This window comes from Saccopteryx bilineata, chromosome 5 (assembly GCF_036850765.1).
Source record: "Saccopteryx bilineata isolate mSacBil1 chromosome 5, mSacBil1_pri_phased_curated, whole genome shotgun sequence".
Lineage (NCBI taxonomy): Eukaryota > Metazoa > Chordata > Mammalia > Chiroptera > Emballonuridae > Saccopteryx > Saccopteryx bilineata.
Window position 1 is genome coordinate 214407761 of NC_089494.1, and position 144179 is coordinate 214551939.

General features: G+C 37.7%; 2 protein-coding genes and 1 pseudogene across 5 annotated transcripts in view; 2 read left to right on the top strand and 1 right to left on the bottom strand.

The window, feature by feature from the left end:
- Positions 1 to 388: 388 nt before the first annotated feature.
- LOC136337736 (ferritin light chain pseudogene) lies at positions 389 to 1274 on the top strand (annotated as a pseudogene).
- Positions 1275 to 19320: 18046 nt separating this feature from the next.
- On the bottom strand, positions 19321 to 62124 carry YTHDC1 (YTH N6-methyladenosine RNA binding protein C1). Of its 4 annotated transcripts, none has more exons than XM_066279195.1 (17): positions 61732 to 62123; positions 45985 to 46086; positions 45291 to 45619; positions 44752 to 45172; positions 38601 to 38690; positions 38102 to 38155; positions 37463 to 37557; positions 35707 to 35815; positions 35502 to 35619; positions 30863 to 30947; positions 29043 to 29209; positions 26448 to 26530; positions 25232 to 25268; positions 25096 to 25135; positions 24923 to 24985; positions 22384 to 22518; positions 19321 to 20307 (listed from the first exon to the last, which is right to left on the bottom strand). In XM_066279195.1, the coding sequence occupies exons 1-17, from the start codon at positions 61757 to 61759 to the stop codon at positions 20083 to 20085; spliced, it is 2181 nt and encodes a 726-aa protein (XP_066135292.1). In that variant the 5' UTR covers positions 61760 to 62123; the 3' UTR covers positions 19321 to 20082. The 4 variants fall into 4 exon arrangements, with proteins under 4 accessions (XP_066135292.1, XP_066135291.1, XP_066135293.1 ...); XM_066279194.1 differs by having other exon boundaries at positions 25096 to 25159; XM_066279196.1 differs by lacking the exon at positions 38102 to 38155 and having other exon boundaries at positions 25096 to 25159; positions 61732 to 62124.
- Positions 62125 to 140633: 78509 nt separating this feature from the next.
- Positions 140634 to 144179, top strand: part of TMPRSS11E (transmembrane serine protease 11E) — a 46977-nt gene continuing 43431 nt past the window's right edge. The window contains exon 1 of the mRNA XM_066279822.1: positions 140634 to 140676. Within this exon, the coding sequence (XP_066135919.1) occupies positions 140669 to 140676 (8 nt within the window). The 5' untranslated portion in view covers positions 140634 to 140668. The remainder of the gene's footprint in view (positions 140677 to 144179) is intronic.

A 144179-nucleotide genomic window follows, 5' to 3' on the forward strand; every position in this document is an offset into this window, starting at 1 on the left:
CAGCTTGAGCACAGGCTCATCTGGTTTGAGCAAGGCTCGCCATCTTGAGCCCAAGGTCACTGGCTTGAGCAAGGGGTTTCTCTGTCTGCTGTAGCCCCCCAGTCAAGGTACATATGAGAAAGCAATCAATGAACAACTAAGGTGTCGCAACAAAGAGTTGATGCTTCTTATCTCTCTCCCTTCTTGTCTGTCTGACCCTATCTGTCTCTCTCTGTGTCTATATCTGTCTCTGTCACACACACACACACACACACACACACACACACACACACAGAGAAAAGAGGCAAGCAGTTTACTAAATACAGAGTTCAGAACAATGATTATAAGAATGGTAAAGAAACTTAATGAGAAATTCAAGAGAATAGAAAAGGACATAAAAAGCCACAAACAGACAGTGCCCGCCACAGTCCGCGGATCTGTCTCTTGCTTCAACAGTGTTTGGACGGAGCAGACCCTTGGACATCTTTTCTTCCAGCCTTCGACTACCATCCAATCTCTTTTCCAGTCACTACCTTCTGAACCACCTCAGCCTCCAGAGACCAACCCACACCGTTTTTGACCTTAACTCCTTACTGCGTAGTAACCATGAGCTCCCAAGTTCGTCAGAATTATTCCCCGGACGTGGAGGCTGCCGTCAACCGCCTGATCAACCTGCATCTGTGGGCCTCCTACAACTACCTCTCTCTGGGCTTCTATTTCGATCGTGACGATGTGGCTCTGGAGGGTGTGAGCCACTTCTTCCGCAAGTTGGCCAAAGAGAAGCGGGAGGGCGCTGAGCGTCTCTTAAAACTGCAAAACCAGCGCGGTGGCCGCATTCTCTTCCAAGATGTGCAGAAGCCTTCCCGAGATGATTAGGGTAAAACTCAGGATGCCATGGAAGCCGCCATGGCCTTGGAGAAGAGCCTGAACCAGGCCCTTCTGGATCTGCATGCCCTGGGTTCTACCCGTACAGACCCTCACCTCTGTGACTTCCTGGAGGACCACTTCCTGGATGAGGAGGTGAAAATCATCAAGAAGATGGGCGACCACCTGACCAACCTCCGCAGACTGGCTGAACCCCAGGCTGGGGTGGGTGAGTATCTCTTTGAAAGGCTCACCCTCAAGCACGACTAGGAGGAGCCTTAGAGCCCAGAAGCCTTTCAGGGGCCCCTCTGCATTCCCCTCTGTAATATGTCTGGCATTGGTTTGAGCCTCTCCCTGAAATCATTCCGCATCCTTTTAACCTCCCTGCAGCCCTCTCCCATGCATTGGACCAAATTGAAATAAAGCTTTTTGAAGCAAAAAAAAAAAAAAAAAAAAGCCACAAACAAGTAACCAACAAATACAGCATCTAAAATGAAGAATATACTTGAAGGACACACCACCACATTAAATGAACAGGACTGAATCAGCAATTTGGAAAATAAGGTAGCAGAAATAATCTAAAAAAAAATTTTTTTAATAGAAATAGTCTAGTGCAGTATTTTTCAACTGCTGGTCCACTAGAAATTTCATGCTGGTCTGCAAAAGACCTCACTGATACTGTATGTAGATTATAGACCCAATGATCTTAGTTGAATTTGCTTATGCTTAGGGTACTTTTTGCCTTAGTGGTCCCCAAGTGTAAGAAGGTTGAAAACCAGTGGTCTAAGGGATTTCTGGGCAACATGAAGCCTAACATCTGCATCATAGGGTAACAAAAGGAGGAAACAGAACAAGGGATAGAGAAGCTATTTAAAGAAATAACCTAAAGAGCCCACACCAGGCCTGATAGGTGGTGGCACAGGGGATACAGTGTCGACCTGGAACACTGAGGTCCCAGGATTGAAATCCTGAGGTCACCAGCTTGAGCATAGGATCAGTGAGATAATCCCCAAGGTTGCTGACTTGATCCAAAGGTTGCTAGCTTGAACAAGGGGTCACTGGCTCAGCTTGTGCCCCCCCTCAAGTCAAGGCACATATGAGAAGCAATCAATGAACAACTAAAGTGAAGCAACTATGTCCTGAGGCTTCTCATCTCTCCTCCTTTCCTGCCTCTCTCCCTTCCTGTCTCTTTCTCTCTCTCTCTCTAAAATAAAAATAAGTGCCCATGCCAAGACATACCATAATTAATATGCAAAAGAAAAAGAGCGAATCTTAAAAACAACAAAGAAACAACAAAGAACGGTTACCTAAAAATGAGGCTTCCATAAAACTGTCCACTGATTTCTCAATAGAAACTTTTCAGGTCTGAAGGGACTGGCATGAAATATTCAAAGTGGTAAAAAGCAATGACTTACAACTGAAACCATCAAGGTTATCATTTAAAATTGAAGGAGAATTGGAGTGACGTCAGAGAAATGGCACCATGAGGGGTTCTCCTGATATCTCCCCCCTGAAATTTCAACAAATTCAACAACTAAAGACAGAGAAAAAAATCTTAGGAGCATCTGAAAGATACACATATCAGACAAAGGTATGATTGGGCGAAAAGGTGGCTGAATATATAATCCACTCTGAAAGAAATAAGATGGAGAACAGAGTAGAGCTAGTGCTCAACTTACGACCACAATTGGTTCCAACAGACCGGTCGTAACACGATTTCATTGTAAGTTGAGTAGGCTATACGTACAGTACTGTGAAATGTTATAAAAATCTTTAAGTCATATTTTACCATAATTTTCTTTCATTATTGTTATATATCATAATTTTCTTTGTTCATTTTATGCCATTTATATCATCTCTACACCATTTTGTTTCTTATTTTTACATTCGGCAGGTTTAAGCAAACACTGCATTACCAGTACAACTGGTTTAATATTTGCAAAGACAATTTCCTCTTGGTAGACATCCTGGGAGAGGTTTGATGAAAAATATCCAAGACACAAAACATAAATTGCTGTACCGAGTCTGGGATAACAGTTGAAATGGTGCATGTGGAGATGGTAGTGCTGCCGGAAGCTGATCCACACTGTCATATACCCAGCTGGGCAACGCTTGAGCTGCCAGACGTGGAGCAGTCATGGCTAGCGATTGTGGTCCTAAAGTAAAATGATAGTAAGCTGCATAGGCCATAAGTCGATCAATATTTGTATTTTGCTTTCCTCACTAATCTGAAGGGCTGCTTTTGTCTGGAACCAAGAGAAATGGAGGATCTGGGGCAAAGGCAAGAAGCTGGGACAGGACGGATGATCAAGCAGAGGAGAGAGTAAGCCAGCTCCGCCTGAAATCGTGTAGGCGGGGCTGGCAATGGCTGCAGTTTCCAGTGGAGGTTGCGGAGGCAGCTTGCCTGCGCAGGCCCCCCGCCTGAGCAGCTTTGTGTGCTCCTGGGTCCACGATGGCAGGTGGTGTGAGAATGGCTCTGCCTGGAGCCTCTGGCATGGGCACGCACTCACAGGCAGAAGGGCTAGGCCCAGGATTGTCAGCAGTGGACTTCTGCATGGGCTGTAGCCAGCATTTCTGTGTGGTCCCAGCTCCCTGACCAACAGTATGGCAAGAGCACAAGCGCCAGGATCCCTAGGCCTGGACCTGTCCAGGGGGGTGCCTCCACTAGCCGAGCCAATATAGGTCTCAAAGTGCATTCCTGCATTTCCAGCACTGACTGAGATCACAGGTGTTGTGCAGTTAAGTGGGCGGGAGCAGACCTCCGTGTGCACTGCAGAAGTCGTGGGGGCTGGGCGCACACGGCTTGCTATGGTCTTCCAAACAGGGCACAAGGGAAAAGCCTGTGGAGATTAGACCCAGGGGGCGCTGAGGCATACTAGATATGCCGGGGCCCTTAGAAAGGAGCCTGATCTGCAATCAGTTCCCAGCCCTGCTTGCTTTTTCTCTGGTGGCTCTGGTTGGCACAGCCTTACCCAGAACTGTGATTTGAGCAGTGCTGGTGGAAGGACCTGGCTGCTCTTAGAGCCTCTTGCTCTGCAAGCAGTGGCTGGGGCAACCTCACAGTTCAGTCCAGGCTGCTAGCTCAGGAGGGAGAGACATGGAGAGGCACCTGGAAAACTGAGTTTCCCATTTTTGGAGCCTGCAAACTCTAACAAGCACCGCCTACCAACAGGACTGAGGCCCAGCCTACGTTATTGCCATTGCAACACAACAGCAAATCTCTGCTCAAGAGCCCCACAGGGGCAAAACCTGTAGTACACCACCTGCCAAAATAAAACAAAACAAAACCCCCAGAAAACAAACTACCTCTCAAAACCAGGAAAAAATTAATTTATCTTTTTTCCCCACTTTCGTCATTTTATCTTTTTTCCATTTTATTCTTTTCTTTTTGAACTTCATTGTCCATAGTTGTTACATTTTTCATTCTTGTTATTTTTATGAGGGTTACATTTCAAAAACCTTCTTTCTTTTCTCCTTTTTTCGTTTTTCTTTTTCTCTCATTTAATCATTTATCAAGAAATTATTTTATTCTGGATTCATATATTTCTTTGTGGCATTTCGAATGTTTTTTACTTCATTTTCTATCTGTCATTTTCCCTCGGTTCTGGCTCCCCATTCCCTGTAGTTTTTGTTCCACTTATAATAATAGAATTTTCATTTTTTCATTGTATCTTTTCAATTTTGATTTTATATTTTTAAATTACCTCTTATTAGTGTTATTAACAATACCACTCTCAAATGACATTAAGGAAAAAGAAATCAAATATAATGGATACAAAAGACAGAGATGTAGCTCAGATAAATGATGAAAAGTCTCTGGAAAATATTTTCAATTGCTTGGAAAACTTGGAATTAAATGACAGAATTAAAAATTGAAGTCCTAAAAATACTCAGGGAAATATAAGAAAGCATGGAAAGGCAACTTAGAGAGCTCAAAAAACAATTCAATATACAAAAAGAATACATCACCAAAAAAATTGAAACTATAGGAAGGAATCAAACAGAGATGAAAAACTCAGTACATAAACTGAAAATCAAGGTAATAAGCTTGGCTAATAGAACAGGCCATATAGAAGAGGGAATTAATGACATAGAAGACAGGCATCTAGAGACACTACAGAGAGAAGAGAGAGAGACTCACAAATTTAAAAAAATGAGAAAGCCCTACAGAAATTTCTGAGTCAATCAGACAGAGCAACATAAAAATAATGGGTATATCAGGAGGAGAGAGAGAAAATGGAATGGAGAACATATTCAAACAAATAATAGATGAGAACTTGCCAAGCTTGTGGAAAGAATTAGAGCCTTGAATCCAAGAAGCAAACAGAACGCCGAGTTACCTTAACCCAAACAGACCTACTCCAATACAGATCGTAATGAAATTATCATAAACCAATGACAAAGAAAAAATCCTCAAGGCAGCCAGGGAAAAAAAGAATACAACATATAAAGGAAGGTCCATTAGGCTATCATTAGATTTCTCAACGGAAACTCTACAAGCCAGAAGAGAGTGGGCCCCAATATTTAAAGTACAGAAAAAGAGGAAATTCCAGCCAAGAATACTATATCCATCAAAGCTATCCTTCAAATACAAAGGGGAAATAAAAACACTCAAAGATATAGAAAAGATGAGGTAATTTATTACCAGAAAAGCCCACTTTAAGAAATACTAAAGGGGGTTATCCGACCAGATACAAAGAACAAAACAAAACAAAATTACAAGTAAAGGTCCAACAAGATCACAATATAAACAAGATTAATCTGTGATAACAAAAATAAAAAAGGAGAGAGGACAAAAATTAACAGTAGCAAGAGAGAATGGAGTGCAGAAGCACTCAGGAGATAATGTACTACAACGAATATAATATATATTCTTTTTATTGCCTAGTGGTAACCACCCCTGAAAGAAACCACTACAAAAACATATGGCTTAAAAAAGAAGAAACAGATGAAAGAAGTATGGAATACAACCAAAAAAAGTAAATGACAGAAAAACAAAAGAGAAGAACCAAACAAGATACAGAGCTATCAGAAAGCAATATATAAAATGGCAATAGGATTAAACTCACCAATAAAAAGATACAGAGTAGCAGAGTGGATCAAAAAAGAAATTCCAATTGTATGTTGCCTTCAAAAAACACATCTAGCCTGACCTGTGGTGGCTCAGTGGGGTAAAGCATCCATCTGGAACAATAAGGTCACCGGTTTGAAACCCTGGGCTTGCCTGGTCAAGGAATATATGGGAGTTGATGCTTCCTGCTCCTCCTTCTCTCTCTCTCCTCTCTGAAAATTGAATAAAGTCTTAAAACTCACATGCACGCACACACACACACACACACACACACACACACACACATCTAAGCTACAAGGATAAAAATAAATTCGAAATGAAAGGTTGGAAAATGATTCTCCAAGCAAATGCCATCCAAAGAAAAGCAGGTGTAGCCATACTCATATCTAACAATGCTGACTACAAGACAGCAAAAGTAATCAGAGACAAAGATGGTCATTTCATAATTATAAAGGAGACATTGAATCAAGAAGACATAACACTTCTTAATATCTATGCACCAAAGTAAGTAAAACATCTATTAACTGATCTAAAAATAAAAACCGACAGAAATAGTCATACTTGGAGACTTCAATACACTGCTGACGGCTCTAGTTTTTGTTTATCTAAACATAAAATTAATAAAGAAATATGGGCCTTAAACAAAACACTAGAACAATTGGATATGAGACATCTACAGGACATTTCATCCCAAAACATCAGACTATACATTTTTCTCCAGTGTACATGAAACATTCTCAAGAATTGGCCATATGTTGGGCCACAAAACTAACATCAACAAATTCAGAAAGATTGAAATTATACCAAGCATATTCTGACTATAAAGCTTTGAAACTAGAATTCAACTGCAAAAAAAGTAAACAAATCCACAAAAATGTGAAAATTAAACAACATACTTGTAAAAAATGAGTGAATCAAAAATGAAATACAAACAGAGATCAAAAGATATATACAAACAAACAAAAATGACAATACGACATATCAGAATCTCTAGGATGAAGCAGAAACAGTAACAAGAGGGAAGTTCATATCACTACAGGCTTTTATGAACAAACAAGAGAGAGCCCAAGTAAACAACTTAACATCACATCTTAAGGAGCTAGAAATAGAACAAAGGCAGCCCAAAACCAGCAGAAGAAAGGAGATAATAAAAATCAGAGCAGAAATAAATGAAATAGAGAACAGAAAGACTATAGAAAAAAAATCAATAAAACAAGGAGCTGGTTCTTTGAAAAGATCAACAAAATTGACAAACCCTTGGCAAGACTCACTAAGGAAAAATGAAAAAGAACTCATATAAACAAAATCCAAACGAAAGAAGAGACATTACCACAGACATCATAGATATACAAAGAATTATCATAGAATACTATGAAAAACTATATGCCACCAAATTGAACAATCTAAAAGAAATGGTTAAATTCCTAGAACAATATAATCTTTCTAGACTGAGTTATGAAGAAGTAGATAGCCTAACAGACCCATAAGCAGGGAGGAAACAGAAACAACTATAAAAAAACCTCCCCAAAAATAAAAGTCCAGGCCCAGATGGCTATACTAGTGAATTCTATCAAACATTCAAAAAACACTTGGTTCCTATTCTACTAAAGTCTTCCAAAACATCTAAGAAGCATCAATATATCCAAACACATTTTATGAGACCAACATAACCCTCATACCAAAACCTGACAAGGACAATACAAAAAAAGAAAACTACAGACCAATATCTCTAATGAATACAGATGCTAAAATCCTAAACAAAATATTAGCAAATCGAATACAACAACACATTAAAAAATTAATTCATCATGATCAAGTGGGATTCATCCTAGAATCATAGTATGGTTCAACATACGTAAAACGGTTGCCTGACCTGTGGTGGCGCAGTGGATAAAGTGTCAACCTGGAAACGCTGAGGTTGCCGGTTCAAAACCCTGGGCTTGCCTGGTCAAGGCACATATGGGAGTTGATGCTTTCTGCTCCTCCCCCCTTCTCTCTCTCTCCCCTCTCTATAATGAATAAAATCTTAATAAAAAACAAAACACATATGTAAAATGGTTAACATAATACACCATATCAACTAAACAAAGAACAAAAACCATATGATCCTATCAATAGATGCAAAAAAAAGCATTTGATAAAATAAATTTTATATTTAAAACACTCAACAAGGCCCTGGCCGGTTAGCTCAGCAGTAGAGCGTCGGCCTGGCGTGCAGGGGACCCGGGTAAAATTCCTGGCCAGGGCACATAGGAGAGGCACCCATTTGCTTCTCCACCCCCACCCCCCCTTTCCTCTCTGTCTCTCTCTTCCCCTCCCGCAGCCAAGGCTCCATTGGAGCAAAGATGGCCCGGGCGCTGGGATGGCTCCTTGGCCTCCGCCCCAGGCGCTAGAGTGGCTCTGGTTGCGGCAGAGTGACGCCCCAGAGGGGCAGAGCATTGCCCCATGGTGGGCAGAGTGTCGCCCCGGTGGGCGTGCTGGGTGGATCCCGGTCGGGCGCATGCGGGAGTCTGACTATCTCTCCCCGTTTCCAGCTTCAGAAAAAAAAAAAGTACAAAAAAAAACAAAACACTCAACAAAATGGGCATAGAAGTAAAATATCTCAACATAATAAAGGCCATTTATGACAAGCCATCACCTAACATCATATTAAATGGCAAAAAACTAAAGACTTTTCCTCTACAATCAGGAACAAGATAAGGCTACCCACTGTCTCCACTCTTATTCAACATAGAGCTGAAAGTTCTAGCCAGCGCAATCAGATAAGAGAAAGAAATAAAAGGCACTCATATTGGGAAAGGTTTCACCTTGCAGATGATATAATCATGTACATCAAAAACCCCAAAGACTCCACAAAAAGACTATTAGAAACAATAAACCAATATACAGTAAGGTCATAGAATACAAAATTAATATACAGAAGTCTACTGACTTTCTAAATACCAACAATAAAACATCAGAAAACTAACTAAAAAAAAAACAAACCTAGCAATAAACATAACAAAGAATATAAAGGATCTATATAATGAAAACTACAAAGCATTGTTAAGGGAACTCAAAAAAGATGCAATGAAATGAAAAAATATTCCTTGTTCTTGGATAGGAAGAATAAATACAGTCAAAATGACCATATTACTCAAAGCGATATAACAAATTTAATGCAATTCCCATCAAAATTCCAATGACATTTTTTAAAGAAATGGAACAAAAAATCATCAGGTTTATATGGAACTATAAAAAACCCCGAATAGCCAAAGTAATCCTAAGGAAAAAGAACAAATCTAGGGGCATTATACTACCTGACTTCAAATTATATTATAGAGTCATGATAATCAAAACAGCATGGTATTGGCAGAAAAAAATAAGACATTCAGACCAATAGAACAGAATAGAGCCCAGAAATAAAACCACATATATATGGTCAAATCATCTTTGATAAAGGAGCCAAAACACACAATAGAGAAAAGAAAGCCTTTTCAATAAATGGTACTGAGAAACTGGAGAGCCACATGCAAAAGAATGAAACTCGACTACAGTTTGTCCCCTTGTACCAAAATTAATTCAAAAAGGATCAAAGACCTAAATATAAGACCTGAAACAATATATTACATAGAACAAAACACAGGTACTAAACTCATGGACCTTGGCCATAAAGAGCATTTTATGAATTTGACTCCAAAGGCAAGGGAAGTGAAGGCAAAGTTAAATAAATGGGACTACATCAGACTAAGAAGCTTTTGCACAGCCAAAGAAACTGACAACAAGACAAACAGCCAACTAAATGGGAGATGATATTTTCAAACAACAGCTCAGATAAGGGCCTAATATCCAAAATACACAAAGAACTCATAAAACTCAACAACAAATAATCCAGTAAAAAAAATGGGGAGAGGACATGAACAGACACTTCTCCCAGGAAGAAATACAAGTGGCCAACAGATATATGAAAAGATGCTCATCTTCCTGCTATTAGAGAAATGCAAATCAAAACTATAATGAGATACCACCTTACACTTGTTAGATTAGCTATTATCAACAAGACAGGTAATAAATAACAAGTGCTGAAGAGGCTGTGGAGAAAAAGGAACCCTCATCCACTGTTGGTGGGAATGCAAAGTAGTACAACCATTATGGAAGAAAGTATGGTGGTTCTTCAAAAATTAAGAATAGAACTACCATTTGATCCAGCCATTCCTCTACTGGGTATATACCCTCAAAACTAAAAAACACTGGTACGTAAAGACACATGCAGCCACATGTTCACTGCAGCATTGTTCACAGTGGCCAAAACATATAAGCAACCAAAAAGCCCTTCAATAGATGACTGGATAAAGAAGATGTAGTACATATATACTATGGAATACTACTCAGCCATAAAAGATGACATAGGATCATTTACGACATGGATGGACCTTGATAACATTATAGTGAGTGAAATACGTAAATCAGAAAAAACTAAGAACTATATTATTCCATACATAGGTGGGACACAAAACTGAGACTCAGGGACATGGACAAGAATGCGGTGGTTACCAGAGGGAGGGGAAGGGAGGAGAGGGAGGGGTAGGGGGAAGGGAGGGGCATTAAAAAAAACAAATAAAAGGTGAAGGAGGACAATTTGACCTTGGGTGATGGGTATAAAACATAATCAAATGGCAAAATGATCTGGAGATTTTTTACTGAATCTATGTACTCTAATTGATCAATGTCACCCCATTAACCCGTTAAAATTAATTGTCTAAATAAATTAAAAAAGAAAAATTGAAGAATTAAATAAACAGAAAAATCTAAAGGAGTTCATGACCACCAAACCAGTATTACAAGAAACATTAGAGGAACTTCTTTTAACAAGAAAATAAAGGAATATAAATATAATAAAATGTCAACAAATAGGTTCCTATCAATAATCACTTTAAATGTAAATAAAGGAAATGCTGAAATAAAGACATAGGGTTGATGAAGGGATAAGAAAACAAGACCCATATATATGCTGTTTCCAAGAGACACACCTTAGATTTAGACATATACAAGTCCCTGGCCAGTTGATTTAGTGTACAGATCATCAGTCCAACATATGGACGTCTGAGGTTTGATTCCCAGTCAGGGCACACAAGAAAAGCAACCATCTACTTCTCTCCCTCAACCTCTCCCATAGCCAATGGCTAGATTGGCAACCCTGGATGCTGAGGATTGGTTGGTTGGTCCAAGCCACAGCCTCAGATGCTAAAAATAGCTCGGCTGATTCACGCTCTGCCCCAGAGTGGGTTGGATCCCAGTTGGGGTTCATGCAATAGTCTGTCTCACTATTGTCCCTCCTCTCACTTAAAAAAAAGAAAGAAGATAAAGAGATACACAGACTAAAAGGAATAAACATAAAAACCAAAAGAAAATAGCTGGGGGGGGGGGAGCAATACTTAGATAAAAATAAGACTTTAAAACAAAGGCTACAATAAGAGGAAAAAAAACAATGATGAAGGGATCAACATAACAAGATAACATAATCCTTGTAAACATATACTCCCAACTTAGAGTATATAAATATGTAAAGCAAATATTCATTAACGTAAAGGGAGAGATGGACAGTAATACAGTCACAGAAGGAAGTTTAACACCCCATTGACAGCCATCGATAGATTTTCCAGACAGAAAATCAAGGAAATAGCATCATTAAATGACAACTAGACCACTGTAAGTTTGATATTTTCAGAGCTTTTCACCTCAAAGCATAGAATATATATTCAAGTGCACATAGAACACTTACCAGAACATATCATGTTAGCCCACAAAAGAAATCTTAATAAATTTAAGGTTGAAATAACATTTTCCCCAACCACAACTGTTTGAAACTAAAAAATTATTTCAAGAATAAAACTGAAAAATATAAGCACATGCATACTAAATGGCATGTTATTAAATAATGGATTAACAATGAAATAAAAAAGGAAATAGAAAGATACTTTGAGACAAATGAAAATGAAAACACAACAACCCAAAATCTCTGGGACAAAGCAAAAGAAGTTCTGAGGAAGAAATCCATCATCATACAGGCCTAAATAGAGAAAAAAGAAAACTCGCAAATAAACAATCTAATCTAATTGTATATAGAAAGGAACTAAAAAAGAAACAACAAACAAAGCCTAAAATAAGTAGAAGAAATAACAATCAGAGTAAAAATAAAACAAGTCTACAAAACCAAAAGATCAATGAAACCAATAGCTAGTTCTTTGAAAAAATAAACAAGATTGATAAACCTCTTACCAGACTCATTAAGAAAAAAAGGACCCAAAGCCTCTTCAATAAATGGTGCTGGGAAAACTGGAAAGCCACATGCAAAAGAATGAAACTGGACTACAGTCTCTCCCCCTGTACAAAAATTAACTCAAAATGGATCAAAGATCTAAACATAAGACCTGAAACAATTAAGTACATAGAAGAAGACATAGGTACTCAACTCATGGACCTGGGTTTTAAAGAGCATTTTATGAATTTGACTCCAATGGCAAGAGAAGTGAAGGCAAAAATTAATGAATGGGACTACATCAGACTAAGAAGTTTTTGCTCAGCAAGAGAAACTGATAACAAAATAAACAGAAAGCCAACTAAATGGGAAATGATATTTTCAAACAACAGCTCAGATAAGGGCTTAATATCCAAAATATACAAAGAACTCATAAAACTCAACAACAAACAAACAAACAATCCAATAAAAAAATGGGAAGAGGATATGAATAGACACTTCTCCCAGGAAGAAATACAAATGGCCAACAGATATATGAAAAGATGCTCATCTTCTTTAGCTATTAGAGAAATGCAAATCAAAACGGCAATGAGATACCACCTCACACCTGTTCGATTAGCTGTTATTAGCAAGTCAGGTAATAGCAAATGTTGGAGAGGCTGTGGAGAAAAAGGAACCCTCATCCACTGTTGGTGGGAATGTAAAGTAGTACAACCATTATGGAAGAAAGTATGGTGGTTCCTCAAAAAACTGAAAATAGAACTACCTTATGACCCAGCAATTCCTCTACTGGGTATATATCCCCAAAACTCAGAAACATTGATACGTAAAGACACATGCAGCCCCAAGTTTATTGCAGTATTGTTCACAGTGGCCAGGACATGGAAACAACCAAAAAGCCCATCAATAGATGACTGGATAAAGAAGATGTGGCACATATACACTATGGAATACTACTCAGCCATAAGAAATGATGACATCGGAACATTTACAGCAAAATGGTGGGATCTTGATAACATGATACGAAGCGAAATAAGTAAATCAGAAAAAAACAGGAACTGTATTATTCCATACGTAGGTGGGACATAATACTGAAACTAAGAGACATTGATAAGAGTGTGGTGGTTACGGGGGGAGGGGGAAATGGGAGAGGGAAAGGGGGAGGGGGAGGGGCACAGAGAGAACAAGATAGAGGGTGACGGAGGACAATCTGACTTTGGGTGGTGGGTATGCAACATAATTGAACGACAAGATAACCTGGACTTGTTATCTTTGAATATATGTATCCTGATTTATTGATGTCACCCCATTAAAAAAAAAAAAAAAAAAGAAAAAAAGAAAAAAAGGACCCAAATAACATCAGAAAAATGAAACAACTGACACCAGAGAAATACAAAAAGGATTATAAGAAAATACTACAAACAACTACATGCCAATAAATGGGACAATCTGGGAAGAAACAGATTCTAGTTATACAATCTTCCAACACTGAATTAGAAGAAAGAGTCTCTGAACAGACCTATTACAAACAACAAAATCAAAATAGTAATCAAAGCACTACTAACAAAAAAAAGTCCTGCATCAAAGGGCTTCACAGGTGTATTTTACCAAACATTCAAAGAACTAACATCTATTCTTATCAAACTATTCTAAAAACTTGGAGAGGGAAGGCCCTGGCCGGTTGGCTCAGCGGTAGAGCGTCGGCCTAGCGTGCGGAGGACCCGGGTTCGATTCCCGGCCAGGGCACACAGGAGAAGCGCCCATTTGCTTCTCCACCCCTCCTCTGCACTTTCCTCTCTGTCTCTCTCTTCCCCTCCTGCAGCCAAGGCTCCATTGGAGCAGAGATGGCCCGGGCGCTGGGGATGGCTCTGTGGCCTCTGCCTCAGGTGCTAGAGTGGCTCTGGTCGCAATATGGCGACGCCCAGGATGAGCAGAGCATCGCCCCCTGGTGGGCAGAGCTCGCCCCTGGTGGGCGTGCCGGGTGGATCCCGGTCGGGCGCATGCGGGAGTCTGTCTGTCTCTCCCCGTTTCCAGCTTCAGAAAAAAAAAAAATGAAAAAAAAAAAAGAAAAAAAAAACAAAAAAAACTTGGAGAGGGAAGACTCCCAAGTTCATTTTATGTGGCCACCATTACCTGATTCCAAATCCAGATAAAGAAAATTATAGGCCAATATCCCTGATAAACACAGATGCAAATATCCTCAACAAAGTATTAGCAAACCAAATCCAGCAATACATAAAGAAATCACACACCATGATAAAGTGGGGTTTATGCCTGGGCTGTAATATTGGTATAATGTCCATAAATCAATAGATATGATACACCACATAAACAAAATGAAAAATACACACCATATGATCATATAATAGATGCAGAAAATCTGCAAAACCTAGTACAGTACCCACTTATGACAAAAACTCTCAGCAAAAAAGGAATAAAGGGAACATACCTCAACTTAATAAAGGTCATAAATGACAAACTCAAAGCTAATATCATACTCGACAGAGAAATGCTAAGAAAATTTCCATTAAGATCAGGAACGAGACAGAAATGTTTACTTTCACCACTTTTGTTTAACTTAGTACTGGAAATCCTAATTACAGCAATCAGACAAGAAAAAAAAATCAAAGGCATCCAAATTGGAAAGGAAAAAGTAAAACTCATTATTTGCAGATGTCATGATGCTATATATAGACAACCCCACAGATTCAACAAAAAATTACTAGAATAAATGAATTCAGTAAAGAATACAAAAAGATTCAGAAGTTGGTTGCATTTTAATGAACCCAAATGAACTATCAGAAAAAAAACTAAGAAAACAATCCTACTTAAAATTGCATCAAAAAGACAATGAAATACAAATCAATTTAACTGAGGAGATAAAAGCCTGTACTTGAAAATTCTAAGACACTAAAGAAATTGAAGATAGGAATAAATGGAAGCATATACTGTGCTCATACTTAAGAATTAACATTGGTAAAATGTCCATATTATTCAAATCAATCTATAGCAACACAACTCCTATCAAAATATCAACACTTAAAACACACACACACACACACACACACACACACACACACACGGCATTTCTTTTTTTACAGAACTAAAACAATCCAAAATTTTATATGGAACCACAGAAGATGCAGAATAGCCATGGCAATCTTGAAAAAGAGCAAAGTTGGAGGTATTACACCATCTGGTATCAAGCTAGGCTACAATAATAAAAAAATATCATGGTTCAGGCATAAAAACAGACACATAGATCAGTAGAACAGAATGATAGCCCAGAAATAAACCCATAACTATAAGGTCAAGTAATAGATGACAAAGCAAATAAGAACATACAATGGAGTAAAGACAGTCTACTCAATAAATGGTGTTGGGAATATTGGACAGACACATGCAAAAAAATAAAAGTAACCCATCTTCTTATACCACATAGAATAATAAACTTAAAATGGATTAAAGATGTAATTGTAAGGTTCAAAACAATAAATTCCTAGAATAAAGCATAGTAAAATCTGACATTTCTCTTAGCAATACCTTTTCTGACATATCCTCAGGCAAGAAAATAAAAAATAAAAAAAAACCTAAACAAACGAGACTACATCAAACTAAAAAGCTTTTCCAGAGCAAAGAAGCTATAAACAAGATGAAAAGGCATCTACTCAGTGGGACAACATACTCACCAATGGAACATCTTATAAGGACTTAAAATACAAAATTTATAAAGAACTCATATAACTCAATACCCCTCCAAAAAATATATTTAAAAAATGGGCCTAGGACCTGAACAGATACTTCTCCAAAGAGAACATACATATATGGCTCATAGACATGAAAAGATGCTTAACGCCACTAATCAGAGAAATGCAAATTAAAACTACGAGATATCATACATGTCAGAATAGCTATTTTCAGTAAATCAACCATTGGTGAGAATGTGAAGAAAAGGGAACCCTAGTGCACTGTAGTTGGGAATGCAGATTGGTGAAGCCAGTATGGAAAATAGCTTGGAATTTCCCCCCTAAAATTGAAAATGGAACTGCATTATGACACAGTGATTCTACTTCTGTGTATACATCTGAAGAAACCCAAAACAGTAATTCAAAAGTATATATATATATTTTTTCATTGCAGTGTTATTTACAATAGCCAAGATACAGAAGCACAAGTGTCCAACAGACTAGTGGATAAAAAAGTTGTGGAATATATAAATATGTATATAGAGTGGAATGCTACTTAACCATAAAAAATAATACAATCTCACCATTTGCAACAGCTTAATGGACCTACAGAATACTTTGCTAAGTGAAGTAAGTCAGATAAATACAAATTCCATATGATTTCACTCTTATGTAGAATCTAAAGAACAAACAAAACGGAAACAGACTCAGATAAAGAAAACAGACTGATGGTTACCAGAGATAAGGGGGTTTTGGAAACTCAGCGAAAAACATGAAGGCATTGAGAAGTACAGATTGGTAGTTACAAAGCAGTACAGCTGCAGAGGTTTTTCAACTTTGGCCCACACTGCATGTGGTCCACCAGAAATTTTGTTTGGGTGTTTGAAAGTTAACCATCCTGACATATGAAGATTCAGGGTGGTTAACTCTTTTGCGGACCTGCACAAAATTTCTGGGAAACTAGCAGCTGAAAAACATGTATTTAATCACAACGCTGTACACTAAAAACAAATACAAAATAATCTTGATTGTAAACTGTAACTAAAAAATAAAATTAGGCCCTGACCAGTTGGCTCAGCAGGAGTGCCAACCCGGCGTGTGGAAATCCCAGGTTCGATTACCTGTCAGCACACACAGGAGAAGCAACCATCTGCTTCTCCAACCCTATCCCCTCCTCTTTTTCTCTTCCCCTCCCACAGCCATGGATTGAATGGTTCAAACAATTTTGCCCCAGGCACTGAGAATAGCTTCATGGCCTCACCTCAGGCACTGAAATAGCTCAGTTGCTGATCAAAAGATCAGCTGCAGAGCAATGGAGCAGCAGCCACCCTGTAGGGGGTTTGCCAGGGTGATCCCAGTCAGAGAGCATGTGTGAGTCTGTCACTGCCTCCCTGCCTCTCACTTAATTTAAAAATAAATAAAATTACTGGCTGAAAACAGAAAAATAAGCTAACTAGACACCAAACTTCTTAACACCCAAAATACAAAACACAGGTTAACATCTAATTGGACACTTTAGGAAAACTTTCTTCTTACAGTAAGGAAGCTTGAAATGTTTAAATACCCTTAGAACCTAGCACCTTCATTTTAAATGTTAATTTATATTCTATTTTTTCAAAAAGACAGAAGGTAGCTTCTTCAGAAATATTGTATATATATAAATATATGGGTGGAATCTTAGCTCTATGAGTAACTGCTTTGCAATCTTGGGCAAGTTATTAGCCTCTCTGGGCCTTACTATCAATAAAAATAGAAGGTGGGATATTATATGAGGATGAAATAAGTCAGTATATGATAGCACTAAGTGCCTTTTTACACTAAGTGCTTAATATGATACAATTTTTTATAATTACTACTATCTTAGAAAAATTATTTAGCCTGACCGCAAGCGGTGGTGCAGTGGATAGAGCATCGGACTGGGATGCGGAAGACCCAAGTTCAAGACCCCAAGGTCACCAGCTTGAGCATGGGCTCATCTGGTTTGAGCAAAGCTCACCAGCTTGGACTCAAGGTCACTGTCTCGAGCAAGGGGTTACTCGGTCGGCTGAAGGCTCACGGTCAAGACACATGAGAAAGCAATAAAGGAACAACTAAGGTGTCGCAACAAAAAACTAATGATTGATGCTTCTCATCTCTCTCCGTTCCTGTCTGTCCCTATCCACCCCCCTCTGTAAAAAATTTTAAAAAAATTAAAAAATCACCAGTTTAACATTTAGTGATTTCTCTTCACCTTAAAAATTCATTGGAGTTTAAAACTTAAAGAGAAAAAAAAAATCCTGCCTGACCAGGTGGTGGCACAGTGGATAAAGCATCAGACTGGGAGACTGGGACGCAAAGTACCCAGGTTCGAAACCCCAAGGTCACCAGCTTGAGCGCAGGCTCATCTTGTTTGAGCAAGGTTTACACCAGCTTGAGCCCAAGGTTGCTGGCTTGAGCAAGAGGTCACTCAGTCTGCTGTAGTCCCTCGGTCAAGTCACATATGAGAAAGCAATCAATAAACAATTAAGGTGCTACAACAAAAAAATTGATGCTTCTCATCTCTCTCCCTTCCTGTCTGTCCCTCTCTCTCTCTGTCTCTGTCACACACACAAAAAAAGAAAGAAAAATCCTTAGGTATTAACTTGCACTACTTACTGATGAATTCAAACAAAATGTCACTGAAATGACTTCTATAACCAACTGCTTTAATTAAAGGCAACGCTAATTTAAAATAAACTGTTAGGCTTTATTTTTCAAATAGGTAATTAAAACTACTAATAATGAATGCATGGAAAAATATTCTGACAGAAAGAACATAAAAGCAGTAAACTGATAGTTTTAAATATCCTTCAAGGCGTTCTCATGTTCCCCCTTCAGAGCAATAAATACAGATTAAATGTGAAATTGGGTGATTTGGTGCACAGCCAATTATAAATATAATACTATGAAAACAGAAAAGCAGTCAAATATTCAAATAATCCAAGTGTTTAGTCAACCTAAGAAAGGCTAGTAATTCGGGTATAACAGAAGAAACTGAAATGCAAAAAAAAGAAAAGAATCTTTCTTAAACTGTTTTCTTACGTGACACTCTATAGGCTTGTTACTACTGGAGGAATTGTTAAAATATATAACTAACTGTAAGAGTTAAGTTAAATTTAAAAAAGTAAATTAGAAAACATACATAAATCCAGGTAACAAAGCAAGTATGACAGAAAATCTGAAATTAAAAAGAAAAATCTTGTACCAAAGTAGATCCTAAAATGTTATCAGGTGAATAAATGCTTAGTCATAATATCAACATAACTCTATAGTGGATCATTAGTTCTTACATTAGAAATAGAAGTAAACTTCTAATATAATTGGCCTACGTCAATCATTCCTGTTAAAATATGCAAAAGTAGGCAGAGGAGGTTCCTACAATTCATAAACACAAATCAGTCTTTTACGTTTAACACATAAGAAAACAAACTTGATCCAGACAAGAAAAAAATACAACACATAGGTCAATCTTTACCAATTTATTTTATACAAAACAGTAGCAATGTAGAATATGGGAATTATCTTCTGCTGCCACACACGCAAGTTGTGAATATTTCAAGCCAATGTTTACAGTTTGGAGGGGAAGGCTAAACAATAGCATCAACCATGCTACTGAACATAAGAATATTTTATTGTAAAAGATTAAAAATTAGATAGCAATGTCTTCATAATATTGCTCTCATCATTGAAGACTAAAGAAAAAGTCACTTAAGAATTTAAAAAAGGAAAGGAAGAAACCAAGAGGCTGCTACAACACTGCCATACAGTTAAACCATCATACTTCAATAATTGCATACTTGATAGCAGCATTATTTTTACTGAACCGTGTGCAACTACACTTATAAACATATCAAAGCAAAATATCATGGCAGTTATCAATCAAAATCCAAAAGAAGAAAGCAAACAAAAAATAACTCTAGGATGAACACACTATAGGTAGATGAACATTTACGAAGAATGAATCAATATCTACATTCTTTGACTGTTCCATTCTGCCCCAATAAAAGTATCAACTCAAACTGTCGACTGTGCATTTTTTGGAGGATTTGAGATTTTCCAGTTCTTATTATACTGCATGCTTGGAACAAAGAGGTCATAATAAATCCTTCTACACAATGAACTTTAAGTAGACAGCTGAAAATAAATTTACTACTTGTAAACACACACACAAAAAAAAAATACAAGATTTTTTTTATCTTTAAACAATCGATGCTTCCAAAAGCGCATTATCTTCTGTATCGACCTCTCTCCCCTCGGTCTCTGTCCCGATCACATAATCGTTCTCTTTCTCTTTCTCTATCACGTCCTCTATCTCGCTCTCTGTCTCTTCTGTTATCTCTGGGGCGGTCTCGCTCTCGTTCCCGATCTCTTTCACGGGGTCTACTTCTCCGACCGCTGACAACAGCTTGTGTGCGACGAAGAAAATCATCCACCCTCATATCATAATCATGCTAGAAAAGGTAAGAAATTGCTTAGGTATGTCAAAAATTGAATGGAATTTATGAATCCCTACATTGTATTTATTGCCTTGTAGAAAGAATCTAGAGAAACATACTAATGCACTAATTAGTAGAACATAATTCTGACATTTAGAAATAGGACTTCAAAGTTTTGGACTAAACAGATACCTTCAAGAGAGGAATATACCTATCTCCTTAAAAAATAAATCACGTAGTTTCCTACTGTAACTTAAATGACTTTTCCATCCAATCCCTTTAAATAAGATCTAGACCAAAGTAATCATCTACTGACCTTTGACCACACACCAGGACACATCAGTATTTTTTTTTCTACACCCTACTAACGTCCTTTGATTCTAAAAATTACATGAACCAATCTATCCTCCTAAAGTGAAAATAGGAATTCTCACATTCCAGATTATCTTTCAAACTATAGCATTGCTGATAGCCAACAATTATGAAATTTGATAGACTTTTAAGAAAATAAGCACTTCAGGTAAAATTGTGTGGTCTCTTACACACAAAATAATATACAAAAGGCTTGAGGAGAACAAGGGTAAGATGAACAACTGACTAGCTGAGATGCAAGTTGTTATCGTCACTAATTCTAAACTAATTCCTGCTCTAGCTTTCTGTTGGACCATAATATATAGGTCATTATTACAACAGAGTTGCATCTTACTATCATGTCACATAATAAGATCATGTCTGATTGTTTAATTGTTGGTACCAGAGATCCTTATATACAAATATAGGCACCTGATTTTTTAAAAAGTCACTTTGGACCAAGTACTATTATTATTACTTCTTTTGTAAATCAATCAAAATTATACCTAATTTTATTCTTTTGGTCAGACTAGCAAAACCATAATGTATTTTCTGGTATGCGGCAGAATTTTAGTTTGTGTATGCCATGAGATGAAAAAGGTTGAAAATCGCTGGGATAAGGAAATAAATGTCAACAGATAAAAAGTATCTGAAAGACAGGTTAGGAAACTAGTGGGCAGACTGACCCTCTAAAAAATATGCATGCTCTTTATCTAAGTGGGAAGATAAAAGGAATGATGTTAACAAATACCAGGAGACAACTTTACTTTAAAAAATGAAAGTACTATTAGGGGGAAAACAATGAATACCATGTAATAAAGTTAGCCTGACTAATATAATATAAACCCAAAAAACTCAAACTAGAGATTGTCTTTAATTCTTCCTCTTCTGAAGTGATCAAAAAAAGCTTTCATATAAAATTATTAGAACCAGTAACTACTAAAGTACAATTTACTCTTCTGCATTTCTTAACACAGCTATCATTTGTTAGCATCATCATAAGAATCAGAGATAGAGGTGAAACATTTCCCCTGGTTACTAATTTTTACAGTTTGGTAGAAACAAATAACTAAATGAGAATAAAGATTTATCTGTTAAGTAACTAAATATACACCCTCTCTCCTATGAAAATTAACTGAGTCTGTCAGAATATACAAATACAGTGGTACCTTGAGATACGAATAGACCAACATACAAATATTTTAATATACAAGCTGCAACTCAGTCCATATTTTTGTTCGAGATCCGAGCAAAATTCCGAGATACGAGTCGTGATTCAGGAAGCTGCCATTAGTTGGTGCACAGGTCCAATATCGGCAGTTTGATATGAGTTGACTGACTTACGAGCTCAGTTACAGAACGAATTAAATTCGTATCTCAAGGTACCACTGTAGCTTAGAAATACCTAATTATAGTAATATCAATTATACAATTATAATTGAAGACATCAGTACAGAAAGAAAAATATCCTCGTATACAACACCCCTAGGACATTACTGAAGAGCTGTATGTAGGCGATGTCTCAACTTAAGCAGTCTGTACTTTATCCATGAAAGAAATAGTCTACTTAAATAATCCAAAGGGATTAGCCGTTTTTAACAAAATATGAATTACTCCAACAAAAGTCTGCAGTAAGAATACAAAAATCTACCACATACCATAATACGGTAGCCTCCACATTTAAATTATCTACAGAATTCTAAGTAGTTCCCTCACATTTTTGCCTTCTTATGCACTTACTACTCGTTTATCTCTGTATCTTGCTTCATGTGGTACTGGATGATGTCCTGAGTAAGGAGGATGAGCTTGAGGAGGTGGAGCATGATGCTGATAGTAAGGATGATGTGGAGGTTGTTCCATTCCAGGATAAGGAGCCTAAAAAGAAGGGAAAAAAGCCCACTTCCATAAGCATGTACCAAATATCCTTTCTCTTACAAACCACCCATCGCAAACAAAAAATTTTGTGTTAGCTGTCTACTGCATTTATTTATTTACTTTTATTTAGGGAGAGGAGGGCAGGCAGAGACAGACTCCCACATGGGCCCCGACTGTGATCCACCCAGCAAGCTCACTAGGGCGACTAGAGTGTGATGCTCTCCCCATCTGAGGTGCTTGCTTTGTTGCAACTGGAGTCATGTTTTGTTTTGTTTTTTAGTGCCTGTGGCAGAGACCATAGAGTCCTCCTCAGCACCTGGGGACAACTTGCTCTAATCAAGCCATGGCTGCAGGGGAAGAGGAGGAGAAGAGACAGAGAGAGAAACTAGAGGAGAAAGAGTGGAGAAGATGGGCTCTTCTCCTGTGTGCCCTGACTGGGAATTGAACCTGGCCAGGGTACTACCTACTTTGATGATATAAAGGTTCCTCCCATAACAAATTCTAATTATACATCATTTAAGATTTAACATGTTTAAAATAAAATCACTTAAATTATACTAATAGAAATAACAAACCTTTACATATTATGAACTAGCATTGTCCTATGCACTTTATGTGTCATTTAATTCTCATAGCAACCCTATGAGATAGGTACTATTCTTATTTTAAAAACGGGAAAACTGAGGTACCAACTGGTTAGGTAACTTGCTTAAGATCACATTGCTAATAAAAGGGTGAAGCTAGGACATAACATGAGGCATTCTGGCTCTTTGTGTTTGTGTGTGATAGAGACAGAGAGAGGGTCAGACAGACAAAAAGGGAGAGATTTAAGAAACATCAATTCTTTGTTGTAGCACCATAGTTGTTCATTGATTGCTTTCTCATAAGTGACCTGACGGGAGCAGGGGGACTAGAGCAGAGCAAGTGACCCTTTGCTCAAGCCAGCAACCTTGGGTTTCAAACCAGTGACCCTGTGCTCAAGCTGGCGAGCCTGCGCTCAAGCTGGCGACCTCGGGGTCTGGAATCTGGGTCCTCCACATCCCAGTCTGATGCTCTATCCACTGTGCCACTGCCTGGTCAGGCAGCATTCTGGCTCTTAACCAGGCATTTTAACCATAATGTAAAAATCTATTTTAAAAAATCTTGCTTGACCAGGTGGTGGCGCAGTGGATAGTGTCGAACTAGGATGTGGAGGACCCAAGGTTCCAGACCCTGAGGTTGCCAGCTGGAGCACAGGTTCGCCAGCTTAAGCACAAGATCACTGGCTTTAGCCCAAGGCCACTGGTTTGAACAAGGGGTCACTTGGTCTGCTGTAGCCCCCCAGTAAAGCACATATGAGAAAGCAATCAATGAACAACTAAGGTGCCAAAACAAAGAACTGATGCTTCTCATCTCTCTCCCTTCCTGTCTGTCTGTCCCTATCTGTCCCTCTCTCTGACTCTGTCACAAAAAAAAATCTCCTGGGACCTAATGAACTTTTAAATTGATTATTAATTAAGTGCCAATCAAAGGTTACTTCCCTTATTAGTGCCAAAATGTTATATATATTTTTTAATGTAATAGAATCTAAAAGGAAAAAAAGCTTCATAATTCATCTATCTGTATATATTACCCTAAGAAAAACAAAAGTCAATGAAGAGTCTACATTACAGGTAATTAAACTTTATTTTTTTAAAGGGTAAGAAATAAGAACTAGTTCAATTTCCAAGGTTTTTATTTCTTGGGAATTAAAGCTTCAGTTAGCCTCAATACTTTAAAATGTGCTCTAAGAATAATATCCAGTTTTTTTGAAAGAAAATATAAAAAATTAGAAATAGTTTAATTAACCTTATTTGATATAGAGAATTTACTAAACACTTGGATCAGGCACAATGCTAAACTTTATATGTATTTTGTAAGTTTAGCTCCTCAAATATCCTATGAGACTGACAATATTCCATTTCATTTTAAGATATACTGGATAGGTATAATATCCAATGTGTTCACCAATGTATACTCAGAGCAAGCACAATGCCTTGGAGAGAGAGTAGGTACTAAATATTAGTCTAATGAGCCAAAGAATGAATGAATGCCTATACTGAGTTTTACATTCAAGGAAAAAAATTTTAAAATTTGACCACACTCAGAACTGAGATGGTAAGGTATATGAACCTAGGCCAAGTCTGTACCACTAGCCACTACAATAAACCATAATCCGTATTAAGTAACCCTATTATTAACACAAATTATTCATTAGTTTTAAGTCTTAAAAACAACATGCAATTATTTATTATCAAAGATTATATATATATATATATTAAGTCTTTTAATGGGTAACTGTTAACAATCATGTTCCACACAGGCACTCAAAAAATAAATGTAATTACAAATAAAGTTAAATAACTTGCAAAAATAGAATACAAACCATTCCTTGCCAAGGCGGTGGCGGTCCCATGTTATGAAATTCCCTCACATAATCATTGTAGGACTAAAATAAAAGATAATAATGTCAATAACAAATACAAATCAAATCCAGAACTATAAAATAAATCAGGTCCTGATTTTATGCACATTTAATATATGAAATAAAATGCTTACCCCATTTAAAAACACATCTCGGCGCACTCCTGAAAATCGTCTGTTGGGAATAAGATTTGTGAAACTAAATTCGAGTAATTCATAAACTAGTTCCAAGAATGTAATTCAAAACTAAGCAAGAGTGAGCCCAACTTACCTGTCTACTTCCTGGTATCGTGGGTCCTTTAAATACCCTGTTCAAATATCAAGCATTTTAGTAAATCAAATTTATAGTTTTTATTATGGCATTATAATTAAGCCTTCCTTACCACTCATCTCAATTCTTACCATAAATATAATGATGCTATTAAGTGGCACTATTATTGAATTATACCATTTACAGATCTCCTTCTTAGATTACATGATAATCTAGAACTTTAATAATTTACTGGTATCACAGAATTATAAACTGCTAGAGACGTTTTCATATACATCCTCTGTATCTACACCCCAATTTTTGGTAGACAGAGAATTTTAAGGGCGGAGGAATTATGTTGAGGACACTGTAATAGAGATGACCTTCTACCTGAGTATACAGTCTTGCTACGACATTCAGATACATTTTTAAAATGCAAACATAAAGGGAAGAAAAAATTGCAAAAATAAAGATGTATACATTTTAAATGAAAAATATTCTTCCCACATTCTTTTAGAAAGGACTCAGCATACTAAAACATAAAAAAATTTGAATGGCCATGCTACTAGGAAAACTAAATTTCACCCTCTGCAATATCTATCCCATTTTGGAAAAGAATAAGGCTTATCAAGTCACTTGTTATGTAACAGTGATGTAATGCTCACTAATACTAACTTCTAAATTGCCTAATTTTTATAAATATTTAACTGTTTAAAAAATTTATTTTCGTAAATATAGTTTTCCTTTTTTAAATTTGGTTAAGGGAAGTACAAACAAAAAAGCTGGCTTTTAGTTTACAAAGTATTTCCTAGTCTTCTTTAAAAACATGAAGTCAAAGATTTTTCTGTAGAAAAATGCAGCATAATTTCAGCTTCCAATCAAAGCTATATACCATACCACATGAAATATTGAACATAGGTAATAAAGGGATAAAAAATATAAAGAATGTAAGATTTTTGTTTTCCCTAACTACACCTAACCTTGTGCATTAATTATAAATTAGCAATTTTAGGTAATTAACAGATTTGTGATAATGAGTCACACTAGAATAGCTTAGTCAACCTTAATAAAGGATGAAATACTAGGTGAGGACTATTGGCAATTTCCTGAAGTTTAAGTAGTTATTGTCCTGGTTTTCTCGTTCTTTAAACTACAGTTACAACAGAAGTTTCTGTGTTGTTGTTGTTGTTGTTTACTAATTTTAAGTCAAATATCTGCAGGATTATAAAATATTAACCTGGTCTCTGGTGAAACTCAGGGGCATAGTCAATCCTTGGTTTCTTTCTGCTGTTATGAATATCATAATCTTCTGGTCGACGCCTACACAAATTAGACATATTAGAAATTAAACCAAAAACTGCTAGGAGAACAAACAGCAAAGCAAGAGTTTCTGACAGAAATAAGTACAGAGAATTACCCATTATTTACTTTAAAATAACACCAGAATTTGTGGTAAGCAAATAATCCTAAAGCTTCTAAATTTTTTCCCCTCAAATTATTATAAATGAATCTTTAAACTGTATTGCTGGAAAAAGGTAGTCTCTGCAATCCTCATGCTATGATGAGACAGTTGGAAAGAGTAATCTGCTCAAAATACATAAATCACATTATAGTGTTCTAAACAAAACTGAATGAGCCACCTTCGGGCTAACAGAAATATCGACTTTAACAATTAATATACTTTCCCAAATAAAGTCTCCATTCAGGTGAAAAAGAAAAAAATAATCTACTATCATTATACAATAGGTAATTTTAAACTGCATATATTTAAACTTACTAATGTCATTTTAGGATAAGTCTCAACAAAATTAAGAATTGCTTATTTTTTCTTCTGCTTTGCACAAAATTATACTTTCACATCATCATACAGAAAATTTAATACTTATTAAAAGTGACTTTACAGGAAAGTTTTGCAAATTTTAATACGATAAATAATATATTTCTGTATTTAATAACATTCAGGAATTAAGGCAATTTCTTTCATAGTGCCTTAAAATAAAACTGGCAAATGGGGCAAAGTTTTAACAGAGTTCATAAAAGGGGTTCAAAGTGTATTCTTTAGAAGGTGAAATTTTAACTCTGCACAATATTGCTCTTTACTGTCTTCCATATCTTAATGGTTAATCTAATAAATCATTAAATACACTTCATTATACTTAGCATTTAAGAAAGTCCTACACAAAATTTCAAAAAATAATCCAAGTCTTTTAGGTAGTAAGTATAATTTTTTACCCATAATGTCTAATAAACTCTATCAAAAACTCTGTCAACCTGACATCATTAGTTTCCCAGCTACTTCTCTGAATATCAACTGCTTTCATTAACCTTTGCAACACAAGTTGACACAAATTTTAAGTGCGATAACCCCAAGCCCCACCCCCACAGAATAAAACAGTTGCATCTACATAAATAAGACTAAGAAAATTAAAAGCTGGTTTAAAAAATAAACATACCGCTTTCCTGTAGTTTGGGGAGTGCATTTACGACCGGTATAAAACATGATAGTAACAGTTCATATAGTAGTCCAACTACTGACTTTAAAGCTGTAAGCCACATACATATATGGAGGCCCTGGCAGGCTTGAGAAGGTGTAGTGGTGTAATAAGTATAGTTTGCAGTCCATTGCAAAACTGAGGTAAAAACTTCACTCGTATGTATGGTATTGCACTGGAAACCTCTTAGCTTAAAACTTCAAAAGACATCTTGGTGTTCAGTCCTTTTAGGCCAAAAATAAGGGGGCTCTGCCAGGTTTCCTCCTACCTACTCGACAGTGTCCTTTTTAAGCTCAAAGAAATGGGGACTCTTGTTGGATTATCTGTACCTACCACAGGATGTTTCCGTCAAAAGGAAACTTAACCAAAGGTTTCATCCCATCAACCATACATCCAACAGTCTTTAGCAGAATATTTTAGATTAGCTGTATGCAAATCTATACAGGGGAAGGTGTTGGGTAGAAGGGCTTAAACCAGTCCTTTGCAAAGACTTCTCCAATTCTGTAACAAGTTAAACCCCCTTTTCCTGGAAAATGATGATTAGTTCATAAAGTAGTGATCAATAACCATGGCGATCCTCTAAAAAACACTTTAAGTCCACAGGTACTGCCAGCATCTGGAAAAGTTGTAAACAGACACAGCAACAGCCCTTCTTTTTGGTTTGTTGCCGGGTCTCCCAGGGCCACTTGATTCCCTTTGGAAAGGACCTATTGTTTTCAGAAGCTCAGCAAGATGTATGAATTCACTGGGTACATGTTAGAGAATATGTGGCATTGGGGTTAACACATCACGGTGATAAAATCTGAAACAGTCCCAATAATGCTCCTCTTGAATATCAAAATAACTTAAAATATTTTATCCTCTAAATGAGGCGTCATCTTCTGAAAAAATATTAGTGATCCTTTATAAAAGTCCCATATCTCATAAGGCTTATCCAGAGACACACCTGCAAGAAAAGGCTTTTTACAAAATATTAACATTTTTGCGAATAAAGACTTCCTTCTCTTCCTCCTTTCTAGCCTGTTCTTAGCAACAAAGGCCTACCTCATTTCAATTTTATACATTGTTTTATCAGAATATTAACTAGTCTAAACTGGTTATTACTCTTTAACAAATAATTTTTTCTGCATAAGGAAAGATCCCCATTTTCCTCTTGAAAAATGACTGAGACCAAGGTGACCATGTGAAATCCTCAATGAAGCCACAAACTAGTCCATGCAGCTTGATTTGAGGATTTTCTCTTTCTTCTTTACCGCAGGACAAACTTTTGACGAATCACATTCCTCCATCATGTTATTCTGATACATGTGCCTACTATCAGTCCAAAGAACGTTTCTAACCTTCCCACATCCCGGACTGGTTCTCGACGGGAAGGACGTCCTCTTGATCGGGGCTGAGAATGCATTCTTCTCTTGTGACGCATTTTATGAATGACCTGATACAAGTCAATACTTTCATCGGGGGGAAATAGAAGACAAAGCTGGGTTCCACATTCAAGTTCAATTTCCTAAAATAGAGAAGTATTAAGTTACAAAATAAAAACAAAAGTTTCAATGAACTTGTATTCCCTGATGTATAAGAACAAAAACAGACTGTTTTTGGAGTCTTCCTTCCTAAAGGTGGTAATCACAATACGGTTCCAATAAACTCTCTTGAAAGGTTTAAACCGTTCAACAACATTTCATGTATTTAATAAGGGTAAAACTAAAAAGCATAGCATGTCCAAAGTTAAATAGATCCATACAAACTGCATGAAATGCTGAGATAATTGCCCTCTGTAAATTATTTCTTTGTACAAAATACAGAAATATCAGAACAAAGCCATCATCTCAATACAGTGGAGAAAAAACATGTATGTTAGTGTGCGCCAACAGCTTTGAAAATTATAAACGGCTAAATGCACTAAAATATATTAGATTAACTATGAAAACTTACTACCTATGGCCTTTTAAATTAAGTTTTATTCTCTATCAACATTTATGAGCAATAAACTCTTATTTACTCTGGTTCAAAATTACCTACAGAAACAATGAGGGTCAACAATTGGATTTATTTTAAATAACTGCGTACTTTTAATTTCATTTGCAGACTTGAAAATCTGAGTATATACAACTGATTTTTTTATAAAACTTCCTTTTATTCAGAAAACACATGATGTTAATTGGGATTTGTAAAATGTATATAAAGTTCAGAATATCAGTAAAACAATGAAAAAATTTTAAATCAGGCCAATTCTCTTCAAAAACTTTCCCTTCAATTATATTAATGAAAGTACCACATATATATTTCAACATTGGAGGTCTTATTAATCAGTCATAATCACAGTAATCAGAAACTCCAAATAAGAACATCTTTTCGGCCCTGGCTGGTTGGCTCAGCGGTAGAGCGTCGGCCTGGCGTGTGGAGGACCCGGGTTCGATTCCCGGCCAGGGCACATAGGAGAAGCGCCCATTTGCTTCTCCACCCCCCCCTCCTTCCTCTCTGTCTCTCTCTTCCCCTCCCGCAGCCAAGGGTCCATTGGAGCAAGGATGGCCCGGGCGCTGGGGATGGCTCCTTGGCCTCTGCCCCAGGCGCTAGAGTGGCTCTGGTCATGGCAGAGCGACACCCCGGAGGGGCAGAGCATCGCCCCCTGGTGGGCAGAGCGCCACCCCTGGTGGGCGTGCCAGGTGGATCCCGGTCGGTCGGGCGCATGCAGGAGTCTGACTGTCTCTCCCCGTTTCCAGCTTCAGAAAAATACAAAAAAAAAAAAGAAGAACATCTTTTCTTAAACCTGCACATAGTCTTTCAGAAATGGTTTAACATGTTCTTCAATAAAAAGACCCAAAAAATGTTGATTAACTGTGGTTTTTAAAGAATCAATGAAACGCTTGACCAAGCAGTGGTGCAGTGAATAGAGTGCTGGACTGGGACACTGAAGACCCAGGTTCAAAACCCCGAGATTGCTGGCTTGAGCGTGGGCTCGTCTGGCTTGAGCAAGGGGTCACTTGGTCTGCTGTAGGCTCCTTGTCAAGGCACATATGAGAAAGCAATCGATGAACTAAAGTGCCACAACAAAGAACTGATGCTTATCATCTCTCTTCCTTCCTGTCTCGTCACTATCTGTCCCTCTCTCTGACTCTTTGTCAAAAAAAAAAAAAAAAAATCAACTGAAACAACAAACCTGTCCATCACGTCCAATCTTTACTGGTTTATGTTCATTCCAAGGATTGGTGAGATGAGCCGACTTAGTAAAAGGTAGTTCACGCCTAAATACAAAGTAATATTAATTATGTACATTCTTTTGTGGAATCCTTTCAGTACCTTATACTACCTTTGGTAGCAAAGACCTATGTTAACCATAATTTAAATGTGACTAAAATTGACAGCCAGTCAGAGAAAGACAAATACTTATATGTGGAATCTAATAAACAAATTAAACGGATAAAATAGAAACAGACATGGATACATAAAACAAACTGACGGATGTCAAAGGGTAGGGGGGTTGGGAACTGGATAAAAGAAGGTCAAGGATTATGCAAAAATATATAGATTATATACATATTATGTTATGTATATAAGGAAAAAAGGCACAGACATCAGGGTGGTGATAGCTAGAGGGAAAGGGTTGGGGGTAGGTGGAGGTGAACAAAGGAAAGGGAGGAATGGAGACAAAGATCTGTCTTGGGGCGATGGGCATATGATGCAGTGTGAAGGTGATGTTTTATTAAGTTGTATTCTTGAAACCTATACCCACAAAAATTCAGTTAAAAAAAAAAGATTCACTTAAACTGGCAGAGATTATTTCACAGAGAACAAGCCCTTTTAGAAGTGTGCTCTTTCCACTTCTCCATTTTGAGTATATTTCTAAAAAGCTAATACAGTGCTTAAGAACATGAGCTTGGAAACCAAAGACAATTTGAAATTTGAATTCCAGCTCTCTTTCAGTTTCTCTCTTGAGTTACTTCATCTTATAAACAAGGATATCACCATCCACTTCATATTAAAGTAGTTTACAAATGAAATGACATAGAAAATGTTTCTTGATTCTGTATACTCAAAACTACTATATTTCTTATAAACTGATAAACAAAGAGCTGAATCTTAACCTAGCAGTTAATACCAAGTGAAAATAAATGTCCCTTATTCTTAGTTCAGGGCTCCTTTCCTAGATTTCAGTGTCCTCCTTTCAAAAGCAATTAATTATTATTCATCATTCACAGAACATCTCTTATCAAATGTTTATTTATAAATCATAATTATGGCCTCCACCTATTCTACAGCACAGTATTCTATAAATTTTTAAACAAACTAACTCCTCTCTAAGACATAGGCAAAATGGTCTCATCAACTTAAAAAAGACATACTGTATTTTTGGTTATCAACCTACCACAGTGCTGAAAGCAAACATAACATATAATATTACTTTTACTTGTCAAAGAGTAATCACAAATTAACAATTTTCAGTAAGATTTTATCTGTGCATGAAATGAGCAATGCCAAATTAAATAAAAGCTTTAACTAAAGAACTATTATATCCGTGATACAAATGAAACTGCTCAGCCAAAGGATATACATCGATATATAAAATAAATAGCTGCTTTTTACTTCTTTCCACAGCTATCAACATTGAAGTAACAATGAGAAGGGCTTGGAGCAAAAGTAAAACAGAGAAGGAAAAGTACAAGTAAGTATCTGGTCCAGTGGACAAGCTATATAACCACTTATTTTAATCTTCCATAAATTTTCTTAAAGATGAATACTGAATGCTAATATTTCATTTAACATTTTTAAACCTTAAGAAAAAATCTGGTATTTATGGAAAAAAAGTATATCTGAAGTTACAGTAACAAGGTGTTATGCTCTGCGGTGGTGTGAATGATGAGAAAAGCGGGTCGTGAGTGATAGACATGCCCACTAGGTGTTACTGAAAGACTAGGATTCTTAGTCTAATACACATCTTACTTCACACATCAAGAATGGCTCAAGAGTGTACAAAATATTAGTGAGATGAATGATTTGAGTTTGCACCTCTTCTGTTGCAAAATACATTTCAAACAACTTGGAAAAGCCAATAAATCAAAGACGAGGAATATGAAAACAATTATCTATAAATAAAGCCCTTTTAAAATTCAGGAAAAAATTTCCTTAATAATTTCAAAATAAAGTTAATAGAACAATTCATTTTCAAAAAATTTGCTACAACCAATCTAAAACTGGGTGATCACTTTTCCTCCTATTCCTAAGAAAGCATCATCTCCAAATGTTTTCCAGTGACAGCAATGTTTCTAGTCATAAAAGCATACATAGACTAAAAAGGCTTGTCCTTAGGCTTTTAGTTTTATCTATCCAAATAATAATGTCTATCTCTGTAATAATTAATTGGCATCTTGTTTTCTCCAGATTTTTAATTTTACTGATAATTTAACTGTAACTTAATTACAACTTTAATTCTAAAAATTATGAACTTCAATTAAAAAACCCATTGCCTACGTATTGGCATTCATAGTTCCTCACTGTCCCACAGTAAAGATTTAACTCCTTAGATTGGGCATATTACCCTTCATCTTTGTTTTTTGGTCTTCTATTTATTATCTACTTAATGAAACAATGACTTCCTATCCTACCCATATCATTCCACCCTAAAGTTTCTGTTTCCATGTTCTTCCTTGGGCTAGCCTGCCTTCCTGAATACGAACAGCATTTTCTCTTTTTATTTTTATCCAGTTCCACCATCCCCATCAAAATCCAATTCCCTGGCCCTGGCCGGTTGGCTCAGCGGTAGAGCGTCGGCCTAGCGTGCGGAGGACCCGGGTTCGATTCCCGGCCAGGGCACATAGGAGAAGCGCCCATTTGCTTCTCCACCCCTCCACCGCGCTTTCCTCTCTGTCTCTCTCTTCCCCTCCCGCAGCCAAGGCTCCATTGGAGCAAAGATGGCCCGGGCGCTGGGCATGGCTCTGTGGCCTCTGCCTCAGGCGCTGGAGTGGCTCTGGTCGCAATATGGCGACGCCCGGGATGGGCAGAGCATCGCCCCCTGGGGGGCAGAGCACCGCCCCTGGTGGGTGTGCCGGGTGGATCCCGGTCGGGCGCATGCGGGAGTCTGTCTGGCTGTCTCTCCCTGTTTCCAGCTTCGGAAAGGTAAAAAAAAAAAAAAAAATCCAATTCCCTGCCTGACCAGGTGGTGGCACACTGGATAGAGAGCTGACCTGGGATGCTGAAGACCCAAGTTCAAAACTCCCGAGATCGCTGACTTGAGCGTGGGCTATTCTGGCTTGAGCATGAGATCATCAACATGATCCCAAGGTCGCTGGCTTGAGCAAGGAGTCACTGGCTCAGCAAGAGCCCCCTGGTCAAGGCATAAATGAGAAGCAATCAATGAACAACTAAAGTGCTACAACTAAGAGTTCATGCTTCTTATCTCTCTGTCTCTGAGCAAAAAAAAAAGAAAAGAAAAAAGCTGATTCTTAAGCCAATATTACAGAACAATAGCAGGGTCCCTTTCAGCAAACTTTTATAATTAATTTTATAGATAATAAATTAGTGTATGCCATTTTAAGTTCACTTAAATAATTAGCTCTACAGTATATCTGTTTAAATAACTAGGCCTAAAATGAAGCTGCCCAGGATACCACATAACTGACGGTGTAGACACACAACCAATTAGGTTATTTCCTATTTGTCTCTTCTTAATTCTTTATTCTATAAAAGATTTCTACCTTCTGCTCCATTTTTCAGTTTTCCACAGGAGACTGTCCATTTTATGCAGCATTCAAATTTTATTCATGTCAACTAAACCAACTTCTTTAATCATTTTTTAAACAATGTATTATCATGCAGTAAGGATATAACAGTTGTAATAACTGTGTTTAAAATAAATCTTTTTCTAATAAACATATTTGAACCTTAATTACTCAAGTTTCAAAAGATACCAATGCTAACTAAACTTAGTTTGCTAACTTGTTTAAAACCAAAATACAGGTACACAACTACATTGGTCACTTCAAAAATGTTAGCAAAGTAAGAGTCTTTTCCCATTCCACAGTAAATGACATTAAATCATTAAAATTACATAAATACATGCAGATGCATTCCAAACAACTGTCTAGTTCATGATAAATGTACTGCTTTATTACTAATACAAAGTATAAATATAATAAATACATAAAAACTCTTGACTAAACAAACCTATGACCTTCACAACCTACACTGCTCACAAAAATTAGGAGATATTTTGTCGCTTCATATTCATTTTGAAATATCCCAATTTTTGTTAGTATATATTAGATTGTAAAGGTAGTAAACAAGTCAAGCTAAGTATACCAATGTTATTTTTATTTTCACGTTAAATTCCATGATCCAAATCAGCCAAGAAATAAAACAAAAAAGAAAAAACCAGAGAAACTGATAAACAAAAAAAACTATAGATCAGGGGTCGGGAACCTATGGCTCGCGAGCCAGATGTGGCTCTTTTGGTGGCTGCATCTGGCTCGCAGACAAATCTTTAATAAAAAAAATGTTAAAAATATAAAACATTCTCATGTATTACAATTCATTCATTTCCTACCGCTCATGTCCGTGGTTGCGGGTGGCTGGAGCCAATCACAGCTGTCTCCGGGACAACACCAAATTTTTACTGGATAATGCATAACGTACACGGGTCGTTGTATGGCTCTCACGGAATTACATTTTAAAATATGTGGCGTTCACAGCTATCTCAGCCAAAAAGGTTGCCGATCCCTGCTATAGATTTTTAACATTATTCCAAACTGGTAGCCCATTAATTCAAAACATGGCAACTTTAATTGTCCATATTTAAAACTTACCTACAAATCCAGTCAATTTTAAAGACACCTCCCAACATTTTAGCATTCATTCCTGCTGGAAGCACCCAATGTATAGGAGATCCTCCGTGATGTGATTCTGAAGAAAGCCTCGCAAATCCTAAGGTAATCAAATTATAACATAATATAAAAATGCTAACAAAGTATAATCAATGTTTTTATATTTCCAAATTATTTTTATTCTTACCTTGAAATTTTCCACTTTCTCTAACAGAAAATATTAAGATAACACTCCTTGCAGATCTGAATGCAAGATTTAATTTCTTCTCATTTACCGGCAGTGTGGACCATACACCCTATACAAATGATGTAAAGATCATACATACTGTAATTAGTATAAATCTTTCATGTTTCAATTATATTTGTAAAAAAAAAAAAAAGATATTGATATTGTTGTACTTTAAATTCAAGTAAGCCATAATAAAAAAGGTCTTATTTATAAGCTGTCAAAGTAATATAATTTTTTTTAATTTTATTTATTCATTTTTAGAGAGGGAGGGGGGAGAAAGAAACAGAGAGAGAGAAGGGGGGAGGAGCTGGAAGCATCAACTCCCGTATGTGCCTTGACCAGGCAAGCCCAGAGTTTCGAACCGTCGACCTCAGCATTTCCAGGTCGATGCTTTATCCACTGAGCCACCACAGGTCAGGCAGTAATATAATTTTTTAACAACTCAGGAAGCCCAGATTTTTTAACAATCTCAGTTGGTTGGAGTGTTGTCCTGATATGCCAATGTTGTAGGTTCAATCCCTCCCTGGTAAGGGCACCCACAGGAATCTACCAATAAATGCATAAATAAATGAAACAAATCAATGTTTTTCTACCTTCCATTCTCTCTAAAATCATTAAATAAAAAAGACCTCCGAAAAAATATGGAGAAAATTACCAACCCTAACAAAATCATTAAAACAACCAGAGTAAACACACTTGGGGGTTGAGGGGGCATTCAAATCTTATGGGCTAGAATTCTATATAATAAAAACAATCACCTACAATTATCCATTTACTATTGGTAAAACATGTTCTTTAAAGGTGAATCACAACATGTACACATTTTTTGTCTTGAAAAACTGTGACTAACAAAATAATTAAAAATTACTGTGTAAGTCAAGTTACTAACATATCTTAGTTTTTTTCCCTTAAGTTTAAATTTTTATGTATCAATAGCTTTACTGAAGAGGCCTGTGTTCTTTACAGAGGGCTAGAATATAATTTCTGAAGCATTTTAAGCAATTATTTCTTCATGAATGACTAAAAGAGAGAAAATGGTAAGGTAAGGCAAGTGCTCTAATTTAATTAATCTGTTCATACAAACGAGATCACATTTACAAGAAGTGCTTCATTACTTCTGCCTAAACCCACTCCAGTTGAAGAAAAAACTTCTACAAGATAAGAATATAACAGCTGGCGTAACAAATGTATATAATAAAAAGAAAATTATTATTTTACAATATCCTATAATAACTGGGCATATCCTTTTTGTAAAGCCTGGTGTGAGCCATTAAGCTAATTCTTTCCTTTCTACTAAATCCAACTGATTTTACTTCTAAAAATAAACTCTCCATAAAGAAATAAATACTTTCAAAAAGATCTCAAAGTATATAGAACACAAACATCAATATAAGAAACTGGTTAAAGAAACTTCTTAAAAAGTGTTAGCACAAATAATTAGCAATTGAAAATAGAAACATATCAAGACACATCTTTTACAGTACAAATACATATACATTCTTTAATATCAAATATCTGACTAAAATTGTCTTTAAAAAATGTAAAATTCAAATTACTATCAGGTTGGCTAACCAAGCACAAGGCAGACCTTAAACGGCAACTGGACTCTGGATCTTTAAAGCTTTTATGAAAATGAACGTTATGCTAACCAGTTTGTCCTTCCCATTTAAAATTCTCAAAATTAGGATAATTTCAACAGAAGTGATGCTAATACCTTAGCTTTGGCAAGAGACACATTCTCATGGTTGTTACTCTTTATGAGAAAAAATCTTGCATCCTGTAGGACATATTTGAGTTTACTCGTTTGATCTGTAAAAAAGAAATCCAAATTGATCAATAAGAGGTCAATATCATATAAAGGAGTATAAATTGTACTAACTGAAATTAGCCCTCCACAACCCAGCTAAACTTTTAAAAATTCATAATCACCCATTCAAACTGTAAAGCTAAGCCACCAAGACATAATAAAGCAAAGCTAAGAACCAGTACTTTGCAATAAGGTAAACCTAATCCAGTGATGTTCCGATATATCAGATCCATACTTAAGTATCAAAATGGTTACAAATTTCATAGATTTCATCTGATTATTCTCTTCAAGATTGATAAGACTGTTATGCTATTAAAAAATATATACCAGCCATTGTGCCCCCAAACTAGTAACATATCCTGAGGTATTTGCTACTGTTCTAAATTGCAGTTAGTGAACATGGAGCTCTCTATGTAAAAGATTATTTTTTTCATTAATATATCAGAACATTACTAAATTAAAACCAACTATTAATGAAGAACCAATAAGGCAAAATAATGACTTTATGCAGCATGCAATGAAAACAATTTCAAATTTAAATGATACCTTTTCGGACAGCACGAACGGAAGATGATAATTTCTCATGCTTCTTTTCTGAACCTGTATTTAGCCAAAGTACATTTGTTCAGATTGAGCCTTTATAGAAATAAGACAAAATTTCTACAGTCTTGTCACATAAAATTCTTATTCAAGACAAATTCTTCCTGGCGCACCCACACACACAAAAAAATATACTTCTCAATGTGTACGAGTGTTTTCCTTTTTGGGTTGTTTGGATTTTGTTTTTAAATAATGGTTATTCAAACAGTTTCCCACTCAGAAAACTAGTCACTGAATCATCATCTTCCAAGAAAAAAAAAGTGAATCCACGTAAGCAGTAACAGAACAGGATTAAAATAAGAAAAAGCTTAGTTTTCTCTAGAATTATTACACTGAACATGCCATCAACAAGTTCACACTAAACTACAGCCTCCACACATTTTCTACAGCAGATTACATTAGAATCAGTCTTATATGACTGCAAATAAAGGTAAAATGAGAATACCTGCATATGACTCTGATGCAGAGCTTCCACTTCTATCAAATACAATTGGAGAGATGCCTCTAGCTCTCTTTCTTTCCTTCTTTTTCTCATCTAAAAAAAAATTCAAAAAAAAAATATTTTAAAAATTTAACAGGTATAGGTAGAAAGAATGTATCATTATGTATCCTTTTTTTTAAGAGAGAGAGGAACAGGGGAAGAGAGAGGGTAGGAGGAGGGATACTGTAAGAACTGTCAACTTGCAGAGGCTTCACTTTAGTTAATTGTTAATTGATTGCGACCTATGTGCCTTGACCAGGAGGGTGAGGTGCCTTGGGCTTCATGCCAGTGATCTCTCAGCTCAAACCAGCAACCTTGGAATCATGTAAATGATCCCATGCTCAACCGGGTGAGCCAGCACTCAAACCAACAAAGCCCACGCTCAAGCTCAAGCTAGTGACCTTAGGGTTTCTAACCAAGGATATCTGTGTCCCAGGTCTACACTATATCTACCATGCCACCAATGGTCGTGTGTGTGTGTGTCAGAGACAGAGAGGGACAAACAGAAAGGGAGAGATGAAAAGCATCAATTCTTCATTGCAGCTCCTAAGTTGTTCATCAATTGCTTTCTCATGTGCCTTGGCCATGGGGAGTGGGGGGGAGCAGAGCAAGTGACCCCCTGCTCAAGCCAGTGACTTTGGGCTCAAGCTAGCAACCTTGGGGTCACGTCTATGACCCACACATAAGCCAGTGACCCCACATTCAAGTTGGTGAGCCCACACTCAAGCCATATGAGCCTGCACTCAAGCCTGTGACCTCAGGGTCTGGAATGTGGGTCCTCTGCATCCCAGTCCGACGCTCTATCCACTGCACCACCACCTGGTCAGGCTGTGTCATAATTTTTGCACAATCCCTAAGTGTTAATCATTGCTACTCTCTCCCCTGATCACCCCATTACCTCAGAATGAGGAGTTCCATTTCAAAGACACTGTTCAGAAAGTAAGGACATTTTGTTGCTTCTCCAACCAATTCCAGTAAAATAAAAACACTTGCCTATAACGTGAACTATTTGTCCTATAAATAAAGGAAGTCTTGAATAGTTTTCCAAGAGGGGGAAAAAATCTGCAAAGCAAACCCAACCTTTCTTTCAATAAAATTTACTTATTCCCTTCTGTGTGTCAGGTTGCACGATTCTAGATCCTCTTTTTTAAAAGTATACCGTATATCAGCCCTGTGCAGGTAACTCAGTTGGTTAAAAGTACCCTGATACTCCAAGATTGAAGGTTAGAACAGTAGTCAGGGCACATATAAAAAACAACCAAAGAATGCATAAATAACTGGAAAAACAAAAAATGTTTTTCTCTCTCTCTCCTTCTTCCTTTCCTCTCTCCCTCAAATCAATCAATAAATAAAAATAAATAAATGTATATATACTATTAGTCTTATCACAATTCCGACTCATTTTATCTTAGATGTCTAAGAGAAAAAAACACTACAATAACTTAATGACACCCTTCTGGTGGTCATTTCTTGCTTTTGTGTCTTCAATTCCACTCTTTTTGACCATTTCCTTCCTGGATTACTGTTCTTAATCTTCAAATCGAAGTTATGTATCACCTCCCTTAATCCTCCTAACAAGCTCATGAGATACATAGTTCCATTTGCATTAAAAAAAAAAAAAAAAAAAAAAAGAAACCTCAATTTACAGAGGTTGGTTAAGTCAACTTGGCCAATGTCCCACAGTTTCTGGGTAGTAGAACCTAGTTTAAAATGCACGTCCTCTAACTTGAAAGTACAAACCCTGCCTGACCTGTGATAGCACAGTAGAATGCCGAGGTCGCTGGTTCCAAAACCTGGGCTTGCCAGGTTAAAGCACATACAACAACTGCAAGTTGATGCTTCCCACTCCTCCCCATTGCCTTTCTCTCTTTCTCTCTCCTCTCCCTAAAATCAATAAGCAGAAGAAGGGAGAAGGAGGAAGGAGGAAGGAAGAAAGACAAAGAAAAGACGAAGGAAGAAAGAGAAAGAGGAAGAAAGTACAGACCCTAAGTGCTAGTCATATTGGGCTAATAGAAAAGATAGTTTACCACTATTCTTTAAAGGGGATTCTAGGTCTAAGAGGGAAAACTCCAAAGACATCCTAAGTTCATTTTCTTTTAGTTTAAGCATCTTCCCTCTGTAATTTACAAATAATTGCTTCTCCAAATAGATGTAACAAGAAGCTTGTAAATGATGCCAATTTTCCTTAGAGCTGACAGGGAGAGCAAAGACACACATAGTGGAACAATTACAAAGCTAAGACAATTTAAAGCCAGCAACCACAAGGGCAAAATTATTATTTTAAATAACCAGCTTTAGAGAAAAGCATTTATTTCCAGGCTTGCTGGCTTTGAACAATGATACCTAAACTTTATAAACTGACTGAATCTTTTAGTACAAAATGACTGAGAACCTAAACCAAATAAATGAGGAACAGGGGATTGTGTCAAATCCCAAATCTCTTTCTAAAGGTCTGTTTTGCTCACCAACTGCACATTCCTATACACAGTGCCTGGCACATAGTAGGTACTGATTCATTCAATCAATGAATACGACATCCCACATGAAAGAGATTAAAAAAATAAAACCTTGTTAAAAATTTGTTACATTATTTCTTCCAAAAATCCTACCTTGTTTCTTTGAATTTTTTCTCTGAATATATAGGAGTCTAACCATTATGAATTGATAATTAAGGATGACAAATCTCTTGTTGCTATTTAAAAATAATACTTTATGGGGGACAAATATATGGTGACAGAAGGAAACTAGTCTTTTGGGTGGTGCATTATAAAGTTGTATTAACCAGTGTTACCCAATAAACTTTTCCTTTGTGACAGAGACAGAGACTGAGAGAGGGACAGACAGGGAGGGAGAGAGATGAGAAGCATCAATTCTTTATTGTGGCACCTTTGTTGTCCCTTGATTTCTCATAGGTGCCTTAACCTGGGGGCTACAACAGATCGAGTGACCCCTTGCTCAAGCCGGAGACCTTGGGCTCAAGCTGGTGAGCCTTGCTCGAACCAGATGAGCCCACGCTTAAGCCAGCACCCTTGGGGTTTCAAACCTGGGTCCTCTGCGTCCCAGTCCAAGGCTCTATCCACTGCACCAACACAGGGTCAGGCCCAATAAATTTAATTTTTTAAAAACATTATGGTTCAAAGTACTCAAGGGACCCCTCACAAAAATAATACAGAAAAAATAGTAACAACATATAATTCTATCTGCTTCTTCGTAATGTTAAATTTAGCATTACCATGAGAATCTCCAAGCATTTTTCATCTTTTTTTATATAAATAACCATTGCTCTTAAGTTTATGATCCCCTCTCCCATCCATTTTTATTATTCTTAGGTCAAAAGAACAATGAAAATCATCTAACAAATCTTTAACAAGCATCAAAGTGAGTCACTTTTGTTAAAGTTATAAAGTTACTAAAAATTCTGAAAAAAAAAAAAAACAAGGTAAACTGAAACCTAAAATATTAATGGCACAAAAACTAAGCTGTAATCCCTTGTACTTAAAAATTGCCATCTCTTATTCAAAGAGTCCCAAATCTACTTCATTATTTCTTTTTTTTTTTTTTTGTATTTTTCTGAAGTTGGAAACGGGGAGGCAGTCAGACAGACTCCTGCATGCGCCCGACCAGGATCCACCCGGCATGCCCACCAGGGGGCGATGCTCTGCCCATCTGGGTTGCTCTGTTGCAACCAGAGCCACTCTAGCGCCTGAGGCAGAGGCCATGGAGCCATCCCCAGCGCCCGGGCCATCTTTGTTCCAATGGAGCCTTGGCTGCGGGAGAGAAAGAGAGAGACAGAGAGGAAGGAGGGGGGGATGGGTGGAGAAGCAGATGGGCGCTTCTCCTGTGTGCCCTGGCCGGGAATCGAACCCGGGACTTCTGCACGCCAGGCCTACGCTCTACCACTGAGCCAACCGGCCAGGGCCCATTATTTCTTTTACATATTATTATAAAGGGAAACTACTCCATGATAAAAATATTATTAAATGCATACTAAACTGAGTCTCTAGAACATGTTCCACATATCTTTTTAAACTGTATACTATATACTAAGTGTGTGTGTGTGTGTGTGTGTGTGTATTTTCTATTAACAGTTTTGGTGTCAAAGTTTTATAAAACTATTGGGTACCATTCAATTTAAAATATCCTATCAACAAAAATAATATTAAGTATCTCGCTGCCTGACCTGTGGTGGCGCAGTGGATAAAGCGTCGACCTGGAAATGCCGAGGTCGCCGGTTCGAAACCCTGTGCTTGCCTGGTCAAGGCACATATGGGAGTTGATGCTTCCGGCTCCTCCCCCCTTCTCTCTCTCTCTCTCCCTCTCTCTCTCTCTCTGTGTTTCTCTCCTCTCTAAAAATGAATAAATAAAATAAAAATTAAAAAAAAAAAAGTATCTTGCTATAAAGTATCAGCATTATCTAGAAACTTGTTAAAAATGCAGATTTCAGGTCCAACCCTTTGATGTAAGTCTCCCTTATATGACTTAAACAAGATAAAACATTCAAATCTAAGAAAAAGCTTCTACCACGGATACATTTAAAATTCCTATACTGTTTCTAACCTCATGGGTTTTATATACATCCTCCAAAATAAATGAACATCCATTCATATTGCTATTACAATTTTTGTTCTCTATCCATTATAAATTAAAAAAGATACATCTTTTCAGTTTCAAAAGGTTTTTGTATTAAACCCAACTATTCATTTATTCAATTTACCTCTTTAATCCTTTACAAAAAACCTGTTTAAATTCCCAAACTTAAAAATTCCAGTGAGCAAATGGCTGAAAGCAATTTGGTTGTCAATCTCTACAAAGTAGCCAGCTATACTCTATCATCTACACTCTAACAAGAATCTGATTTACAGCCCTGGCCTGTTGGCTCCGTGGTTAGAGCATCGGCCCAGCGTGTGGATGTCCAAATTCATTTCCCAGTCAGAACACACAGAAGGGATCATCTGCTTCTCTACCCCTCCTTTCCCCCTTCTTTCTTTCTTTCTCTCTCTTCCCCTCCCATAGCCATAGCTAAACTGGTTTGAGCAAGTTGGCCCAAGATGCTGAGGATGGCTCAAGGAGCCTCAGCCTCAGGCACTAAAAATAGCTCAACTGCCGACCAATGGCCTAAAATGGGTAGAGCATCACCCTGTAAGGGACTTGCCAAGTGGATCCTGATGGAGCACATGCAGGAGTCTATCTCCCCTCCTTTCACTTGAAAAAACAAAACAAAACTGATTTACTAATGTACCTAAAATAATGAAATTATAAAATGAATATGTAATTATCCTATATATCAAAAGAATACAATTTTCCTTGTATTCAATGTTTAATACATTTTGCTTATGTAGCATATCTGGCTGCACCTTTATATAACACAGTGACCAAAGATCTTTAAGTACCCTAAATTTCCCTTGTTATACCCTCTGAATTTCTCCCCTAAAAGGGATTCCTCAGCCTAGTGACTGAAACCACCATTCTTACACTTACGTCTCAGAAATCAAATAGGGATAAGTAGTAGGACTTGTAGTAATAAAGGAACGACCTAAAACAGATCTTAACCAATTCAACTACAAGAATTTTATACACTCTTATTTTCCATCTTGTACCTTTACACACAGCCCTCTGGAGATCCTGCACCAGTCAAAAAAAAAAAAAAAAGGAAGAAAAAGAAATAGAGCTGTTTTGATTTTCTATTAGTATATGATGAAAATCCAGATGCATTTAACATGAAGATATAGTAATACCTAGTGCATAGGTGCCAATGAATACATTTCAAGCACATCAGTGTTTAAATTATCTGTTGGTGATATGAAAATCTAAGAATTTATATCATCAAGATCTGAAATACATTTCCTTGTAGAGAAATACTGAGCTTATTATGTTCATTTAGAATACACTACAATCAAGCTGGGAAACACTTTTACAAATGTATGTAAATCTTATTCAAATGAATTCATAATACCCAAAGGCTTATAATTAAAAATAAAAAAGATCACAAGACAATCTTATTAACATCCTCCATAACTCCTTGAAAATTTTATAATTCAGTTTAAACATGTTCAAGAATAAAACCAATTAAATTTTTTTTTTAAAAAAAGGACAAACTTTTACATATAAATCATACCTGATCCATCTGTGCCAGAACCAGATCTGACAGATCCATCTGTGAAGGAAACGGATTCAGAATCAGAGTCGCTAGCCTCACTTCGAGTGTCATAATCATTTCCCTCTTCCTTCTGATCTCTCTCATCCTGTTCATATTCTTCCTCTTCCTCCTCCTCTTCCTCCTCCTCTTCTTCCTCTTCCTCCTCCTCCTCCTCTCCATCTTCATCCACCTCTTCATCTTCCTCTGCGTCTTCTTCTACCTCTTCGTCTTCCTCCACATCTTCCACCCCTTCCTCCTCATTCTCAGTGTTGTTGCCTTGCTCATCAGAAGAACCGCTGCTGCCAGTCTCACGGTCAGAGCCATATTCTTCTGAGTTCACCTCTTCCTTAGAAGACTGGCTGGATCTGCTTGGACGTCTATCCACTTCAAGCCCAATTCTCTGATGTTTAAAAAAGAAAAGGGAATCAGCAGTCATACAACAGACAAGGTCAGAGTGAATAAATAGTTCTAAAGCATCAAAAAGAACTGCTTTGTTTCATATCTGCAATAATTATCACCTCAGAACCATCTGGTGTGGGGGATTTAGCTCTCCTCTCAGGATCCCTTTTCCGCAGACAGGTTTTTTCTGGTTGACTCTTATAAGGTTCTCTGGAGGCACTGCTTGATAAACGAATCTTCCGATCAGCTTCGAGACGCTTGTTTCTTTCAGATCTTTGATAGTCCTCATTTTTATACTCTGTGACTGACTTTCCCTTTGTACTAACTATTCTTTTGTTATTGCTAACTGATGAGCTCAGTGGCTTAGAAAGCAACTGTCTTGAATGAACAGAGGGCTTTTGTCGTTTGATGTCAGTAGATTCCATTCGGTCACTTTTTCTTTTTGATCCTTAAAAACACAATTGAAAATGACAGATAAGTGTTTGGGTAGTCCTTTTATTTCGCCAAAGATTAACAGACATTATATATCAGAGAGAGAAAAAAAAGCCTATTTAAAATCTTCTGAAGTAATTTTCTTCCAAAGTTAATCATAAAGAAAATGCAGCTTTCAAACCTTAGAATAAATCCATCTATTTGAGATGTTTCACACATTTGAAAAAAAAAGATTACACTTCTTCATGTGGAATTAGTTACCACTATTTGTAATTATACTTTTAGTATAATGGCTCATGAAACATATAAAAGCAAAGTCATGTTCTTAAATAATTAAATCTATATACACTGTTATTTTAACAAAAATAATAGAAATCTTACCCTTTTTCTCGTTTTTATCTTGTTCACTTTCTGGATTATACAGTTCATCATCCTGCTCTGGTACTTCAGTCAAAATATCATCTAAAACATTAAGTTCTCCATCTGAAAGCAAGAAAATTAAAATAGGGATGATCATTAAGCATTTAATTTTGAGCACTATATGTTGAGGCTGCAGAAGTATAAGAACATAACCCTAAAGAAGCTTTCATTTCAGGATGAAGACATAAAAATACCGTATTTCCCCATGTAGAAGACGCACCTGTTTTCTAAAAATTTGAAGTCTAAAAACTGGGTGCATCTTATAGTGGTTATAGATTTTTTTAACTTGCATTTCCCGCTTTTTCATGCTTGTTTTTGCACTCATTGTATTTTTTCTTGCATTTTCAGCTTTTTTGTGCTTGTCTCTGCGTTCAATTTTGCACTTGTTACCAATATATTACGGTAGGTTACATTTTGCCACGTTCTGCCCAGAAATGGCTCAAAGAAGATTTTCGTATAGTGCTGAATTCAAGTTAAAAGTGATCCAGTGTGAAAAAATGAATGGAAATTGTGCTGCTGAACCTAAATTCAGTCTTCCTCCAACTGAGATATCAATCCAAGACTGGCTACGGGAAGAAGAAACCCTATTAAAAACATCATGGCAGAAGAAGGCCATGAGAGGCAAGTCAGCAAAATGGCCTGATTTAGAGAGGGAATGAAGAGCAAAGGGCAACTGGAATTCCTGTGTCCACAAAGATGGTTCAGCATGAGGCAAGAATTGCTGATGAAAAAGTTACTGATTTCAAAGGTGGACACAATTGGTGCTTCAGGTTCATGAGATGGGATGTACTAAGCATGCGTACACGTACCAGATTTGCACAAAAGATGCCTAAAAGCTTGAATTTCATCATTTTGTCATTCAATGTCAGAAGGCACATCAGTTTGACTTGGGACAGATTACAAAGATGGACAAGTCCCCTTCAATTTGATGTCCCAAGTAACAGAACTGTTGATAAGAAGGGGGTGAAAACTGTAACTGTGAAGACAAGTGGACATGAGAAGAGCCATTATACAGTTGTTCTAGCAAGCTTGTTGTGCCGACAGAACCAAGCTGCCTCCTATGCTGATTTTCAAATGCAAAACAATGACAAAAAAAGACATTTCTCAAGGAGTGATTGTCCAAGTTCATGACAAGGGTTGGATGGATCAGGATGGGATAAAGATCTGGTTTGGGCAAGTTTGGAGAAGCAGACTATGTGGGCTCTTACATAACAAAAAACACAAAGGAGATTGATGTAGAGCAAAAAACAAAACTTGTCATCATACCTGGAGGCTTGACATCCCAGCTCCAACTTTTTGATGTATTAACAAACCCTTCAAAGTTGCCATGAGAGACAAATGGAACCAACGGATGAAGTCTTCCGGGGATAATGTGACACCAGCAGGAAGAGTAAAGAAACCAACTATTGCAGAAGTTTGTACCTGGTTGAAATGATCCTAAGATAATATCAAGATTGAGACCGTTGTCAAGTCATTTAAGAAGTGTGGCATTTCAAATGCCATAGATGGAACTGAGGATGAGGAAATATATGAAAGACAGTGATTTGTCATCAAACACAGATGAGGACAAGCTAATGGATGGGAATTTCGACAGTGATGAAGAGTTGTATGAATTTTATGATAAAATTTAAGTTCAATAACTTTATGTAATACATTTTTTTTTTCAAATTTTGGGCCCCAAAATTAAGGTGCATCTTATACAGGGGAGCATATTACATATGGGGAACTATGGTAACTTGTATAAAATAATATAAAGGACATGATACAGAGCCCTGCTCTACAAAGCCAGAAGTATACACCCCACAGAATATGGAAGGATATACTGGGGTACAGAAAGCAAATGTCAAAACACCTATATTTGTATCTCAAATTCACTATTAATTTCTAAAATTTATAACTGCCTAGACCGACCTGTGGCAGCACAGTGGATAAAGTGTCAACCTGGAATACTGAGGTCACTGGTTTAAAACCCCCAGTCAAGGGAACATTATGAGAAGCAACTACCACGAGTTGATGCCTCCCATTCCTCCCCCTCTACACACACACACTTTCTCTCTCCTCTCTCTAAAATCAATTTTTAAAAAAATCTTTTAAGATTTGTAACTGCCTAAAATGTGCACAATAAATCAGTATGGAAACATGTGTACACCTCACTAGGGAACAGCCAAAAATGTAATGCCATGAAAACGAAATAGTCCAGTTTGAAGATTAAAGTAATATGGTTAACTGAATACAGCACTTGATCTGAAACATAACTGGGAAAACGAATAAACTCTAAGTCAGCTCTGTAGATCACAGTAAGTATTAATGTTAATTTCCTGATTTTAATGTATGTATTACAGTTAAACAGAAGTCAGTTCTAATTTTTATGATATAGATCAGTGGTAGTCAACTTGGTCCCTACCGCCCACTAGTGGGCATTCCAGCTATCAGGGTGGGCGGTAGCAGAGTAACCAAAGTATAAATAAAAAGATAGATTTAACTATAATAAGTTGTTTTATAAAGATTTATTCTGCCATACTTAGCGAAAATCCGACAAAGTACTTGATAAGTAATTATTATTATATGCTTTAACTGGCTGTAACTCTGCTTTATAAATTCTATAAAGTTATTTCCCTACTTCATAAATCACCATTACTGTGGAACCAGTGGGTAGTTAGAAAATTTTACTACTAACAGAGATACAAAAGTGGGCAGTAACTATAAAAAGGTTGAGTATCCCTGATATAGATACTTAAATATTTAGCCGCAAAGAAGCATCATGTCTACAAACTGACCAACAGTTCAGGAATAAAGTGTGTCTACATGCATACATTCACACTTATACACCGTGAGAATGTGAATTAGAAAGACAAACATGACAAAATGTTAACATTTGTAGAATATGGCTAAAAAGTAAAAAAAAAATATTTTGTATTATTGTTACAGCTATTATTTTCATCTAATATCAATAAAGTTAAAAGAAAAAAAAAACAGGCCCTGGCCAGTTGGCTCAGTGGTAGAGCATTGGCTCGGTGTATGGATGTCCTGGTTTCAATTCCTAATCAGAACACACAGGAGAAGTACCCATCTACTTCTCCACCCTTCGCCCTCTCACTTCTCTCTCTCCCTTCCTGTCCTGCAGCCATGGCTCACTTTGAGCAAGTTGGCTCTGGGTGCTGAAGATGGCTCCATGGCCTACACCTCAGGCACTAAGAAAAGCTTGGTTGCTAAGCAATGGAGTGAAGCCCCAGATGGGCAGAACATCACCCCCTAGTGGGCTTGCTGGGTAGATCCCAGGTGGGGTCCATGTGAAAGTCTGTCTCTCTGAATCCCCTCTTCTCACTGAATAAGAAAAAAAGAAATTGATGTGTTGCACAATAAAAAAATGTTTGAGCCCGACCAAGCAGTGGTACAGTGGATAGTGTCGAATTGGGATGCAGAGGACCCAGGTTCAAGACCCCGAGGTTGCCACCTCGAGCATGAGCTCATCTGGTTTGAGCATGGTTCACTATCTTGGACCCAAGGTCGCTGGCTCGAGCAAGGGGTTACTCGGTCTGCTGAAGGCCCGCGGTCAAGGCATATATGAGAAAGCAATCAATGAACAACTAAGGTGTCGCAACGAAAAACTGATGATTGATGCTTCTCATCTCTCTCCCTTCCTGTCTGTCCTTGTCTATCCCTCTCTCTGACTTTGTCTCTGTAAAACAAACAAAAAAAAGTATGAGGCAGCTGGTATGGACTATAAAAGCATAAGCTGTTCAGACAAGGAAACTATTGCTATAACTGACACACTATTCAATGATCATAAAAATTCAGAATTGTTTTGTCACACCATTCCCACCCCTACCCTGTCTAAAACGACTAAGTAAATCTTAAGAAATATCTGCAAATATTTACTACTTACTTTACACTGACTTTTTTAAAATAATGAACTAAATCTAATGGTAAAATTTTTCAATACCAAGCATTCCAATATCAAAAATATTTTTTCAAATTTCAGGTGTGGCAAAGAGAAGTATAAAGTTATGCAAACTGATGAGATAGGCCAATTTATGGTTCCAGCCAAAGAGCAAAGACCCTCAAAGTTTAGCAAGGTTAAACTTGGGTATTACCCTGTGGTCTTGAAGCAGGTTAGATGAGATTCAAATCCTCCAAAGAGTGCCAGAAATCAGTGACTGAAGAGAAAATTATTAATGTAGGAATAATAAGAAGGAAAGCAAAATTAGGAAGGAAAGAGAAAAGGTAACTGGAGTTAGACACAGTTGCTATTTAACAACAGCTGACAAGTACATATGCCAGGAATGGCAAGCAATTGCTTTCTTTGGTGGTAAAATGTTTATCTGTACTTTACTATGTATTTTCCTGAAACGAATACATACTACATTAATTTCTAAATTTTTGCTATTTTTAAATGTTTAAAATACAAATAAGCCAATTTCTGTCACCTTCTGAATTTATTAGTTTTCACTAAGAAGAAAATTCCCTCAAGATCTGAATGGTGACAAACAATTTTAGACTTTACATTATAAATAAAAAAAATTAAAAAGTTGATCTAAAAAAGTTTTAAAGATATTTAATAATTCTTATGTAAAACCTCTCTAGTCAGTTAAAAAAAAGGTGAGTTCCAACATTTCTTGACAAAATACATTTATAGAAAAAGAAAAACTTAAAACTATGACAACAAAATAGCAGATAAACAGGCTACTTCTTTTCATGAAATCACTAGCTCTTAACTAGAAATATCAACTTAAAAGCTTGAACCTAAATGAAATTATATACTTCATATGTGATAATTCTAATAGAATTATGAAGTTTATTTTAAATCAACTTAAGTTACAGACATGCCTAAATTATGGTTTCCCTATTACTAAATAGGATTTTTTTATTTAAAAGGTTGAAACAAATAAATATTAAGGAAAATCCAGAAACTAGATGGTTTTAGAAAGTAGCTACAAATTCTAAAGACAACATATAGTATATTAATCAATGCTTATTTTTTAACTTTATAACTTTCACATATTCCATAAATATCATATAAAACACATAGTATATGTTTTATCGTCCATTCCTTTACAGATCAAGAAATAAAGCTCAAAAGTTCAAGTTAATCAAACATATTTGTCTAGAGACATATGGAATTTAGTCTTCCTAAATCTAGGGTTAAACTGGGTGGGGAACATTAAAAACACCTTTAAGCAAGTGTAAGGGAGAGAAATGCATATTACTAAAAGGTAGTGTGGGCCCTGGCCAGGTAGCTCATTTGGTTAGAGCATAATCCCAATATACCATGGTTACAGGTTCAATCCCTGGTCAGGGTACATAAAAGAAATAACCAACAAGTGCATAAATAAGGAGAACAAGTCGATGTTTCTCTCTAAAATCAAATTAAAAAATTTAAAAAGATAGTGCACTAGTAGATTAATTTCAAATTAGTGCTCCAGAAAGCTCTGTATTACCAACATTATAGCACCTTAAATTTACTTTAAGATCAACCATAGCATCTTTAATGCTCCAGACATTTTTATCTGTATTACAGCCCATCCTATCAATAAGTTAACTGTGATTTAATTACAAAAATGCCAAACTAAGACTCGCAGGACAAGTTCAGCATCTGGCTTGTTTTTGACCTGCAAGAAAAGAAAGGTTTCCATAAAGGCTAAAAATAAAAAGCATGGCAAAGACCTTATGTAGCTCCCATAAAGCCTAAAATATTACTTATTATCTGGCCCTTTACAAAAAGTTTGCCAACCTTGATATAAATTAGCACATTTTAAGCCACTTTCTCCCACTACTGAGACCACTTACTTATATACTGAAAGATAACACAAAGGAGATGAGATTTGAATTTGGAAGAAAACCCAGGTTATCATATAAGAGGTAGCTATCCTTGGGAAAATTCCAGTCTGAGCTCGTTTCCTCATCTCTCCTAACAGGCATTTAGAATAAAAATATCAGTGTTTGGGGTAAGAAACGGGGGCAATTATTTGAATCTCCTGATGAGTTTTTTAAGCTATAAGCCTTTCCCTATCAATATCAGATTCTAATAAACCTTGCCTACCACAACCTTTTGTTAATAGGGTACGCGATATACAAAATCTGGTCTAAAACACAAAATTTTTCAGTAAGACAAATATGTACAAGTGCAGGTTATCTATTGCTGTATAACATGCTATCCCAAAACTTGGTGTTTTAAAACAATACAGTCACTATTACTTCTTATGGTTCTGGAGCTAAACCTAGGTAGATTGCTCGTATGACGCAGTATGATGGTTTCCAGGACTAGAATCATCTTAAGGCCTGGTCATTCACATGTATGGCTGGCACTTAGACTGGGAAGACTCAAACTAGCTGGGCCTTCTAGGGAATTTCTTTCTGTGGTCACTCTCCACCATAGCAGCTTCAGGATAGGCAGACTACTTACACAGTGGTTTAAGGCTCTAAAGACATACAGCTTGCAACAGAGAAAGGATGAGGCAAAAAAAAAAAGCCGGCAACACTACCACAGGCTTTAATTCACAGGCAGTCACAAAAGACTACCAAGTTCAGAGGAGACCAGACTTCATCTATTGTTGGGAGAGGTGTCAAATACTTGGCTGATGTTTGTTCCAAAACTACCATCAGTTTTTTTTAGTTTATACTTAAGAATTTTAACAATAAATGTAATGTGTATTTTTAAAACCTGAAATCTGGTTATACAAGGTGAGAATTGATAGTAATGGGTTATAAAGCTAACTTAAGCTGCTTCCTCTGACCTCTTCTTTCATTGACTAGAAAAACTGCATAGTGTATTTAATTCATTTTTCAATCTAGAATGAATTAGTCATGAAGGAAGATTATTTTAATATTTTCAGAAGCTACTGCTATTAGAGACCAATCATCACTGACATATTCTTTTTGAAAAAAGTATTTTGAGGCCCTGGCCGGTTGGCTCAATGGTAGAGCGTCGGCCTAGCGTGCTGAGGACCCGGGTTCGATTCCCAGCCAGGGCACACAGGAGAAGCGCCCATTTGCTTCTCCACCCCTCCGCCGCGCCTTCCTCTCTGTCTCTCTCTTCCCCTCCCGCAGCCAAGGCTCCATTGGAGCAAAAATGGCCCGGGCGCTGGGGTTGGCTCTGTGGCCTCTGCCTCAGGCGCTAGAGTGGCTCTGGTGGCTAGAGTGGCTCTGGTCACAACATGGCGACGCCCAGGATGGGCAGAGCATCGCCCCCTGGTGGGCAGAGCATCGCCCCTGGTGGGCAGAGCATCGCCCCTGGTGGGCGTGCCGGGTGGATCCCAGTCGGGCGCATGCAGGAGTCTGTCTGACTGTCTCTCCCTGTTTCCAGCTTCAGAAAAATGCAAAAAAAAAAAAAAAAAAAAAAAGAAAAAAGTATTTTGAGAAAGACAGCCACAAGTTCTCTATAGTGACTTTAAATTACTTTAATAAATGTTTTAAGTCACTGTCTTGAAATTTAACTTGATTATTCTGAAAAAATATATGTATATGTTAAATTGCTTCATAGTACTTTGACAGAAGCAACCCAACCTAGGAATATTAAGGTAAATGAACAAAGAGCAAATGCCAGGTTAAGAGGCCTATGAACATGCAACTCACGTACTATATAGTGTGTCTGTAAAATCATGGTGCACTTTTGACCAGTCACAGAAAAGCAACAAAAGACGATAGAAATGTGAAATCTGCACCAAATAAAAGGAAATCCCTCCCAGTTTCTGTAGGATGATGTGGCAACATGTGCGCATGTGCAGATGATGACGTAACACCATGTATACAGCGGAGCAGCCCATGGCCATGCCAGTCGAGATGTGGACGGTACAGAGGAAAGTTCAGTGTGTTCTGTGGCTCGCTAAATTCAAATCCGTACCCAGAAGTTCTCAACCTGAGGGTTGCGACCCTGGCGGAGGTCGAACGACCAAAACACATGGGTTGCCTAAAGCCATCGGAAAATACATAATGCATATCAGGTATTTACATTCCGAATCATAACTGTAGCAAAATTACAGTTATGAAGTAGCCACCAAAATTATTTTTTGGTTTGGGGTCACCGCAACCTGAGGAACTGTATTGTGGGGTCATGGCATTAGAAAGGTTGAAAACCACTGCCGTAACCAAAGTGCAACGTGACTATCGGCACGTTTATAACAAAGTGCCACCACATAGGAATAACATTACTCGGTGGGATAAGCAGTTGAAGGAAACGGGCAGTTTGGTGGAGAAACCATGTTCTGGTAGGCCATCAGTCAGTGATGAGTCTGTAGAGGCTATATGGGATAGCTACCTAAGGAGCCCTAAAAAATCTGTGCGTGAGCCCACATTGAACTGCACTGAATAGGTATGAAACTGGGAGAGTTTTTCTTTTTTTTGGTGCAGATTTCACATTTCTATCGTCTTTTGTTGCTTTCCTGTGACCAGTCAAAAGTGCACCATGACTTTACGGACACATTGTATATATAAAAATAACTCCAATGCAGCTTTTCTGTTACAAAGAACTTCACTATATGTTTTTCTTGGAGGGGGGGGAAGTCTATATAAAGAACTATACAGTCTTAAAAATCATTTTAAAACCTCAAAATGAATTTTTTCACATCAGTGCAATGAATTAGTTCAAATGAAGCACAGAATGCTTCATTAAACAGAGTATTTCCATTTAAACCTAAAATTCAAATCCAACTAAAAGTTATACACTAACAGACAGTAAGATAAATTTAGCTCTTAAATGCTTTGTTTTTGAAAACTCTGAAGTTATGAAAAAACTAATAGCCCTGGATGGTATAGCTCAGTTGTTTAAAGCATCACACTAAAGCACAGAAGTCAGGGTACATAAAGGAACAGATCAAGTCCTGTCTGTCTCTCTATCTCTGTCTCTATCTCTCCCTGCCTCTCTCTTAAAAGAAAAAAAAAATCAATGAAATGAATATTGAAAATATAACATATTTAACAAAAAAATCCACACCCTTTTATTTTTAAAGCTCTGTTTGATCATTAGGGGCCTAAACTCTCACCTGAAAACCGCTAGCTGGAGCAGTCGTAATAGTCTTCTTTAAAGGTATAGAGAAGGTAAGATACGGGAAAGTCTGGCATTAGAAAATATGAGTATATTGCCTGATAAATCAGTGTATTTGCTAATGCTGCCTCATCATGGACCATGATGGTTGTTTTATTTTTTTACTGTTTACTCACCATCCCCTATTGCAGGGGTCAGGAACCTATGGCTCGCGAGCCAGATGTGCTGCATCTGGCTCGCAGACAAATCTTTATTAAAAAAAATAATTAACGTTAAAAATATAAAACATTCTCATGTATTACAATTCATTCACTTCCTACCTTTCATGTTCATGGTTGCAGGTAGCTGGAGCCAATCTCAGCTGTCCTCTGGGTCAACACCAAATTTTTTATTGGATAATGCATAACGTACACGGGTCGTTGTATGGCTCTCACGGAATTACATTTTAAAATATGTGGCGTTCATGGCTCTCTCAGCCACAAAGGTTCCCGATCCCTGCCCTATTGTATTAAACAAGCACTTTATCTGACTAACTAAAATGCATATAAGCCTGTAACTCCATTTAATAACACTGATGTTAAATAACTGGAATTCAGTTGAAGGTTTAGTTCAATAAATACTGAGGCATAGGAACACAAAACTTCCAGTTTAGTACATACGGTTTTTTGTGAAAGAGCAGGAATGTTAAAGGGGATAATGCTATTCAACTCAAGTGGATTAACTACCTTAACAGAACACAAGCACCATGCTGTCAGATATTCCAAATTTTCAAGAGAATCCACATATTCATATACTTACAATTATCTGACTTTTAAATGTTGCCTCAAATAAAAACAAAACAAAATGCTGCTAGCTGGAGTCCTCTGTAGAAGTGTAATCATCTGCGAACATTTTGCATTCACAATATATAGTGTGTGTGTGTGTGTGTGTGTGTGTACTTCATTTAAGCTCACTGGTACAAGCTAGCAAGATCTCAGTTGTCACATAGTATTAGCAAACTGAGTTTTGTGTAAAGATTCAGATTTGGCGATATAGGAGGTAAAATAAGTAAATAAAAATAATCCAAAAAAAAAAAGGAATCATTATTTTTAGAGCCTGTTCAGAAACTGACAAAATGTTAGTAGAACCAAGGTTTGAGTTCTATTGTTTGGGAGATTTTCCTTTGAGATAAACATGGGAACTTAAAAAAATCTGGCTTTCAAAGTAGTTTAACCTTTAGAAGGTTACGTACTGCTAACAAATTCCAAAATGAAACAACAGAATTAAGATGATTTGACTGATATCTCACAACCCTGAATCCAAATGCAGTACTCTTTCCACTTTAATATTGAAATTTCTGGCCCAGGAAGGCCACAAACTCCAGGGATATCAGTGTAGAAAATTATCTGATACACAGTCCTTTTTTATCCATGCATTCATTCTTTTTTTTTTAAGTGAGAGGCACAGAGGCAGAGAGACAGACTCCCACATATGCCCTGATCACGATCCACCCAGCAACCTCTTCTGGGGTTGATGCTTTTTGCCCTGTTGCTCAGCAACCAAGCTATTTAGCACCTGAGGTGAGGCCATGGAGCCATTCTCAGTGCCTGGGGTCAACTTGCTTGAACCATTGGAGCCATGGATGTGAGTGGGGTGAGAGGGAGAGAGGGAGGGAGGGAAAAAAGAGAGAGAGAAGAGGAGGAGGAGGGGTGGAGCAGATGGTCGCTTCTCCTGTGTGCCCTGACCAGGAATCAAAACTCGGTACTGTGCCTGACCAGGCGGTAGTGCAGTGGATAGAGCGTCGGACTAGGATGCCGAGGACCCAGGTTCGAGACCCCGAGGTTGCCAACTTGAGCGCAGGCTCTTCTGGTTTGAGCAAAAGCTCACCAGTTTGGACTCAAGCTCGCTAGCCCGAGCAAGGGGTTGCTCGGTCTGCTAAAGGCCCACGGTCAAGGCACATGAGAAGGCAATCAATGAACAACTAAGGTGTCACAATGAAAAACTGATGATTGATGCTTCTCATCTCTCTGTTTTGTCTGTCTGTCCCTGGGGGAAAAAAAAAACAAAAAAAAAACCCCGGTACTTCCACACTCCGGATCGACACTAAACCGCTGAGTCAAGTGGCCAGTGCCTCATTAATCTATTTTAACCCCAGAAGCTTCTAGGTCAGGAGATACAAAGTACTATTTATTTCAGGGTCCAGCATTTGACTAACACCTGAACAACTTAAATAAAAAATAAAACAAAAAACTGGAAAGTAAGCATATTATAAATATATGTACACAGCACCAGAGTACATTATACATTTTATTTTAATTCATTTAATATAGTTTTAGTGGAGTTTGACCATGCACCAAGTTTCGTGGAACCTCCTCTTCTGTTATATTTGACTTAAGCCTCTGTTACTGTTTTGTCATTCAAAACTTTTAATCCTCTAAATAAAATGCTTTGGATCTCCCATCCCATTCATATTTTTTGTCTTCCAAAAAGCATAAAATTGAAGTGTCTAAGGAGAACATTTTAAATTTCTTATCCCATTTCTACTATGAGTAAAACAACTATGTTGGAATACCAAATATATATTCAGTCTATATCTCATAGAGCCCTAACTAAAGTAGACCAAGAACAACAATCTAAACCTAAAACTATACTACAGGGAGGGCTATAGTATGTACAGTATATATACATGTGTGTGCACATAACTGTCTGTATATATTTGTATGTACTTGCCTGCAAAGTGTGTACATATATAATTCAAACTCTAAAACTCTCAGCTTTGGGCGTCAATAGAAAATGTCACATAACTAGTCAGTTATTAATGAATTCCAACCTGTAATGATTTACAACCATACAATTACTGTACACCAGGAACCTGGTAAGCAAGACATATTCCTGGCCCTCATAGAGTTTCCACTTTGGTAATGTAGAAAATATGTTACTTATTATAAAAGTGGTAATTCATTACCCACATTTTGAATACCATATTTCCTGGTGTATAAGACACACCCTTTCCGGAAAAACCTGGAGTCTAAAAACTGGGTGCATCTTATACAACGGTTGTAGATTTTTTTTACTTGTATTTCCCACTTTTCCACGCTTGTTTTTGCCCTCATTGTTGAAGACAGTGATTCGTCCTCAGACACAGATGAGGACAAGCTAATGGATGGGAGTTTTGACAGCGATAAGGAGTTGAATAAATTTTATGATGAATAAAAGCAAGTTCAATAACTTTATGTAATATTCTTTTTTTCAAATTTAGGGCCCCAAAATTAAGATGCGGCTTATACATGGGAGCTTCTTATACACAGGGAAATACAGTATATTAAACTTTTATAACTTGTTTGGAGAGAACTTTTTAAGAGGTCAAGAAATAGTTTAGCCTGACCAGGCAGTGGCGCAGTGGATAGAGCGTCGGACTGGGATGCGGAGAACCCAGGTTCCAGACCCTGAGGTCGCCACCTTGAGTACGGGCTCATCTGATTTGAGCAAAAGCTCACCAGCTTGGACCCAAGGGGTTACTCGGTCTGCTGAAGGGCCTCGGTCAAGGCACATATGAGAAAGCAATCAATGAACAACTAGTGTCGCAATAAAAAAACTGATGATTGATGCTTCTCATCTCTTTCCATTCCTGTCTTTTTGTCCCTATCTATCCCTCTCTCTAACTCTCTGTCTCTGTAAAAAAGAAAAAAAATTTATATAAGGTTATTTATAGCATAAAAGATGTGTACTTTCTTGTATAGAAAAACAGCATTTAACACCACCAACATTCCAATTTTTCAGATCTACTTTTTGAGCAAATCACCACAATAATCAAAAGGAACTGCTAATTTTTCCAGTTATATAGACTTCAGTTTCTAAGTCTGAGTAACACAGATGACGTTCAAAGCCTCTATGACCAAAAATCTTTTAACTATTCTGTGAAGAGCAAATTTTCTGCAATTTAGATTCATACCATATCAAAATCTTACACCATTTATGAAATTATTTAGGAGAGACCTAAGGTTTGTGACGGGTCTAAGATTCTTATAAGGCTTATCTTTATAACTTCCCAATGATTCATAAAAGGTAACTGAAAAGTCAGTACTCAGCCTCTCACTTTTTCTTGTTCAAGTATGAGAAGAGTCAAGTATTGATTCTAATTCTGGCTGTTCTTCTAGCTGTGTGCATGATCAAGTGAGACACTGTGGACTTGTTTCCTTGTTTGCAAAAATGGGTTTTCTAGAAATCTTCCCATTCTAGAATTAAATAAGCAATTCCATTAGGTTTGTATTTGAAGTTTTCCTAGTAAACTCAAGATAATCTTGGATCTGAGAAATGAAGATAATAAGCACTTATATCAGTTTTAAAACAGGTAAATTCAATTATGGAAATTGAATTTCATTAAAACTTAACATAAGGCCTTTCAAAAGCTGGAAAATTTATCCTAAGTACTGCTAATAGGTGACATTACTATATTCTTCCCAACTATAGTTACAAGTTTATACATTTGGACTGCACTTTCATCAATAAATCCATTTGTAAAACAAAATATTTAGCTCTGGCCAGTTGGCTCAGTGGTAGAGCGTCAGCTGGGTGGGTGGATGTTCCAGGTTTGATTCCCTGTCAGGGCACACAGGCAAAGCGACCACCTGCTCCTACACCTCTCCCCCTCTTCTCTTTCCCCCTTCTGCAGCCATAGCTCAATTGTTTCTAATGATTTGGCCCAGCTTGCCTTGGGCACTAAGGCCAGCTGGGAGGAACGTCCAACTCAGGCACTAAAAGTAGCCCGGTTGTGAGCATGGCCGCAAAGCGACGGGGGTGACCAAGTAGATCCCAGTCAGATTGCACGTGGGAGTCTGTCTACCTTTCCTCCTCTCACTTGGAAAAGAAGAAAAAAAAATTAAAATATTTAAAACATCTCCCACTCTCCTTCCTCAATGTACATTACAGTACTGTATTCACTACTGACTTAACTATTCCAAAGGATAGTGATTTCCTGAGAGTACTGAGTTTATCATTTTGTATTTGGTTCATCTCACGACAACTGCCATCCACTCCCACAGCTCACAGATTACACTCTGACACAATCAAATGTTGACTGAATTATTGATTAAAATAACTTGGTTTAACAACTGACTTTATTACTAATTAAAATTAGTTTCCTTTCTGGATTTATCAAAAGAGTAGAGATGGAGATTTTTTTAGAATTCATTTAAGGAAGGTAAATTAAACTACAATCCTATAGCCTAATCATTCAACTGCTTTAAGATAGGAACAATATCTTAAACACATTCCCACCCACCACACTTTCCAAGTTTGTCCCTATCATAAAGCAGTTTATTGAAGCACAAAGACTTCTTTCTTGGGGAAAAAATTAAAGAACACAGTCCTAAATGCAACTAGCTCTAGAGCCTATTTAAAAAATCCTCACCCCAAATTAATTAAGAACATAAGAAGGGTAAATCTGGGAACTACAGGACAGCTGTCCCCATTTTTGTCAACTATAACCTTCCCAAAACTAAGCATCTAAGCTAAACCACTCTCCAGACATGTACTGATTGATCCAAGATCCACATTAACATCTTCACGGCCTGGGAGGTAGGCATTTCAAGAGACATGGCATACCATTCAGGCACCACGAGTTTCTCCTATATTCCACTGTAATTTTATCCCTCCTTTTTTTTTTTTTTTTTTGTATTTTTCTGAAGTTGGAAATGGGGAGGCAGAGAGACAGACTCCCGCATGTGCCCGACCAAGATCCACCCGGCATGCCCACCAGGGGGGCGATGCTCTCTGCCCATCGGGGCATCGCTCTGTTGCAACCAGAGCCATTCTAGCGCCTGAGGCAGAGGCCACAGAGCCATCCTCAGCGCCCGGGCCAACTTTGCTCCAGTGGAGCCTTGGCTGCAGGAGGGGAGGAGAGAGACAGAGAGAAAGGAGAGGGGGAGGGGTGGAGAAGCAGATGGGCGCTTCTCCTGTGTGATCTGGCCAGGAATCGAACCTGGGACTCCTGCACGCCAGGCCGACGCTCCACCACTGAGCCAACCAGCCAGGGCTCATCACTCCAACTTTTTATAAATTACACCCATTTGTCCCTGGTTCTACCGTCTGAAAGCTACGCACAACGTGTTTCAATCAAAATAGTGGCCAACATGTTTTGTCAGGCCTAAATCATATGATAATCTTTGCAAATATTACACACATATTTTCCAAGGTAAGTATTCGAGGAACCAAACTGCCAAGTCTTACCACTCTGCCTATTTAACAGGAACAGCCAGGAGTTACTTGCACGTATTTCTCGAGATGAATAGCCCACCTGCCTATACTTTTTTAAATATGTTCACTTAATAGACTATCAGCTTCGACGGTGGAATTAAAAGGTTTTCGAAATTAAGTCTAACAGAAAAGGTTATTCTGAAAATACGCATTACGTCCGCATAATCCTACCAGAACTAAACCTAAGGGCCTGCATCTGAGAACAGGCCTTCTCCCAGCCGCGCCCAGGACAGCTGAAGGGAAAGTGAAGAGGGAATTAGGATGAAAGAAAAAAAGAAAACCCCAGGCCAGAAAAAGTGTTAGGTTACATGGAGATGCAGAACCAAAGGGCAGGCCCGGTCTCTTCCGCTGGGTCCCGGTGTGTCGGTGTGCAGGGGCGCCGGCTCCGCGCGAGGCCGCTAACCTTCCCAACCCCCACCCCGCCGCGGGGACCCACCGCTCCGCCGCCCCGCTCCCGAGCCCCGCCTCCGCCCGTCACCTTTCCCCGCACTAACCTTTCTCCTCCCGGCTGTCGGCCGCCATTGCTCCTCTCCTACTTCCGCTGCCGCCGCCGCCACCGCCTCGACGCCGCTCGCGCGTGGGCCGCAGCCGCGGCAGCAGTCGCACGGGAACGTCCGTCAGTCCGTCCGCCGGGCTCCGAGCTTCGCACCTTGGCCTCGACCACTCACCTTTCTCGACTCAACCTTTTTCTCCTCGCTTTTCCCCTTTCTCCCTTCTCCCCTTCCCTCCTCGCACTCCAGCCTCCGGAGGCCTAGGCCCAGCCTTCCCGCTGGGGTTTGGGGAAGGGAGGGGTAAAAGGGAGGGAAGGGAAACAGATGGCGACGGCGGGCGGCGCTAAAATGGAGCCTGCTTCCTGTGTGAAACAATCCCGCTCCCGAAATGCCCTGCGCTGTTTACGCTCCGTTCCTCCGTAGCAACGTCACAGTGCGGAGGGAGTGACGGGGAACGTGAGCAACGTCTGCATGTCGCCCCGCCCCCTGCCGCCCGCCGTCCCCACAGTAAGTCTCGGCGGTGATGAGCTCACTCGTCTTGCTTATCCGCCTTCAGAGCCTGTGAGTGCTCTGAGGCGGCTCGGTTCTTCTCACGTGGAACGCCTACTGGCGGACCTTCCAGCCTCAGCGCGAGGATGCTCCCTTGGCGCTCCGCGGGACTCCTGATTTCCGTTCTGGAAATCCGACACTTGTTTACAAGTGTAGGCCGGTCCCTTTCCTTTGCTGCCACTACTTCCCACTCTGGGCACCGGTGTACTTTCTTCGTTGGTGTCCCGACGCAGGATGCGATCGGCTCACTTGTAACAAAAGCCTACTGGTCTTGTTTTTAATTGGGGAAAGGGATTATATTGTATTTTAATATTGCATTATAGCCTGGCCAGGCGGTTCAGGGAAGAAAGCGTCGTTCCCGCGGTGGCAGGTCGGGTCCCCAGTCGAGGCACGTAGGGGAAGCAGTCAATGAGTACACGGGTAAATGGAACCCAGCGGAGCAAGGAGTTGATGCCTCTCTCTTGCTTCTCCCTCCCCTCAAATCAATGGGGGGAAAATTAAATATTACGTTGTAATTCACATAATAAAGTTGGTTTAAACATTTATCAAAGCTTCAAGGTACACAGTTGATTGAAACAGACTACGTATTGAGAAATTGAAATTACAAAAGTGACCAAAAATTACTGAACTATATATACTATGACAAAATATGCAAGGAAACCTTTAAGTTCGTGGTCCAAAAGAATGAAAATGTAATTTTGTTTCACTGCTCCCTGTTTACAAGGGAAAGAAAATTTGAAGGAAAAAATATAACATTGGTATGAAAACAACATGTGATATGTTCAGAGCTCAGAGTGTCTTGATCCTGATGGCCATTGTAACAAGCTGAGACCAAATTGAAGGCCGTGGAAAAACAGGAGTGGAAAATTGTTCAAAGCCATCTTGAGGGGTTTCAAGGAAGAAAAAAGGAAAGACAATTCAGTAAATATAAAACCCACCTATGTATCACATCCTTAGGAATCAAGGATTAAACAGGACTGTACTTCTGCCTTTACGGAATTTTTAGTATAATATAGGAAAGAGACAAGTTAACAGGAAATTACTGTGGAAGAATAATAGCTAAAAATTATGTGTTCTTATGCGCAGGTACTGTTCTGAGCACTTGACTTACACAATCTGACTTGATCTTCCAAAAACCCAATTAAATTATATTACTAGCTTTATTTTACATAAAGTTAAGATGACCAATTGTCCTCCATTAGAGAGGACAGTTCTTCTTTTGCAAGTTCCATCCTCCCTTGAAAAATGTCCTCCTACATGTCCCCCTTTTTGATATTGGAAGACTAATTTGTAAATGTCCGTATTCAATCAATGCAGAGTCTATCCATTGCGTGTGATACCTAAATGAGTACTTTTTTCTTAAAATTATTATGAAAAATGAATAGGCAGGTAAGCATAATTATAATATAAAATATTACAAGGGTTTTTATGCATTTATTATATTATAGTGTATTGTTGCAATGAATAAAATGTTGCTTTTGTTTATGATATTTTTTTCTTCAATTTATTTTTGTCCTCCTTTTAATTGTAAAATAGTTGGTTACCTTAATAAAGGGAGAGTGAAGTAATATAAAACTTAAGTGTTCAAGGTCAGAGGTGTAAATACAGTGGATCAAACCCAGATCATTTGGCTCCGGCCAGCCCACCCACTAGATAATACACACTGCCTCATACAGAGTAAGGTCGGGATGTCATAGGAACTCTTAAGGGCATGTCACTAGAGAGGTAGTACAAATAGAGTCAAGGAAAGTTTTCTGAAGAAGGGAAAAATAAAGCCTAGTTGATAACTAAAGGACTATTAGTTTAGGTAAAGGGGAGACAGGATAAAGGTGATGAGCAACATCATTTTCATGTTTAAAAAAAAGTGGGGGTGGTCCTATGTGCCCATGGTTCTGTTCAGGTTGATAGTCAATGGTTAGGTAAGAAGAAACTGAATGAATAAAATTGTTCTATAATATTCTACTCATTAATTCAGTCAACTTGTATTTATCAAATCTCTATTCAGTCCCAAATATTATTATAGACACGAGTTATTAATATACATACATATGTATATATACATTATATATGTTATATAGTATAAATATATATTAGAATATGATTTAAGGGAACATTAAAAATCACGATGAATTCTTTGGAAGAAACAAGACCCTAATATGGCAACATGGAGAAGGGAGTGGTTTTTGTGTAGAAAAACTAGTAATGGCTCTCTGTGGAGGTAAAGTTGAGACTGATACCTAGAAAAAGGTGGAGGTACAAAATCTTCCTGGCAAAGAACGCCGCATACAAAGTCTCTGGGAGATAAAGAGGCCTTGGTAGTAGTAGAGCGTCGGCCTGGCATGCAGGAGTCCCGGGTTCAATTCCCGGCCAGGGCACACAGGAGAAGTGCCCATCTGCTTCTCCACCCCTCCCCCTCTCCTTCCTATCTGTCTCTCTCTTCCCCTCCCACAGCCAAGGCTCCATGGGAGCAAAGTTGGCCCGGGTGGGTGCTGAATGGCTTCTGCCTCAGGTTGTAACAGAGCAACGCCCCAGATGGGCAGAGCATCGCCCTCTGGTGGGCATGCCTGGTGAATCCCGGTCGGGCACATGCAGGAATCTGTCTGACTGCCTCCCCGTTTCCAACTTCAGAAAAAAAAAGTACAAGATCTGCAGAGAGAAAGATTTCGAGGTTAAGGCCACTGGAGAGTAGGAATGGAAAAAATCTTGGGCTTTCCACAGATCCACACTTGTAAAATGTAAAACCAAGCCTACTCAAGTTCAAAGCGATCCGCATTCCTCATAGGAAAAAAATGAAATCTAGAATCTCTGAAACATATTTTCACAATATTCAATATTAATCAGGCCAGGGCTAGGTCATAAGGCACCAGTTGCTAACTGGCTTCTACTGACCCTGACCTAAGACTTCCCTTGAACTAGCAGTGTTGTGTGCTTTCATTAAAGTTTAATGCCTTTGATCAGCTCATACTCTTTTCAATGAGTCTTGGCCTTCACCATCCTTCTCAATTTCCTTACCCCTGGTGAATAGTGATTGAAGTATATATCTAGTAAATGTGTGGATTCAGAAAAAAAGCAGAAAAAGGTAGTTAGATTCTGTTGCCCTGGAAAGGTTATTTCAACTGAGGAACAAAGAAACACAGTCTGGAGTCTGAGAGAATATCATTGTAGAGAAGGCAAATGTACAATATGAACCTAGAGCAGCTTCTCATACCAGAAAGAAGTAATCAAAAAAGCTAGGGTCCTGCCAAAATGACTCAGAAAAGTTGCTAACTAAACTGCCTCCCACTGGACAAATATGAGTTATTTGGATTTGCTATAAAGGTAAAACTACCATTGGATTGAAAAACATCAAATATGATTTATTCTATGAATTTATAATAGTTCAAAATTTTTTCAGACCCTTTTGATGATATTAGGGAACACTTCATTATTTTGAAAAACTGATAAACAAAAAACATTTTTTTTTTTTTTACCTTGTCTTTCAATTAGGATATAATCTCAGGATTACCAAGCAAGTAGTTGATAAAGGGAAGGGTTTTTATTGTTTGGGGTTTTTTTAATTGATTTTTAGGGAGAGAGAAAGAGAGAAGCATTCATTCGTTCCACTTATTTGTGTATTTATTGGGTGCTTCTCGTATGTGCCCTGACCTGAAATCAAACCCACAACCTTGGCATTTCAAGACGATGCTCTAACCAACTGAATTGACTGGCCAGGGCCTTGAGAAGCTGCTCTTTGTGAAAGTATTCCAGCTAATACATGGCCAGAGCATGTAATATAGAACTAGGACATCATCGTTTTATATCCACTAATGAAACAAGTAGATCAAAGCAACAGTTATTAACAGCTGCTAATTACTATAACAAAAAGACAACCAGATGTTATGTGCCTCTTGATGGAAGTACATAACACTGTCTACAAAGAAATCTTATCTGAAAATTAAACCTGGATCTCATCAAGACTTGTATTAGTGATTCTCAAGCAAAGGGTGATTATGTCCCCAGGGCATATTTAGAAATGTTTGGAGAAATGTATAGTTGCCACAACAGAGAGAGAACTACTGGCATGTATTGGATCAAGGCCAGGAATGCTGTTAAACCTCCCACAAAAAAAGCCTCCACCCCTATAACAAAAAATAGTCTAAACCAAATAGCAATGGTGCTCATGCTGGGAAATCACGCTCTGGGGCACATGTAAAGTACAGGTGACTATGTTGAGCAATGCCACACAAGTATCATTAGCAAAATCCACACAATAGGAAACTATGGAACAAACAAGTAGGTGTCTTTAGAAGTAAATTGCAAGTAAGGAGGAATGAAAGTTGGAGGAGTAAATAATCTATACATTAAAATAAATTTATGAGAAATATAAAAAAATAAACATATTGCAGTACATGAATGTTATGTGTTGAATTGTGTCACACAAAATAATGTGTCAAAGTTCTAACCTGCAGTACTTCAGAATGTAACTTTAACTGGATACAGAGTTATTTCAGATCTAAAATAAAAGGTCATAGGGGTTGGGGTGGACCCTTAATCCAGTATGTCTAGTGTTCTTATAGGGGAGAAGGCATACAAGGAAAATACAGCTATGTGACAATGGAGGCAGAGACAAAAGTGATTCAGCCAAGGAACGTGAAGGATAGACAGCAAAAACCACAAGTTGGGCGAGGCAAGGTTCTTTCCTATAGGTTTCAGGAGGAAAATGGTACTGTCCACACCTTGATTTCAGACTTCTACCTTTCAGAACTGTAAATCAATAAATTTCTATTGTTTTAAGCCACTCAGTTTCTGATGCTTTGTTACAACAGCTTTACAAAACTAATACTATGAACCTTATTTAGATACCAATTTGAATACATGAAAACACACACACAAATAGGCACGCACATGCACACCCATACACATATCAGCAAGCTATGAACACTGAGTGAATGTCTGTTTGAAATAATTGCTGTTAATTTTTTCAGTTGTAATATTGTGTTTTAACAAAGAATGTTTATAATTTCATTACACTAAAATATTTGCACTTGCAGATAAAATGGTATAAAATTGGGAATTTGTTTCAAAATAAACTGGGAAAGGGTAGGAGGATATGGGTGGTAGTTATAAATGAAATAAATTTTGCTCATGAGTTGAAACTGGGTTATTCATATATGAATAGACATACTCTTCTCTCTACTTTTATTTTAATATTTATGATTTTCTTTAAGAATTTTAAAGAAATACAGAGCAAGAGAAAACAGCCAAGAAAATTGTGTGATATCAAAATCACTCTTTTCCTATTCTATATGTATCCTATCAGTACTAAGAAGCAATTGAAAATAAGCTTTAATATAAATAGAATCATATATTGATATTTAGATCTTTGTTATTAAAATAAGATTTCTTTTTTAAAAAGTATAAATGTTTAAAAACATGATTTTCCTTTCAGTTATGTTGATAAAAACAAAGAAAAGTTGTAAAGGTTATAAAAGATTGAACTCCAGATTTATTGAACTTTGGTTTATTCAAGTACATAAATGATTGTGTAGTGATAAAGAGGAACTGCTTGACAGTCACATAAAGCCTGTATAAATTCTGGCTCTGCCACTCATTAGCAGGAGGCTTTAGAGAAATTAACCTCTAATCTATTGTACTTTTATAAATGAAGATTTATAAATTGTCTTCAAAAGGTTGCTGTAATGTTTAAAAAGGTTTTTAAAAAAGGCAAGTAAGTGTCAATAAGCTAGGGCTACTGTTGCTTTTATTATTTCTGTAGTTAAGGAAGGACAGATTGTTCGACCAATTATCATCAATGAACTTAACCAGAAGATGTAATACTAAAAGACTTGAGATATTTGGCTTAGTTATGGAGGCAGGTGATTTCCAGAGTAAAGATGAGTAAGCTAAAAATATACAGCCAAAGATTGTCTACAGACCTCAGAAATCATCACAATATTGTTTTAAAATAATAATACAGCTTCTGAAGGGGCAAGTTCCTTTTAAACTGATGGTAATGAATTGTGAATTGAGATTAAAAAAATTTAGATAGCAATGAAAAGTGCCCAGACGTATCCATGTGCAGAGTAGAACCATGAAAGGATTACCAGATTTCAGCTATTATTAGGTTGATATCAGAACAAAGGTATTAGTGGTCAAAAAAAGCTAGGGAAAGAGCAATAGTAGGGAACTTTGGAGATCCAGCCTTTCTAGGGAGAGACCTCATTAGTATCTCATAATATCCCTGATACCCAGCTGACACACACAAAAAACCCACACTGTAGGAATAATAACCTTGGTCTAAGATAGAATTTAATCATTACCTACTTATTCTTAAGACTAAAACCAACCCCAAGCAAGATCCATGGGAGAAAACAGTTTGAAAGTTGCGTCTTACATGTTGAGTTTAAAAAATAACATGGGTTTACCATAGACCTGCACCTATTAAGCATAAACATCCAATCTACACAAGTTCAAGTTGATAAGCCTTTATATGACTGGAGTGCTAAGCAACATTTGACTGAAACTTCATTAGCCATAACTGCCTAACTGACTTTTTCTGAAATGTCTAATGGGCACAAACTGTGAGAGATAATAAATAATTAAGCTGTTTTTAAGCCATTAAACTTTGGTGATGTTTTGTTACACAGCAATAGATAACTAATACACAATGTCATAAGTAAAAATCAATTGTATATCTGTATACAGCAACAAAGAGTTGGAAAATAAATTTTTAAACTTTTATAGTATCAAAAACAAATACTTAAGAATACTGAAAACTTCAAAACTATGTTGAGATTCAAGAAGTCCTAAATAAAGGAAGAGATATTCATCATACATTGAGAACTCAGTATTAATGTCAATTTTTCCTAAACTAATCTATGGATTCAAAGCAAGTCCAATTAAAATCACAATAAGCTTTCTTACAGAAATTGACAAAGTAAATTTAAATTTGTGGAAAAATGAAAAGGACATGGGATAGCCAAACAAATTTTGAAAAACAAGGACAATTTTGGAGGACTAACACTACTTGATTTCAAGACTTCTAAAGCTATAGTAAACATGATAGTGTAGTACTTAGCAAAGTAAGACAAAAAGGTAAATTGTAAAGTGTTTCACAACCAGGTATGAAATACAACATTAATTGCATAGATAATTTGTATTATATTCATATACAATTATGTACAATTATGGAATATATCATTAAAAATGAACTAGAGCTATATGTACCAACATAGGGAGATTTAGAAAATATAATTTTAAGTGAAAAAAGGAATAGAACTGAGAAGGAATACAAAGAGGACTTCACCTTTTATCGACATGTGCTGTTTATTTAAAGACAAAAAAGCCCTGAAACACATGGCGAAGCAATTAAGATTAGTGAGTACATGAAGATTACATTACTGTCCTCAGTGTTTGGGGAATATTTTATTTTTTAAATTGCACATAAAGAATGTTAGACTAAGTTCAAAATAGAAGTCATTATTGCATAAAGCATTTGTGTCTTAAAATAGTGGGTTAAGGGCCCTGACTGGTTTGCTCAATGGTAGAGTGTCTTCTAGCATGTGGAGGTCCTGGGTTCGATTCCCGGAAGGGCACACAGGAGAAGCACCCATCTGCTTCTACTCCCTTCCCCCTCTCCCTTCTCTGTCTCTCTTCTCCTACCCACAGCCATGGCTCAGTTGGAAAGTTGGCCCTGTGAGCTGAGGATAATATATACATATATATATATATGTATATATATGTGTGTGTGTATATATATATATATATATATAGTGAGAGAGAGAGAGAGCGAGAGTGTGGGCTTGGCTCAGTTAGACAGAGTTGGCCCCATGAGCTGAGGATGATTCCATATATATATATATATATATATATATATATATATATATATATATATCTTTATTATATGCGGCTTAAGTGTCTATTTGTCGCCGATAGCTTATTGGTTGCTTGCGTAACTGTACTAGCCAATGGTGTGAAGTTGCCATGCCTGAACGCAAATTGAGCGTGTCAGGGGGAAGGTGAACATTTGTTTGCATTGGCAATCATCTGTTTTACATAAAAACTACGTCTTAACGTAATTTCTTTTAAGAATGCCTCCTAAAAAATACAGCACTGAAGAGGAGAGAAAAGGAGCTAAAGCTGCACAAAAACAGCTTTCTCGACAAAAATAAACCACTGAGCAGAGAAAGACAAGGCTTGCTTCAGTCGCAGAGCAAATGCGTCTTTCTCAGCAAATGAGACTGATGAGCATAGAGAAACAAGGCTTGCCTCAGATGCAAGACAAAAAAGCCTGTCTCGACAAAATGAGTCCCTTGAACAACAGGAGAGAAATGCAAAAAAACGACAGAGTAATGCCGATCGAAATGCAAAAAGGATTAAAACAGTTTCAAATGGAGAAACTTTAATTTTTGAGCATTCCTCTGGTGACATGAATATTAAATGTGAACACTGTCAGTCCTTAAACATCAAGTTAGAAACTAATTGATTTGACCGTGGCAAGAAAGGATTTTCTCAATGTTGCAAGTACGGAAACCCCGTGGGGCACTAAGCAAAGGGGCATCCTCGCCACCTGCCCTGGGTAATTCAGTTTGAATTAGCAGACACCTTTGCACAAATCATTTTAATTACAATTTATAATATCTAGAACAGCGGTCATTTTGTATGACCGCCGGGTTTTCTAGTATATATATATATATATATATATATATATATATATATGTATAGCTTGGTTGCTGAGTAATGGAACATCAGCCCAGATGGCCAGAGCATCAGCTCATAGGGGGCTTGCTGGGTGGATCCTGGTCAGGGCTCATGCAGAATCTGTCTCTGCCTACCTCCTTCTCACTTAAGAAAAAAATAATAGTTGGTCAAACCAGTATTAAAAACTTAGCCTTGCCTAGTCTTTGTCTTTTGGCCTTCTCCACTTTAGGCTTTGTTTCTGCCCCTTCTCAACAGCTTGATGCACTAAAAGAATATCTTTTTTTTTTTTTTTCTTTTTTATAATAAATTTTTATTAATGGTAATGGGATGACATTAATAAATCAGGGTACATATATTCAAAGAAAACATGTCTAGGTTATTTTGTCATTAAATTATGTTGCAAACCCCTCGCCCAAAGTCAGATTGTCCTCCGCCACCCTCTATCTAGTTCTCTGTGCCCCTCCCCCTCCCCCTAACTCTCTCCCTCCCTCCCTCCCATGTCCTCCCTCCCCCCCCCCCCCTTGGTAACCACCACACTCTTGTCCATGTCTCTTAGTCTCATTTTTATGTTCCACCAATGTATGGAATCATGTAGTTCTTGTTTTTTTCTGATTTGCTTATTTCACTCCTTATAATGTTATCAAGATCCCACCATTTTGCTGTAAATGATCTGATGTCATCATTTCTTATGGCTGAGTAGTATTCCATAGTGTATATGTGCCACATCTTTAAAAGAATATCTTAATTGAATGTGTGTAGGTGAAAGGAGAGCACAAGACAGGACTGTGTATCTTTTATTGATATGCTTATTGGTGCCTCCAGTTGCATAAAGCTCAGGTTGCTGTGGAGAGTCTGTTCTATGACATGACTGCTATCTGTCCTGCAAGCTGCATTGGAGCCTGAATTGAGGTTGCTTCCCATCAACCCCCTTTAGAGATTGTATGATCATAATTAATGTTCATTCTGACATAAATCAGAACCCAACCTTGCCTCTGGCTAAGTGCTGGTTCCTGAAACAGACCACTGTCCAGATCTGGTCACGCATGTAAAGTAATTTTTCTAACCTGGTGGCATTCAGTACTAGTGACCATGATTGTTCCCTCCACCTGCCCACCTTTTACCCTATATTACTGTGGTGCCTATCTAATGGCACGGAGGATATCCACTTTGTCTTGCAGCTGCCCAAGACACACCTGGTATGTCAATTTCCCTTAATAAATTGTACTAATTGCCAGACTGGAGTGGCGTGCCTCTTTCTTCAGTCTTTCACTGCCATCTACTTATAGAGGTTAATTTTGGGTGCTGAGGCTTTTCCCTGGGTCTGTGTGTACTGATACTTGCCTTCACATTCCAGCCTCTCTTTTGTTTATTGCCTGTCCTTGTACCACTGAAGCTAATGCATAAGCTACTGTGACTGGACCTGATTTGCTGTTTCTGACACTGCATCCTTCCCCATCCTCACCCATGCCTGGAAAGGATGAGTTATTTTGCAAAATAATGCACCAAGTGGTCTATCATAATAACAAAAAGCAGAAATGACAGGAGAAGTACAGTCAGTTATGAAGAATAAAGTCTGGAATCTAAATTACAACACAGTGACTATAGTTCATAGTCCTATATTATATACTTGAAATTTGCTGTGAGTAAATCCTAAGTGTTCCCTTTACATTAAAAAAAAATGAAACTAGCCTGACCAGTTGGTGGCGCAGTAGATAGAGCATCGGACTGGGATGCAGAAGACCCAGGTTCGAAACCCCGAGGTCTCCAGCTTGAGCACGGGCTCATCTGGTTTGAGCAAAAAGCTCACCAGCTTGAGCCCAAAGTCATTGGCTCAAGCAAGGAGTTACTCAGTCTGCTGAAGGCCCGCAGTCAAGGCACATATGAGAAAGCAATCAATGAACAACTAAGGTGTTGCAACGCGCAACAAAAAAAAAACTAGTGATTGATGCTTCTCATCTCTCCGTTCCTGTCTGTCTGTCCCTGTCTATCCCTCTCTCTCTGACTCTCTCTCTGTGTCTCTGTAAAAAAAAAAAAAAAGAGGAAAAAAAAATGAAACTATGTGAGGTGATGAATGTTTATATTAATTTGCTCATAGTAGTCATTTCACAAGGTATTGATATATGTATATCACATTTTTCATTTTAAGTGTATACATTTTTTATTTGTCAATAGAGGGAAAGAAAGGTTTGAAAAAATAGGGATTGTTTGTGCTGTAGCTGCTCCTCTCTGAAGAGCATCTGTCAAGGACCTACGCCCCTCCAGGACAAGAGCCTTTCTGGCCTGACCAGAGAAGGAGAGGCCAGATGGTGGGGCACCCTGAGCTAAAGAGAGTCTGAGGAAAAGCCTTAGGGAAGAGAACCTCCGGAATCCAGCTTAACTAGGTTCATAAAGTCTTAAAGATAACTTGATGCGAATCATTGATCTTTGAACAACACAGTTTTGAACTGCTTGAGTCCATTTATCCCTGAATTTTTTTCAGTAAATACTTGTACTGTTTTTGATCCATGGTTGGGAGTCTGCAGATGCGAGAGGGTGGTGAAATGTGTGCATTGTTCTATACCATCTTACTCAAGAGACTTGAGCATCCGCACATGTGGGTGTCGGTGGGGGTTCCCGGAACAAATCCCCCACAGACAGGGAGGGACAACTAAGTTCTGGGGGAGTCAAAAGTTAAACCTGGATTTTCAACTGGGAGGGTGGTACCCCAACCCCTGCATTATGCACGGATCAACTGTCTACCACAGTAAGAATTGCTGAACTATTGAGTATGATGACACAAAGTTCATGGTGTCTTTTTCTTTTTTTTTGGATTTTTATTTATTGATTTTGAGAGAGAGAGAGAGAGAAAGCGGGAGGGGGAGAAGCAGGAAGCATCAATTCATAGTAGTTGTTTCCTGTATGTGTCTTGACCAGGCTAGCCCAGGGTTTCAAACCAGCTACCTTAGTGTTTCAGGTCAATGCTTTACCCACTGAGGCACCACAGGTCAGGCTGTGGTGTCTTAACATAACTAATATTTGACGAGCACCTTTCCTGCCCTTTTTATTATCGCAATGAACTAGAGAAATAAAACAGGCTATCACCCAGAAAAGCAGTTTCTACCCTATCAAAGGGACAGAATACCTTTCCACACCCTTGAAATAGCCATGTTGGCCATGTCCACAATACTTGCTGGGGGGGAGGTTTGGCCATCTGTGTTTGGCCCGGAGACAATAAGCCATACCAGCTTTGGCTTTCAGAGTGCTGAACTCAAGAACTTCTCATTGAGAAAGGGGTTAGAGTTAATGGTGGTGGTGGTGGGTGTACTGACAATGCTTAGCCTTTTTCACAGAGAATGAAAAGATAGTAAAAATCTATTGACAGGCCTCTGTCCTGAAACCTGTTTCCTTCGATTAAAGGATCAATGTAAGGTTCAGCCCAGAGACAGGAGTCATTCTAATATCGACAGGTATAAAAGACCCTCCAAACCAGTGTTACCTCATCCATTTTGTATTTTCTGATAAGACATTTTTATCTTCTCTGAAATAGAATCAGTTACTAACCCATTTTCCTTTACCTGTCCTTTCCATTCTAATTCCATTTCCACCATCCCTAATTGATTTCCTCCCAACTGGCTGATCAACTTCCTATTTGATCCAGGTTATCATGCCTAAAAATAGCAGAATATTTTACCTAAATTATTGCAATCCTGTTAGTTCCCTGTTTAAAATCATGTAAGTATCTCTTTGATTGTCTAGATAAATGATCAAGCCTTAAACAAATTTTCCACATTTGGTACTACTTAAGTTTTCATATTTTTTTATTGGATTTATTGGGATAGCACTGGTTAACAAAATGATACAGGTTTCAGGTGCCCAGTTCCACAATGCATCTCTGTGTGCCGTATTCTGTGCTCAACACCACAAGTTAAGTCTTAGTCTATCACCGTTTATCCCTCCCTACTCACCTCCACCTTCATTGCTGTCCCGCCACAATCACCACACTATTGTCTGTATCCTTGAGTTTTCTCTCTCTTTTTTTGTCTTTTTTAAAATTAATTTCTCCACCTCCCTTACCCAATTTCCCTCCTCCCAGCTGTTAGCCTGCTTTCCACGAGTGTTTCTGTTTTGCTTGTTAGTTCATTTTATTCATTAGATTCTGCATATGAGGGAAATCATATGGTATTTGTCTTTCTTTGACTGGCTTACTTCACTTAGTAAAATACTCTCCAGGTCTATCCATGCTGTCTCAAAAGTTAAGATTTCCATCTTTTTTATGGCCATGTAGTATTCTGTTGTGTCTATGTACCACAGCTTTTTTATCCACTCATCTACTGATGGACACTTGGACTGTTTCCAAATCTTGGTTATTGTAAATAATGCTGCAACAAAATAGGGGTACATATATTCTTTTGAATTATAGTTTTGAATTTCTTTAGATAAATTTCCAGTAGTGAAATTGCTGGGTCATAAGGCAGTTACATTTATAATTTTTTAAGGTATCTTTACCTGCTTTCCACAGTGACTGAACCAATCTCCATTCCCACCAGCAATCACAAGCAGTGCAGGAGGGTTCCCTTTTCTCCACATCCTCACCAACACTTGCTTTTTATTGATTTTTTAATGATAGCCATTCAGACAGATGTGAGGTGATATCTCATTGTGGTTTTAATTTGCATTTCTCTGATGTTTAGTGATGTTGAGCATCTGTTCATGTCTATTGGCCATCTGTATCACCTAAGTTTTCATTCTTATTTCCCACTTATACCTAATCAAATGATCTTATTAAATTAAATTTGTCTTTCTGCTGTCTGCTAAATACACTGTATTCTTTTTATTGCATTTACAAATTTGCTCATGTTACTTCTGCCTAGAATCTCACTTCTCCTGTTTCTTATTAACTGCTATTTCCACTAGGTAATCCATACCATGTGTTCACAGTTTCTTTTGAGCTGTAATATACTGCTCACAAAAATTAGGGGATATTTCAAAATGAATACGAAGCGATAAAAAAAGAAGCATTTGATTCTTTTTTTATTAAACAAGAACATCAGAAAAGCAAACAAGTCAAAGAAAGTTGTTCAACTATGCAAATGAGATGCAAAACCAATTTTTATTTCATTGGTGAAAATGCACTTTTCAAAAGGCTGAAAGTACTGGAGTATCTGCACGTTTCCCTGATTCCCTAGTTTTTGTGTATGACTCATGTTTCTTATATGATCTGGCTACCCTGGCCATAGCTGAATAGATTAGGGTCAGACTCCTGTCTCAGAAACCTATGGCCTGGCTTAGAGTGAGAGCTCTGTTTAGCATGGAACAGCCTGCTTTGGATAGCTACTACACTACCAAATTAGAAGCCCTCCTTGTGGGTGAGTCAATAAACAGTAAGGCAGGCAGAAATGGAGAGAAACAGAAAGAAGCCAGAGACCATGAATAAAAACAAGGGTTAAGAGCAGAAGACTGAAGTGCTGTTAGTAACATAAAGGGTAGCTAGAGTAAAAAAGAATGAAAGCCAACTCACTCTGATGATAAACTCATTCCAGGAGAAGGAACTAAGAAACTCCCACTTCTGAGAAGCATTTGCTAGAGTTGCTGTTTATTCAGCAAATCTCTGTGAAACAATCAGAGCTCTTTCTGTATCCTAACTTACCTTATAGTGGTTAATTTTTTCATAGCATTTGCCTAAAAGGCTGTGAATTGGGCACCTCACTGTTCCCTATAAGGAGTCCAACATGCTTCTCAATTGTGAAGAAAAACTTTTCCTACTTTTCTTTAATTGACTTTAATTTTAATCAATTTTCTCTAAGTATGTATACCGTGTATAAAATGAAAACTATATATTTATGTATTTTCTTCTTTAAAAGATACCACCCAGACTGTTCCAAGTGACTACTGTCAGGTCTGGGGGCCCATGACGCCTCCTTTCTGCCCCTTCAGAGACTTCTCCTTGTGCTACCTTCTTACATGGCTATCCAAGCTGATACCTATCTATCCAAATTCACCAGCTTCTCTTAGTGAACAATAATTTATTCTTAGATTTATTTATTTTTAGGTTTTTGTTTATTATTTTTTATTTTATTTATTCATTTTTTTTTAGAGAGGAGAGAGAGGCAGAGAGAGAGAAGGGGGAGAGGAGCTGGAAGCATCAACTCCCATATGTGCCTTGACCAGGCAAGCCCAGGGTTTCAAACCGGCGACCTCAGCATTTCCAGGTTGACGCTTTTATCCACTGTGCCACCACAGGTCAGGCCTATTTATTATTTTTTAGAGAGAAGAGAAAGAGAGAGAGAGAGAGAGAGAGAGAGAGAAGAGGGGGAGCAGGAAGTATCAACTCCCATATGTGCCTTGATGAGGCAAGCCCTGAGTTTTGAACTGACGACCTCAGCATTCCAGGTTGATGCTTTTACCTGCTGCACCAGCACAGGTCAGGCAACAATAATTTATTCTTTTTTTGTATTTTTCTGAAGCTGGAAACGGAGAGAGACAGTCAGCCAGACTCCCCCATGCGCCCGAACGGGATCCACCCGGCACGCCCACCAGGGGGCGACGCTCTGCCCACCAGGAGGTGATGCTCTGCCCCTCCGGGGCGTCGCTCTGTTGTGACCAGAGCCACTCTAGCGCCTGGGGCAGAAGCCAAAGAGCCATCCCCAGCGCCCGGGCCATCTTTGCTCCAATGGAGCCTCGGCTGCGGGAGGGGAGGAGAGAGACAGAGAGGAAGGAGAGGGGGAAGGGTGGAGAAGCAGATGGGTGCTTCTCCTGTGTGCCCTGGCTGGGAATCGAACCCAAGACTTCTGCACGCCAGGCCGACACTCTACCACTGAGCCAAACGGCCAGGGCCCAATAATTTATTCTTAAAATCACCTTTCTTTTCTTTGAAGCAAAATTAGGATGTATATAATTTGAGTGCCCAAATGGTATATAAAGCATTTATGAGAAAAAAATGGCAAAATTTTTTTAAATCTTTTGAAAAGTTAGAAATGTATAATTCTTACACAATCCATTGTTTCATTCTCCCTTAGCACTAAACAAGGTGATAGCTGTACAACAAATATTTGTTGACTCAAACATGAAAACTAAATAATTTTTTTTTTTTTTTGGCAAATGTTTGAGATGCTGACTTCAAAATCTAATTTGAGTACAGGGCCATTATATTGAGGCTATAGGTAATACATGGGAGGGGGAGGGTTTTCTATGTGTGTGTATGTATTAGGAGAATTAGGAATACTGGAAATGAAGGAAACAGATACATGAACAATAAAGTCCTAAGGTAACTAGTCAATATTTACTAATTATTAAATGCCAAGCACTGTAAAAGTGTTTTACATGCACTTTCAGTTAACCCTCATTTTACAGATTGTTAGATAGAAGCTCATGGCAAGTATATTGTGGAACTAGGGTTTGAACTTGCCTTTTTTGATTTCAGGGTCTGTGTACTTAACCTTTATTCTTTACTACCACTCGTGATAAGATTAGAAAAATGTTATAAATCAACCATTTTGAGAACAAATTCCTCCATAAGTAATAAATTTGTATGTACTTATTTTTGGTGTTTCATGAACAATTAACTCCTGAGTCTGTAATGAAGGTACACATTCAGCTTTTTTTATAAGTTGTTTATAGTAGCAAAAGTTATAGAAGGAGCAATTGTATTGGACTCAATTGTTGTAGCTGTTTTGGAAAAGACTTATCTTCTATTCCAGTAGAGGTGGTAGATGGTAGGTTAAAGGGTATTTCGACTCTGTTTGCTCTCCAGAAGAAAACATATTCTTTGTAGTGTTTGCCAATTTCTGTGGTGTAAATACTTCCACCATGATTTACTTTAAGTTACCAATGTGACATCACATCACCGTGCAGAATTCAGAAGTATACAACAACACAAAATTATGTGGTATTTTCATCATACATATGCAATAAATGTAAATGTAAATAACCTCAAGAACACAGGTAATATTATAATATGTTACTTGAAAGAATTAGAAAGAGGTAAGTTTTAAAATTCATTACTTTTGTTTTAATATAATTTACTTAACTATAACGTTGCCTAATCTAATTGTGGCTAATCCCTGTGCTTAACAACCAGCTTGCAAAATTTCTGAAAATCTAACAATTGGTTCTTTTTAAGTCATTAGGAGCTAGCTCCAACACATCACTGCCCTTAACTGTCCCTTAGATACACAACTCCCAGTAGCTATATTTGTACAATGTTAAAGTATCTCCTGGCCACAGCTGATCAGAGCCAGTCCCAAGTCATTCATTCCAGAATTTAGAAATGGAATCAGATAAGGTATCATTTTCTCTGTGTGGCTAAACCTATAACTAACTAACACATGAATATTGAAGTTAATCACTTCTGACCATAATGTGAACTGAGTAGCAGATAAGATTGATCTCCCAGTAAAGAAGAAAGAAGGTATGCAAAACGGAAAGCAGAAATGGAGAAACACATCTTTTTTGTTTTAGAGTATTCTAGTTTTCAACTGTAGTTCTTTTTGAAGCCTGGTTGCATTTGTACCCACTGGACTTGGACAGATAAACTTGCTTCATGATAGTTAAATAACAAAGCTATTAGACTGATAGTGCTCTAAAGCCACGGTGGCCTATGTAAACAAACTAAACCTAAGCCTGTAGATTTCTCAAAGTTACCAAATTAAAACCACTAAGGACAACCAATCACAAACAGCCAACTAGTATTTAAGTTATAGCCAATCAAATAATTCTCTTTTTTTGCTTCTGCACTTTATATCGTCTCTTTCCCCTGGCTCCTGTAAGTGGAGTGCTCCTAATCACATCTGGTTTGGTGATGCCCCATTTGAATTAGTCTTTGCTCAGATAGACTCTTAATATTTTTAATATGCCTCAGTTATTTATTTATTTATTTAAAAAAATTTTTTTACACAGAGAGAGAGAGAGTTAGAGAGAGGGACAGATAGGGACAGACAGGAACAGAGAAATGAGAAGCATCAATCATCAGTTTTCTTTTTGTTTTTTCAAAAACTTTATTTATTTATTTATTTTTTACAGAGACAGAGTGAATCAGAGAGAGGGATAGACAGGGACAGACAGACAGGAATGGAGAGAGATGAGAAGCATCAATCATTAGTTTTTCATTGCGCGTTGCAACACCTAGTTGTTCATTGATTGCTTTCTCATACGTTCCTTGACCGTGGGCCTTCAGCAGACCGAGTAACCCCTTGCTGGAGCCAGCGACCTTGGGTTCAAGCTGGTGGGCTTTTGCTCAAACCAGATGAGGCCGCACTCAAGCTGGCGACCTCGGGGTCTCAAACCTGGGTCTTCTGCATCCCAGTTCGATGCTCTATCCACTGTGCCACCGCCTGGTCAGGCCAATCATCAGTTTTTTGTTGCGACACCTTAGTTGTTCATTGATTGCTTTCTCATATGTGCCTTGACCGTGGGCCTTCAGCAGACCTAGTAACCCCTTGCTTGAGCCAGAGACCTCAGGTCCAAGCTGGTGAGCTTTGCTCAAGCCAGATGAGCCCGTGCTCAAGCTGGTGACCTCGGGGTCTCGAACCTGGGTCCTCGGCATCCCAGTCCAATGCTCCATTTACTGTGCCACCGCCTGGTCAGGCTGCCTCAGTTTATTTTTTAACACTGGTGACAATGCAGATGATTCAGTCACTTTGGAGGACAGATTGACCATTTCTTTTTTTTTTTTAATATTAGAAAAGCTTATTTATTTAATTATTTATTGTGATAGAGACCGAGAAGGACAGAGAGAAGGACAGATAGGGACAGACAGACAGGAAAGGAGATGAAAAGCATCTATTCTTCATTGTGGCACCTTAGTTGTTTGTTGACTGTTTTCTCATATGTCCCTTGACCGGGGGCTACAGCAGAGTAAGTGACCCTTTGCTCAAGCCAGTGACCTTGTTCTCGAGAGTGACCTTGGGCTTCAAGCCAGCGATCTTTAGGCTCAAGCTAGCATCTTGGGGTCATGTCTGATTCCACGCTCAAGACAGCGACCCTATTCTCAAGCTGGTGAGCTTGCACTCAAGCTGGCGACCTCGGGTTTCAAATCTGGGTCCTCTGGGTCCCAGTCCGATGCTCTATCCACTGCAACACTTGCCTGGTCAGGCTGATTGACCATTTATTACAAACTAAACATACGTTTACTATATGATCCAACAATCACACTTCTTGATATTTGTCCAAAGAATTGAGAACTTACGTTCACACAAAAACCTGCATATGGCTGTTGTAGTAGCTTTATTCATAGTTGCCAAAATTTGGAAGCAACCAAGATGTTCCTTAGTAAGTGAAAGGATAAATGAACCATGATACATCCTGACAGTAGAATACAAATCAGTGCTATCAGGACATGAGCTATATTAAGCCATGTGAAGACGTGAAGGAAACTTAAATGCATAATACTAAGTGAAGGAAGCCAAGCTGAAAAGGCCACATATAGTATGTTTCCAAATATATGATATTTTGGAGAAGATGAAACTATGGAGATAGTAAAAAGATCAGGGGCTGGAGGTGCGGTAAGAATGGGTAGGTGGAGCACAGAGGATTTTTACGGCAGTGAAACTACACAGTGGTATGGTACCATAATGTAATAATGACATCCACACACACACACATTTATATGCATTTGTCCAAACCCATATAATGTACAACACCAAGAGTGAATCCAAATGCGAACTATGAACTTCAGGAAATTATTACGTGCCAGTGCAGGTTCATCCACTGTAACAGGTGTACCACTCCTGTGGTCGGTGTTGATAATGAGGAAAACTGTGTGTGTGTGGGGGGGGGGGGGGGCTGCAGGGACTGTATGGAAAATCTCTGTCCCTTTCTCTCATTATGCTGTGAGCCTACAACTGCTTTTAAAAAATAAAGTTTTAAAAATAAAAACATAATTACAGGACTTTTTACTGGCATAAGTTTGTAATTAAATTGCGTCAGACTCTGAGGCAGCTTCCATGACAACTTTCTAGGAACACTGTAGAAATTTTGTGGGCTAACTGAAACACAGATGTACAGCCACTACATTAGTTCGTGTGTAACTAAGCAGGCCTCAGAAGGACCTCAACACAAGATGTGTTCCTATGAATAAATGTTTCCATTTAAACTGACTCATTTGAGCCTGACCAGGCAGTGGCGCAGTGGATAGAGCGTCAGACTGGGATGTGGAGGACCCAGGTTCCAGACACTGAGGTCGCCAGCTTGAGCGCGGTCTCATCTGGTTTGAGCAAAGCTCACCAGCTTGGACCCAAGGTCGCTGGCTCGAGCAAGGGATTACTTGGTCTGCTGAAGGCCCACGGTCAAGGCACATATGAGAAAGCAATCAATGAACAACTCAGGTGTCGCAACACGCAAGGAAAAACTAATGATTGATGCTTCTCATCTCTCCGTTCCTGTCTGACTGTCCCAGTCTATCCCTCTCTCTGACTCTCTGTCTTTGAAAAAAAAAAAAAAAATTAAACTGACTCATTGACCAGGACAACCAGTTTCTACGCCACTGCAAGTTGAGAACGATGTAATAAAAAGAGGGAAAGAATGAAAGGCATTTAAAAGCTGAGTACCTAACTTTACACTTAGTTAATCATTGCATTTGATTTTCAAGGGCTATCCAACATTTTGGAGAAAAAACAAAACAAAACAAGGTAGAAAGCAAACTGAAGTTTATAATTAAAATGTGCAAGATTTCTGTAGAATATTTAGTCTATGAGTCTTATCTCCATTGTAGGCCTTCATTTTATCCAAAACTTAACTAGCCCAATTTACCTCCCTCTTTCTTGCCGTCTCCTTTTTTTTTTTTCCTCCATGAGCATTTGTTGAACATCTATTATGTGGCAGTCACTGCCCAAGACATTGGTTTTTGTGCCAAAATAATGAGTTTAAACTTGATCCTCTTCATCTAGAGTTCTCAAACCCACATCTAACACTGCATATGGTTCAGAAGGAAGATATATTGAAAATGCAGATTGTTGACATTAAACTAGAGCTATGGTTCAGGAGTTTGTTATAGAGGTCGGGCAATCTGTCATTTTAACAAATACCTCAGGTGACTCAAGGGAATAACATAATAAGATTTCCCTTTGAAAAAGATAATCATCGAACACTCCAGATCTAGTAATTTGATTTGTGGGTGCTTCAACTCTGCAAATTTTTATCTCTCTTTAAGAACTCTGGAATGAGTCTCTCTGTTCTCATTTAGACTTTGGTGCTTAGCTATTTGTCAAATTAAAACCCGTTTCTACCCTGTTTTAATCTGTGAAGGTATGAGGAAATCGGAATTTCTAACTCAGAGTTATGTGCAGATTTAGCAAGCTAATCATGTGTGGTACTGGTGCGTTGCAGTAAGTGATGTTGTTGTTGGTAGTAGGTTAACCCCGGCTTCTTTACAGAGGGAAGAGGAACAGGACTAAAGCTTTACCCACAGCAGTTAGGCTCTTGGGGCATGACTAGACAAATGATTGCTTCAAAAAGAGTTCTAACTCTAGAATCAAGCAGAGATCAAAGTGTTAGTACTTAGTAATAAAAACACTACAGGCCCAAAAGGGCATCATTTATGCTAAAAGTCCATAATATCAAACCTAGATTTAATGCCTGATCTAACTGCAGTTTCTACATCTCCCAAATATGTAATCTTGATGAACCAGCTTGGAATATTTTGGTCAAGCATCAGTAAGGTCATCTTTCACAGAGGCTCCCTTCTTCCCCGTAGAAAGAAGAGGCAATCTGCATGACAAATATCCTTCCCTTCTGCCAAAAATAGATGTTTTGACCCCAAAATAATGCTTTCTTTTCTTTCGCTAATAGCTCCCTTGCCCCACCCTACTTCCTGTAAAAACTTGACATTTTGTACAACCCCCTTGGAGCGTACCCTCCTATTTGCTAGATGGGGTGCTACAATTAGTGAATCACTTCATCAAGCCAATTAGAGCTTCAAATTTACACAAATTTTGTTTGTTTTTTTTTAACAGTATTAACCCTTCTATTATACACTTTCCGTGTGTTGACTTATTAAATACCTGGGTAATATGTGCTACCATTGTTGCTCCTCTGAAATTTTCTTCTAATTGTTTATTTTAAAAGAAGGAAATTAAAAGAATGGATTATATGTAGACTCAGGACATATTTTCTTTGGGGAGGGGGAGGTAATGGGGAAGGGGTTTTATAATAATTATGCAGATGGCCTCTTTTCTGTGGGGCATCAGAGGGCCCGTGTAACAGATTGCTTGGTGCTTGCTTGACCAGAAAATTCCAGACTGGCTGATTAAGATTATGTTTCTGGGAGAGGTTGAAATTACAATGAGTCCAGTTATTAAATCTAGGTTTGGTATCATGGGCTTTTTAGCATGAACGACACCATTTGGGCCTGTGGTTTTCTCTTTAACAAAAGAAAAGGCTGAGGCAAAGAAAGGAAATTATTCCACTGGCTGTAGATTAAAGCCTAGCCGGCTGTTTGTGGATTGGTTGTCCTTAGGTTTTGATTTGGTGACCTTGAGGCATTTACAGGCTTTGGTTTTGGTTTGCTTACCTAGGCAGATGGAGGCTTTAGGATCCGCCTCAGTTTAGTAGCCTCTTTGTTTAATTAACATAGCTAAGGAAAGTGGCATAATTAATATGAGAGGAGAAAGAATTTCTGTACTGTTCCCTTCCTTTCCTGTAAAGAATGGGGACAAGCAGAAAACCATTAGATTAATTATGCAGAAAAAACCCCGAAACCATCTTCCCAATTTCCCTCCATTCCAAAAATTACCCGAGCAATTGTAACTGGGAGGAATACAGCATTCCTACCTATTATGTGGGCTTGAGTTGTATTTACTTGAATATTAAAGGACAGGCCACTTTAGTTGGTAACTTGATTACATTTAAAACATGCTTTTGAGGGAAATTAGGTAGTATAGCAACAGAATCCTAGCTAAGACAAAAGCAGAAGCAGAAGGAAAATCTTTTTAGTGCTCTGTGTTAAAAAAAATTTTTTCACTTTTAATTTTTCCTACAACAGCGTTGAACTACTCACATGTACTTACATGTTTTCTCTCTAAGACATAGAAGCTCGTTAAGAAAAGTTCTGGTATAAAAAATGATTTTAAAATAAGTTGTCCAGTTAAAAAACAAGTTACAGGATTTAATCCTACGTCATTAAATATTATTTTTGACCACGTGATTTTTAAATTAATGTGTCATATTCCATTTGAATGGATCTGCTACTGGATATGGTTCAACAAACCGTTCTATCTAGTTCAACGAGAGATGAATGTACTACTGGGTATTAGATGGCTTAAATTCTTCGAAATGGCAGGAGCGGGCACTAACTAAGCTTCCTCGCACTGCTAACCTGCGATCCCAAGGCAGCATTGCCATCCGCGAGGGTGCGGCGGGGTAAACAATGAAGGATCCGTCTGCGTTCACGGCACCAAAAACTCGCTGCGCGGGCTAGGAATCCGTGTTCCTGACTAGTGAAATCCAAACCCACCTGAAGCCCTAACAGCGAGGGCGTCTGGGAAATGTAGTTTTTACTTTCCTACGGCGAGAACACAGAAAGAATATTTTAAATAGACTGGGGTGGAAGTAGAGCATTGTGTTATCATTTACTTACCCATTCCTTAAATTTTATATTTTTAGATTGTTGTCATATTTTTAATATGATAAAAATTTCTAGCCCTGGCCGGTTGGCTCAGCGGTAGAGCGTCGGCCTAGCGTGCAGAGGACCCGGGTTCGATTCCCGGCCAGGGCACACAGGAGAAGCGCCCATTTGCTTCTCCACCCCTCCGCCGCGCTTTCCTTTCTGTCTCTCTCTTCTCCTCCCGCAGCCAAGGCTCCATTGGAGCAAAGATGGCCCGGGCGCGCTGGGGATGGCTCTGTGGCCTCTGCCTCAGGCGCTAGAGTGGCTCTGGTCGCAACATGGCGACGCCCAGGATGGGCAGAGCATCGCCCCCTGGTGGGCAGAGCATGGCCCCATGGTGGGCGTGCTGGATGGATCCCGGTGGGGCACATGCGGGAGTCTGTCTGACTGTCTCTCCCTGTTTCCAGCTTCAGAAAAATGAAAAAAAAAAAAAAAATTTCTATAATTGGTATCTCTGAGTCAAACAGTATGGCTATTTTAAAGTTTTAAAAAATATAATTATAGAAACATTGCCTTTTGGAAATTTTTTTAAATTTTTGTTTTTATTTTATTTATTAATTTTAGAAAAGAGAGAGAGAGAGTGAGACAGGGAGAGAGAAGGGGGGAGGAGCAGGAAGCATCAACTCCATATGTGCCTTGACCAGGCAAGCCCAGGGTTTCGAACTGGCAACCTCAGCATTTCCAGGTCGACACTTTATCCACTGTGCCACCACAGGTCAGGCCCTTTTTGAATATTTATACTAAATTTATATTCTTTCCAGCCATCCTTGTTTCATATTGTCAATCATAATTAATGCATTTATTTTTTTAAAAGAAAGAAGACATTATTTAAAAACTTAGAATTTCCAAAAAAACCCCAAAAAACTTAGAATTTCCTTTGCCAGTGTGTTTGAATATTTTAATTCTCACATAGGTGAATTATAGACTACCCATTTTCTCATTATTTTTTAGCAATGAATTTAAACAATAACTCAAATGATGGTAAAAGACCATTGTTTTGTCTTCCATGTATAGTTACTACTAGTTAAATAAATAACTTTAAGAACTACTTGGCCAAGTGGCTCAGAATCCTCGTGATACACCACATTGTGGGTTTAATCCTGGGTCAGAGCACATATAAGAATCTGCCAATAAAGGCCTAAATAAGTGGAACAACAAATCAATGTTTTTCTCTCTCTGTCCCTCAACTCAATTGGTAAGTTAAAACAAAACAATACAAAAAGATCTAGTGAGCTCTGTATTTATAGACAGACAATTCTTTTTAGTCCTTTCAAGTAAATATCAAGGAAACTTTCTTTTTTTTACTGTCTCCAGAATTAAACTTAGTTGAAGTCTGCAGGTCGTAACATAAATTGTAAGATTATGTAACCTGATTATGATGGAGTCAATTCAATTTAGGTGCAAGTGCTATAGTTGAATTTTACGTGTCTGAATATTTATTAGTATATTTTTATAAGGTCTGTAGGTTACTTGTGTATGGGTACAGGCTCTGAATGTCTTGCCACATAACAAGAGCCTCTATAATAAGGTGACCAATTGTCCTCCTATAGGGAGGACAGTCCTTCTTTTGTAAGTTCCATCCTCCCTCGAAAAGTGTCCTCCTACATGTCCTCTTTTTTGATATTGGAAGATTAATCTGTAAATGTCTGTATTTGTGCTCGCTTCGGCAGCACATATACTAAAATTGTAAATGTCTGTATTTGATCAATGCAGAGTCGATCCATTGCATGTCATGTGACATATTTGTATCTAAATGAGTACTTTTTTCTTACAACTATTAATAAAAATTAATAGGAATGTAAGCATAATTACAATATAAAATATTACAAATGTTTTTTTATTATACATTTATCATATTCTAGTGTATTATTGTTGCAATGAATAAAATTTTTCTTTTATTTACGATATTGTTTTCTTTATTTTTGTCCTTCTTTTCACTATAAAAAAGTTGGTCACCTTATCTATAAGGAAGAACACTATGATTCAGGGAGGTTTGAAGGGCCTAAAAATACAGGTGTCATTCTGTCTTCTGGAATCTGCTGAAGGAGTCACTGTCCTTCCCTGATTTAATGTGACCAATGAATTCTGGAGGAACCCTCAGGCTGTTAGAACAGCAGTTCCCACACCTTTGTCTTCTAGAAGGCAGTACGGGCAACATCCAGATTGAATCATTAAAAGTTTGATTGAAGCCCTGGCCGGTTGGCTCAGTGGTAGAGCGTCGGCCTGGCGTGCAGAAGTCCCTGGTTTGATTCCCGGCCAGGGCACACAGGAGAAGCGCCCATCTGCTTCTCCACCCCTCTCCCTCTCCTTCCTCTCTGTCTCTCTGTTCCCCTACCGCAGCGAGGCTCCATTGGAGCAAAGATGGCCCGGGCGCTGGGGATGGCTCCTTGTTCTCTGCCCCAGGCGCTAGAGTGGCTCTGGTCTCGACAGAGCGACGCCCCCTGGTGGGCAGAGCGTCGCCCCCTGGTGGGCGTGCCGGGTGGATCCCGGTGGGGCGCATGCGGGAGTCTGTCTGACTGTCTCTCCCCGTTTCCAGCTTCAGAAAAACACACACACACACACAAAAAAAAGTTTGAATGATTGATTTACTATTCCTGGACTAAAGCCCCCCCCACCCCTAATAAGAATAGGGAGACTTAGAAGAGGTATTTAAGACTTAGAAGGCTTGTTTTAGTCATTATTTGATGACTTGGGAAGAACTTACTCTAAATTCACCTTTGAAACTAGAGTATTAATTTTTCATCAGGTTAAGACAAGACTTCATACATATGCATCATACTTAAACAGCTATCATTAAAGACTATTTACAACATCTTAAATGGTCACCACTCTCCATCTAGTGGCAAGATACGTAAATTGAAAACAAATTCTGACCTTGGCTGGTTAGATTCCAGGTTAGGACACTTATGGGAAGCGACCTCTGAATCCAAAACTAAGTATAACAACAAATGAATATTTCCCTCTCTTCCTCTCTCTCTCTTCCCCTTTTCTCTGTCTCTCTAAAATCAATAAAAATAAACAAATAAAGCTTAAAAAGATATATATTTTTAAAAAGAAAGCAAGTTCCTAAGAAGAAAAATTTTTTTCTTAAGTGAGAAGCAGGGAGGCAGAGAGACAGACTCTCGCATGAACACAGATGGGGATCCTCCCAGCAAGCCTTTTATGGGGTGATGCTCTGCTTGGCAAGCTATTTTTTAGCACCTGAGATGAGGCTATGGAGCCATCCTCAGCACCCAGGGCCAACTTGCTCCAACTGAGCAATGGCTGTGGAAGGAGAAGAGAGAGATAGAGAAAGAAGAGAGAAGGAGTGGAGAAGTTGATGGGTGCTTCTCTTGTGTGCCCTGACCTGTAATAGAACCCAGGACATCCACATGCCAGGCCAATGCTCTACCACTAAGCCAACCAGCCAGGGCAGAAGGAATTTTCTAACACTTGAGAGTTAGAGCCAAATATTTTAAAAGGTTATAGGGAGTATTATTGTATCAAATAAACCTCACCATTGTTTTGTTAAATTTTAATATAAATAAACACCTGATGTAAAATAATCCATGATTGAAACTTGATATTATGTCAGGTTATCTAATGTGAAAATTAAAAGAATATCTTTCAGGCTCTGGCTGGTTGGCTCAGTGGTAGATCGTCAGTCTGGTGTGTGGATATCCTGGATTTGATTCCTGGTCAAGGCACACAGAAGAAGCAATCATCTGCTTCTCCATCCCTCCTCCACTTGCTTCTCTCTCTTCCTCTCTTTCTCTCTTCCTCTCTTTTTCTCTACCCCTCCTGCAATCATGGTTAGATTGATGCAAGTTGGCCCTAGGAGCTGAGGATGGCTCCATGGCTTTGCCTCAGGTGCTAAGAAGAGCTCCATTGCTGAGCAACAGAGCAACACTCCAGATGGGCAGAACATCACTCCCTAGTGTGCTTGCTGGGTGAATTCTGGCCAGGGTATATGCAAGAGTTTGTCTCTCTGCCACCTTGTCTCTCACTAAATAAAAAATAAATAAATAAAGAATACCCTTGATGGATGATAAATAAGAATAGTCATAACTACAGGCCTTTTCTTGAAAGCATTTTTTTTCTTAACATTGTAAACATTTTATAATCTTAAAACTTTTTTTTAAAGAAAATGCTGAATTGTTCTTTAATTGTTGCAGGAAAAAATTTAAAGAATATGTTGCCAATAAATTTAGAGCGAATCAACTTCAGAATTGGGTCACTGGGCAGGAGATTTTTGGCACAAGAACTTTTCAGTCTGGGGCTGTGAATTAGAATATGATGGTTCATAAAACTAGTAAAGGTAACAAATACTCCCAAGTTGGGTGGACATTCAGCATTGAGCCTATATCAGGTAGTTAAAGTGGGCATCTTTCTGTCACAGTATGTTCAATTATATTAGGATTAGTTGGTGTCATGCTATGTGGTTATTAAATCATTTGGATAGTATTCCAGATCATAAGGGATACAGGAAAAAGTAACAAAGTAGGAGGAATTCAAGTACTATAACAAGAAAGTAAGCAAACCAATATATATGATATATATATATATATATATATTTAGCAAACTAAGAAATATTTAAAAGAGGAAGCCAAATGAATGAACAGATTGAACAAGTATTTTAAAAATATATAATAAATTACCTTAGAGAAATAAATAAAGAAATTGGAATAAAAAAATCAGTTATGAAGGCCCAGTTGGAGACCTTGAATATTAGCAGCTAATAGATAAAACAATGGAGTAAGTACAGTATCAGATACTGTCTTCTGCAGATGTTTTTTCAGAGTAAATCCACTTGAAAAACAAAGTAGTGAGCTGAAAGATCAGGTCAGAGAACACTTCCAGAAGGAAGCAGGAAGGGGTAACATGCTCCTGAAAACATGAGAGAAAAGTTAAGACATAGTAACAGAATATTGCCAGATCAAAGAATGGTACAGTATTAACATTTAGATGAAAAGAGCACAGAGAAGTGTTAAAATTAGACAGTTTTGAAGCTAGTATTTTTTTATCCAATTAATTTTATGTAAGGTTGAAAAAAGTTATTTGCAGTACGTAAGGTCCTCTGAGTGTTTGAGCAAGAAATGGGCCTGGGCACACAGGAGAGGCGCCCATCTGCTTCTCCACCCCTCTCCCTCTCCTTCCTCTCTGTCTCTCTCTTCCCCTCCTGCAGCCAAGGCTCCATCGGAGCAAAGATGGCCTGGGCGCTGGGGATGGCTCCATGGCCTCTGCCTCAGGCACTAGAATGGCTCTGGTTGCAACAGAGCAACGCCCCAGATAGGCAGAGCATCGCCCCCTGGTGGGCGTGCCGGGTGGATCCCGGTCGGTCGCATACGGGAGTCTGTCTGACTGCCTCCCGGTTTCCAGCTTCAGAAAAATACAAAATAATAATAATAATAATAAATAAACAAACAAATAAATAAATATAAAAAAGAAAAAAAAAGAAAAAGAAATGGAACCATCCAGGAGGTACCAAGATGTGGGAAATGTGAATGAAGCAAAGCTTCGCATTGTGTTTGGACTAGAAATTGCTGCAGGCATCTATAATACAAATGAAGATTTCATAGCGTATACATGTACATGTGTCACACATGTCATATGCATATGTATATTTATTGGAGGAACAAGGGCCATGAGTTTATTTACAACACCATTTGTAAATGTGGGAATGCATTATTTCCATTCATCAGAGGTGATATTTAAAATATATAACATTTAGTACAGCATATATAACGTCTAGTACTGACCAATCAGAGCAGGCACCAGCCAAAGTGTTGGAGTAGTTTCTAGGAGGTTCCTGCTGTGCCCTTCACCTGGGGAGTATGAATACTTTTGGGTGGGCTGGGCCATGGGGAGGCACTGGGGTGGTGCTCAGGATAGCTTCTATTTAACAGCAGATATGGAATTGTTCAAAATTTTAACAGTTGGTACAGTCATGTATACTGGCAGAATAGCAACATGCTTTCATTTTTGATAACATCATGCAAATTTCTGAAACACACTTTACTTGTTTTTTTAAAAATAAACCTTGGGTTGCTGTTATATTCCTGAGAGATTAAGACAATCTCTATAATAAAACAATTTGATGTTTTGGAGAGTCTTTTAACATTAAAGTTAGAAAACATAAGGAGAAGATATTGTCATAATAAAGGAGAGAGAATAATCAAATCTAATCTTACTCAAGAAATTTTTCTGATGTGAGCTTGCAAGGTTTTTCACCAAGCTTACTGGTTTGTAGACATTCAGCACTATTTTCTTTCCTATACTTTTAAAGAAAGGTGATTTAAAACATAGAACCTTTTGAGCAAAGTTTCTTATTTTTTATTTTTTAAATCTAAAGGATAGTTTCATCTCATTGCAGACCTCAACGAAAATGCCGGCTGGAGCTAAACCCAGTATATCTCAGCAGAGTCACAACTTCCAGCAGACTGATCTGCACACCCAAGAGTGAGAAATAAACATTTCTTTTTATATCATTGTGTTGTGCAGTTTATTACATAGCAAAGAATCTTCTTTTGTTACTTGTGCATCTATTCATAATTCATTCAATATACATTGAACATCTGTGTGTTGGGCATTACTATACAGATCTAAAGCTGGTTTTTCTATTTAAAAGTTTGATTAAACAAGCTACTGATAAAGCTAGTCAGAAAAAAAGAAAGAAGATGCAAATAAATAACAGCACCCATAAAGTTTGCTTTCTACTGTTGAAACAGAAAATACACAAATAAACAAGAAGCCTGACCAGGTAATGGCACCGTGGATAGACTGGAATGTGGAGGTCTCAGATTCAAAACCCTAAGGTCACCGGCTTGAGCATGGGCTCACCAGCTTGAGCACAGGATCGCTGGCTTGAGCGTGGAATCATAGAAATGACCCATGGTTGCTAACTTGAGCTCAAAGGTTGCTGGCTTGAAGCCTAAGGTTGGTGGCCTGAACCCAAGGTCGTTGGCTTGAGTAAGGGGTCACTTGCTCTGCTGTAGCTTCCCGGTCAGGGCACATATGAGAAAGTAGTCAATGAACAGCTAAGTTGCTGCAACAAAAAATTGATGCTTTTCATCTCTCTCCCTTCTTATCTGTCTGTCCCTATTTATTTCTCTTTCTGACTCTCTCTGTCTCTGTCAAACAAACAAACAAAAAACCAGAAAACAAATAAACAGGAAAACCTAAATGGCTAATAAGCAAATGAAAAGTTATTTTCCCGTACAAGTAATCAGAGACAAGTAAATTAAAACACCAATTAGAAAGATTGTGGTAAGAATGTTGGGACATAAGAAACCTCCCATCCAGCTAAGTTTAGGGAAAGTAAACTGGCTTAACCATGTCAAAGAACAACTTGGAAGTATTTGGTAAATAAACTATACTTATACTTTACAGGATGTAGCCATTTTATCCTGTTTCTTGCATATGTCACTAAGAATATTTTTACAGCACTGTTTGTGGTTATCAGAATGGAAAAAGGCTAGATGTCCATCAGGAGAGGAATGTGAGTGAAATGAGAGACAGACACATAAAGAATATTCTAGATTATGCTGGACCTGTGGTGGCACAGTGGATAAAGCATCTATCTACCTGGGACACTGAGGTTGCCAGTTCAAAACCCTGGGCTTGCCCCGTCAGAGTCAAGGCACATAATGGGAGCTGAAGCTTCCAGCTCCTCCCCCCTTCTCTCTCTTCCCTGTCTAAAATAAATAAATAAATTCTTTAAAAAAAGCGTTTTAATAAAAAAAATATTCTAGATTAATGTATAGCTAGGTGAATATTAAAGTTACACCACAAGTGAAATAAAAAAGAAACAATATGAGATTTATAAAAGAATATGTTTCAAGTACATTAATGCGTACACCCAGAACACACTACATTTATTTTTAAGGATATATATATATCTAAATAAACACAGAAAGAACAGACTGGAAAGTCATATATTAAATATACAAGTGTAGGAAAGAGATGAAGATGGTGGATGTATGAAAAAACTAGTAAAATAAAAGTATAAAAGTAAAAACAAGGCATTGGACAGATGCTTCTAATGTGCTGTGAAATAGAGTATAATGAATTCAATTTTGTGTACTTGATAGACTAAAATAATAATATATGGTAGAACCTGAAGTATAGGGTCTAGGGTAATTTGAGAGAGAATATGGAAGTTCGTGCTATCTGAAAACATTGAATTCTCAGGTTTCTGATAATTCCCTGCACTTAGAGAAAGAAAATAAATATAATAGTAGTTATATTTAATCATTTTGGTTTTTGCAAGTTATAGCAGCATAAACTATTAAGCTCTTATTGACACATCTATTTATACTAGTAAACATAAATGTAGAAAATGTATTTAAAAAGAATATAATGTACCGTGTTCATGAAAATCTTTACCTTTGCACGTGACATATTTAGTGATTTCTTTCATAGTGGAATTTCTTTTGCAATTATCTTGTCAATCAGTATAATGTAATTATTAAATTAAGTCATAGATTTTAATTTGCTATCATTCATAATTACTGCAATCGAAGCCATCCTTTTATCTTTAGTGATCATTAATAACATTGTTTTATCTTTAATTACTGTATCATTAATGACCTTGAATGAGGTTTATCTTTCTTTTTTTTTTTTTTTTTCAGAGACAGAGAGAGTGTCAGAGAGAGGGATAGACAGGGACAGACAGACAGGAACGGAATGATGAGAAGCATCAATCATTAGTTTTTTGTTGCGCATTGTGGCACCTTAGTTGTTCATTGATTGCTTTCTCATATGTGCCTTGACCGCGGGCCTTCAGCAGACCGAATAATCCCTTTTTGGAGCCAGTAAACTTGGGTCCAAGCTGGTGAGCCTTGCTCAAACCAGATGAGCCCGCGCTCAAGCTGGCGACCTCGGGGTCTGGAACCTGGGTCCTCGGCATCCCAGTCCTACGCTCTATCCACTGTGCCACCACCTGGTCAGGCGAATAAGGTTTATCTTTGAAGTGCATCTTAAAATGATTTGTCTTGCACTTACCCTGAGCTCTATATCCTTACTGTCTTGCTTCCTATAAATAATCACAAAAGAAAAAGAAGGCAATGTGGTATATAGCACGGTCTATTTGAGGAAATGCCTGAAATAATATTTTCTTAACTGTTGAATGTGATATTCTGCTTCCATGAAGAACATTTCATTATATTCATTGTGTTCTATCATCATTAGTGGCTCCTTAATTCATTGCGTAGTGAATATTTGTCATGAGAAAAATGCCAAGTTAGTATCTCAGGGAGTCTAAAAAATGTCTTTGGCTTCTGATTAAAGTGCTTCAAAAAGTTAAAAGAGCATGTGTGTTTTGTAAGATGAGAAAGGATAAACATTCCCATTTGAGAAAGAAAAAGGTTACTTGATCATTCAGAGTGGTGATTACAATCCAGCTGTCATCTGTTTCTTTCATCTTGAGTGTTAGATTACTCATTTCTTCCACTAGATGGATCGAGGATACGATCAGAAACATTGCTTAAGGAAACTGGTTATTTTGGTAAATTGCTTTGTTTTCATGCTATAAATGGATTATGATGCTGTTTGTCTCTTTATTTTTATCATAATTATGTTTATTTTGTCTGGTTATTTCATGTACGTTTTTATATATATTGCATTTCAATTTTTTTTTTCAATGGCAAAAATGATTATTTTGAAATCCAAAGACAAAGAAACAAGAGGATCCTTTGAAATCTGATTCTGTTGGATCTGTAAGGACCTGCTAAGAAAGCATTTGCCTGCTGGCAGCTGTTGTTTTTACCTGTTCTTCATGCTTTGTTCCCCAAGAAGTTCAGGTTGTGAGACTTGGTTTGACTTCTGGTTTTGATCCATTCCTCTGGGTCAGGCTAACTTACAGACTCTCTGGTTCACTGCCCCAGACTTCCTGGTTCATTGCCACAATAAGCAAGGTGACTAAGAAGGACCTACAGTACTTTCAGAAAGTCAATCATTCAACTCACTGAATGTTAATTACTAATAATGCCGTGGAAGGACATTTCCTTTGTTATTCTCTGTAGGAAGAAATACTCTTCAGAGATCCATAGTTATTTTGTATCAAAATGTAACATTATCGCCTGGCCAGGCGGTGGTGCAGTGGATAGAGTGTCGGACTGGGATGCAGAGGACCCAGGTTCAAGACCCCGAGGTCACCAGCTTGAGCGCGGGCTCATCTGATTTGAGCAAAAGCCCACCAGCTTGAACCCAAGGTCGCTGGCTCCAGCAATGGGTTACTCAATCTGCTGAAGGCCCGTGGTCAAGGCACTTATGAGAAAGCAATCAATGAACAACTAAGGTGTTGCAATGCGCAATGAGAAACTAATGATTGATGCTTCTCATCTATCTCCGTTCCTGTCTGTCTGTCCCTGTCTATCTCTCTCTTTGACTCACTCTCTGTAAAAAAAAAAAAAAAAAAGTAACATTATCTTGAGTTCTTTTATGAAACATCTGAAATTTCAAAGTCTGTATTCACAATAGAAAACAAGCAATATTTGGTTTTGTTTTTTACCTATGCTATTTGACATAATTCTTATATGAATACAATTGATCCTTCTGCTAGATTAGGAACTAGAGCTTCACTAGTTAAAGAGAAATCATAGAAACAGCTACATATACTGTATTTTTGTAACTTTGTAGTTTCAATAAAAAATCATCAAAGTTAAAAGCTATTTGTTAAAAATGGTACTCTAATGTGATATCAGGTATGTGGGCTCCTTTATCTTTGAATAAATTTAAGTAATGTTAAAATGAGATGAATATTCTGACACAAATCTGTATAAAAATAATATATCTCAAGAATCTGGCCCTGGCTGTTTGGCTCAGTGATTGAGCATCAGCCTGGTGTGTGGATGTCCTGGGTTCAATTCCTGGTCGGGGCACACAAGAGAAGAGAAACACCCATCTGCTTCTCCAACCCCTCTTGCTTCTCTCTCTCTTTCTCTCTTCCTCTCCTGTAGCCATGGCTTGATTGGAGTGAGTTGGCCCTAGGCACTGAGGATGGCTCCATGGCCTCCCCCTCAGGCGCTAAGAAGAGCTCGATTGCTGAGCAATGGAACAATGCCCTAGATTGGCAGAGCATTGCACTCTAGTGGGCTTGCTGGTGGACCCCAGTTGGGGCGATTGCAGGAGTCTGTCTCTGCCTCCCCTCCTCTCATTGAATAATAATAAAAAGAATCTATTAATATAACCTTGATATTAAAATTGTTATAATATTCCTATTTTCATTATCTGAGATCTTTTTAATTTACAAAATACTTTCATATACATCTTTTCAGAGACAAAAATATTTATACTTTATGGACTTCTATCCCTTGAACTTTAAAATTGCCAGCCCTAGCTCAACAAGTTTGTGAAATAAATATTTCTCTTTTGTTGTTCTTTTGGTGCAGAGTGCAAACTTCTTTTCTATGTTAGGGGAATTCTTTCTCCCTTATGTGGAGTGGAAGAGGCTGGCTAATCCCTGAACATTACTTTTTCATTTTACCAAGCACACAGGAAGCTTACATTTCACAAATTCATGTTATTAGTTTGGGGCCATGTGACTGAGTAAAAGTGAGGTAGGCTACTTCCTGAACTGGCCACTAAAATGCCTCCTCAGTCTTGTGCATACTCTCTTCCTGTCTGAGTGGCCGGAAGTTAAATGGAAGAGCCTCATCATGGAAGAAATTTAAATCTCTGAGTCATCACTTACAACAGAATCATCTGGAAGAGCTACCTGAGCCACGTCATGAACCAGAGACAAATTGTTGTTGTATTAGGCCCCTCTGACTTGAGGGTTTGTTGTTAAAGCAGATAGTGATTTTTACTTTCATTAACAGAAATTGGTAACAGAAAAAAAGTGAGGTCTTGTCATACACAAATAATGTGCCATTGGACTTGTAGCTCTTCAGAAAGAGTTTGGAAGAAATGTTAGCAATGTCTTTTGGGACTATTGGATCATTTGCAAAGTATAATTAGAGTGAGATGATTTCAGAAGAAAATTGGCCAAATGATAAATGGAAATGATAAGAAGGAGAGAGAAAAGAAATTTAGGGCTGAAGCTGAAACTTCCTAATGTTCTAAACCTTAAACAGTAAAAGACTCATTAAAAACAGAATTAGGCCCTGGCCGGTTGGCTCAGCGGTAGAGCGTCGGCCTGGCGTGCGGGGGACCCAGGTTCGATTCCCGGCCAGGGAACATAGGAGAAGCGCCCATTTGCTTCTCCACCCCCACCCCCTCCTTCCTCTCTGTCTCTCTCTTCCCCTCCCGCAGCCAAGGCTCCATTGGAACAAAGATGGCCCGGGCGCTGGGGATGGCTCTTTGGCCTCTGCCCCAGGTGCTAGAGTGGCTCTGGTCGCAGCAGAGCAACACCCCGGAGGGGCAGAGCATCGCCCCCTGGTGGGCAGAGCGTCGCCCCCTGGTGGGCGTGCCGGGTGGATCCCATTCGGGCGCATGCGGGAGTCTGTCGGTCTCTCCCCGTTTCCAGCTTCAGAAAAATACAAAAAAAAAAAAAAGAAAAAGGAAAAGAAAAAAAAACAGAATTAAAAAAGTACAAGTTGATGATTGAATAAAAGGACTCATGGCAAAGGTCAGATTATGAATATGTTCTTCATTTGCTCAAGGCGGACTCAAGGTAGCTTCCATTAAGTAAAGGGAATCAGAGGGTGAGGAAGCAACACAAATCAGACTGGAGAATCATGTCAAGAAAAAAAGAAACTATTGGTGTGGTTTCTGGCACATGGTATTGATTAGAAACAGATAAAAATTATTATATTTTTGAAATAATTTTGCCAATGAAACTATGAAAATGCAATAAAAGCCTTTGGGGATAGTAAGATGTAAAACAGCCTGAAGTCCCTTATCCAGGAGCAGGAGGCAGGGATCTACACAGTCTCTACAAAGAGCATGCTTTCCAATACTCACTTCATGTATCGTCTCAGAGAATAGTGGACAAGCAGGTGCTTTCCAAAGGTTGAGAACATTGAATAACAGTTTTTCCCAGGAAACATAGAACCTAATCAAGAATTTCCCCTGAAGCTAGGGCAATGTCTGCCTAGGAGGATTTAAAAATTGGTTTAAACCAGTGACAGCTGTTATTTCTTATTCTCCTTCCAAATGGAATTGTTCCTTGTGGTTATCATATCCCTACTCCACCACGGCAATTAGGTATTTTGGGTATAGGTCACTTATTTATCTTTTTAGTTCATAAGGTTTCCAGAGTCCGGGGCATCACATCCTGATCAGATGGGAAGGACTGAATGTTCACTGGAAAGCCTGGATTCTAGGTTGATACAATTAGTAATGAAATGTTTGGGTTAGTGTTTCACATCTGGGAGGCCATCTGGGAGGAGGAATAAAAGGGATGAAGGGCTAGAAAGGAGGACTGTGGCAGACACTAAATTTTACTAATTTTATTTCTTCCTCTTAGGCGTATGGGAATGCTATAGTTCAAAGTGTCTCTTGCAGTTAGATCAATAAGATTGCAATTACATGACTGGTATTGTGCTACTTCTAGATCTGTTTTTTTTTTTTTTTTAAGACTTGATTTATTCATTTTAGAGAGAAAAGTGGGGGGTGGGAGCAGGAAGCATCAACACCCATATGTGCCTTGACCAGGCAAGCCCAGGGTTTTGAACATCCAACCTCAGCATTCCAGGCTTACACTTTCTCCACTGCACAACCACAGGTCAAACCTGGTTTCTTTTTTTTAAAATCTTTAATTAAATTCATTAGGGTGGCATTGGTTAATGAAATTATACAGGTTTCAGTTTTCAGGTGCACAATTCTATAATACATCATCTGTATATTGCATTGTGTGTCAAGTCTCCCTCCATCCATTATCCCCCTTCTACCCTCTGCTACCTCCTCCATCTCCACCTTCCCTTCCTGCAATTCCCACACTGCTCTCTGTGTCTATAAGTTTTTTTTATTTGCTTAATCCCTTCACCTTATTCACCCAGGCCTCTAACCCCTGTCCCCTCTGACACTATCAGTCTGTTCTCTGTATCTATGAGTCTGTTTCTATTTGTTTGTTAGTTCATTTTGTTCATTAGCTTCTGCATATAAGTGAAATCATATAGTGCTTGTCTTTCTCTGACTGGCTTGTTTTACTTAGCATAATAATCTCCATTGACTCAGTTTCTTTAATGACCTTCACAACCTTTCATGCACTCCTTTCATCATTCCACGAGGATAAGCAATAAGCGTGGACCTTTCCTGTGTCCACACCTGGCAGAGAACTGTTCAAGACAGTTGCCAGACAAACTTTGGACTGTGACTTTGTAAAATCACTAAGATTTTGGGGATGGTAAATAGAATTACTGTCATTTTTTTTTTTTTACAGAGACAGAGAGAGAGAGTCAGAGAGAGGGATAGACAGGGACAGACAGACAGGAACGAGAGAGGTGAGAAGCATCAATCATTAGTTTTTCGTTGTGCGTTGCAACACCTTAGTTGTTCATTGATTGCTTTCTCATATGTACCTTGACCGCGGGCCTTCAGCAGACTGAGTAACCCCTTGCTCGAGCCAGCGACGTTGGGTCCAAGCTGGTGAGCTTTTGCACAAACCAGATGAGCCCGCGCTCAAGTTGGCAATTTAGGGGTCTCGAACCTGGGTCCTCGTCATCCCAGTCTGGCGCTCTATCCACTGTGCCACTGCCTAGTCAGGCAATTACTATCATTTTTGAAGATGTGATACAGAAGAAATTATGTGAGCATATTCAATAAACCTGTATATATGATTAATAAATTATCTTTGTACAGTCTGAATTTTATCTGTTGCAGTGATTGAAAAGGAAGGGAACCATATAAAAGAGTATTCTTGGGATTCCTTGGAATATAGCAGAGTATATTCCAAGCACAAATAGGATCCTAGTGAAGAAATAGATAGCAAAGTGAAATGAATAATTAGCTCTTCAAAACAGTATAAAAACCAGAAATAAGTAAAGGAAAGATAAAGTGATACTAGATAGTGATTGTTGAGCCTGGGAATGTGATGAGAGGGGAAGTAGGAGAGTCATGTAAATGACTTGAAAAAATGTGGTGAGGAAGGGAAAGTTTCAGTGAGTCAAGGGAGGGGGTTTATGTGTTGCCCTCAGCTCTCTTACCCAAGGACCTGCCTTTGTGGCCGGGAGAATAAAAGACAGAATTGTGCATCTAAAAAATGAGTGGTAAAGAACTCCCAAAGTAGAGAAGTGAATTATTGGAAAGTTTGTAAAGGAGAAAGAAAAATTAAATTTTTGAAGGGGAGTCAGATTTGCTGACTTTTTAACCTTTTTCAGTGCCCATCTTTAGAAATAAATCCTAATCATAGTTTATATTTTGCAGCATTTACTACACTTCCCTTTTAGATTTATCCTATTCATAGGGAGATAAATTTATTCCTTTATCATTATCGATGCTTATTTATCATGCCTAGTGTTCAGTGCATTCAAAGTGTACTATATACTGTCAACGTTAAAATAATAAAGCTTCTGGTCTTTAAAGAGTTTGTAATACATTTCAATAAAAACTATTAAATTCCTACACTATACTAAGCAGTGGGGATATAAAGATTAGTAAATTACAACCCCTATCCTCAAAGAGTAAACATTAGCTCTTAAGGAGGACTACTATTGTTATTATTCTTGTTATCACACTAAAGGGATTTGTTTGCCTGTGTGCTTCAAAGCCCAATAAAATGTGAACAGGAATTTGCAGCAAAGACAGTAACGATTTATTTAAGGAAATGGCATCAAGCCCAGAGACACAGGTGAGCTGTCTCCCTGATTGCTCCCACGGGGCCAGATTATATATGGGGGAAATATTAATCATGGTGATTACGGGAGTTGTCAGGTGTGATATAAGCCATGGCATCTTTAGGTCTGCTTTCAGGGGCCTGGGGCTGAAACACAACTGAGGTCAAGCTGTTACCTCCAGTTTGACCCAAAACTCTGTTTCTGTGATTAACAGACCTGAGGCTTTATTCTTTTTTTTTTTTTTTTTTTTCTCTTCTCCTGAAGCTGGAAACGGGGAGAGACAGTCAGACAGACTCCCGCATGCGCCCGACTGGGATCCACCCGGCACGCCCACCAGGGGCGACGCTCTGCCCACCAGGGGGCGATGCTCTGCCCCTCCGGGGCGTCGCTCTGCAGCGACCAGAGCCACTCTAGCGCCTGGGGCAGAGGCCAAGGAGCCATCCCCAGCGCCTGGGCCATCTTTGCTCCAATGGAGCCTTGGCTGCGGGAGGGGAAGAGAGAGACAGAGAGGAAGGAGGGAGCGGGGGTGGAGAAGCAAATGGGCGCTTCTCCTATGTTCCCTGGCCGGGAATCGAACCTGGGTCCCCCGCACGCCAGGCCGACGCTCTAACGCTGAGCCAACTGGCCAGGGCCTGAGGCTTTATTCTTAAAGACCTTTGTCAGTGACCAGAATCTGATGCCCTAAGGGCTTAATGTTTAAGGGAGTGGATGTACAGTATGTCATGCTGCTATTAAACTGACAAACCAAGCTTGAATCAAGAAAAAAGTTATGTTAAATAAATGAAATTCCTATGCAATTACATTCTGCACCCAATTCCAATGTGTGGGTTTTTTCTCCACACCATCAAACAATTCTCTGACACCAGCTGGGTGTCCTACAATTAAACTCAATCCTGAAATTTATCTATCCAGAGGGAGCATCAGGTGAAGAGATTTCACAGTTAGGAGCTGAGTCTTACAAGACACTGTGCTCTACTTCAAATACTAATTACTAGTCCAGGTTGTTACCTCTGCTTCTGACCAGTTGGCTATAAATCTGGGATTCTGACTCCTTCTTAGAGAGGACAACTGTTTATTCACTGATTTATTACAAAGGCTGTTAAAGGATATAAATCAGCAGCCAGAAGACATACATAGGCTGAAGTCCTGAACAAAGTAGCTTCCATTCTTGTGGAGACTGGGGCCTGGCATAGTGGCAAGTAGAAATGTTCTGATTCAGCAATCTGTCCTATCGGGTTTTTATGGAGGCTTCATTACAGAGGCATGCTTGATTAAATCATTGGCTAGTGATTGAACTCAATCTTCAGCCATTCTTTCCTCCCCAGAGGTTAGGAAGTGGAACTAGAGTGTTTAATCCTCACATCAAAAGGTTGCATATAATTCCCCTAGCAACTAGCCTCTACTCTTCTGTGACTTAGAGGTTTCCAATGGTCATTTTATTAACATACAAAAGACATCTTTGTTGTTCTCATCACTAAGGAAACTTCAAGGGTTTTAGGAATTTTGTGCCAGGAACATGGACTAAGACTAAATAGGTATATATTTCTTATTATACATCACAATATCACAAGGACCACCAAACATGTCATGATACTGTTATAATTCAGTGTAATAGTTGGCATAGAGGTTAAGATCATGGACTCTTAAGCATTTGTTAGGCAGAGTGTCTGGATTCCAAACCATATTTAATTCATGGGGACGTGGCCTTTGAAGAGTTACTCACTGTTTGTATGTTCAATGGAGATAATAATAGAACTTTGAACACTGAGTTAGTTTGGAGTTTGTTAATACATCTAAAAACCTACACCAATGTCTAGCACCTTGTAAACACTATGTGTATTAACAATGATTATGATAGAATAGTCTGTGAGGTATTCTGGGGACGAAGAGATGGAATAAACTAATTTAGTCTGCGGGGTGGAAAAGAATCTTGGAGAGGCTGAACTTCGGAGATGGTAGGACCTGTAGGGGGAGCTCTCATGTCCTTTCCCCAAACAGGAAAAGATGGGCCTTGCATCTGCAACAGGCCCAGCCAATGAGAGGTTGTTACAACCCAGCCAATGCATTCTTTGTTTATAACAGCTCCTCCCAAATTCCCCTTTCTCTATAAAAATATTTTTCTCTATTTTTTCTTTGTTCTCTGGATTTGCTTATGCTTTTGCCATAGCTTGTATATACCACATTGAAATTCTCTACTATTCTTGAAAGAACCAATTTTTGCTGGTAAAATAACTTTATTTTTAAATCAACAATCATATGTGAGGAATATTATAGACTCTGTCAAGTTTTAAAGAATGCTTTCTGGATGAACTGGTTAGGAAGAATCTTTACTCATCATTCAGAGGATGATGCTATATGTCAAATGAATATTTATGCCCATTGGGGTTTTATATCAAAAGTTAGATTTGACTAGAAGCAACTTTATTACCTTCAGCTTAATGCTTACAACTTGGTCTATAAAGCCAGTTTCTCTCTCCCTCTTCCTTTTTATATATTGTACTTATAATAGTTATATGGTATAAATCTTTACTCACAGCAAAGAAGAGGATTGACTCACACTTAAGAAATTTTCTTTTTGTGTTACTACAGTAGTTTTAAAACTTGCTCAATTTAGTAATGACTAAGGATTTTGTGGTGGTGTCTTACAAATGAGTCAATCACATTAGCTCCAACAGCAGGCAGAAAGATGTCTAAATTACACATCACACTTTCAATTGACTATTTAGCAAAAAGAGTACAAAAGATCAAACAACTTCTAGGAGGTCTTTCCCAAGTAAAATGAAAGGATTTGCCAATCTGTTGAAAAATGACTGCCTCTTCTTTGTATAAAAAGATTCTTCAGGCCCTGGCCGGTTTGCTCAGTGGTAGAGCGTTGGCCTGGCGTGCAGGAGTCTCGGGTTTGATTCCCCGCCAGGGCACACAGGAGAAGCGCCCATATGCTTCTCCACCCCTCCCTCTCTCCTTCCTCTCTGTCTCTCTCTTCCCCTCCCGCAGCCAAGGCTCCACTGGAGCAAAGTTTGCCCGGGCGCTGAGGATGGCTCTGTGGCCTCTGCCTCAGGCACTGGAGTGGCTCTGATTGTGGCAGAGCGATGCCCCAGGGTGGATACAGCATCGCCCCCTGGTGGGCATGCCGGGTGGGTCCTGGTCGGGCGAATGCGGGAGTCTGTCTGACTGCCTCCCTGTTTCCAGCTTCAGAAAAATACAAAAAAAAAAAAAAAAAAAGATTCTTCACTTTCTGAAAATGAGAGAACTGTTAATTTCTTAATTTTATTCCCAGGCCTTCTCAAATGTTTGTGTTTTAATATGAAGGAGTCTGCACAGCATTTTGTAGGGTAAAAACAAAGGTTTTCAGTTTTTAGCATTTGCCCCAGGGCTTTACAAAAACAGCACCACCCAGCTTCTTTTTGAGGTGACTACACCCTCTCTTCTCCAGGGTAGAGTCTTTCCTGTGCCTATATAAGCATTTGTCTCTGTGACAAAGTTTTATTGTTAGGGAATTTCTAGATAGGGATCTCTGAGTTAAAATCCCAAATTATATGCATCCACCCATCCTTATAATTACTGTCTTGAGGCTTTTAAAAGATAAAGTACACAAATCAACATGTTCACAACTGTTCCAGTGAGTGGCAAGATTAGTAAGCAAACTTCTAGAGAAATTATCTGACAACAGTGATTAATGTGCACACTGTTAAAATGTTGTCATGATGAACCAAGGGGTCAAGTTCAAAGATTCCATCAACATGATGCTGTCAGCCCAGCATTTCAGAACTAAGTTATAGGGATTTGTAAAGTCTGTTGCCATAGCTGTATGCTGACTGCTTTGGGGTTTTTCCTCATAAAGAACATCATGCAGTATTTGAGGAGAACATCAAGAAATTTTCATTTAGGAACCACAACTAAAGTTATAGTCTGTTGGCTTCTTTGTTATATCTTTATATGAGAACTATTCTAACCAGTCATCAACATTTTTTTTTTCTCTATTCATTTCATTTTGGCCAAATATTTCCCAGAGTGAAATTAGAAGACGAGGTTTTCCTGCATATACATTTATTATGAAACAATTATATGAGACTGGAGAAAGACCATAGACATGTTGGTTTTACTCACGAATAGACTATGTATTTGATTCAGAAGTGATTTGCACATTCTGGTTGTGTTGATTTCCTTAAGATTTTCCTGAGCCCTTTATCTCAATTTCTAACTCAATGTCACTGAAGTGATCAGACAGTTCACTGAACAATACTTTAAGTTAGGTCTGCTCTCTCCGTTCTAAACCCTTTTTCTCTGTTTATTCTTTTGGCCAGGTGGAAGAAAGGACTTGGTGTAGTGGCTCACTCTAGTAGGAGTGGTGAATTTGTTTAAGCCTGAACCAAAGCTTATTCAGTTGAGCTCAGAACAGCCTTATATTGTTGACATATATTTTTGCATTTGTTGATATATTTTTTTTTTCTAGTGCATTTAAATCTTTTTATTGTGCTCATGTTCTACACCCTATCTTAATATGCTCTTTAGCACTCAGGCTATAAAAATGAACAGTGTTATCACCAACATCTTTTTAGAAATAAAATAATAATCATTTATTATTATTATATATTTATTGCAAATGTTTGGAAAATAATTTAAGTAGGAAAAAGAAAAAATCACTTGTATATGAGATAATTTTATTTTTGGAGGAAAAAGAAACTTTCTGTTTATTCTTCATTTATAAATAGTAATAAATGTTTATGGCAGAAACTTCAAACAATATTGATAGTCAAAAAAAAAGTTATAAATATCATCTTAACCTCAGGTAAAAATTTCCAGTGTTACATTATTGTGTTTTCTTTATATTGTTATTCTTTCTGTATATGTATGTGTGTTTAGTCAAGTGCTTTATTTTCTTGATTGGATAGAATAAGAAATATATTTTATACCCTTTTTATTTTATTTAATGGTAACTACAGACATTTTTCTTCATTCTTTAAATGGTCCTCTAGCTCATAATTTTTAGTAATTGCATGATAGTCAGAGATGGAAATGACATATTCATCTAACCATTCTCCAAGTGACAAAAATTTAGGTTATTTTAATATTTTTTCTTTAATAAGCTAAAATGAACATTCATATACATAAATATTTATGTTTCTTTTTTATTATTTTGGCCAAATTTTTTGAAGTAGTATGGGTAAATAAAGCTAATTTGAGCTTTTTTTTTTTAATTTGAGCTTTTAACAGATATATATATATTTTTTTATGTGCCTTGACCGCGGGCCTTCAGCAGACCAAGTAACCCCTTGCTTGAGCCAGCAACGTTGGGCTCAAACTGGTGAGCTTTTTGCTCAAACCAGATGAGCCCTCGCTCAAGCTGGAGACCTCGGGGACTCGAACCTGGATCTTCCGCATCCCAGTCCGATGCTCTATCCACTGTGCCAACGCCTGGTCAGGCTTAACAGATATTTTTGAGTATATTATTCTATTGCCTTCCAAAAAGTTGTACCAATATTAACTCACCAACAATTTCTTTTTATTTTTTATTCTTCTTTTTAAAATGGAGTTTATTGGGGTGATATTGGTTAACAAAATCATACAGGTCTCAACTATGTAACTAAACTAAACATTATCTGTATACTGCATCATGCGCCCATCACCCAAAGTCAAGTCTCTTTCCGTCCCCATTTATCCCCACTTTGTGCACTTCTATCCCCCCTCCCTCCACCTTCTTTTCCCTCTGGCTATCACTATACCGTTGTCTGTCTGTCAGTCTGTCTCCCTCTGTATGTATAGCTTTTTATTTTTGCTCAATCCCGTCATTTTTTCACCCAACCCCCCAATTCTCTCCCCTCTGACAGCTGTAGTCAGTTCTATATATCTATGTTTCTGTTTCTATTTTGTTTATTTTGTTCATTAGATTCCACATATAAGTGAGATCATATGATATTTCTATTTCTCTGACTAGCTTACTTCATTTAGCATAATATTCTCCAGGTCCATCCATGCTGTGACAAAAGCTAATATTTCTTTCTTTTTTACGACTGAATAGTATTCCATGATGTAAATGTACCACAGCTTTTTTGTCCACTCATCTACTAATGGACACTTGGGCTGTTTCCAGATCTTGTAAATAATGCTGCAATGAACATAGGGGTGCATATATTCTTTTGAATTAGTGTTTTGGGATTCTTCAGATATTTTTCCAGAAGTCAAATTAATGGGTCAAAAGGCAGTTTCATTTTAAAATTTTTTGAGGAAACTCCATACTGTTTTCCACATGGCTGCAACAGTCTGCATTCCCATCACCAGTGCACCAAGGTTCCCTTTTCTTCATATACTTGCCAACACTTGTTGTTTGTTGATTTATTGATGATAGCTGTTCTGACAGGTGTGAAGTGATACCTCTTTGTGGTTTTAATCTGTATTTCTCTGATGACTAGTGACATTGACTATCTTTTCATATATCTATTGGCCATCTGTGGAGAATTGTCTATTCAGGTCCTTGCCTATTTTTTAATTAGATCATTTGTTTTCTTGATGTTGAGTGTTTTATATATTTTGGATATTAGCCCCTATCAAACATATCATTAGGGAATATGTTCTCCTACATAGTGAGTTGACATAGTGAGGACTTGACATTTTGTTGATGGTTTCTTTTGTATGCAAAGCTTTTAGTTTGGTGTAGTCCCATTTGTTTATTTTTTTTCTTTGTTTCCCTTGCCTGAGAAAATATATTGGCAAAAATATTGCTATGAGAGATATCTGAGATTTTACTGCCTATGTTTTCCTCAAGGATTTTTATGGTTTTGAGATTTAAGTCTTTTACCCATTTGAGTTTATTCTTTTGTTCGGTATAAGTTGGTAGCCTAGTTCCATTTTTTTTTTTTTTTTGCTTGTACCAGTCCAATTTTCCCAACGCCATTTATTGAAGAAACTGTCTTTACTCTATTATTGTATGCTTTTGCCTCTTTTGTCAAATATTAATTGACCATAAAGACATGGGTTTGTTTCTGGGTTCTCCGTTCTGTTAGTTCTTCTAACTTCTCTTTCTGTTAGTTCATTAATGGTGTATAAATATGCCACTGATTTCTGAATATCAATTTTGTATACTATTACTTTACTAAATTCACTTACTAATTCTAGTAGTTTTTTGGTGGAGTCTTTAGGCTTTGCTATACACAGTATCATGTTATCTGAAAATAATAACAATTTTATCTCCTTCTTTCCAATTTTGGTATCTTTTATTGTTTCTTCCTGTCTGATTGCTGTGCCTAGAACTTCCAGAACTATGTTGAATAACAGTGATGAAAGCAGACATCCCTGTCTTGTTCCTATTCTTAAGGGAAATGTTTTTACTTTTTGCCATTATAATATTGGCTGTAGGTTTGTCAGAATTGCCTTTATAATGTTGAGATATGATTCCTCCAGTCCCACTTTGCTGAGAGGTTTTATCATAAATGAGTGTTGAATTTTATCAAATGCTTTTCTGCATCTATTGATATCATGTGATTTTTTATCCTTCATTTTGTTTACATGATGTATGATATTTATTGATTTGTGAATATTGTCCCAACCTTGCATCCCTGGAAAAAAATGTCACCTTATCATGTTGCGCACCACTGGTTCAGGTTGGGGGCAGCCCACTGTCCCCACTGCAGAGCAAGCTCAGCTAGGTGGGGTCACTGGAACTTGGGGAAACAGGCCCAGACAGTCTTCTTTGGGTGCTGGCAGAGCCTGCAGGAGGGGAGCAAGTTCTATGCCTCCCCTTAGCTGTGTAGCAGTGCCCACTCAAGTCTCAAACAAAAACCTCTAAGGGAGACATGTTTGAAAGTTCCCAGCTCTGAAGGGCATATTCTACTCTCTATGGATCTAAACTCAGCAAGATGGCACCACCAGGATTTGGGAAGGTAAAACAAAACAGTTTTCTATTGAGGGTGGTGCTGGCTGAGCCTACTGGAATGGGGAAACTGGCCTTCATTCTAAAACCTCACAGTTCAATATCTAAGTGTCTGCCTATAGTTTCTTTAGAGAAAAAGCACACCACAGGTGTGCTATTGGGGGCAGCTAATGGTCATTTCTGCCAGACTCAAGCATGGCAGAGTAGTGTCACCAGTATTTAGAGGACTGGGTTAGTGCTCTCCCCAGGCTGGTGCTGTAAGTATAGGAGTGCCCGACCCTGGGAGGATGGCACCTGAGGGTGGTATGAGATAGGGACTCAGGACCAGGAACTCAGTAGCTAATGCTCCAGATCTCTCTTTGGGGTCATGCTACCCAGATCTTCTCTTTATGACTCTTGTGTTCCCCAAGTTGCCTTCCCTCTACCAGAGCTCTGGGTGAGTCCTCGAGAGCAAGTCCTGTGCGTTGGTCCTTTTGGAAAGCACTTGGGGTTCTAGCACACTTCCTCTTCTTCCCAGCAAGTCCCTGTTGAATTTCACTGCCAAATGCAATGCAGGCTCCACTTGCTGGTACTGATGCTCTGGGTCCTTGAGTGGGGTTGAGATCCCATGTTCTTTAGGGGGGATTTTTGTAGCGAATATATCCTTCTGGCTTCTCAGCCACTGCATTTGGTGGAGGTGCTAGCCCTCTCCATGTCTCTTCCTTTCTTATTAGTCTCTATGTAGCTTCATCTATAAATCCTTGGATATAATACTTCTGTTCAGCTATTTTTCAGTTGGTCATTCAGGTTGATTGCTCTATAATTTAGCTGTAAATCCAGTTTCGTGCCAGAAGAAGGTGAGTGTGACTTCCACCTACTATACAACCATCTTAAAATTCCAAGTTTTTAATTTGCTCTTACTGTTTGCAACATTGAGTATTGTCGCTCCTTTTAATACTTAATGCTGGTTGGTAAATAATGTTATATTTTTATTTTAAATTGCATTTTTGTTATAACATCTTTACCTTTTGTAGATCTTCTTCTATGAATTGCCAGTTATTTATTTATTTTTTTTATTGAATATGCTTATTTTTTAACTGATTTGAGAGAGAGAGAGAGAGGAAGGGAGAGAGTGAGAAGATAGATAAGAAGCATCAACTCGCAGTTTCTTCTCTTTAGTTTTCCATTGATTGCTTCTCATACGTGCCTTGACCAGGTGGCTCATGTCAAGCCAATGATCCCTTGTTCAAGCCAACAACCTTAAGCTCAAGCCAGTGACTTTGGGACCAAGTCGATGATCCTGCGCTCAAGCCAGCAGCCCTGAGCTCAAGCTGATGAGTGTGCACTCAAGCTGGTGACCTTGAGGTTACTAACTGGGGATCTCAGCATTCCTAGTCAATACTCTATCCACTGAACCATCACCAGTTAGGCAACATGCTCCTTTTTTATATTGTTTTGTTGTTGTTGTTAAGGATATTAATACTTTGTCATATGCATTGTAAATATTTCTCCTTTCTGTTTGTTACTTGCTTTCTCATCTGGTTTATATGTTTTTAGGAGTAGATTGTGGTTTTAGTCACCTTGTTTTGAGGAGATATTTAGACAGAGGCATATGATTGGTCTGGGAAGAACTGATTGAGATGGGGGCACAAATAGTGGTTTTTGTCTTGTATTGGAATAAGGATGATTGGTTTACTGTTTTGGACAATGATATTATAATTTTGGTTTTAGCTTCTACTATAGTAATGTGCCACTGAACAATAAGAATCTATTCTGAGAAATGCTTCGTTAGGTGATTTTGTTGCATGAACATCACAGAGTGTATTTATCAAACCTATATGATGTAGCCTACTACTATAATTGTATGTGCTATATTTTTATATCACTGTTAGTGCAGTAGGCTTGTTTACACCAGCATCACCATAAACATATGAGTGAGATGTCTGCTATGATGTTATGACAGCTATGATGTCATTAAGTGATAGGAATTTTTCAGTTCCCTTATAATCCTATGGGACCACCATTATATATGCAATCTATTGTTTACCAAAGGTCATTAGGAGGCACAGGACTGTATTTCTAAGTCTTAAAACTACCTTTTAAATTATTATCACTATACTTAAGTCATAGAGCTAATAAAGTGGCAAAAGTAGTCTTCCAAACCAGGTTCGTCCAATGGCAAGGCTGATTCTTATGACTACACCACACTCCTGAAAATTACATAAGTGTTCGTTCATCCCTATGCCTCTTCACTATGTTTTTAAATGACTTCCTGGTAGTCCATACAGCTGATGTTTCATAAACTCACCATGATTGAGTTTAGTTCTCAATTATATAGATGAGGACACAAAGGAACATAAAGAAAGAGTATTTTCTCAAGATTACCCAGCTAGTAAAACTGACCCAGGAAAACAGGAGAAGGCCAAGAATAATCAGATCTTTTTTATCAATCTTTCATCCTGTGTTTCCTCCTTTGCTGTTTATGCCTAGTAAGTCCTTCTCTGCCTAGAGATAAGAGGTAATCCATTATGTTTTCTTCTAATTGTTTCTGGTACTGGTCTGTACATTTATATTTAACTCAAGATAATTTGGAATATATTTTGGTGATGTAAATGTTAGGTGTTTTTTCCTAAGGGAAGGACTTGATGAAATGATTCAACGTTTTATCTGAAAAAAATTATACAGAGATAACAACTGATCAATATTTGAAAAGAAGGGTATTGGAACAGGAAACTAGTATTGCCAGAAACTTAAAAAAATAATAATTATGCAATAATTAGATCAATACACACTGTCTTAAGAAAAAAAGCATCAACTCTCTTTAGGAAAAACAAACTGAAAATCTATTTTTTCTTAAAGAGCACATTAGTTTATTAATTTGGGATTTGCTAATTTTTTGGATCTAAAAAAATATCAAAATAATAAAAATCCTAACAAGCTCAGTATTTGCTTTCATAGCAGATATGCTGACATTTGACCCTTAAAGCAAAGATTAGCATGGTCTATGTGAAGTTGTGAAATGGTTCTTATTTTTCAGTTATGTATGATGAGTCTTATACTTCAATAAAGCTGAAAAAAAAGTTCAAGTCTAAGTTTTCTCATAACAAAGCTAGTCCTTAATTGTGAGAGTGAAATAATCCTTCTGACATGGCACTATTGCCATATCTATAAACCTAGGTGTCGTGGAAGATGCTGGGTGCAGAGGCTCCTGATCCGATGAGCACACACTCATCGGCTTTGTTCACGTAGACAAGATGCTGTCTGCATGCTCCACTCCTTGGTGCCGTAAGGCAGGATGCTCTCTTTTCTCCTTACCCAACTATCTTTCTGCTTTTATTTCTTTCTACTTTTGTAGTAAGTTTGGATCCTCATGGGTTCTGTCTTATTCTTTTGGCTGTCCTGGGACTTGAAAAAAACAGAAAACTTTCATTGGAATTAAGAGGATGTTAAAAGAGGTTTCCAGGCAGAAAACATTTGTCTTTGATCCCATGTAGAGAAGAAAGGAGAAGGGGGAGAGACAATTCTAGAATCAAGGAGTTTTAAAAGTAGAAAAGAATTTCCTCTCAACCTTCTGTTATGCGATCTAAAACCTATAAACATTTATGTGGTAATCAGGACGAGGAACTCAGTACCAGCAATGAAAAACTAGAGGCTAAGAATGAGTTCCAAGAGAGAGAGAAAGAGAGAGAGAGAGAGAGAGAGAGAGAGTGAGAGAGTGTGTGTGTGTGTGTGTGTGTGTGATAGAGACAGAGAGAGGCACAGACAGGAAGGAAAGGGTGAGAGACGGGAAACATCAATTCTTCATTGCAGTACCCTAGTTGTTCATTGATTGCTCTCCTATATGTGCCTCACCCGGAGGGCTCTAGCAGAAAAAGTGACCCCTTGCTCAAGCTAGTGACCTTGGGCTCAAGCCAGTGACCATGGGATCATGTATATGATCCCACATTCAAGCCAGTGACTTCGTGCTCAAGCTGGTAAGCCTGTGTTCAAGTCGGATGAGACCATGCTCAGGTCGGTGACCTCGGTTTCAAACCTGGGTCCGCCGCGTCCCAATCTGATGCTCTATCCACTGCGCCACCAGGCTATGGTTTTCAAGATTTAAGAGACTTATTTGATAATCCTTTTTTCCTCATGACATTTATAAAACTAGGGAAAATGTATTTTGTTCTAAGATCAGCAAGTTTAGAAAGATATCACTTTTTCTGTAAGAATCAGTCAATTCTATTTTTCTGCTTCTAATTGACCCAAATTCTTTAATAATTTCTGATGTCTAAACTGTCTAAATGGTAGTCTGGATTAAGCAGGTTTCATTGTCTCCTTTGAAAATGGAGTGTTGCTTAAACGGAGAATCATGCTTAATTCGTAGTATTCCTATGGTTTAAGTTAAGCCCCGCCCCCAGCTGAAAGATATTAATATAGAAAAATATGGCTCTAGTTTGAGAAATTTATAGAAACTCCAACTTTCAAGTACTAGTTTATGAGGAAAGATAACTGTTTATTATTTTTTATTTTTTGTTATACCTTTTAACATGAAGACTAATGCATAAATTTTCAACACTAAAACGATAAAAACTTATTGAACTGAGAAGTCTAATCAAGAGAAATTTTCTAATTAATTTTGAGATGAGTGAGGAGGCAAACAAAAGAAGTATATTATAACCTTATTGATTATTTTTTTCTTAATTTGATGACTGGCCATAATTTAGTTGAAGCATAGACATTCAAATATCCAGTATTAAAGAAGGCTTATAGAAAGATCCCTCCCAAATATCTCATCTTTCTCTTCTGGGAAGACTGCATACAGGCATTATAGACAGTAGATATTCCTTCTTACCTTGTAATATTTATTATTCTGCAATGTGAGAGGCAAACTTTAGGATCATAGGCAGATTTAAGAAAAGTGTTTTATTCTTTTGACAAATATTTTTAGTGCATAATTTACTTTGATACTTTGACATATCTCTTTTTATAATTAAAAATTATTTATTGATTTTAGAGAGAAAGGGAGAGAGGGAGGGAGAAAGAAAGGGAGAGAGAGGAAGATAGAAACGTTGATTTGTTGTTCCACTTATTTGTGCATTTATTGGTTGATTCTTATATACCAGGGATTGAACCTACAACCTTGGCATGTAGGAAGATGCTCTAACCAACTGAGCTACCTGGTCACGAATTGACATACCTCTTTTGATACAAGCCTCTGCTGTGTGATGTAAATAAATAATTTTAAGTTACTTTTCAGGAGGATTAGCAAAATAGATACGGTACTTTTCCCAAGGCAAAGTCTCTAGTTCACATGTGCCATACTAGGCAGGTATTCTGTAAGGGCATCTTCCACATGTCAGAATTTATGTCAAAGTCAGTTTCTATATATCATTCAGCATTTGTCATGCTTAATGAGAACTTGTGTATACTCAAGTGGATGTGTCAGGACCATTTGGCAATTAATTCATTAAAAATATTGTTATGCAACTTAAAAAAAAGAGCAGTCATAAATTATTAATGCATATCCCTTTTCAGTGGCAATAAAATAAATATATTAAATTACTTTAAAATTCAGGTAAGGAAATAAATAAATGAATGAATGAATGGATGAATAAATAAATAGTGGAAGAACAGGCAAGAGAGTTTTTAGATGAGACAGCTTTGGATTGCTATTTTTCTTCTTTGGACAAGACTTATTATTTACTTACTCCTAGTTGTGGTTGATTTGAGAGGAAAGGACATCTTGTTATTGATTGTTATGATTCCCAGTCATTCTATTTATTTTTTATATAGATTGGAACTGTCCTGGGATGATTGCCTTGGCTATCAGTTGTCCCCTCCTAAAATCTGTGCCTCAGGCAGCAGCCCACATATCAGCTGGCAATGTAAGCAGATTACAGTTTGTTAAATGGGGGTTGCCCTCCAGGCCCACGCACCAAGTCTACATCAGGGCTCAACTGGGCAATGGTGATAACCAATCACTTCTAAGTTTTCCTGGTTCCTCTTTCTTCAGCTTTTCCACCTTTTTTTTTTAATAATAATAAGGTGTGTTGCACATTTTTTAAAGCTATGCATACTAATTGGAAAAAATTGAGATAAGAGAAAAATTAGAGAAATTTAAAATGTACATCAATAGGTCTAATAAAATAACCTAGACTGTGCAGAAAATATAACAGAAATAAATCATTTCAAAAATCAATGGATTAATATTTTTTCCTCCTTGTCCTTTTTCTCCTTCTCTTTTTCACTTTTTTCTCCATCCTATCTTTCTTTTTTCCCTTTCTTCACATAATTTTTAAGATAATCCAGGAGTAGGAATATACAGTTACAAAATATTCTAGTCCTGACCAAGAAGAACATATATTTTCTCTTTTTCTAACTTTCTCTTTCTCTCAATAGAAAGATAAGTAGATAGATCTGCATATACACATGTTAGGATATGGGGATTACATTTTATTATATGCGGCTTAAGTGTCTGTTTGTCGCCGATAGCTTATTGGTTGCTTGCATAACTGTACTAGCCAATGGGGTGAAGTTGCCATGGCATTCAAATAGTCCCGCCTTCTGGCATGCCACCTCACAAATTGAGGTTGAAGATTGGAGCAATTATTATGCTGTTAAGAAATCTTAACCCCAGAAGGGGTCTTTGCAATGGTACAAGACTAGAGGTTCTCCAATTGAAAAATAATATCATAATAGCTAAGTCTTTGACTGGCTCCTCTAAAGGTGAAATACATGTCATTCCAAGAATTGATTTGGCTCCATCTCAAACAGGGTTGCCGTTTCAATTGAGACGTAGACAATTTCCTGTAAAACTTGCCTTTGCTATGACCATCAATAAGTCTCAGGGCCAAACGCTTAAGTGTGTTGGCATTTTTTTACCTGTGCCTGCATTTGGACATGGTCAACTTTATGTTGCCTGTTCAAGAGTTCGTGAAAGAACGGACGTAAAATTAAAAATAATTGATGGTCCTCTGCAAGGCCAACTTAAAAATAATGGAAAGATCTACACAAGAAATGTTGTGTACAAAGAGATCTTTGACATGTGAATTAACATTTTATTATTTAAATCACCTTTATTTATTGAGCTAGCGGTGGCTCTTAAGAAATGTACCACCAGTGGTTTCCTTCATTGCACTCTACTTTAAGCAATTAAGCAAGTAGAAGAGGGAAACCCCGTGGGGCAGTAAGCAAAGGGGCGTCCTCGCCGCCTGCCCTGGGTAATTCAGTTTGAATTAGCAGACACCTTTGCACAAATCATTTTAATTACAATTTATAATATCTAGAACAATGGTCATTTCGTATGACCGCCGAACTTTCTAGTATCCTATATTGGGGTAAATCACAAGACCATAATGTTAGGTCCCTGCCTTAGTACTTCTAGGAATAAATATTTGCTGCATGAATAATCAAGCAAGCTAATAGCTTATTATGTGCCAAATTTTTTGGTTGTCCTTTATTTAAATATTTTAAATTAAATTTAAAAGGGTGACACTCATTAACAAAATTATACCAGTTTCAGGTGAACAATTTTATGTCACATCTTCTATACACCATATTGTGTGTTCGATTCCCCAAGTCAAGTATCTGCCCATCACCATTTATCCTCCCTATATACCCTACTTCACCCAACACTGCAGTTACCACACTGTTGTTCATGTTCATGAAGATTTTATTTTTTTCCCTTCTTTTCTGCTCAATCTTTCCATCCCTCATCCAGCAGGCTGTCAGCCTACTCTCTATCAATGAATCTGTCTCTATTTTGCTGTTAGTTCATTAGATTCCACATGTGAGTGAAAGCATAAAGAACTCATAACCTTGGTGTATTAGGATGACACTCGAACCAACTGAGCTACCTGGCCAGGGCTCTGTTTTCCTTTAAATGGATAATCTCATTGAGTCCTCACAGTGAAAAGGATAGGAAACATAACTTGATAAAGAGACTTTTGTTGATTTCATGGTGGGACCCAGGTCACAGATTCCAGACTCAGAAAACTATGGGAGTCTCTCCTGAAGTTAGCTACATAAAGAAGGTAGTATAGAAATAGTCAATAGACAATAAAGTGTGCCAGGATGACAGTCAATTCTAGCAGATTAACTTGGAATAAGCACATTGATGGATTGAGCTCAAATTGGAAAGCCATGATATGGAATTCAAGAATGGCAATCAGGAGTGAATGACTAATAGAGGGGAAAAGATTAGACAGAGAAGGGAATGAAATACAGATGATGACCAGCAGGGAGAAGATGATCAAGCTAAAATGAATTATCTACAGGATAGAAATTTGTTTTAGGACTGACATCATGAACTCTCTGACCTATACAGAAATATATCGACTTCTCTGAACACTGTAGGCTGAGGGTTGAAATGAAAGACACAGACACAGGCTGAGAGACCTACTTTGATTTTTAGTTCTGGGATTTTCTCTACTTTCAACCCAATGACCCACCCTCCTTAAAGTCCTCTGCACCTCCGCATAAAAGCCACTAGTTTCTCTGACACTGCCTTGCAGAAGCAGGGGTCTTGCCTTCAGAGTTGGGGTTTCCACTAGTTGAATATTCACTGAGCTAGTCAGACAGCTGCCTAGATTTCTGCATATTGCCTATTGACAGACTGCCTTCCTGCGATGTCCTGTGCATGTTGTTACATTTATCTAACGGGGGGTTTGAATGTTTCTTTGCCACTATTCTTTCCATGTATTGTACATACAATGTTCTGCTTTGCTTCTCTGACAGACCCTTGTGTGCTGCTGGGTCTGCCCCCACATGCCTTTAAGTAGGAGTTGGTGCTGGACTTGTGTTTTGAAGTGCCCCAATGGTAAACAAATCCTGGTTCTCATTCATTCATTCATTTTCATTCATCAATTATCACTTATATAGTCCTTCTATGTATTAATTCGTACTTGAGATATAATGATAGAAATAACCATGGAAGGACACAGGGACTCATATACAGCTGATGGGAGTATAAATTGGTGAAGTACATTGGGAAGCAATTTGGCAGTATTTTGTAAAGTTGGACACGAACACTCCCTATTATCCAGCTATTTTTTGCATTAGTTTGTTCCTATAAAAGCTCTTGTTTCTCTGCATTTACTTCATTTGCTTTTATTTATAGCATACTATATAAATATAAAAAATTTACAATCAGTGGACAGTATGCATAGGTACTTTTCATAATTACAAAGTAAGTTAAAAATTACTCACATAAAAATAATGGATTTGTTAAAAATTATTCAACTTAGAGAAGCTTTGATATCCTTCCCTTGATCTTGTCAAACAGTCATTTCCCGGCTCAAGTTCACAGATGACTCTCTAGTTACTTCAGCAAAACTAAAACACCACCCTTCTTCAGCTGATAATGCTCAGCTGGAGCATAAGATCTTGCGTTTGAGTGGTTCCTTCCAAAAAGAAGATACCCACTCTACTTCCTTATTACATCCAATCCCAGTACTGTAACTACTGTCAAATTCTCAGTCTTTTACTGTAGCGCAGCAGTACTTCCGAATGCAATGCAACAGCATAAATTTACATATTCCCAGTTCTTTAGAGTACAGAATTCTTTTCTATACAATTTTATGATATATGCATGCAAAATATTCATAGGGATTAAATATTCATAAAACAGAGTAAAGTATAAGGCTTAAGATGTGCTCTCTGTGAAAAGATGTGACCTACCTCTAATCAGTGTTACTCTGTTGTCAGTACAAAATCTGTCACTGTTCTCCCTCCCTCCCTCCCTCCCTCCTCCTTCCTTCTTCCTTCCTTCCTTCCTTCCTTCCTTCCTTCCTTCCTTCCTTCCTTCCTTCCTTCTTTCTTTCTTTCTTTCTTTCTTTCTTTCTTTCTTTTCCTTCTTTTAAAAAGATTTTATGTATTGATTTTACAGGGAGAGGAGAAAGAGGGAAGGATGGGGAGTGAGAAGTATCAACTCACAGTTGCTTCACTTTAGTTGTTCATTACTTGTCGTGTATACCTTGGCCAGGCAAGCCCAGGTTCAACATCAGTGTTCCAGGTAGATGCTTTATCCACTGCACCACCACAAGCCAGTCCTTGTCACTATTTTCATTTATTTTTTTCTATTTACTATTTCCAAAAGAAAACTGCTTGCTTTATGTTCCATTTAAAGCCAAAGCCTAGTAGGTAACATGCCTTTACATGCAAGGTAAGACTGAGTGAAAAACAACTGAGAAAGTGACTGTACATAAACGTGAAGGGCGACCGTGAGATGACTCCTCCAGAACTTGTGCAATTCATACGCCTCCAGCTTCATCAGCCTGTCATTACAAACCGAGGGTATGTTTCATTTTTGTGTCTAGATAATTATGATAAAACCTAGATAAAACCTCTAGATAAAACCTCTGCCTATCTGCTTCTCAGATATTGGCACCTGTTTGTCTAGCACACTGGAGAGTTTCCAAGGTAGCTAAGAGCTTTACTGCGGTCAGATCCCAGCCTGCTGACCCACAGGATTGTTAGCTGCTATTTACCTGATGTCCTCTTAGCCTCTTCCACAGGCATTGCCAGCCCCGCTCCGCCCAGACATTGCTCTTGTAATTCTCCATGAGATGGTTGAGACCCTGCTAGCGCCTTGGTAAGGCTTGGGCGGCATAGGAGTTGCAAACTCAAATGGAAACAGAGGTCTGGCTGCTAATGAAAATGTGTGAAGACTGTATGATATATGAAAAGTAGCCATGACATTTGGTTTCAATGTCAGAAAATTACAGGCAGTATGAGAGCAAACTGGCTAGCACACACCTCATTTAAATGGAGAAGCTGTTATTTAGAGGCAACTAATTGTGGACCTGTGGGAACAAGACTTAGTTTTGCCAGATCTGATTTTGCAAGAAAAGTCTGAAACTCATATTTTTAAGTGAAATCTTAGTTTTCAACACTGGTGCCTGATTTTTTTTTTAATTACAATTTCCCTGGCCAAACCAAATATTTCTGTGGGCATCAATGGGACTGTAGGACACTAGCTTCTCATATTGACTAACAGCCACTACTACAAGTAGCTACTTTTAGAACCCATAGCCCAATGATATAGTAATTTTCAGGTAGAGAGCAGACTGAATTCAAACTTAAGATACACTGTTCAGCTCCATGGAGGCAGGTAAGCCAAATTTCTATTACTCAGCAGGACACTCAAGCCCAATATCATGCTTCAGCTTGGGAGCTACTTCTCTATATTCAGGACTCTCTTCAAGAATAATGAATAACCACTCAGTGCAAGTGTAGAGGGCCCCACCCAATTTCCATAGCAGAATGCAGAAAAACTACATGCCACCTTCTGATAGAAGCTTCTCCTGCTTCAAAATGTAAAGTCACTCTCCACTAGATAGTCCAGGAACACTGACTGAAAGCAAAGCAAATTTAATAAAAGAACGTGTCAGCCACAGAAGCAGAAGCAAGCAGAGTCCCCAAGTCTACCTCCAGTAGTAAGAAACTACATCAGGTTACAGAGAAGGTGACAGGGGATGACTCAGCAGGTAGATAGCCCTTGTGCCCTCTGGGGGAGACATGTTTGGTACATTGGAATTAGGTAACTGTCTCTATTTCTGGTTTCAGGTTCACTACAAAGTATTCTGATAATTTGATTTGCTGAGTAGATTTATCTACCAGAAGAGAATGTGCTGGTTAGGCCAAGCCAAAAAATATGGCCTACTTAAATAGACTGACAATTTCTCATTATAAATTGACAAACAAGTTTTCTGATTATATACTTTAGTTACACAAATATATAACTACATGGCATAAATTCAGAGGGAGTGCTTTATGTACTTTACATATTCAAATATTTGATGATTTGATTTTAAATATGCATTCATTCACAGATGGCAATATGGGTGATTTAAAATATTGCCTTGTGCATTCAGCTCACTTTTAACATTTTTCATTCATGGACTGGAAAAATACATTTCTATTTTTTTTTTAATATTTTTTTATTATTTTTATTCATTTATTCATTTTAGAGGAGAGAGAGAGAGAGAGAGAGAGAGAGAGAGAGAGAGAGAGAAGGGGGGGAGGAGCAGGAAGCTTCAACTCCCATATGTGCCTTGACCGGGCAAGCCCAGTGTTTTGAACCGGCAACCTCAGCATTCCAGGTCAACGCTTTATCCACTGCGCCACCACAGGTCAGGCCATTTCTATTTTTTTCACAAATTCTTTTTCAAGGTTAAATGAATTCACATTTCTCTACCTGCCAAACATGCACTGCTGTTAATAGGGAGGAAGTGAAGAAAATTTATATTTATTGACAGCCGACTGTTGTTTGGTCCCTTAAATATATTATGTGATTTGTTTTTCACAGTAGGCCTGGGGTAAAAAAGGTATTCTCATTTTATAAAAATGGGTTTAGGCATGTTTTGGAAAACTTGCCCTGGGTCATACAACTAGCAAATTGCAGGGCTGAGACTTAAATTTAAAGAGACTGGATGACTCTTTTTATTTCCTCTGATTTATTATTGACACATTGTAGACTAACATTCTAAAAGAACAAACATATAATCTAGTGTGTTAATCTGCCCTAACCAAAGTGTAAGTGGTACTTGAATGAGCCCTTTTGGGAGAGGCCCTGACTCGAGACTGGCAGACATGTGGGGTTGTAGAAAGCTGGGCCTTACGAATAAGGGAACCAGGCCAGAGATGGGAAGCTTCAAATAAATTTAAAATCTAGATCATTCTTTGTAAGGTTGTGGGAAGCACAAGGTAAAGGGTAGAAAATCAGCATATTAGCCAAAGGAACAAACTGAGTGTGGCTTCCAAAGAATCAATTTAGTTGCAGAGAAGCTAAAGAAAACGTTCATACTTAGTAGGAAGTTGGCAGTGGGCCTATGGATCAGATCAGTTATATTATATCTAAAATATGACTAAAATTTATTTAAATACTTAAAATTAAACTGAATGCATACAGAACTAGAAGATAAGACTATCAAATTCTCAGTTATGGTTCTCTCTGAAAATGGCTTTGTTTACTTAATAATTTGACTAGGTATAGAATTTCAGGTTAAATTTTTTTCCTCACTCAGTATTTGCCTCAGGTGTTTCGCTGCAAGCAGCATGTTGATGAAAAGTCTGTTTTTATTATCCTTTAAAGTATCCATCTTTTCTCTCTAGTAGCATCACAATTTTCCTCTTTAACTTGGCATTCTAAGATTTCACCGTTATGTATCTGAGCTTTTAATATTGTATGGTATTCACTGGCCCTTTGTAAGGTTTTATATCTTTGTGTAGTTCTGGAAAATTCTAGGCAATTACCTCCTGAAATAGTTCTTCTACCACATTTTTCTAAATCTACTGAATGCCTAGTGGGATAATCTGATGACTGGTCTTTTGGACTAAGAGTGCTCTAAATTCCTCTTAGTGTCACCAGCCATCAAAGACACTGCCTTATTTATCTGCATTGTCCTAAGGCCCGCATTCACCTTTCCTGACTTGAAGTAGATACTGTCATTTGTCTTACAAGAGGGAAAGGAGAGAGAAATGCAAGGATTGACTTGCCTGACTTGACCTCTTTTGTGAAACTTCAACTAATCATCCTGCCAGTTGCTTCTAGGTCTAGCTTCTTCTAGATTTCATCATCTATGCACATGAAGCATTTGTGTTGCTGGTCTCACCTGCTCATGTTAAAATTTTCCCAAGAGAACCCTGTACTCTCTGGTCTTTATTTTTCAGAGGTCAGTTACTGTTTCTGTATTTCTTTAAGTCTTGTTTGTTTGTTTTTACTATGGTGAAATCTTAGAATGCCAAGTTAAAGAGGAAAATTGTGATGCTACTAGAGAGAAAAGATGGATACTTTAAAGGATAATAAAAACAGACTTTTCATCAACATGCTGCTTGTAGCGAAACACCTGAGGCAAATACTGAGTGGGGTAAAAATTGAACCTGAAATTCTATACCTAGTCAAATTATTAAGTAAACAAAGCCATTTTCAGAGAGAACCATAACTGAGAATTTGATAGTCTTATCTTCTAGTTCTGTATGCATTCAGTTTAATTTTAAGTATTTAAATAAATTTTAGTCATATTTTAGATATAATATAACTGATCTGATCCATAGGCCCACTGCCAACTTCCTACTAAGTATGAACGTTTTCAAAAGAAATAGTATCTGTCTTAATAGCTATTACTCTACATCCAAGTAAGTACCCTTTTATAGATCAAACCCTGTAACCTCTCAAAGTAATGAAAGATGAAAACGTTTATCCTTTGATTAACTATTTTTAATCCTTAAGAATAGCATACTTTAGAAAAACTGTCTACTAGTGGTAAGAAGAATGAGCATTTCCTAAGTATATATGATTGCAAGAACTGACAATATAAAATAATGATGAACACACAGAGGAATTTCCAGAAAAAATCTTATTATGGATTTGTATTTCTTGTGCTTTAAATATTTTGACAAATGGCTTAAGGAGAGGTTCTTACCTATCAGGCTATTTATGAAAAGAACCACTCACTGTCTATGTTTCCATGAGCACTCATGAAAAGTCCTGTCTGGTGGGTCTTACTCTTTTTTAAATATACAAGTGCAGGTTCAGTCATGCTTCTCTTTGACTTAGACCTCTTACCTTGAGTCCCTATGGATCTCAGGAATGCCATCATCCTTTATTCTCTGGCCTTTCTTCATTTCTTTAGCTAATTTCTGATTTGTTTTCTATCCTCATAACTGCTAGAGAGGTTCTAAATTTTTGACATGTTTAAACCTCTTACTTTTGTTTTTAGCATACCCCACACTCACTTCTGCCTTATAGATCTTCAGTCTTGAAAGTCACTACTAAAGTCCCCTTTGGATATTTCTTTAGACTTTTAGAAATGTAATTCAGAAGACACACTAACATCTGTCTTTAAGAATGTAGTAAAAGAGAGATATTAATTTCTAGGTAAGCTAGTCCACCAGAAAGTGAACCCAACAGAGGTTTTAAATTACAGATGCTCCCCAACTTGTGTACTGATAAACCCATTATAATTTGAAAAAATCATTAAATCAAAAATGCATTTAACACACCTAACTTACCAAACATCATAACTCAGCCTAGCCCACCTTAAACATGCTCAGAACACTATATATATATAGTGCTCAGAACACTATATATATATAATGCTGGCCATACAGCCTACTGGAGAGCATCAGGTGTTTACCCTCATGATGGTGTGTCTGACTGGGAGCTATGGCTGACTGCTCCTGCTCAGCATCCTGAGAGAGTACTGTACTGCATACCACTAGCTGGGAAAAACTCAAAATTCAAATTGTAAGTATAGTTTCCACTGAATGCATATTGCTTTCGCACCACCATAAAGTTGAAAATTGTAGTCAACCTTGTAAGATGGGGATTGTCTGTCACTGAAATTTTAGGACAAGGAACAGCTCTAGGCCTAGGAAAAAATATCACTCAATTTGTAATGCAATCCTGAGTCATAAATATCTACACCTATACGAAATGGCTTAGATTTGCTAAAGCAATGCAGCAGGCTAGGGAGACTCCTCCTCAATATCCCTTAGGGGGCAGCCTTGAAAGGTACATGATAGGGAGAAAAAATCAAGGTGCAGATTGGCTAATTAATGACATTTCTTTTACTTTTAAGAAAGGAAGTCACAATATTTTATAGTACATGCTTCTAACAAGGGATCCCCTCCCCCCTTTCTCCTCTCTAAATTAGATACTTTATTATAGTTACTCTGATTTTGGTGTGTCTTCTTTTCCCCCTAAATCCATTGTCCAACCTCCATGCTTCTCTATGCTATTCAGTGTCTTGAGAGGTTAACCCGTATAGACAACTTCAAAGGATTCTTATCTCCTCAGGCTTCCATTCCAGTTAGGCTCATTAATGGGGAGGGAGAGGAGATCAGAGGGAGAGAAAAGAGAAGCCAGGATTCTTATCTCCTCATTTCTTTCCTGCAAAATTGCTTTCTGTGTCCCTCAACTGAAGGTCACTGCTCATCTCAAGCCAAATCACTCTATATCCCTCCTTTGATAACTGGCCTAGGGGCAATAGCTCAGCTGCTATTGCCTGGATTCCTGCATTATACCTTGTAATTTCCCCAAATCTACACTTTAGTATATAGAACCTTTGTAAACAATTTCTCCTTGAAAACATTCTATTTAGTTATGCCATCTATTTCTTCTTGGCTCCCTAACTGATAGGCAGTGAAAGTTATTGTCTAACCCAAGACAGATATTTTGAAACTTCACATTAGAGTCTGAATCAACTGTATGAAAGAAATTGTACAGAAAGTGTGGACTTGAAGAACACTGACCTCAGAACATTGCCTGTGAAGGTCTAATAGACAGGACTGTATAATTAGGGAGAGGGACATGATTTTGGTGGCACATGTATCATGCTTGGTAGAGACAATTTTGACTCTATAGGTATTTCTTTGGACATATTCTGTGCACTTGAAGAGTAAATTGTAGTAACTATCCGCTGTGGTTCTATTTTATGCCAATAATTTTTCTTTAAATTTTCTGTTTATAAAACAAATCTGGACTAGGACCCATGCCAATTTAGCAGTAATATTTTGTTAGAACAAAAAGGTACTATAGGATATAAATGGACCGACCTGTCTGTGCATGAAATCCAAAATTATATTAGTATTTGAGATTTTGTTTACCTTAAACAAAGGCAAATGGCCAGGAATGTGGCACAGATGCAGTCAAATTCAGTAGAAAAATGATATTTGCAATATTTATGGTATAACCATATTATTTTATCATGATATGGTATTTGATATGAATATTTATTGAAGTAACTATTTACATGTAAACTATTGCTCCTTTTCACTTTTTTTTTTTCCACCCATCAATTGGGGTTCTTCAATGACAGAAAGGAATGCTATGGCTACAAGAGAAATTACTGTCTATTCTCTTCAGATAATTCTAGTCTTAATTTGGTAATACAATATTCTTTTTGAGAAAATTACAGTCAGTCAAAGGATAATTGTTTAACATGACATATCAAGTTTAACATCCCTTAAATGGGACCTTAACAAAACCTGCTTTTTTCTACTGTAATCAGTTTCCTTGGGAGTCATTGGTTTTTAACCCATCTGAATAATTCATGAGTGTGCCGGGAAAACAGTCATAAAAAAATCTCTTGCCATTGAGTTCTACCTTTGCCTGGAGCTCAGTGAGGAGGTAATTACATAGTATTCTACATGATGTGGCAAAATTGTTCTAGTATCAGGTTATAGTAAACTTCCCCCTATTAAGGTAGAAAAGAAGACAATACCATGTAAAACTTTCAGTGGATTCACAAGAAAAGAGCTATGTATCTTGGTTGAACTTAGATAAAATGGTTTTGATCACATGGTTCTTATCATACTATAGTAGTTATTTGAAGGAAAAGTAGTTTCGCCTTCAGAGAGGGTACTGATGATATAGGGGCCATGTCCATAATGCAGTGGTTCTCAAACATTTTGAAGTCAGGGCACATTTAAAATCTACAAATAATTGTAGGCACACTATATACAAATTTCTGAGAAATATGTTATAATAATTAAGTCAAATATTAAAGAAAAAAGAAAGTTTAAGCGTGCTTTTATGGTAATTAAACAAAATAAATACAACAAAAATAAATTTATTCTGACATTAAAAAACATTTTTGTTACATTTTTTGAGTTATGCGTTTTAGAATTTGTAAAAAAGAGAGGTTAAAAAATAAAAAAATGACAAAAAGTTATCTTTTTATATATATAGATACATTCTTAGTAAGATTTAGTAAATTCGGCAGGTCCTGGTGTGAATGTGTTAAGTTTTTTCATTCTTGTGTTTATGAGAAACATGAGCCTGATGTGTCCTAGCAATTTCTTCAATATTTGGGCATATATTTGAAAGGCTCCTGAAAGGCAAACTCTCATTTCCTTATCAATACATTGAAGAAATCCTCTCTTTTTACTCTTAATTGTGTTGAGTGCAGAAAACCCCCACCATACATATCATCTTAACTTGACACCAAACTTGCCTTCAGTCTTTCTGGGGAACATGGAGGGTAGTGTAAACAATCCAGCACCACAGTTTAATAGCCTTTTGCAACCTAATCAGGCAAGTGAGGTGGGAGGTTGGGCAGACTATCAGCTTACAGCCAATTCCCCACACCTCTGTCCCCCAAAAATCTAAACTCCAAAAACTCTGTTGGTTTTTTGGTTCCCAACAGACACATATTTCTTTGGAATACCATAGGGTGCACCTGGAAATCTTCTGGGGCACACCAGTGTGCCCTGGCACACATTTTGAGAACCACTGCCTTAATGGTTTCACTGCTAAAGAACTTCATGCCTTTGACATCACAAGAAGATTGCACAATAAACTTTGGGGATGTTGGAAAGGTACAGGTACAAGATGGAGGCATTCAAAATGATGTTAGGAATTGTATTTATTGACATGGACAGATGTTCATGGTAGGTCAGTAAGTAGACAAAAAGACTAAATTGTGTGGTGTCAGGATAGTTTTGGCAGAAAGTAACAGAACATCCAACTCGAAAGAAAGCTAAAAAGTTATATAATTATTTTTATAATTCTCTTTTTCCCCTCTTTTTTTCCAAGTGAGAAAAGGAAAAATAGAGAGACAGACTCCTACATGTGTCCTAACCACCCAGGAACCCCTATCTGGGGCTTATGCTCTGTCCATTGGGGGCCATGCTCATAACAGAGCTATTTTTCGTGCCTGAGGTGGAGGCTCTACGGAGTCATCCTCAGTGCCTGGGGCCAATGTGCTTGATTTAATTGAGTCATGGCTGCAGGAGGGGAAGAGAAAGAGAGAAGGGAAAGGAAAGGGTGGAGAAGCAGATGGTCACTTCTCCTGTGTGCCCTCACCGGGAATTGAACCCAGGACATCCACATGTGGGGCCAACACTCTACCACTGAGCAAACCGGCCAGGGCCAATTTTTATAATTCTAATTATTAGATTCATTAATACAGTAGTACCTTGAGATATACAAACAGAACAACATACAATTTTTTTTTTCAGATATGAGCTGCGACTAGGTTCGTATTTTTGTTTGAGATCCAAGTGAAATTCTGAGATATGAGTTGTGATTCAGGAAGCTGCCGCTATTTGGCGCGTTGGTGCACGGGTCCAGTATCAGCAGTTTGATATACAAGTTAACTGACTTACGAGCTCAGTTACAGAATGAATTAAATTTGTATCTCAAGGTACCACTGTACACTTGATCTAGTCCAGAGGTAGAATAAAATTCATGATTGGTTGATTCAGTAATCCAGTGATGCTGTCAAAAAATCTGTTTCTCTGCTCTGTTACACAAAATATCTGCTTCATCCTTCACCTAATTTTACATATAATGACAAGATAGATTCCAGGTGCAATTGGGTAAATTACTTGCTTCCTCATTCCCATTTAGATAGAGAAGGACGCCCTGACCAGGCCGTGGTGCAGTGGATAGAACGTTGACTTGGGGTGCTAAGGACCCAGGTTTGAAACCCTGAGGTCGCCGGCTTGAGCGCTGGCTCACCAGCATGAGCATAAAGTCATTGGCTTGAGCATGGAATCATAGACAAGACCCTATGATCTCTGTCTTGAGCCCAAAGGTCATTGGCTTGAAGACCAGGTTGCTGGCTTGAGCAAGGGTCACTGGCTCGGCTAGAGTCCCCAGTCAAGGCACATATGAGAAAGGAATCAAGGAACAATTAAGGTGCCACAACTATGAGTTGATGCTCCTTATCTTTGTCCCTCACTGACTCTCTTTTTCTCTTTCACTAAAAAAAAAAAAAAGGAGGAAAAGACTATAAAGGAACTTTTCTGGTAGTCTCTAGCAACCATCTCTTCATTTTTTATGGGCTAGAATCGCATCATATGCCAACTAATAAACTCAGCAAAGGGTTTACTTTAAATTAAATTTTTTGGGATGACATTGGTTAATAAGATTACATAGGCTTTAAGTGTACATTTCTGTGATACATGCTCTGTATATTGCATTGTGTGTCCACCACTCAAAGTCAAATCATCTTCTGTCACCATATATTTGACCCACTTTACCCTTTACTACTCCCACCTCCTTTCTCTCTGGTAAACATCAGACTGTTGTCTGAGTCTATGTGTCTATGTGTTTTAGTTTTATATACCACATGTGAGTGGGATCATATGGTTCTTAGCTTTTTCTGATTGATTTATTCTGCTTAGCATGGTATTTGCAAAGCCCATCCATGTTATTGCAAATGGCAGTATTTCATCTATGGCTGAGTAGTACTCAATTGTATATATGTACCACATCTTCTTTATCCAGTTTTCTATTGAAGGGCACTTTGGTCATTTCTTTAGACCAGTCAGGATCGCTCATTAATCTAAGGTCAATTTCCCAAATCAGAGTGCTGCTAATCAATGAAGAGTAGTGTGCAATGCATTTGGAGAGTTCAACATTGCTTAAAAAAATTATCTATCATCTATCTATCTATCTATCTATCTATCTATCTATCTATCTTTATCATCTGTCTAATCTCTATGAGTAAATTAGAAGATTAATCCTACAGTATAATAGTATCTGGGCACTGGAATTATATTTTTTATATATTTTTAAAAATTATCTATCTGCATCTATGAATAATCTAGAAAAGTAATACTACAAAAGGATAATATCTGGGTAATAAAATTATATTTATTTTATCTTTTCTTCTTTTTGTGTACCTGTATATAATATTACTTTATAAATAAGCATGCACTGTTATTGCCTCTTTAACCTATTACTTGGCATATTTCAAATAATAAATACTCAAGTAAAGGGAATAGTATAATGAACTCTCAAGTACTTACCACCTACCTTCAACAATTATCTACTTGTGACAAATCTTGTTTCGTGCATTGTTTCATAAAAGAAATAAATTGATGTTAGTGAAAAAGAAGAATTAGTCACCTTCTTAACATGTTCTCTAATCCATGCAAATCATCTTAGGCAAATCAGTGAAATCAAGTTAAGGAGAGGCCAATATGGTTCTTGTCAGTTGCCCAAGATCCTTCTCTAATTGTGCCCAATTATTTCTTTGAATATTTGGTTTTGCTCACCTTCTTACCCTACCTATGCTTCTCAAAAATTTGTACTGCAGCATTGTTCACAGTGGCCAGGACATGGAAACAACCAAAAAGCCCGTCAATAGACGACTGGATAAAGAAGATGTGGCACATATACACTATGGAATACTACTCAGCCATAAGAAATGATGACATCGGATCATTTACAGCAAAATGGTGGGATCTTGATAACATTATACGAAGTGAAATAAGTAAATCAGAAAAAACCAGGAACTGCATTATTCCATACGTAGGTGGGACATAAAAGTGAAACTAAGAGACATTGATAAGAGTGTGGTGCTTATGGGGGGGAGGGGGGAAAGGGAGAGGGAAAGGGGGAGGGGGAGGGGCACAAAGAAAACTAGATAGAAGGTGACAGAGGACAATCTGACTTTGGGTGATGGGTATGCAACATAATTGAAAGACAAGATAACCTGGACTTGTTGATCTTTGAATATATGTAACCTGATTTATTGATGTCGTCCCATTAAAAAAATAAAATTATAATTAAAAAAAATTTGTACTGCAGTATCTCCAACATCATGGGCATACAAAATAAAGTGGCCCACTGAAAGCATTTATTTTGAAATCTCATTCTTATTTATAATATCTATGAGAATTTATACTTACCCTCTCTATTTATATTTACTAGAAGTAGAATTTTTAAATTACTCACCATTGAATAAATTTGACATTGAGGGATGATGGTCCAGGCTGGTCTTATGGCTTTCTGTCCTCCGAGGCAGTCTGACAAATACCCCTGTGAACAAAAGGTCCCCAGTCTGAGAGGCACAGCCTAGGCTTTTCTCTCTATTTTGCAGACCTCGCTTCTGCTCCTGAGTTTGTTTTCTTGACTTTGAAACTCCGATATCTTTAAGGACCTTTTGCTTTTGCCACTGCGAACCTCCTCAGATAGTATGCTCTACCTTAGGAATGATTCCTCAATTTCCTTTCTTACTGACTCTTGTCCTGGCCTGGCCCAGTACTCTGTAGGAGGATCTTGGGCTCATAAAACTGAAAGTGCGAAGGTATTTGTACATTTGATAGGTCTTTATTGAGAGCTAACTATGTGTCTGGCATTTAGATAGGCCGTGGGAATAAATACTGTGGTGAAAAAGAAAGACACAATCACTGTCTTTAAGCAGTCTAAATTATTACAAGGAACATTTACAAAATGAGCTAATAAGTGCTACATTAGGTAAATTCTGTTTTCTGTGAAGCACAGAGCAGGGTCTCAAGTGGCTCAGGGACATGCTCCCAGAAAGTGATGCAGAATATGAGAGGTGAGAAATGGTCTGTCTTGGTGGCAATTTTCTACTTGAATAAAAGCTTACTTTTATTTAGCCATGCAGAATGGTTTCTTAGCAGTTAAAGGGATGGTCAATAATGGCATTCATAATGGGGACTTGTTTCCAGGGTTGTTTGCACATTGATCTATCAAGAAGGGGTCTGCACAAAGAACTGTGGATTTTTAATATATTTATTTATTTTTTGTGAACAGCTCACAAGTGAACTGAGTGTTTTATTCAAAATCTGCAATTTTGCTCAGGCTGCTTATTTTTCCCGGAATTAACTTTCTTTGTTATCCTGGTGCAATCTTGATCATTTGTGTGTCCTTGGCCTTCTATGCAGTCCCTGACAAGCAGAATCAATAACTCCCTTTTCTCTTCTGTTAGCCCCGTGTTACTTTACCACACATTGAACATTCATATCTCCCTCCCGTGCTCTGTTTTTCTGCTCACAGACAGCAACTACTTTATCCACTTTCTAATCATGGAATTCTGCATACACAAGTGGGTAAAGGCAGGTTTGCAGTTGTGAGTACATGAAAGGGTATTCTTAAATTATTATTTATTAATTAGTGTATTATTTTTATGCAAATAACTGTAAACCTACATCTACCCCACCTGGTATACTTATATATAGTAGATATTTAAACATATATAGATTAAGCTAACTCAAATATAATTTTGTTTCCATAGTCAACTGATTCTTTTGATTACCCTATCATTCAAAGACTATCCTATATCAGTATTCAAAAATGTTACATTGGTTACATTTTCTTGTTTCTCAATAAAAGAATGGGATTGTGGTGGTGACAGCATTAGTTCTGAAGCCATCTTGTTTAGGTGAATATGTGAGACTCATTTCCCATTGAGTAATTTGGAAACAAACACACCCATCATTGTGAACTCCTCTGAGGTGAAGATAGAGGGATAGGCTCTGTCCACACAGTTAGTCAGGACTGAGTAGAGCTGAATGAGAAAACAGATGAAGAAGGGCTTGTTCTTACCCTTTCCTTGCCCTCCGCCAAATGTATACTCTGCACCTCAAGTCATTTCAGTCTAAGAATGTTTTATGTAGGGACTTTCCCCCTGCAATTTAGCCCTCTCTTCTCTTCTTTTTCAAGTATAAATCAGGCATAATAGTGCTTATATATATATATATATATATATATATATATATATAGTGACTTTTGATACTTAAATCCCTTAAATCTTCTCAGACCATGAAGAAATGGCACGTTCATTCTGACAGGACATTTAGAGGTTCTGTTTTAGTCATTTGAATCTCATGCTTTCAGATATTCCATACTTAGGACAGGTCTCCTTATCACTTGGGGGTGGGTTATATGGGTTATAACTTTATTAAGCCTGAACAAAGTATGAGGAGTCACTGAAACATAGGAAAATATATTACTTTAGTAAGCTAAAATTCAGGCTTTTCTTAACTTTGAAACTCCAATATCTTTAAGGACCTTTTGGTGACAGGGAGTTGTGGCTTCCAATGATCAAAATAGCCTTGTTTGTGTTTTAGAGAAAAACCGAAAGAGTTGTTCACTTAGGTCCAATTTTAAATTAATAGAACAACATATTTTATAACAACATTTCTAGTGATTCTGCTTTACTAGTCATACTAAATGCTGCGAGAAATAAAAAAGAACAAAGTTATTTTCTTAAAAGAGATTGCGGTATCAATTAGCCTTTCCTTTCATTGTAATCAAAATCATTTTATACTTTTCAAACAGAGACATATGGTGCCAAACACAACTTGCTCTGGCCATTGCTAGACTTTGTAGTTCAAGTTCAATTAATTTAGCACCACTTAACCTCATTTAATTTGGATACTTCTTGTATTAAAAAATATTCTTTATACAATCATCTATGAAATCATTAATATTGTTAAATATGCCATCTTTTCTCTCTCTTTTTAAAGAATAAGGTGTAACATAAAAGTACAGGTAAATTAATTTAAAATAGAAACTCACCTAGACTTTGTACCTTTGACTAGATGTTGACTAGTGAATGCATACCCTCTGGCAATTTAAATAATGTACATATATTCTTTTGGTTAGCAATATAGATTCAAAATAGGTGGTCTTTTAGGTCTGAGTTTAATGACATCAAAAATGCTTTAACTCTGGAAAACCACCAATGTAGAAATTAAAAATGTACATTAAATTGTAGTAGCTAACAACCCAACCTCTAAAGTAGAACTAAACTGATTGAGCTTAAATCCCAGCTTGGACATGCCCCAGTGTGTAACCTAAGTTAAGTCATGTAAGTGCTGGGGAAATCAATGGGAAGAGAATTTTAGGATGGAGAAACAGCAAGTATAAAGGCCATGAGGCAGAACTGAAATCAGGGGTTTAAGCCCAAACAGAACACCCATGTGGTGCAGTGGAGTGATATATAGTATTTGGAGATGAGGTGGAGGAGTCAAATAATTTTAGGTTAATAATAACTACATACAACAATCAATTGAATTGATGAAACATAACAACATACCTCAATAAGTATAAAATCTTGTAGAAATTTGGAGACAGAACTAGATACACTTACAAACAAGATTTTAGGATGTTGAATAGGACTTTTTCTATTGCTTGAAGTTGAAAGAAGAGTTGTTACCTTTTTCTTATGAGAAACTCCAAAGAAATTCTAAAAACGAGAGATACTACCTCCTACCAAGGGTAAGAACACTGCAAGGTGAAATAACTTGCTCTCTGAACAGAAACTGTCACCCAGCTCCCAGCATGCACACAGAAAAAACTACGGAGAAGAATAGTTAAAGTAACTACTGGAGAGCACAGTATTCACATGAAAAGATTACGCATTCCTCTTTCGAAGGGAAACGGAGATATTATTCTTTTCTCTTCCTGAAGCCAAATGATGAAAGCCCATTGGAGGAGTCCTGTGTAGGGGTGTGTGCGTGTGTGCGTGCAAGAAGGGACACTGGCCTCTCCTTCCTCAGCTGGATGGATGGAAGCTACTGAATGCATAGGCGCATCTGGAGCTGCTTTGGCACAGCAGTGTGGTGAGGATCTCCTTGGAGAAGTTAAGCATTTGTCGCCTGTGGACCAAAGATAGCTTCTCACTTCTAGTTTTCAGAGTTTTGAAGAAGAAGGGTTTGCTGGGTTAGTTCACAGTAACAGGGTAAGAAGGGGCTGTAGAGTTTCTTCTCGAGAGGAAATATCCCCCTCTGCCCCATCCTGGTGTTCTGAGCTAGATGGTTCAGAGATGATCTCAGTGGTTACCATGGCTATATGCAAAGTAGCACAGAGCAAAGGAAAGGGGCAGGAGGGCTGCTAAGGGAGGGAAGGCTCCAGCTGGAGACAGAGTTAGAAGCAGAATTGGTGTCAGAACCCAAAGTAGGCATGATTGCTTTCCCTGAGGGAGTTCTCAGCGATGGAGGGGCTAGGGTAAAGCTGAACACCATCCAAAGAAAAGCAAGCACATCACCAGCACAGAGCTCTCACTAGCAGAATTATTAGCAGTAAACAAAATTGGACCGAACCAGAGAACTACTTGGGATACTTACGCACACTTACATAGCTAATTAGGCAAGATTTCTACTATTTTAACATTTCCTCTCTGATTCCAAAAGTAGAAGAGCTAAGCAGTGAGAGGAAGGAGCCAGACCTCCTTCTAACTTCTTTATTCCCAGCAGCCAGCATCATAGCTTAAGCTTGCATGGAGGGGAAAAGAAGGTGATCTTTTTCATACCTGATGCACAGCTGAAGTTTTAAACTAGATCAAAGTTCTAATAACTCAATAATTCAAATTAGTAGAAAATAATGCCATGTGCTATCATTTTGTTAAGGAATATGAAAAGTACATTTAACATATCATGGTTGGGAGCCTTAATTGGAAGCAATAAAACTACTCTGCACTTATATTCATTCCTGTTGCTATACATTCCACAAGTAACCAGGCCATGAAAACATAAAAACAAACCACACTGGATCCATTAAAGAGTCAAGATGCACTAATCTAAAATCATAATCTCATGGTATTTTATTTTATTTTAATGCAAAATTTCATCCAGCTCCTCAGTTTTGATAAAGTTTTGTTCTGTCAACTGCCCCTTTGGTTTAAGAAAGTAAATTGATCTTCCCTCAATCAGCAACATATGTATAATGCTAACTCTCTAGGACTTTGTTAAGAATATGAACTCAGATTATCTCCTAATTCTGTTCTTATAAAGGTCTTCTGAGAGAAGAGATATTTAAGAAAGTTCATTTAGGGAACATGGTACTTTGTGTTCTGTCTTTGGAAAAAGCTAGATCAGTGGAAGTATACTTTCATAATCACATAAATATATATACATCTTCTATAAAAATTGTCACCAACTTCAACTTCAAAGTTATGTTTTTAGGCTTCTTTTCTTTTTTATTGAATTTATTGAGGTGACACTGATTAACAAAATTATACAACTTTTAGGTTCACCATTCTACAACACATCATCTGTACACTGTATTATATGTTCATCACCCCAAGTCAAGTCTTTGTCCATCACCATTTACCTCCCCTACAGCCTCTTCTAATTCCCCCTATGCCCTTCCTCGCAATCATACACTGTTGTCCGTGCCCATGAGTGTTTCTTTTTTTCTTTTTTGTTCAATTCCTCCACTTTGTTCTTAGGCTTCTTTACACTTCTTATAAGAAAGTTATATAAAACTCTTTCTAGTTTTTGATAAAAATATTGCTGATATTACTCAATGCATTGCTTGGAGTAACTGTGTATAAGAAATTTCTTCATCGACTTAGTGGCAAGAAAAATTTTCTCTTGATGTGTTTCTTTCCTTTCAATAATGAAAGATTTTCTTTGTTTCCTTTGTTATCCTTACTGCCAGAAAGTTCAAAGCCAAATTGCAACTTGATCAATAAAGACTATGTAGAACATTTTTGCATTTGTAGTTTTTCTTTTCTTTTCTTTTTTTTACAGATAGAGAGCCAGAGAGAGGGATAGATAGGGACAGACAGACAGGAACAGAGAGAGATGAGAAGCATCAATCATTAGTTTTTTGTTGTGACACCTTAGTTGTTCATTGATTGCTTTCTCATATGTGCCTTGACCGTGGGCCTTCAGCTGACGGAGTAACCCCTTGCTCGAGCCAGAGACCTTGGGTCCAAGCTGATGAGCTTTTGCTTGAACCAGATGAGCCCGCGCTCAAACTGGTGACCTTGGGGTCTTGAACCTGGGTCCTCAGCATCCCAGTCCGATGCTCTATTCACTGCGCCACTGCCTGGTCAGGCAAGCATTTGTAGTTTTTCTTGAATTCAATCTATATCATCAATTTGTTGTATATTTTTGGGGAGTCTATTTATAAAGAGAAAGTATAGATAAATAAATTTACTTCATATCCCAGAAAGACTCTGTTCAGAGGACTGTAAATTAATCTTAAAAATGATTTTCAAAGCCTAATTGCAAAAAAACTTTTAAAAATAAAATAGACCCAGAAACGTTATCTTCATTCACTCACTAGTTCAACAATATTAACCAGTCTGTATTCTACATTCCAATAAATTCTAAAATAAAAATATTGTTTTAACATTATTGTTTGTTAATTGTAAAACTTTTTTCTCTAGATTTTACTCTAGGTGTCATTACATATTGTAAAACTTAACAGAATTTCCCATCAATGCTCAGAACATGCAGACCATCGTTTTGGCTAAGAAAATACGACACAAAAAAGAAAATGAGTGACAAAAGAATAACATCTTATTCTTCAGCAGCACTTTTACATTATCTCTTTTTGCTGAGATAGAAACAAAGATTAATTAATTGTACTGAGTCTGACCAGTGGTAGCACAGTGGACAGAGAGTTGACCTGGAATGCTGAGGTTGTTGGTTGGAAACCCGAGGTTGCCTGCTCAAGCATGGGATCACCGGCTGAAACACAGGGTAAGTGGTTTGAACCCTGGGGTTACTAGCTTGACCCTGAGATTTCTCGCTTGAGCCCAAGTCACTAGTTTGATCCCAGGTCAAGTCATATATGAGAAGCAATCAATACACAACTAAGTGTATCAATGAGTTGATGATTCTCTCTCTCTCTCAAAAAAAAAAACAACCTTAATTTTATTGATGCTCTTTGTTTCCTCAGCTTAAACAAATTAAGGTGCATGGGGCCCTTCAAAACAATACATGATAGGAGGAAATGCATCCGCAAATAGGAGTAGCTGTGTTTATCTTGTAACCATCTCATTCACTAGTTTAATGACATCGGTCAATTTGTATTCTATGACTCAATAAATTAACCAATAAAAGGATTGCTCTAGTAATACAAACATAACCTAGGTATAATAACATCAAGTGCTCCACAAATTAAGCAGATTACCATGCATATGCATTCATGCATTATCAGGCAAAAAAGAACTTGGTTCAAGCCAGGGGATACTTAATGACAAAAATCATCCATGACTAGCCACACTGGCACTATACTTCTTTAGCATATCATATTCATGCCCACAGACATCATTACATGCCTCATTGTTATGACACTGATATGTATAGGAAGGACTACAGAATAGTTTGTTGGCTGGTAGTAAAAATTCCTGTGGTCATGTTGTTATTTTACTAGTTATGCAATGTAACATATCTGCTGTGAGTTTCAAGACCATAAATGTATTCCTTCTGACTCTGCTTTTGCATTGCACAGAAGGACATAGGGGAAGACAGACTGCCCTGATCTCAGACACAGAAAGGAAGATAAATTTGTGAATACATTTTATTCACACAATAGTTTAGAGCAAAAGAATTGAAGAATAAACATTTATGATTTTAGAAAAATAGCAACACAGAATATATTTGAATGAAAGATAAATTTTTGATTTAAGAGGTTTATTTTTCTCTGAGAGATCAATTAATTTATGAATGATTGCTTTTGCTTTTGTAGCTACAATTCTAAAAATAACTGTCAAAAAAACAACAACAAAAAAAAAACAAAGCCTAAATACATTTAGAGTCTAATGTTTTTTTCCTTCTTCTTTCCCTGTCATTCTTCAAATGTTTACTAAAGTATAAGTAATATCATGAAACTTGATAACACACTGATTATGCTCTTTGGGTAGTCTGAATGAAAGACATTAATATAGGAAGAATATTTTTAGGATTATCTTTTGATATCTTTTTTTTTTCCTTTGTATTTTTCCAAAGCTGGAAACGGGGAGAGACAGTCAGACAGACTCCCGCATGCACCCGACCGGGATCCACCCGGCACGCCCACCAGGGGCCACGCTCTGCCCACCAGGGGGCGATGTTCTGCCCCTCCGGGGCGTCGCTCTGCCGTGACCAGAGCCACTCTAGTGCCTGGGGCAGAGGCCAAGGAGCCATCCCCAGCGCCCGGGCCATCCTTGCTCCAATGGAGCCTCGCTGTGGGAGGGGAAGAGAGAGACAGAGAGGAAGGAGGGGGGGGTGTGGAGAAGCAAATGGGCGCTTTTCCTGTGTGCCCTAGCCGGGAATCGAACCTGGTCCCCCGCACGCCAGGCCGACGCTCCACCGCTGAGCCAACCGGCCAGGGCCAATCTTTTGATATCTTTAGGCTGATATCCACTTATCTTCTATTTATATAATCTTAATCTCTGATTTCTGGGTTTCTAGAAATTCTAGTTTATATTCACAGGGTTTAAAAATTATCTTTAGGTACACATGATCCTAAGTATACAAAGCCATAGTATCATATAAAAAAGATTTATTTGAGTTTGGAATCTGGATTTTGGTTGAAAAAAATGTCATAAGATTCTGATAAAATGAGTCTGACAAGTCTTGGCCCAAAGTTACATTGAGAAAGAACCTATTTTTCTTTGCAAGCAAGAGTATAATCAATATTTTCATCAAATATGAGTGTAAAAAGAATATTGTATTATTAAACCAGTATTAACATTTCATTAGTGAGGGTTTCACTTTTCAAAGGCTGTAATGATAAGTATAGTTTAATCTTATAACACATAAATTTTTACCTCATTATTGTAGCCTTTTTATTTTTGGCTAAATTGTTCTTTCAAGTGAGTAGACAGAAAACTAGTATGATCTATTAAATAACTTCAAGTAAATATAATGTTATTCTACAGCATTAAGTAATCTATTGGTCAGAAACAAAGGGTAGCTGGGATGCTCTTTCTAGTCCTGAGTACAGTGTGCTCCAACATAGAGGGGTTTTTTTTTGGAGGGGTTACTGCTAGAGAGTGATTCAACTCCTGGCAGCTTAAGTCCACACTTCACTGTGGATCCCAAATTCTTGATCTGTTCAGATGAGCCATTGGCTCAATGAATGTAACATTAAATAGTATCTATTTGATTTCTTTATGGTGATTTTTAGGACTGGTCACATATACCCCCTTACACTTTCCTACCCTCCCTCCTTTCTACACATTTTCTTCAGAGCCATAGGAATAAGGTCACTATCTTTTAAGAATTCACAGTCTAGTGGAGTTGAGATACAAATAAACAAAAAATTTCAGTACAGTATAAGTGTTATGATACCACAAGATCACAGAGGAGAAACACCTAACCTAGTGTATGAGGATTAGGGCAGGCAATGTAAAGAGTATACCTGACACAAATATACAGAGTTTTGCTTACACAGGTGTGAATCTACTTTGAAAATACATTATTAACTTTTCGGAAATAAGAGTAATAATTCAGTTTTGGCTAATATGTCTGTTTTCCAGCATAATGAAAGACATATATAGTCTGAATAGGAGTTAATATTTGTAAACTACTTGACTTTTCTAGAAGGTCAGTGCCATATAAGTTTAAGATATTAATGCTTTTCTAATATCTACTATATTTTCAATGGTTGGTTATAGTCAATAGCAAAAGAAAACTTTCATTATATGAATGGTAGAGTGGAAGGCATGTCAGATCAGTTAAAAAAATATGAGCGTTCGTCTTGGTTTGGTGGTTTATAAACTATGTGATTTTGACCAAGTCATTCAACTTAATTAAACCTTAGTTTCTTCACTGGAAACATAAAGAGGCTAAGAAAGATGGTTGTAAAGTTTCTTTCTAAATTTAAACGTATGACTTTTATAAATATTCTGGTTTACATTCACACTTTCAAGTTAGTCTTAAGACAACAATTTTTAAGTTTCCACTCCTAGAAAGTACTTATAAGTTATTTATGTTCTCTAGCTCCCTATAAAATTCAGCTTTGTCCTACTAGTTGCACAAACAGTATCCATCACACTAGCCAAGACCTGTCAGACTGGTTCTAGTGACTGCTTTCTTCACCAGCCCAGGAAGTTGCTGATAGAGCCTGGATGCACACACTTGATTGCAGACCTCTGTCTCCACAGGACTCTTCCTTGCTGGTCAGCAATGCATCCGTGAGTTCTCCCTACCCTTTTGTTTTGTCTTAAGTGAACTTATAGTTTAAAATTATGTAAACCACACCAACTAATGTATAGATCTCTGATTTGTCATTTGTTTAATATAGAAAAATACTTTTGATATTTAACATGAAATTATGTAAAGAAATAGATTTCTATTCTTTCTATACTAGTATTTCCTGTTCTTTTATGTTCCATCCCAAAATGTAGTTTTATATACTTCTAGAACAGTAGATAAAGGTACATAGTGTTTGACAACTGTCTTTTAGTCTTTCTGTTTATTTGCTTGTTTCAAGAAGAATAGAACATGTTCTTAGCTTTGATTTTGTCTTGTTCAGAAAAGACTGTTATTTTTCAATGGTATACATGATATAAAAAATCTGAAATTATGCAGATCCAAATTACATTTATTTCTGTAATTTAAAATTTAAAAATTATAAATATTTTGAAAGAGTGAGAAATAATTTAAGAAGATAATATTACTATACTATTGTAGCTGGGTTTTAAAAATAAATCTAATAATGCATCTGGTCACAATCAAGTTTTTTAATAGATATCATAATTATTTTGAGGTTGTTTTCTTTCAAAGTTAGAAACTAAACAGTATCCAGGTTTCAGTGTACAAGTTTGTCCTCTAAAAATCATTTTATCTTTAGATAAAAATTTTATTTTTTCTAATTGATGTATTGGCATATTTTTAATTGAAATTAATTTCTACTTTGAGAAGACAACAGTTTGAGAAATGTAAAACTTCTAATGGAATTTTAATGGGGAAGAACACCCAGGCTCTGTCATTGATAGAAAGTTGTACATATTTGTTATGAGATGTTTAATACTCTTCCATACATGTTAATGAAGAAACTAAAAGCTACAGACATTACAAATTGAGTCAGATTTTTCCAGACTCCTTGCCTTTGCAAGTATAAATACTTCTCTATAATCCATGATGCTCTTGTGTCCTATCCTTTTTGACTACCTTACCTTTAAGAAAACTACCATAGAAAAAAAGTGCTTTTATTTAAAATTATAATCTCTATCAAACTCAAAATATTAAATAGATTTTAGTTTTTTTTCTATGCTAGATCTGAATAAATCTGGAATTTCTGAAGAGGTGCTATAAGGTAGGAGTGCTGGAGTGAATATTTCTATGCATAGTTTCTAATTTGAAGAAAAGATGTACCTGTTTTTAGTCCTGCTTCAGAGCAGATAAAATTAAATATATTTCAAGGGAAAATATTAAAAACAAACAAAAATAACTTCACTACCTAAAAGTTGTATAAAAAGTGGAGCTTATCATATTTAAGTTGACTTTTGGAGATGTTAAGGGAATGAACTAAAATGTAAAGGAATTAAATTTACTATGTACATTTGCTGGAGCAAGTGTACCAGCAACAATTCTTGGATGAAAGAGATATGACTGAAATACTAGGATATATGTAGGCTGTTTCTTTCTAAGGACATTATTAGTTCACAACTGGGAAGTCATATAAGATACAGGTGGAAAGTTTTATTATTAAGTGGCATATTCCCCTTTAGCCAAGTTTCTGATAACATCTTCCTCACCCCTGACTCCATCTCTGCTAAATGAGAACCACTATTTTAGAATTTAAGGGTAAGAAGAAACTTAGACCATGTAAACATTCTTCTGTTGCCATTTCCGCAAAACTCTTATTTTATACTATTCTTTGAGCATGAAGAGATCAACATGTGAATTTTATAAACACATACCCATAGCAGAAGGTTAAAAAAACTTTATTAAGAATAAGTTTATAGGGAAGAGATTTGGGGAGAGAAGAATCTATTTATTATATATAAGAGTGAACAGAAGTAGGTTTACAATTGTGAGTATGCAAAGCAGACTTTGTTCTTGCATTATTATTTATTAATTATTGTATTATTTTCTATATGAACAACTGTAAACCTACTTTTGCCCACCCTTGTGTTTATTTTGATGATGGAGATGTATATTAACTGTATTTACCAGCAACCACTGATAAGAATTAAAGATAAGTAAACCAAATTTCTAGACATGAATATCTACACACATTTAAATAGATGAAAGTAAAATGACTAATATTTAAATTAAACATCATGGACAACTCTAATTTTTACTCAGTAGCATATGACTATCTCTTAGTGTATGCTAATGGTCCTCCTGCATTAGATTCACTGAATGCTTATTACAAATAGAAAATTTCAGTTTTCATTCCATAAATTCTAATAAATCTCTGGTTGAGACATGGAAAATGTATTTTATTTTTTAGAAGTTACAAAAGGTAATTCTTATTAGTACTAAAGTGTGAAAAGAACTGATACAGTTGTAAAGCAATAAAAAAAGGCAGGAACTGGTAAAATGTAAAGGAATTAAAGCAGAAATGAAATAGGTCCTATTTTAAAGAGGTAGAACTTTGTTTTATTTAAAGTGGTACAATTATATCTTAATGGGAGGTGCTCTCTCCCTAGTCACCTTTCCCTCTAAGGGAAAAGAACACTCATTTATGCAATGTAGTGATGATTAAAGAGAAGATAATTTAAGAAGATATGGGAAACTGAAGGGAGGATAATGACATTATTTGGGTTGTTTGTGTCAAACAGAGAGGGTGGTCTTGCTCAAATGAAAAATTTGTTTGTTTACAGGGAAAATCTTGACATTAGATAGATAATGATGCTGAAGGACCACCTTGAGAATTAGGCTCAAGGATGTTATATGATCATGCTCCAACTGTTTAACACTGGACCTCACTTCTTCTGCTAAGTAGGTCCATGTAATGACCTTCAGCAAGTTCTGAGTACTCAGTTCCACATAGGAGCAAACTGTCGACTGAGCACTTGTTATGTATTGTACATTTTGTAAAATGGTATAGCATATAATTTTGACAGAACTTTGAAAACAAGTTACTGTGATCAATGTTTTAAAAGATGAAATAAAAGCAGCTCTGATTGTCCAAGGTCTGTTAAGTGATGAATTTAGAATGTGACCTTTGCTTTTCTGGATCTAAAGTCTATGCTTTTCTACTATATCACACTGTTTATCATGTGTGGGGACCTAAAAAAGAGTCTTTGGAAAGTTTGCAGTCCAACAGAGAAATGGAAAACATGCATCTCACATGCATCTCTATACCTGGAGAAAATACGTATGTATGCCTATGCAATGTATAGGGAAAGAAACAGATCATATGCAGATTAATATGAGATAATGCACATATGTGCTTAAGAAGGAAGGGTGGAAGGGTGGTGGTATAATTTTACTTTCATTGATATATTTAAAAAACAGTTTAAAGAATTAATAACCGCTCTTATTTAATTTCTTTAAAACTGTCTTTGTATTTAAATGAGTAAAAACATGACCTAGCTTTTCCACCTTATCTCAAGGGTGATCAGTGACTGAGAGTATAGCAATTCAATTACATCATCACTATTTTATAAAAGTGATTAGCACATTTTCTATTGTGTGAAAATCAAGTTCATCATAATGCAGCATTTCATGCAAGGAATTCATC

Excerpts from the sequence above, each read along its gene's own strand:
- YTHDC1 (XM_066279194.1), bottom strand. The coding sequence starts at position 61,759 with ATGGCGGCCGACAGCCGGGAGGAGAAAG. Across the intron at positions 37,558-38,101 it reads CGTTCGTGCTGTCCGAAAAG|ATCAAACGAGTAAACTCAAA; the intron begins GTATCATTTAAA and ends TCTTTTTTACAG. Across the intron at positions 35,816-37,462 it reads TGTCTCTTGCCAAAGCTAAG|GGTGTATGGTCCACACTGCC; the intron begins GTATTAGCATCA and ends TCATTTGTATAG.